This window comes from Patella vulgata, chromosome 7 (assembly GCF_932274485.2).
Source record: "Patella vulgata chromosome 7, xgPatVulg1.2, whole genome shotgun sequence".
Classification (NCBI taxonomy): domain Eukaryota; kingdom Metazoa; phylum Mollusca; class Gastropoda; family Patellidae; genus Patella; species Patella vulgata.
Genome location: NC_065885.2, coordinates 68,692,905 through 68,837,083, shown reverse-complemented (window position 1 = coordinate 68,837,083; position 144,179 = coordinate 68,692,905). Strand labels below are relative to the sequence as shown.

Here is a 144,179-nt window from a genome sequence, read left to right as displayed (position 1 = left end):
CTATCATCCATAATGTTACCTCCGTTATAAACCAATTCATTCTCTTCTTGGCTAACACTCGGATTAATTCTTATACTCTTGGACATCTATACGCGGTAAGTTAATGGGGTTCTCTTTTTCTCTAAATTTATTTAAATTTCAAGATTTGAAATGGTAAAAGCGCTTTAGAGATCTTTACCAATTGATAGAAAAAAAAGCAACAAAAGTTCGATTTTACTTGATATTACGGATAGTTAAATTGGGTCTGGTGTTGCAGCGTCGGCAACCTTTCCCTCGTAGCATATGGAAGACCAAACAGCTTTTTATACAGAGTTCCTAATTCTTAGTTCTTAATGCATAGTCCTTAATTCTCTATTTTTAGTAATTATTATAGGTTATTTTTTGATTGGGACATATTTCTTTGCACAAACGAAAGAGGATTTTATCTTTTCTAAATTATGTAATTATGAATGTGACAGTATAATAGCTAATACTCACATATTCAGAGAGCGATAGACAAATACTTCCCGGTGATGCATTACAGTATAACTGGAATTTCGTATTAAGATTTGTATTTTGACTTTAATTACTCCCCAACCCCTCGCTAAATATAATTCAGGCGATCCAAATTATATCTGTTTTAACACGGTATGCAAATATGAATATGTCAGAAAATATTTTAAATTTTGAAAAGGTACATGGATCTTCTTTTTAATGGTATGCATCCCGATATCTTGTATTTCGTGTTTTGGCCCGTATTTTGATGCCCCCCCCCCTCATTTAATACAAATTGATGCCATTCAAATTTGTTCTTTTTTCAAGGTATGTAAAAATATAAATGTTCAAGAAAATAATTTACATTTTTGTAGCAGATATCACGAATTTCTTATTAAGATCCACATTTTGACTTTAAATCCCCGCCCCCTCCCCTCGCCTCTCTTAATTAAGTTTAGTACCGTGAAACTTTGATCGTTTTTCAAGGTTTGTAAATATAAATGGGCTAGAAAATAACTTGAAAAGTTGTACGGTTACTAAACTCTATTAAAGGGGGGTGGGGGGTCTTAAATGTCAAAATACGGACCATAATACGACAACCCAGATATCTCACTGATTACCACTGAAAAGAAGGTTCTTTACCGTTTCAAACATGTAAATTATTTTCTGGCACCGTCGGGTCTTGATATGAAATTCCTGATGCTTTTTCATTTACCACTGAAAAGTATTTTATTGCTCTTTTCAAAAATGAAAATTATTTTTGTGGACATTTACGTACTATTTAGTGGAGGGGGTAGATGTAAAATTTAAATACAGGTAATTGTTTACTGCATCACTAGAAATTATTTGTCTATCACTTTTTCGATATATTAGTTATTCCCTGGCACATTCATCATTACATAATCAAGTAAAAGCGATGGGACACTCCTTCGTTTCAGCAAAGAAATATGTCGCTATCAGACACAAACCTAATTACTGAAAATAGACTACTTTCAATGTATTTTCTTTATCGAAGGATAGTCCCGATTAGCCATACCACGCACGTGCTTTCTCTGTAGTCACGGTCATTGATCGATTTTGTTAATTGTATATAAAAGTTAATCGGGATTTCCCGATGTGGTTTCCCCTAGTCAGTGATGCAGGACGGAGGGCCTGACAAGGAAAACCCGAGGTTCCGTGTATATATTGGCATGCACGTAAAAGTTCCCTTGGCAGTTGGGATTCGATATAAGAGTAGGCTATAGTGCCGCTGCCCGGGTAAAATTTCCCTCATAGGCCCGTATGCCCGTCTTCATTAGCCCAGTCGGAGCAGAACAGTAGGACGTGAAACCCCATTTCATTTTATTTTCATTTCATTATTGTATATATGCTTGCTAGATTCCCTATGATTGTATGGTGACTTTTATTGTATGCTAGGTTGGTTTCAGCTCATGTCGTCATAATCTTCCGGTTCGATGAATTTCGAGAAATGTTTTGGAGAAATGTTTTGCAAGATCCGTATTTGGAGATTTGTATTTGGAAATTTGTTTTTCGAGATTGTGTTTTTCGTTGTATGTCTATGAAGAAATGTAAACGTTGGCTAATTTTTATTTTATTTTCTAAAACAAATTTTATTTTTATATTAAACTATAATTAGATTAATACTATTTACAAATCTAATATGACAAATGTCTGATTTATAAACCAAATATTGATTTTAAGATACAAATGTCAATTTTAGTTTATAAATATCGAAACACAACAACAAATGAAGAAATAAGAATTAAGGACTATGAATTAAGAATTAAGAAAACTGAATAAAGAGCTGTTTGGTCCTCCATAGTAGCACATTCCATGGAGTATGCCGTCTCAATTAGCGCTGTCGGTACATAAAACTTAAAACCAATTTCATTTCAAATTCGACCATGTGCACAATTTGAGACAAATCAACGACACAATTGCTGAGATATAAATCAGCTAGGTAATTTGGAAAGATGTAGTCGTTAAAACATCCGTAAAAAAATATTTCTTCGTTTTCATGGAGTTTAACGGTTAAAATCTCTTACTCTAATTGATTTGGTGTTTTGAGTCTGGCTAATCAGGTAGGTCTGGCTAATCAGGTTAATCAGGTAGGTCTGGCTAATCAGGTAGGTCTGGCTAATCAGGTAGGTCTGATGTTGGTTTGAATATGATATGATGTACATACAGTTACATTTACTATCTTGCTGAGGGGAGCCGCGAGCATGGAAAGGCGCGGGGGACTCAATGGCTCAATGAGCAAGACGCTGGCTCGCTCCCCGTGTGCGCCGTGAAAATTCCTTGGTATTTACCGGCCCGGTTTTCCCTAGTCAGTGGTGCAGGGTGGAAAGGGTCTAGTCGTTCGGCTGGGAAGATAAACCGAGGCCTCGTGTTCACATTAATTGCGTGCACATAAAATAACCCTTGAAAGTTGGAAAAAATCCCCCCATAAAACACTGTATGGCGTAAGTAACCATACATCTAATGGAAAGGACACGATTGGATGTAATGTTCTTATTTATTATGAAAGGGTCATTGGTAACCACAGTGTATAGGGTTAGGATTAACTTTAATCGGCTATAATTTAGAGTATGTCATGAAGTTGTTACGTGGTAATCCTGATTCATAAAGTACATTATTTACAAGGTGATCTTTATTCACATTCGACAGTTAGGCTGTTTGTCACAATTAGCTCAGCTTGAGAACTGACATGATGGTACTGGATGGGGTAGACAATCATGTCGTTAATCTGAATACATATTACCGTGATTTAAGCCGTGAGAATTTGATATTAACGATCAATATACACATTATTGCATATTAATTAAGAAAACATAATCAAAATACCAACGGTAGATAATTTCAACATATAGAGTCAATCAAATTTAAATCCGGACCATTAATTAGAATTTGCGAAAAAACAATGATGGCCGTGAAATTTCGGGTCATTATGTCATTCTGCACACATAGACATCTACCTACTTCGAGAATGGATCTCGGCCCTGAATGGCCGCCATATCAAAAAATTAGTAATTATCTGTCATACAATTTTCAATTATTTTATTAATAAGTGGAATAAATACATCTCAAAATTCTAGAAGTATACTTAAGTCGATTTAGGACTTAAAATGTCGGTCATCCAGCTAAGAGTTAATTGTAGACAAATAGCATTAGTTTAGAATGTCTGTGAAAACCATAAGAGATTCAACATATACAATATTTTAGTTTGCTAGATATTTCTATATCTCTCAAATCACTGACATTCATGTTGCAATGGAAACTAAAACGACTAACGGAACGACGGTGGCTCAGCGAGTAAATGAAATGAAATGGGGTTTAACGTCCTACTACGTTCGACTGGGCTAGTGAAGACGGGCATACGCCATGACAGTGTGCTATGAGGGAAATTGTAACCAGACATCGGTGCTACGGCCTACTAATTAAATCAAATTCAAACTGCCAAGGGATCTTTTATGTGCACGTCGATGTGTACACGGGACCTCGGTTTCTCGCCCCATCCAGAACAACCACGCCGGAAAACTGAGCGAGTAATACACAGACCCCCAACCTTCAGGTCTCGGGTTCGGACCGGTGTTGGCCTACAAAGTTCATCGGGATGTTCCGGTGTGCCCCCCCCCCCTTGTCAGTGGTGAGGGACAGAGTACATGGCAAGGGAAAGCGTAGAGTCGTTTCCATGCAACGCAAAACCAAGGTTCCGCCTACACATTGGCGTGTGCGTAAAAGACTACACGTATGCCGTCTTCATTAGCCCATTCGAAGCAAAACAGTAGGACGCTAAACTGAAAATTTAATCGAAAACAAGTTACCCCATAACGCCTCGCAGCAAAGAAGTAAAGAAGCGAAAAAAAGCGGAACACTAAAAATCTGTTTTCAGATATTTAATTTAGACATTCGACTTATATTAATGACACTCCTCATGGAGCTATTAACCTGTTCGCTTGCTGTAATTTATCAATTGGTACAAGCCATTAACTTCGTGTGGCATCGCCAGTCTAATTAAGACGATAAACCAACTTCCTCTCAAATTGCTAATGTATTTTAAAGATCCCCAGTCAGTAGAAAACTGTGGATTGATATCGCTACCCCTATTTTATATAAACTGCATTGGTTACCAATTACTAGCTGAATGGAATTTAAAATACTCTAACATACTCTATCATTAATATAGAAGACTCATCTGGCAACCTCAAACAGCTCATCACTTTATGTATTCCTGCAAGCACACTAAGGTCACAAAATAAAAACTTACAATGTCCTATCATACAAAATCCTCGTTTGGTGAAAGATCTTGCTGCTTTTAAACTAGGTTAAAGATCCCCCTTCCTTGTCTGTTTTCAACAAAAAAGTTAAATACCCATCATTTTAAAAGCTATTTTAATTGCTAAATGCTTAAACGTTTTCAGAGTTTGCGTTTTATAATTGCATACCATATTTTATTCTAATTGCGGAATGTTGATAGATGTTTCTTTGGTTTCTTTAAAATCCTCGTCTTGATATGCTTATTCCCATTAGTTGTTATGGTTTCTATATAGTTTTATTTATATTTTATTTTGTATATTTCCATAGAGCAACAACATATTGGATTATAGGCATTTTATAAATATATTATTATTCTATTATTAAAATAATGAATCGACAATGGACTCTAATCGGGCACTTCAGGGAACCCTCAAAACAAATGTGAATCGCATAAAATGCCGTGAATGTTGGCTTGATTTGAAGAGTTCCAAACGATCCGAGTGGAACCGATGAAGCGACATCTACCGGACTCTCGGACTAAATCAATGTACGACGACCGTGAAACATACCCAACTATATGATATTATATTGTATGTGAAATAGCTTTATTTAACGTCCGCTTCCACCGAAGTGATATCGTCGATATTATATTCTGAACCTTGGCCGTATATACCAAAATAGTTTGTTATGGTGTGGGTGGCAGGGTCTGCCAGTCAGTGTCCCCTCCCCCACCGCCTACTCAATCGCCCTCCGAAATGATTTACGGCAACATTAGCTGATTATTTCCCTTGAGCTAAGAATTTGATTAATCATATTTCACGTTGGTGTATTTAATTGAAAAACAGAAAACAACACCATGATTTTATTGGTGTTTTTAGTCCATTAACATGTGCATTATTCATAGACCTGGAAATAATCCATATTCTGTTGTTGAAACCCAACAGATATAGTTTAACTGCATCTAGAGCATTGAACCACACCAGAAGGGGACCAGTTGGTTTGATATGTCCCCAAATTACGTAATATCAAATGAAAACTCCTCTAACAAATTATTTCTAAATTACTTTTTGCCCGGGGAGGTAAGCTTGTAATAATATATACCAACCGACAGTATATTAGAGATATCGTTATATATACTATTCAAAAAAAGTAGGGGATATTTGATTTTTAAGTGTTATTAAAGTCACCTAATGAAACTGACGAAGAAACAAATGACAAAATGAAATGAAGTTCACATTCATCGATTTATTCCAAATGATCGTTAGACTAAGTAAGGCACAGACTGACCATTATAAGGGTAAAATGATACCCGGGGTCAAACAGCAAAGTTACCACAGCATCACAACCAAGTTAGTAACGGGTAAATCCTCCTCTGTTTGCCAAACAAGCATTGATCCGACGTGGCATACTCCTAATGAGACGTCTAAGGTCATTTTGGTCCAGATTGTCCCATTCCTGTTGCAACGCAGCAGCAAGTTCTTGGACATTGGCAGGACGTTGTTGACGTTGACGTAACCTCTGTCCAAGCATGTCCCAGACATGCTCGATGGGGGAGAGGTCGGGACTCAGTGCTGGCCAAGGTAATGTGGTGATGTTCTGTTGTTGGAGGTAACCTGTAACGATCCTGGCCCTGTGACATCTTGCGTTGTCATCCTGGAAGATGAAACGGCGGCCATGACGTCGTGCGAACGGCACAACATGGACTGCCAAGATGTTGTCCCGGTAGTACTGGCCTGTAACACGCCCTGCAACAACATGTAAAGCCGTTCTTCCAGCAACAGTGATGCCTCCCCACACCATAACAGAACCACCCCCAAATCGATCATGTCTGATGACGTTAACGTCTTGGAAGCGCTCGTTTCGACGACGCCACACCCTCCTACGTCTGTCCAAAAAATCAACAGTGAACCTTGACTCATCTGAAAACATCACATTGCTCCAGCGTCGATTATCCCAGTGTTGACGATCCCTACACCAACGACGTCTTGCCTGAATGTGATGATCTCTCAAACAAGGGATCACGCGAGGATGTCGGGCGCGAAGGTGACCCCTATGCAGTCGATTCCGAATCGTCTGGCCACTCACTCTCACACCAGTGTCTGTTTGAAGACGAGCGCTGATCTGATTTGCTGTGATGACACGATTTCTCAAGGCCAAGGTACGGATAAATCGATCCTGTGCTTGTGTTGTCGTCCTTGGTCGACCTGATCGTGGTCTGTCCTGTACAGATTGTGTATCACGGTATCTGGACCATAGCCTGCTTATGACAGACTGAGAAACATTCATCGTCCGCGCCACAACCGCCTGTGTTGTGCCGATCTGTAGCATGCCAAGGGCACGTAACCTTTCATTTTGGGTAAGCCGACGCATATCAAAATTTGTTTTCTGGTCACTAAAACAATTAAACTGATGTTTCCACCCTGGAATTCAATGCCACAATGACTGTAACATTCAAAGTCAGAGTCGTGCAAATCTTGGGTTGGACCCCCATGATGATCCCAAGCATCACCTGCATTCCATGCGGTAGCTATTGGTGCGTTTGGGCGTCACATGTAACTGGAAATGTTTCTTCTGTTAGGTTCTATAGTGACTTTTTTCGTAGTCATTTGCATATTTTAGTATTATGCCCCCAAAATCAAATATCCCCTACTTTTTTTGAATAGTATATATATATACTCACTACATCATTTTAATTTTAAACATTTTCCGAAATTCTATCCGAATTATCGCCCTTATAATTGTTATTTTTGGACGTTCTATATCACGGATTGTCGCAATCAATAAACGCAATTGGGGAGATGATCACCAGCAAGACCGGTCGTATTACTGCGAAATACTTTTAAATCATTCTTTTGTTATACGCTCATATTTCCATGTGGACGTATATTGTCGTCGTACCTGTCCATCCATGTTTGGTTTGTGGACACTCTACAGGTCACAATTGTTATCCGATTTTGACGAAACTTGAAATAAGTTTATATCCCAAAGATCTCAGTTCCTGTCGATATAGGCATGCAATGGACCGCCACGTCTTGGAGTATGGCCCCTGATTGTACGAGAATTCCCTTTTTTGAGCTTGTTTTCTCTCCATCTCTTGCAAAATGTGGACGTATGTCGCATGGCAACATTGTGTTTCAGCTTGACACATTTGATAATTGATGTTTATTGCCTGCAATGTCTGTGTCGTTTATCTTGTCTTTCAGGGTTTTGTCTGTGTATAGTGCGGCGCCCCTGCACTTATTTTTAGAAGCAAGCCTTTAAGCTTGAAATAACCTCTTACAACCAGATATTTTAACTGTTTGGTATAATTTCTCAGATATGATCTCTTATACATGATCATTTATGTCAATCTTGAGATTTATTCCTCGGCGCCATTTTAATTCGTTTTCTTACTTTGCACATATTGTTATCTTGGATGGTTTAGTCTACTCTAACTATTGTCCAATCATTTACATTACAGTACTGACAGCGCTCCACCCTTTATAATGTATTCCCTCTAATGAAGAGGGTGGTTGCGCGGGTGTGGGGGTGGCAGAATGGTTAGCACGTGCGCGTTGTATCATAAGGTCTGTCATTAAGTCAACTGGCGGGGTTTTGATTCGTCTGTTGTACGTGACAAGGAGTAGGGTCGCTTGTCCAACCTCATCTGTTTTCTCCGGATCCTCTGGTTTCCTCCCACTGCTAAAGACACCTACGCGCAAGCGAATTATTGAAATTAAATTGAACCATATGTTAGTCAAGAAATAACCTAGTTTGTGTCGAATGATACCATCCCCCCCTCTCTCTCTCTCTCTGTCTCTCTCTCTCTCTCGACATGTAACAGGTAAATACAGGTAATTAACTCATTAACCTTAGCAGGAAAATTAATTTCAAATGGTCACGATGTTTAGTCATAAAGAACACTGAACAACTTACTAACTGGGCTATAGAGAATGATTATACGACGTTCTCCAAATGACGTAGTTTGTGTCGAGTTGACGTTAAGTGTTGTGTCAGCGGTGCAGGACGTCGGACTATCTCGTGTAAATGCTGGCGTGCTCTTAAAGGTACCCATGAGAGTTACTGCTGTTTGACATACGTCCGTCGTCACTAGCCCAGTCGATACTGAAAAGTATTATGTTAGATCTCATTCCATCTCATTTTATTTTCACAACTATGAAAAACTGGCCGGGAACCAGTGTAGTTGCTCCTAAATTGCGAAATGAGTTACCTCTGAAAATCCAAAACTTTGAAACTTTGACTACTTTCAAGGGAGAGAGAGAGAAATGGGGTTTAACGTCCACTCGACACAAACTAGGTCATTTCGGGACTTACACATGATTCAATTTTATTTTTATAATTTGCTTGCGCGTAGGGGTCTTTAGCAATGGGAGGAAGCCGGAGGACCCGGAGGAAACCCACGAGGTTGGACAGGCGACCTACTCCTTGTCACGTACAACCGGGGATTCGAAACCACGCCAGTTAACTCAATGACAGACCTTATGATACAAGCACGTACGTGCTAACCATTCGACCATCCAACCCCCAACTAGTTTCAAATCACAGCTGAAGGCTAACTTGTTTCGGGAATTCTATGAGAATTAGACTTTCTATTCACTGTGTAACTATTTTCTCATTACGCTTTAAGCTTGCTTTTGGGTGGATTTAGCGCTCTACAAAATGTACATTATTATTTTAATATTATTATGGCAGGTGTCAGCCATTTGGAAAATGAGCTAGCAATGTCAATATGTCTGTGAGTGAGAGTAAACGTGAACTATTATATGGAAGATATCCTATCACTAATCACTTATTCATTATTTGACATTAGACCAAGTTAAAACACACGGACCACTAACAACCTTTTACATGGTTTATACAGATCATTCTGTTGGGTACTGGCTGAATACATCCTATTGTTCCATTGACAGTCCCATTAAAAACCAATCAGAATCAACCCATATTTAGACAGGTAATGATTAAATGTTCTACGTGGTTAATGTTGAATTACTGGTTTTATTTCCGTATACCGTGATAGTTTTTACCGTGATGTTTTTGACGGCGATGGGGGTATTTTTGACGGAGGTGTGGGTGTTTTTAAGGCTAATTTGTTTTTTTGATGGTGATGTGGGTATTTTTGACGCTGATGTGGTGATGTAGGTATTTTTGATGCTGATGTGGGTAATTTTGAGCGTGATGTGGGTATTTTTGACGAACGGTTATGTGGGTATTTGTGAGGATGATGTGGGTATTTTTGATGGTGATGTGGAGTTTTATCTTAAGGTGATTTAGTTACTTTTTGACGGTGATGTGGGTATTTTTGACGGTGATGTGGGTATTTTTGACGGTGATGTGGGTATTTTTGACGTACGGTGATGTGGGTATTTTGAAGATGATTTGGGTATTTTTGATGGTGATGTGGAGTTTTATCTTAAGGTGATTTGGTTACTTTTTGAGAATGATGTGGGTATTTTTGATGGTGATGTGGAGTTTTATCTTAAGGTGATTTGGTTACTTTTTGACGGTGATGTGGGTATTTTTGACGCTGATGTGGGTATTTTTGAGGGTGATGTGGGTATTTTTGACGTACGGTGCTGTGGGTATTTTTGAGGATGATGTGGGTATTTTTGACGTACGGTGATGTGGGTATTTTTGACGCTGATGTGGGTATTTTTGAGGGTGATGTGGGTATTTTTGACGTACGGTGATGTGGGTATTTTTGACGGTAATGTGGGTATTTTTGAGAGTGATGTGGATTTTTATCTTAGGGTGATTCGGTTACTTTTTAACGGTGATGTGAGTGTTTTTGAGGGTGTAGTAGATAATTTTTTTAGGGTGATTTAGTTACTTTTGACGAAAATATGGGTGTTTTTTGAGACGGTGAACTGATTACTTTTTGACGGTGATGTGGGTATTTTTGACGGTGATGTGGGTATTTTTGAGGGTGATGTGGGTATTTTTGACGTACGGTGATGTGGGTATTTTTGACGGTGATGTGGGTATTTTTGAGAGTGATGTGGATTTTTATCTTAGGGTGATTCGGTTACTTTTTAACGGTGATGTGAGTGTTTTTGAGGGTGTAGTAGATAATTTTTTAGGGTGATTTAGTTACTTTTGACGAAAATGTGGGTGTTGTTTTGAGACGGTGAACTGGTTACTTTTTGACGGTGATGTGGGTATTTTTGATGGTGATATGGTTACATTTTGACGGTGATGTGGAATTTTTTGATATATTTAGGACCGTGACAGTTGGTGATATTATGCTGCAATTTCCTGATAATAGTAATAACATGCGCCGCTTGTGGAATCATGTAACGTGGTCTGAATTCGAATGGAAACAAATGAAAGAGAGTTGTCACTTGATCACCCGACGGTTTCAGCGACCTACAGTGTCACTCGATATTCCCTGGTAGGTTCCGAGAATTCCACCATAACTTGAGCCTCATATATGCTCACGAGACAAACCTAAACGTATTTGATTGTTCAAAATTATAAATGGTTTCAGATGGAATAGTGCAGCAGATAAGTGTATAATATCAGGGAAATCTATCAAATAATAATACACGTATCAACCCATAGCCATTCAAACATCCAGGATGGCGGCCATTTTCAATATACATTTGTCGTCCACTTTCGGGCAACGAAATACATTGTTTGCTACAAAATCACACCAATCTCCCCTTCTTTACAAACCCTTAGCATATATATAACATTTCATCTAAATCTGTCAAAAATTGAGATTTCTCGAGGGGGCATAACCTTTGTACAATTCATATTTTGTGGGAAAGGCAAGCACCTTACATGTAAACCACGGAGAGAGATTGTTATTCAGGTAGGCCTGAGACAGATAGGCATTCAGGTAGACTGGAGCTAAACGGTCATTCAGGTAGACTTGGGGCAGATTGGTAGACCTGATATAGACTGTCATACAGGTAGACTTGATATAAACTGTCATACAGGTAGACTTCGGATATAGTATCATAGAGTTAGACTTGGGACAGACTGTCATTCAGGTAGACCTGATATAGACTGTCATATAGGTAGACTTGAGTTAAACTGTCATACAGGTAGACGTCAGACATAGTGTCATAGAGTTAGACTTAAGACAGACTGCCATACAAGTAGACTTGGGATAAACTGTCATGCAGGTAGACTTCAGACATATTATCATAGAGTTAGACTTGAGACAGACTGCCATACAAGTAGACTTGGGATAAACTGTCATACAGGTAGACGTCAGACATATTATCACAGAGACAGAAGACCTGAATAATATATTGACAAGACTTTCAAACCAGGCCCGTTACTAAACTTGGTTATATACTTGTATATCAATGATAGATTGTAATAACACGTGGGTGTGTGTAACCAACCTCAGCAATGTAATAATGGCTTTATTCTCGTCTGAGTGAGGTGTTTGGACTCGATGATCTATTTGGAATCTTTAACCATGGCGGGTTGAAGAAGAATAAATTAGTTTTTGTGGGTTTTTTTTTGGTTTTTTTTATCGCATTTCACTTTCCAGACATTGTTGGTGAATTAGTTATTGACGAATTCAACCGAGTAACACTTCAACCTGCGACAATATCGAATATATGTTTTTATGATATTTGTAATTTACACAGGTCGAATTCTACTGAAATAAACCGACAAAAAATGGCTGTTGATGATGTCGAGGGGGTTATAAACAGTTACATCTAATTATACAGTATTGATTTAATTCTAAGTCTTTGTTTCATACCGATAATTATTTATGGATAATCTCACGTCAGATATAACAACACAAATATAACAACACAACATAAATCTAACAGAGTTCACGGCAGATACAATGGCTCAATGACCAAGACAATAGCTCACTAGTCAAGAGGTTCGGGGTTCGATATTTGTGATGGCTGAGACATTCCTCTGGAGTTTCTGGCGTGGTTTCTCCTTGGCAGCTGCTCATAGGCTTACTGAAGGGTATAGCGAGGGGTAGAGCGGGCCAAGTTGTTTGGACGGGTCGTAAAACAGCACCCCATGCACGTAAAGCACCCCTGGCAGGCGGAATTCGATGAAGAGTAGGCGGAAACGCACACTGTATGGAGTATACCTGACTTCACTAGCCCGGTTGATGCAGTTCATACCACACTGTATGGAGTATGTCTGACTTCACTAGCCTGGTTGATACAGTTAATACCACACTGTATGGTGTATGTCTGACTTCACTAGCCTGGTTGATACAGTTAATACCACACTGTATGGAGTATGTCTGACTTCACTAGCCTGGTTGATACAGTTCCTACCACACTGTATGGAGTATGTCTGACTTCACTAGCCCGGTTGGTGCAGTTAATACTACACTAAATCCCATTTCTTTTCCGGTAGTTTATGGTGACCGGAGAACCTGTAGAACACCCACGAGGTTGGGCAGACGAAGCTATTACAGGACAATCACGTGATTTGACTCAATGACAGGTCTGATGACCTAAACCAGACTTTCTATTTATTCCATCATCATGTCAACAATACTAGTTTTCTATTTCTAGGCTGATTTTACCATGTTTTATTTGACAAGGGAGACTTTTAATAGTTTAAACATACGAAACTTACATAGGCTGTCAACAATTACATGTAGCTCCGTTTGAGAACAGACAAGACGCCAGTTGACCGACATTTTAATTCCCACATCGAATAAACTAAGTATACTTGGAGGAATTTGAGAGAAGTATTTATTCCGGTTTCATTTTCATATTGAATGAAATTGGAAAAATGATTATTTAGTCTTTTAAAAAACTAAAACGTATTAGATCAAACTATAACACTATAGCCTTATTATAGCGAGCAGCATAGATCCAAGAAATTTTAATTCCACCTATAAAAGATTCATCGTTCACAAAGGATTCCTATGTCATTTTTCTGTCATCTTTAGCCTCTGACCCATATAAAACCTTGTAACGTTCGTGATTTGTTCTCGTTTTTCTCTAGTATCAAAGACAAACATTCGTTGATAATAGATATTATTTAGTTATCCCTCGTCGTTTAGATTGATCAATCAATGGACTAACACTAGATTCGTTACACTGATCAATCAATGAACTACCCGAGATCTGTTTGTGGTGAAATGATAATGGTGCTTATTGTTCCTTTGTTTTCAATTCAAATCAGATGGGGTTCGGGAGCCGCGATGCCTCAATGTGTACGGCGCCTGCATAATCTGATTAAAACACAGATCCTGTTTCGTTTCGTTTTTTTTCTAGTTCAAAATTTCTTTTTACTTGTCTTTACTACACTAGGATCTGGCAGAGTTGTTATCATTGACGTGTTCTGGATGTTCGAGGCATTAGCCAATGAAACGGTTTGTTACGGCAAGCTTTTGGCGTGAGGTGCACGGAACAGTGGGTTATCCAATAGAAACCTCAATGCTGATTGGTTAATCAAATGTCTGACATCATAGGGTCAAAAGCCGCTTGTATGACCCATGACGCCTCATCCCAAAACAACTGGTCAGATATTCATATAGTGTAAGCCATCGGAAGTAAAAAAAAAACGAAACGAAATATATAGATCGCTATTTTAATCAGATTTGCGTTCGCAGGAGATACAAGCGTTCGATCCCGTTGTTAGCTGAGAAATTTCCCTGGCATTTTCAATCGTGGTGTCCTACTTGGCAGTGATGTAGGACGGAGGGCCAAACAAGAAACATTGACTAGTTGTTCGGATGGGCGACACACCGAGGTCCCGTGTACGGATTAGCGTGCACGTAAAAGAACTCTTGGCAGTTTGAACTCGAAATAAGAATAGGCCACAGTGCCGCTCTCCGGAAAAACATCCCCTCCTACCACTTTGAATGGTGTATGCCCGTCGTCTCCATTAACCTAGTCGGTGCAGAAAGGTGGGATATTAAAACCCATTTCATTTCACTTGAAATTCAAACAAGGCGCCTTTCGTTTGATGTACTTTTGATGTTGTATTCCATGACGTCGTAGCGTAAAACATCACAAGAAACTATATACCAAAATGAAGAAATGAAGAAGTAATTTAATAGTTTAATTAGATTAAGTTTCCGATTTTTTGATATCTATTCTAGTACATCCGTCTTTTAAACCTAATCTGAACTTAGAACAAACCTAATTAATCTTTGATTCTCAAAGATGCATTACGTCATTTTGAGTTTATTTTATATTTTAAACCGTATAATTATGCTTGACATGTGCTTCAAGATGCATTACGTCTTTTTGAGTTTATTTTATATTTTAAACCGTATAATTATGCTTGACATGTGCTTCAAGATGCATTACGTCTTTTTGAGTTTATTTTATATTTTAAACCGTATAATTATGCTTGACATGTGCTTCAAGATGCATTATGTCTTTTAGTTACTTCCCTTACCTTAACGCCCTAAATTGCGTTCATTTTGAAGGGTGGGGGTGGATGGCCGAATGGTTAGCACGTACGCGCTGTATCATAAGGTCTGTCATTGAGTCAACTTGCATGGCTTCGATTCTCCGGTTGTACGTGACAAGGAGTAGGGACGCCTGTCCAACCTCGTGGGTTTTCTCCGGGTCCTCCGGTTTCCTCCCACTGCTAAAGACCCCTACGCGCATGCGAATTATTGAAATAAAATTGAACCAAGTGTTAGTCCAGAAATGACCCAGTTTGTGTTGAGTTGACGTTAAACCCCATTTCTCTCTCTCTTGCGTTCATTTTGTATTTTAAGTCATATAATTCGGTAATTTAATGACGTGAATTTCAATCACATCAATTTAATGATGCAGTACGCAGGAGCTAAATCTGCCTGTTGCAGGTTTTTAATGTTGGCTTCAAATGTTATATAAATTATAAATTAAACATACCTATAATCAACGCGGTAGATCATCGGATGGCTGAGATTTAAATGTATTAAAACAACGGAGAGATTTAAAAATTGAACGATAAAATGAAGAATCTAATCGAGACTTAGCCTCGATTGTCAATTACCGTTGCTACTATAACAAACAATCTACGCTACACCTTCCAACAGTCATAACTTTCCACCAGAATAAAGTTATTTGAATGAAAGCTTCATTCATATTTTCTTATGTATTTTTAGCTATTACAGGAAAAAAGATCAGTTCTTTATCTAAATCTAACAGAATGCATCTTTAAGTGTCTTGATATACAACAAATCTAACAGAATGCATCTTTAAGTGTCTTGATATACAACAATCCAATTGAGTTTATTTCTCTTTTACTACACCAAATGATTTTTGTTTTATTTTATTACATTTATTTTGTTTTTCTTTTATATGTAACCTGCTCTTAATGGGCGTATTGATTCAATCAAATTTTATGTTATCTTATGGAACATGGTTCGTAAATCATAATATATTTAAATTATGATAAACTAAGGAGCTAAAACCCATTTATACACAGTCCTACCTTGTTAAAGAATATTCTATTAATCATGTAATTCACTAGTGCTAGTTGAGAAATTGGCAACTTTTCAAGTTGAAACGCATAGAAAAGAAATGAGGTAATTTTGTTATTACTTCGATGTTATTGTAATTGCTAGAATGGAAAAAAATGAAAATAAATGAAATAGGGTTTAACGTCCTACTGTTCTGCTCCGTCTGGGCTAATGAAAACGGGCATACGCAATACAGTGTGCTATGGGGGAAATTGTGCACGGACCCCATTTTCAAAATTAGTGAGCAGCCCTCGTTATAAATAAGAAGACTGGAATGACCGTGCCTAGATGTGATGGGTTGGCATAAGATTTATCTCGGACTATATAAGACGACGAAACGAAATAAGGTTTAATGTCATACTTTTCTGTAGTCCCGAAATGACCTAGTTTGTGTCGAGTGGACGTTAAACCCCATTTCTCTCTCTCTCTCTAATACTTTTCTGCTCCGACTGGTCCGGACATACATCGTGTTATTAGGCAAATTTTGTCCGAACAGCGGCACTATGGCATACTCTTATATCGAATTCCAACAGCCTAGGGTTCTTTTACGTGCATGCCAATGTGTACACGAGACCTCGCATTTTCGTCTCAAGGAGGTCAACGCAGGGAATGAACACGGGGCTTCCAGGATATAGAAACAACGTCTTACTCACGCCCGAAAAATCCAGATGGACTTTCTCGGCCAACGCAGTGATAGAACACGGGACCTCCTTGTTAGCGAGCCAACGTCTTACTCACTGAGCCACCGTGGATCCGTGATTGAATGGTTCTTGTATGAATCGACTTTTGCTTCAACAAAATCGAGTTCACAAAATAGAAGAAACACTCTGGATTCGAAATAACGTATTTTCGAAGTGATTTGAAGACAAAAAGTGCGAGAAAATAGTCGAAAACCGTATTGGTTTTGCACTGACGACTATCTCGTGTGGTGCGCGTATCAAATGGCTAACGAGATGAATACGTGTGTAATCAGCACCCTTTCGTTCTCGTGTTCGTCGCTTGCGCAGCCTCCCTATTAAGTAGATTTATATATGTTTTGCGGTTGATGCCGTTAGCGTAGAAATGGATAATCCAGACTTTGTTTATTACCGTAACAACGGTTACAATGGCTTCCCTTTGGCTGAAATTTTCAACATATTCTCTTTTCATTATCTATTTTGTAAGTATTAAAGCTCTTTATCTAATCTTAACTAATGGCGCTTTAAGCAATAGATGTAGAAATAATTATGTTTTAATTTACTTAGAAAATATGCAACCATCGCTATAAAGAATTGGCTTCAATCCAATTACTGGGTCTTGGTTCTATGATGGTCATGTAGTAATTAAATTCGTTAAAGATAATTAGAGAATAAATACGGACGTAGGTCAATATCAACGTCATGATAATGCTACCGATTCTATATTAAACACGGACGTTGGTCAATATCAACGTCATGATGACGCTACCCATTCTATATTAAACACGGACGTTGGTCAATATCAACGTCATGATGACGCTACCCATTCTATATTAAACACGGACGTTGGTCAATATCAACGTCATGATGACGCTACCCATTCTATATTAAACACGGACGTTGGTCAATATCAACGTCATGATGACGCTACCCATTCTATATTAAACACGGACGTTGGTCAATATCAACGTCATGATGACGCTACCCATTCTATATTAAACACGGACGTTGGTCAATATCAACGTCATGATGACGCTACCCATTCTATATTAAACACGGACGTTGGTCAATATCAACGTCATGATGACGCTACCCATTCTATATTAAACACGGACGTTGGTCAATATCAACGTCATGATGACGCTACCCATTCTATATTAAACACGGACGTTGGTCAATATCAACGTCATGATGACGCTACCCATTCTATATTAAACACGGACGTTGGTCAATATCAACGTCATGATGACGCTACCCATTCTATATTAAACACGGACGTTGGTCAATATCAACGTCATGATGACGCTACCCATTCTATATTAAACACGGACGTTGGTCAATATCAACGTCATGATGTCGCTACCCATTCTATATTAAATTTTTAAGAAGTCGGAGAAATGAAACGAAATGGGGTTTAATATCTTACTCCCAACTGGGCTAATGAAGACGCGCATGCGCCATACAGTGTGCTATGAGGTAAATTTTGCCCAGACAGCGGCACTACGGCCTACTCTTATTTCGAATTCCAACTGCCAAGGGATCTTTTACGTGCACGCCAATGTGTACACGGGACCTCTGTTTTTTGTCTCATCCGGGGGATCACGTGGCTAAGTGGGTAAGACGCTAGCTCGCTAGCCTGGAGGTCGGATGTTCGATCCCTGCATTGGCCGAGAAAGTTCATCCAGATTTTCCGGCGTGGTTCTCCCTTGTCAGTGATGCAGGACGGAGGGGCTGACAAGGAAAGCTGTCTAGTCGTTCGGATAGAACGGAAAACCGAGGTCCCGTGTACACATTGGCGTGCACGTAAAAGATCCCTTGGCAGTTGGAATTCGATATAAGAGTAGGTCGTAGTGCCGCTGCCCGGGCAAAATTTCCCTCATAGCACACCGTATGGCGTATGCCCGTCTTCATTAGCCCAGGTTAGGAGCAGAACAGTAGGACGTTAAACTCCATTTCATTTCATTTCATTTTTTGTCTCATCCGAACGACTAGACAGCTGTCCTTGTCAGGCCCCCCGTCCTGCAGCACTGACAAGGGGGAACCACGCCGGGAAATCTGGATGAACTTTCTCGAACACCTGACCTCCAGGCGAAAGTCGGAGAATGTGAAAGAGTAGCATGATGTTAGAGTTATTAGATTATTTTGAACCGGTATTATATAGAGGTCGGTATTATTTCTTAGATAAGGGGTCATCGTCTTAAGGAGCCGTGGTGGCTCGCTAACTTGATGAATCCCGCTATTGGCTGATAAAGTTTATCGTCATTTTACGGCAAGGGACAACGTATAGTCATTCGGGTGGGACGAACAACTGAGGTCCCGTGTACACATTGGCGTGCACTTAAAAGTTCCCTTGACAGTTGGAATTTGAAATAAGAGTCGGCCGTAGTGCCGCTGTCCGGACAAAATTTGTCTAATAACACGATGTATGTCCGGAGAAGTCGGAGCAGAAAAGTATGACATTAAACCTCATTTCGTTTCGTCGTCTTATATAGTCCGAGACTGCATCTTATGCACACCCAACACAATTAGGCACGGTCTTTCCAGTCTTCTTATTTATAACGAGGGCTGCTCACTTATTTTGAAAATGGGGTCCGTGAGTGGCCTGGGTTGTTTTGACAGATTCACTAAATACTGGGTCAGGGTTAGGATTTCTTTTACATGCACGCCAAAGTGTCTATTGGACATCTGTTTTTTGTCCCATTCGCACTACTAGACACTTTTCCTTGCCCCACCATTCTTCAATACTAACAAGGGGAAACCAAGCCGGGAATCAAGTGGTATATTCTCTGCCAATTAGTGAGTCAGTGTCATACCCACAGAACCACTGTGACCATGGAATAAAAACAAAACAGATGTATCATGGGAAGTGCGTAGAAATATCTTAATTAAGACGTCTTGTCGCTCTAATTAGTTGAGGGATTAAGTGGCCGAATGGTTAACGTGTGCGCGTTTGATCATAAAGTCTGTCATTGAGTCAAGTGCCGTGGTTTCGATTCAACGCTTGTACGTGACATGGAGTAGGGTCGCCTGTCCAGTTTTGTCGAGTGCCCTGTCCAGTTCTGTCGAGTGGACGTTAAACTCTCTCTCTGTCTCTCTCTCTCTCTCTCACTCATTAATTAAATGGCGATATTTTTTATGTTTTTAGATTAGACTTGATCATGGAGAACAGTACCAATAATCCGGACAACTGTACGGGCACCTGTAATAATACCTCTATTGAAACCGGTCTATTACAGAGATTAAACGATGCTAAAGCTGTCCATTTTATACCAGTGATGTTATGGGTGACTCTGTTAATGGTGATTGGAGTGTTAGGCAACTCACTCGTGGTATACGTGTATAGACGACGATTTAAAAAAACCTCGTCTAATTATTTTATATTAACCATGGCCATATTTGATCTGGTTGCCTGTGTGGTTGGCATGCCAACAGAAATTTATGATTTGCGATATCCTTACACGTTTTATAGTTCCGTTGGATGTAAGGTATTCAGGTTTACGGAAACGTTTACTATCTACGGTTCGGCCATTGTGCTTGTTGAGATCGCATTTGATCGATATTTTAAAATCTGTAAACCCCTCATGGTAATCAGTTTGTTTAAAATTAAGATGTTGTGTTTTATGGCAACGGTGCTTGCGCTTCTGTTCTCTACACCGACCGCCCTTCTATTCGGCATCACCAACCCACAGACCCCGATACAAGGAATCCGGGGTTATGATTGTTCTATCGAGGAGAAGTACCGAAAGTCGACGTTTCAGAAGTTGTATTATGGGGCTTTGTCCGTAGTTTTCGTGACGACACTACTCGTTCTGACTATTCTCTACGTCAGAATCTGGGTGGAGATTAAACAGCGTCGCAGCATGGTTATTGGAGATCAGATAACTCGACCACCAGGAACGGCGCAAGAAAAGAAAAAGATTCGGATAAAATATCTCGCGGCCAGTGGTAGCAATGAAGATGGTGAGGATGATTCCTCCGGAACCGGAACCGGAACAGGAAATGTCGAGTGTGAGGAGCAGAAAAGGACGCGATTTGGAAGTCTGGCGAACTACGCTTCAAGAATTCGTATCACAAGAACAACGGTTGTGTTGTTCGCTGTAACTGTTGTGTTCGTCATCAGTTATCTCCCTGCTATAGCCATTATGATGACTAGATCGTTAATGAAAGACCTAGAGCATACAAGGAGTATAGAAGTTGAGGTCACCAGTAAATTTTTCTCCAATTTTTTCTTTATTAATAACGCCATTAACCCAATTATATACAGTTTCTTGAATCTGAACTTCAGGCGGCAGGCCCAAAAGGCCGTGAAAACGGTGTTCTGCTGTGAGAAAAGCCCAGCCCCTAAAAAATGTGATTCAGATAGAAGTACAAAACGTGAAATATTGTTGATAGCCACGACCGGTCGCGATGTGTAATTGTATCACTGGTCACGATGTGTAATGGTATCACCGGTCGCCATGTGTAGTCCAATGAAAATCCTTCTTATAGCCACGACCGGTCGCGATGTGTAGTCAAATGGAAATCCTTCTTATAGCCACGACCGGTCGCGATGTGTAAAGGTATGACGAAGCGATAGTTTGGTTTGTCACCGTTATTGTGATGTCCCTATATGCCGGGCCTTGCTGTACAATAAATATGTAGTCCAATGGACATCATTCTTATAGCGTACGCATTGAAATGTTTTTCAAAACGAAACGTATAACCTATCGCACGGGTGTTACCGTGGCTCACGTGGATGAGTCATTATGTATAATATCATGGGTTACTCTATCATGACATAATGAGCTCTTTGTAATCTCGGGAACCTATTATTTAATCGAGAAAATATTTTTTAAAATTTAAGAATTTATCCAGGCAATGTTAAAACTGTATATGATGTTTAATTTGTGTATTAAACTAATCCGAAGAATACTGCAGATATAATTGGTCACATGTTATTATTGCCCCGTGGTGTTGTTCCTTAACGAAAGCCCATGGACATTCTGATGAAATGTAAAAGGTCACGTGCCTCCCCATGGCGAATTCTGTTGTTTGCATCTGCCATTTCATTGATAATATTCACATTCTTGGAATGTAGGTCAGCTATCGTATACACGGAATTTAGGTCAACTATCGTATACACAGAATGTAGTTACGATATACGGCACATGGAACCGTTATATTATACCACTGTCACGTGCTCCAACTCTAGCGGGGACCACGCTGTCTCAGTGAGTACAACGTTGGCCCGCTCACCTCGATGTCCCGTTTTCGATCCCTTTGTTGACCGAGATTTCCCAGCGTGCCTTTGGTGCAGGGCGGGGGAAGAGGGTGGGTCTGGCAATGTAAAACGCATAGTCGTTCGGATGAAACGAAAAGCCGAGGACCCGTGTACAGGTGGTGTGCACGTAAAAGAACCCTTCACAGTTGGAATTCGGTATAAGAGTAGGCCGTAGCGCAGCAGTACGGGCAACTTTTCCTTTTAGCACACTGTATGGCGTATGCTCGTCTTCATTAGCCCAGCCAGGGCATAAGAGTAGGGCGTTAAACCCAGTTCATTTCATTTCATGCTCCAACCCTAGCGGTGGTCATTTAAATATCAACGGAGCCATCTTACGACATCCATGCTATTGATCCATAATTTGATTGCATGTACCGATCAGAAGTTTGAATCATAGGTCGGGACTGTAATATAACAGACCATAAGCCTGGGCTGTAATATAACAGACCATAAGCCCGGTCTGTAATATAACAGACAATTAGCCCGGGCTGTAATATAACATAAAATACAACAATCTATGAAAGAAATGCCATTACTTCATGAAAACCATTAATTTATGGAGACGAAAGACCATTACTTCATGAAAAACTATTAATCCACGAAATACCATTAATCCATGAATTTATGTAATAACATTATCCTGGAACGTGACAATAAAAGACTAGATATCAACTGAACGTTTTAAAACCGCCTTGTATATATGTATTGTATATTTAAAACACCGGATTGATTTATTACCAAATATATATTGTCATTATATCTGGTATTTTGAATCGGCAGACCCAGATATTTTAAGGATATTTGTTTGTGAAAGCTGGTTTTTAATTAAGGAAATCTAAAGTGAATAAAAAACGTGTTTAGTGAGTGGGATAAATGTAACTTCGACGGTGCCGGATACCAACTCGTGCAGGCGGTGGTCGGAGAATCCCCAAATAAAGTCAGCGATATGAATACTTGTTACGTGTAAAACTTGGAAAAGAGTCAGTAAATTTGATAGATGACATACCCTACTCAGACATCCATCTCGCAGGATTTGTTGAAATAAAATGGAATGGTGTTTAACATATTATCACCGACTACGGGCATACGCCATGCAGTGGGCTATGAGGAACATTTCGCCCGTGCGGCGGCGCTACGGCCTACTCTTATATCTACTTCCAACTGTCAAGGGTTCTTTTACGTGCACGCTGATGTGTAGAATATTAAGCCGGGGGCAATTTAATGCCAGGTAAATAAATATCCATTCGCAATAAATGGGTAAGACGCTGGCTCGCTAGTCTGGAGGTCGCGTGTTCGATCCCTGCATTGGCCAAGAAAGTTCGTCGGCATTTTCCGGCGTGGTTTCCCCTTGTTAGTGGTGCAGGATGGAGAGCCTGACAAGGAAAGCTGTCTAGTCGTTCGGATGGGACGAAAAACCGAGGTCCCGTGTATATATTAGCGTGCACTTAAAAGATCCCTTGGAAGTTGGAATTCGATGTAAGAGTAGACCATAGTGCGGCTGTCCTGGCAAAATTTTCCGCATAGCACACTGTATGGCGTATGCCCGTCTTTATTAGCCGAGTCGGAGCTCAACAGTAGGACGTTAAACCCCATTTCATTTCATTTCTGATTCGCCGCGTGAAATTTAGTTCTATTGGCGATATCGGTGCAAGGGACACAAATCCATTATAACTGTTCCCGGGTGTTGGCTAGGTCTGACGTCATTTTAGTTGGCGATCGTGCTAATACATGTTTGTTTACTGGCCGGGGGTGGGGTGGTGGTGGCGAATAGTATAATGCGTGTACGTTAGATCATAAGGTCTGTCATTGAGTTAATTGGCGTGGTTTCAATTGCCCGCTTGTGCGTGACAAGGAGTAGGGTCGCCTGTCCAACCTCCCGGGTTTTCTTTGGATCCTCTGGTTCCCCCCTTCCCACTTACAGTCAAAGCTAAGCTCACTATGCCCAAGTGAATTATTGAAATAAATTTGAACCATATATTAGTCCCGAAATGACCTAGTTTGTATGGGGTGGACGTTTTCTGTCTGTATTTGGTGAATTCGCGATAGTTTCTGAATGAGAAAGCACACCGATATTTATTAGAGAAATGGTCTAATAAACTTCAGAATAACTTACAGATTCCTTGTACATTTTTCCACCAACTTACACACAATTAATGGAGGATAGAAATAATAAGAAATAGGGTTTAAAGTTCTTCTGCTCTGTACTAAAAGGGATATTGATGACGCACAAGTTCATGGTGTTTTCTATAAGGGACTTTTGTCACGTCAGCGGCGTTTCCCCTACTCGAATTCCAAATGGTAACCTGGGACTTCCAGTGTCGACGGAGGTCAACACAAAATAGGTTATTTCGGGACTAACATAGGGTACAATTTTATTCCAATAGCCACGGTGGCTAAGTGAGTGAGACGCTGGCTCGCTAGTCTGGATGTCGCGAGTTCGCTCCCGGTGTTTGCCAAGAAAGTACATCTAGATTTTCCGGCGTGGTCTCCCCTTGTCAGTGGTGTAGGACGGAGGGCCTCACAAGGACAGCTGTCTAGTCGTTTGGATGGGACGAAACACCGAGGTCCCGTGTACACATGGGCGAACACGTAAAAGATGCTTTGGCAGTTGGAATTCGATATAAGAGTAGAACGTAACGCCCTACTTCTTTGTCTCGTTCAAATGTGTTTTGAAACCACACTACTTGTCTCAATGACCGGTCTTATGATCCAATACTCACGCGTTACCCCTTTCAAACCAACAGGGGAAGCAACACTGATGCTATAAATACCATTTATTGCGTATAATAATAATATATAAAAAAATATATAAAATTGTATAAATTAAATATATAAATATGTCATAGATAAATAATAAACTTGTAAATAAATAATAACATATTATCACAATTGGTTGATGGTTCACGTGCACGTAGTCGTCTTTAGCTGTTGAGGGAAACTGGGGGACCCATCTTTAGCTGTTGAAGAAAACTGGGGGACCAAGAGAAAACCCACGAGGTTAGGCAGGCCACCCTACTCCTTATCACATACATGGTTGGAATCGAAGCCACTCGACCCCACCCCCCATTCGGATTATAAATGGCTGGCATAAACAAGTCTATGAATAACAAGCTACGTCACACACATATTCAGATAATTATTTGTTCGTGACCTGAATCACCAAACAGGAATTCTATTTCATATGTTTGTATTAAACTCGATCTATCGATCTATAAATATTTCATTAATCAAATATGAATTGCACGGACGGCACTGTTGAATAATGTCTTTATTCGTCATCCATAAAATCGTCTGGAAATCCTTCGTCATTTCCGCTGAACTCATCAGAATGGCAACTTAACGTATCGAAAGACCCAGATAAACATTGCACAACTTCTTCATGATCCACTTGGAACTCGTCTGATCCCATCACATCATCACAGTAAAAACCACTAGATGGTGTATCTGTTATTACCCATGAACTGATGACGTTTTCATCTTCTGAAATATCTTCACTAGATAACATGACGTCAGTGTAATAATTCCCTCCATTGTTTGTTATTTCTATATTAGGAGATATGACGCAGTTATTCGTGTTATTTAAATAAACGAGAATATTTTGTTCATCTAAATTATCCTTAGCTTCAAAACTATCATCTTTCACGTTATTTAGCACAACAAAATCTTTTCCGGTTTCTGAATCAACAATTATTTGACTAAATTGTTGTGACGTGTCAGCACTATTTGATGACGTCGTTTTCTCTGTTTGGTTTTCAATAGAGTTCATGTATTGTAGGTAAGACTGGAATTGATTTAATGACGTCACATATTCAAAATCTAGACACGATTTCAAGCATGTAACCCAGTCTTTTACTGGTGACTGTTGCTCTTTGGTTGTATCTTCTTCTTTGATTGGACAATCATTTTCTGGGTCAGACTTTTCAAAAAGCTGTCGCCGACATTTTGGTGGATTGTCTCTATTTCTGTGAACTCGGACTTTTCGTTGTCCTCGACAAAACAAAACCTAAAAAGAAATTGTTGATAAATACGTTAATTGCAGTATTATTCAAATCCCGACGTGAGCAGAGAATATGGGTTCAGGAGAAGCCCATGTGAGAATGACAAGGAATATGTCTATAGTCGTGGGTGTGGGGACAATCCAAGATCCATTCTCTACATGTAGGTGCACATAAAAGAATCCTTTGTAGGAAAAAAAACAACAATCGCCGATATATTGTGTGGTGACATCAACAAGTCTACGATACAAGAAGCAGGCCACCTGTCTATCCTCGTGGGTATTCTCCGTGTCCTCCTCTTTGACCCCACTGCTTAAGCCCACGTGCCAACCCCGCCTCCCCCGCCCTCTTTGTTCTCTTATATACCAACAGTTTTTGACAGTACGAACTGTGGACACATCATCACGGCTGGAAAACAGACTGTTAGAGTCAAGAGCAATAACCAAATAGATATGTTATCAATCGAGAAATAAGAATACTTGGATGAAACTTACTATATCGCTGTCTTCATTTTCTAAGTAATCCATTTTGTTAATAATTGAGTAAGACAGATCGGTGTGGTGTACGACTTGAAATGTTATGAATGACAAAATACATAACAGATTCGTATCTTTATATCACAAAATCAATAATGGCTAACGGGATAATCCTTTCCCGTAACAATCTTGATCATAATCCACTTATATAGATCGGATAAATTAAATTAATCAATGTCTGCTTAATCCTAATTAATCCATTCACTAATCTCGATAAACAAAATAACCATCTGTTTTATTTGTGTACATCGGGTGAATTGTTATGACAACAAATTCGTCCGCCAATCATCGTTAACTTGATGACCAACTCACTAACTATGACGTCATGTGTGTTTGTCGTCACCGTCCTTCTGTTCAGTAATTACGTTTCTGATTAATCAATAAATAGGCAGACTCTACATGTAGATTGATGTTCATAATAATCAAATAGGCCTAGCGACGACCCCCCCCCCCCAACCGTTTCTGTCTTGTTTGATTTTATTTATAATGAAAGAGGCCTAACGACGACCCCCTCCACCTCGATTATTTATAATTACCCTCGGCTGTACATGGATTATAAAATAAAGCAAGTTAGATAGAAATTATTTTAATCTGTACGATTTGAACAGAAGTCTGATTATAGTGAACTACTTATTCTCCGTGATGTAACAATACACCCAAGCGACTTACACAAATAAGCCATTCAAGTCTGCGGCCATCTTCGGGGGTGAGTGGGTGATGTGGGGAGAAAATTGTCTAACTTGTGCACAGTATATCATAAGGTATGTCAACGAGTCAAGTGTCGTGGTTTCGATTGCAAACCGTGACAAGGGTACGGTCGCCTGCCCGTTATCCTATCACTGCTAAAGACCTCTACGCTCAAGCAAATTATTGAAATAAAATAAATAATGTTAGTCCCGAAATGACCTAGTTTCGAGTGGACGTTAAACATCGTATAACACCCCCCCTCTCTCTCTCTCTCTCTCTCTCTCTCTCACTCTCTCTTTCTCTCTCGTCCATGTTGGTTTTAACGATATCAATTTGATATTAGCTTTATTAGAAATATCCGAGAACATTCATCAATATGTTTTTCATTTCATTATATTCAAGTTTTTAATTAACGTTTAGTGTGGTAATCCACGTCAAAAATTGCAGATGTTTTTGACACAGGAAAAACGTTGGGGGGGGGGGGGGTAGGGTTAATAACTCGACAAATACACATTTACATCATCACTCGACGAACACATATTTACAACAACAATAGCAAGATAATTAAACTGTGAAATTAAGATAATTGAACTTTGAAATTAAGATAACTAAACTTTGAAATTAGAATATTTGAACTTTGAAATAAGGATATTCTGAATTCCGGTCCTGTTTTCTCTTGTTGTTTCATTCTGTAAGTATCTAAGAGTAAGTTCATTAGAGGCGCCCAGCATATACAAACAAAACAGAAACTACATCACATGCAAAACACACGGACACTATAATAGTGGGGACATGAGACCCCTTCAAAACAAACCCGTGGACCGATATTATACGTAGACAAACCGCACACAAAACACAGACAATAAAATTAAATAACCGACGGACCACACCACACACAAGTAAAACCCCCAAGACAAACAGTGGACCAGACACACACCGGAATTGCAGACAATGAAATTTAATAAAATTATCAAATTAAGTAAATGGCTAATGTGACCAGTTCAGATTAAACATGGACAACAATAATTCGACAAAATATTATCACAGAACTGCAATTCGATAACAAAGGGAACTCGATTTGGGGTCAGACTAGTATTCTCCCTCCATTGACTTCAATATTAAACCCATGACAAGGGAGGTAATAAACAGTCCTGTATGGAATACGACTAGTAATTCTCTCTCCATTGACTCCGACGTTAAATCCTTCGCCTATAATATTTTTTTGGAAGACCTCGATGATCTTAATCTTTGTATTCACAACCATCTGATAAAGATATTGGAAGGTGTTGATTATTTCTATCTTTTGCTAGGTTTGGTCAAAGGAAAATACTGCATTCAGTGAAAAACACCCCCAGCACTGGGCAAAAATGTCAGGGTTATCACTAACTGGCAGGAGATGAGAGAGAGAGAGAGAAATGGGGTTTAACGTCCACTCGACACAAACTAGGTCATTCCGGGACTAACATATGGTTCAACATTAGTTTGAACATGATTTTAATCCAAATATATAATAAAATCACCCAGTTTGTACACGAGAATGTATCTTTAAATAAAACTATTTAACATTCACACAGAATTACTAACAATAAGTAAAGGATATCAATACACCACCCACCCCACCCAACCTCCACACTCACCCAACACCCCCACCCCACCCCACCCACTCCCAACACACCAATATCAAACAGTTAGTTTGCTGAAATATAAAACTAACCGATGTTAGTCTCCTGCGAAATGAAACAAGTTTAACCGGGTACGAGTCCAATGGCGACTCTGTCTGCATTAGCCCGGTTAACCCCATTTAATTTCATTCATTCCTATCGTAACACTGACCGTTAGCGTCCTCAACGATTTACAGCCCCTGATATACAGCGACACAAACGTTACCAGCTATTTACAGCCCTTGGTGTACAGCGACACAAACGTTACCAGCGAGTAAAAAAAAACCATTCCCAATGTATATATAACGTAACATATATATTAAGACATTAATCCTCAATACGTAATGCAGACAGGATTATACACCTATAAATATATACAGGTATTACAGACAGGATTATACACCTATACACAGATATTAAAGATGCGTTACATACGATTTAGATAAAGAGCTGGGACGTTCTTGCCATAATACTTCAAAATATATAATGAAAAGGGAATATATTGAAAATGTCAATCAAGTGGCGGCCGTGTTTCAATCCGTTAAAAATCATGACCATCCGAAGATCTAAAGAGTTGATAACGGACTCGTCAAGTGAATAAATGTCCAATTTAATAATTTATATAACATTTGAGGCCAAAATAAACAAAATAAATAGAACGATTTAGCTCTTAAATAATGCATCTTTTTAAATCCTTTAATAGCATAATACTATGAATCTTGACGAGATCAAAAACTATTTTGGTTTAAAGGTCCAAGAGCCACATCATCACGACCCCTTTACATAGCACACTCGACCCCACCCCTAACGACTCTTCCACGACGCACACTCGACCCCACCCGCACGACTCTTCCACGACGCACACTCGACCCCACCCCACTACTCTCCCACGACGAACACTCGACCCTACCCACGACGAACACTCTACCCCACCCCTCACCACTCATCCACATTACTGAAACAAATACAGCCGCCATTTAATTTTCAAGAAACTGATTCGTACGATAGGAAGAGTAGGACGTTAAACCCCATTTCATTTAATTTCGTACGATAGTGAACGTCACATTTTTTCAACAAGTTTTTACCAGATGTTGCCTTGCGTAGATAACGCCTCTCTCCAAATACGATTTAAAATGCCAGTTATTTTCCCTGTGATGAAAAGGACGTTGCGGGTGGAGAATTAGTGGCCTGAAACCATCAAATAAACGAGTTATTTCCCTTTAACTGTGTTACATTCCAATTTTGACGGAGAATGAAATAGTTTAATTTGTTTGTTCTACGCCAGGGCATTGGCATGTATACGTTTGTTAATGCCCGGGACTAATTGTTTGACTGTATATCCCAGATTCAATTATAGGGTATAGTACTCAGTAATCAGTTATCTGTCCTGGGTATGGGGGTGTGGTAGGATGCGGAGGGTGGCAGAAAACTTGGAGATCTAGAAGGTCTCCCTTTGATATTTTTACAGGATAACATACACCCAACACAAACTAGGTCATTTCGGGACTAACATATGGTTCAAATTTATTTCAATGATTCGCTTACGAGAAGGGGGTCTTTAGCAATGGGAGCAAATTAGCTTACATGAGGAAGAGAAATCTAAGGCTGATTCATGGCGTTAATAACTATTGTAACATAAATCTCAAATTTCCTTGTTTCTGATCAGAGTGGTGTCATTGTGTAATAGGCATGTCCTGAGACTTAAGTATAGACTGAATAAGGTGTTGGCTCTAGAGGTGTTTAGGAAGGTAGGCCCAGCTAGGCCCGGCCTATGTAGTTATTTTTCTCCAACAACAGAGTAGGCCCGATTAGGCTGGATATGTTCATGTCATTTATAATTTGTAATAGTAATAATGACTTTGCCTACTAGAAATGGGGTCACTTTATGTTTTGATTTGATAACAATATATTACATGTTGTGTTATTTATACCACATATGAAGAGTTTTGTCTTGTCCAACCAGTCAGATTTGTCCTCTTTCATTTTATATGGTTGTTTTTCAAGTGATGACAAAGAATAGGTCGACTTTCTAATAGTTCATTATCCAGTGACTTTTTTCAAGACAGCAAACATCATTTTTTTTTACCGAAGATATATGTCAGAATCCAATAAATGGCACCGATTTCTCAAAACTTTCTGGACTCTCTCTATTTATTCAGTACGCAGGCCCTACCTTCTTTTTTAGTTTAGGAAACACTCCCTGGCTGGCCCAGTAACCTAAAGACCCCGGTGGTCACCGAGAAAGCTCCTTATGTGAAGAGTAGAGGTTTTATAAGTTACAGCGCCTCGAGTGTGATGGCTGCACGTATATATTATGTCTACAGTTATTCAAGTATACTAGTGTTTTTATGAGGTACTGAATACTGTATTTATGTCTGAAGATATGTGAACATATATAGTTAACGTATTTATAACAATGATTTCACTGAAGTATGTTTTTGTGGTAATTATTCATCAATATTATTTCTTCTACGCTATGCTATGCGTTTCACGAAGATCGATTGTAACTTAAAATTCAATTTTAATTGATTTTAGTTAAAATTGCTTGCGGTCGCGCAGTGCACAATTCCGGTGAGGGCACTTAGGCGTACGTAACTAACGTCCGAAAATTAATTGGTGGCTAGCTTGTTTTTCGCACGTATACAGTGAATGGCCACTTTGTTCAGTAATCCCAGCCAGAATTTGGCTATTTTCTAAATTTGCGTTAAAGTTTAAAATATTTGTTTTAGAACTGAAATAAATTAACTATTAGTCAATCCCAACGCTTAAAACATCAACAGAATTGATTGTGTATATCTGAAATAGACACGACCGACGCACAAAATAGTGCCAAGATGGCAGCCTCTATTCGTAGACGCTGTCATTGAAGACAACGCCAATTCTATGAGTTGTAGATGTTATTTTTGCGAAAAATCATTGGAAGAAGAGAGAACATGCTGGGACTGTACGAATTATATAGTCTTTATGGGTGAAAAGGAAACAATGCTGAAGATAAACCTATTGTTTACAATTTAACGTTCTGTTGACCTCATGACCCATTGACGTCAATGTCATAACCTGTGATGTGTAGATCACGTGATATGGATATCATGGCTATTGACTGTCTGAGATACTTCTCCGCAGGTAGCGTGTCTCAGATGTTCAGAATGGGCACTTAGGGTGTAAGCATACACGCTTCGGAACTGAAAACTGTTGCCAGGTTGAACTAGCCGTTACAATACCAATGAGGAGGGTTTCATACGTTGTAACAATGTCTGCACATGGTCAGACAGTCGTAGAGAGACGAAATAAACAAGTTTATTGCGTGTTATTAGTTTTGAAATGTATCAGTTGTTTTTTTTGAAAAACAAAAAAAAGAAATTGTTATTTCGTCCCGCTAATCTACGTCCCAATCTACATTTATAATAATTATAACTGGCATTGTTCTCGTCATGGATAACACGAGTGGTGATGAGTCATGGTCAACTTTTCTTTCGTGATAGCATCTAGGAGGGTTTTTGGGTTATTTAAAATGAAAAAAAAAGACATCAAAGTTTCAAAATTTTCTTTGGGCCCTTAACCGGGCCCCAAACCCCACGCCGGAAGCTTCTGGCGCCTGCGGCGCCTCCAGCAATGAGCTCTCACGTGGCTACGCGACGCTTCGTTTTCGGGACTTCGTCCCTCAATTGTCAGACCCTCCATCTCGGAAATTAATCCGCGGCCTCTGCTAAAGACTTTTACGCGCAAGCGAATTATTCGAATAAAATAGAAACGTTTGTTAGTCCCGGGGTTCGTGGGTTTTTAATTTGGGACGTCATCTAATTGCTTATATTGCCTTACAATAAAATAAACGGGTGGGCCACAGCTATATTTCCCATGGAATGAAAAGAAATTGAATGGAAATTATTTTTGTGAATGATAGTATGTTTAAATTATCTAACCAGGGCCATTGGCAATATTATCATTATTCCAAATATATCTGTTTGTCGCAATAGATCTCACAACGTAGCTCTAATCAATGTTTGTTAATGTCGTGATTTTAAGTTAAAATTGATCTTAGTTAAAATTGTCCCTAAAACAGTTTTGTGAAACGCCACTATTTTAAACATGCATTATGCAAGAGCAAAATCTGCTTATTACAAGTCTTTCTTTAGGCCTGAAATGTTATGTAAATTATCAATTATACATTAATTAACCTATCCAGACCATAATCAACTCTAGATGGCATCGCTAGCCTTCGATCTTGAGTGGATTGTGAGCCGATTTACTGCATAACTTTCTTTCTCCATTAAACGATTAAATGGATAATCGAGACTATGCTGTTTATCGTACTGACTTTAGTAATGATGACCTAGGCTAGGCAGAAATTTGATTCGCTTAGTTCTCGGTTCATAGTGGATCAATTTGAATGAAATTTTCAGCAAATTGCCTTTTCGTTATCTAGTTTTTAATTATTATAGTGAGAACTGCCAACTCGTTATCGAATCTCCCATAATGTATCTTTAAGTTAAGATAAAATTTTAACTTACAATATTATTTTAGTGAATTTTATCTAAAATGCTTAAAATCGTTTAGTGAAACACACCTATCTTAAGTTAGGATGGAATTTTAGTTTAAGACGATTTTAAGGAGATTTAAGTTTTTTGTGAAACAGGGCCCAGGTTTTCAGTGTTGCCGGTCCACGGCTATGGAATGTTTTACCCGACAGTTTAAAAACTCTAACTCTCAGGATAGTTTTAAGAAATCACTTAAAACGTATCTTTTCCAAAGGACCTTCAAGAATTAATTAATTATTAATATACTATATTTTATATTCTCGTACATACTAAATTATTTACATATTTTAATTGTACAGTGCCATTGAATGATTGTATTTCATTAATGAGTGCTATATTAAATGTAATAAACTTAAACTTAAACGTTACCCCCTCCCCCATCTCTCTCTCTCTCTCCCTCTCTCTCTCTCTCAGACAGACAGATAAACACTTCTGAAAATCATATTACGCCTACCATCTTGATTTTACAGCAGACAAAAACAAAAATCTAAAATGATAACAGTGCTCGTAAAACTGGAGTCATTAATGTTTTGATTCCGCTGTGGTCCCAGTGGCATGTATTAGATATACAGTGAGTGAGATGTGTATTGTATTGTGATATTAAAGAGAAAGGAATGAGACCCCAGTGATATTCTGACATTTATAATACTCTCCTTACCTGATCATTATTACAAGTTAACATGAAAAAACATCACTTGCTGAATTTTCAAGAAAATATAAATGACGGTTTTTATGGGAGTAAAAACGATTATTTAAAATAAAGTCGAACGAATCTAGAAACAATTTGGTGTTGTTTTTGTTCTTTCTCAATATTAAGATGGCGGAATGGATAAAATGGGGTTTCACGTCCTGTTGTTCTTCACCGAATTAAGAAAATGGAGACGGACATGAGCAATACAGTGTGCAATCATGCCAGGTGTGCAATCATGCCAGGACAGAAGAAAATAACAATCACTAGTTATATTTAAATAGTACGACGTTTCGACAAGTATCCTCTTATCGTTATTAAACACAATACCTTTTAGTAAACTCTAGGTCAGTATATATGATATTCATAGTGAAGCCAAAATTAAGACAACCAACACACATGTGTTTCGGCATTATTTCAGACTAACATAAAATACGTGTCTCGATATTTGCTACGTTCACGTATGCAGACCGTAGAGGAGAACATTGCTCGGACAGTGATGAGTTGTGCTCTAAGATTAAAATTGTTTTGCTGTGAAGAAAGCTAAGACCTTGTTTTAGACAATGAGTATTTGTTTTTTTTTATCACCTACACATTTTGTTCCCAGATTCCCTATATTATTCTACAATATATATCAAATACAGAATAATTTGAGACCCTGCCTGGCAATAAGGGGCTAACCGTCAATTGACCACATATTGGTTGAAATTAGTTATGAAATACAAAGTACTGTCTTCAAATTAAACAAATTAAAATGTATTTTTGTTTTTTTGAAAGGATTAATAAATTATTTATGGTATGTTATTTTTATTAGATCGGAGCAGCCGTGGTTCAGTGGAGGTCTCGTATTCAATCTCGGTGTTGGGCGAGAAAGTTTATCCGGATTTTCCAGCGTGATTCCCCCTTGTGAGTGTTGTAGAATGGAGGGCCTGGCAAGGGACAACGTATAGTTGTTCGGATGGGACGAAAAACCGAGGTCCCGTGAACGTAAAAGAAACTGTGAAAGTGTGAATTCCAAAGAAAAGTAGGCCATTGTGCCGCTGTCTGGGCAAAATTGTCCCACATAACACATTGCAAAGCATATGCCCGTCTTCATTAACCCAGTCGGTTCAGAACTGTAGGACGTTAAATATACCGCTATGGCATCCTTCTTATAAGTCAATTAAATGAAAACCCCAGTTTACTTGACAGATGGACAACGATGATATGAAATTTATAAGAAAAATAATCATTTTGTTTCAATCCCGAATATCGAAACACGATCTATCTCATTATTTGTTATTCGCCAACGAATGACGAAACACGTTTTAATTTTACACTGCCGGCACATAAACCATAAAGTATGAAATGAACTGAAATGGTTAACGTCCCTTAAATGTTATATAAACTATTAATTAGACATTAATTAACTTACCAAGACCATAATCAACTCTCGATGCCATCTAATGGGTCCGATTTTAAACAGATTTGAATGCGATCTGCGCTTCAGCGGCTGTTCATGATTAACCGTAAAACTGGATAATCGAGACATTATTTATTATCATAACAACGGAAACAATGGGATTTCCTCGGCTTAGGGTGAAGTAATTTGACTGAAATCTTCAGCGTATTCCCGTGACATTATCTATTTTAACTATTATCTATTTTAACTGTCAGCTTTTTATCTAATCTTACATAATGCTCCTTTAACATTAACTTGTTTTCTTCTGTAAATTACATTCTAAATCAATTATCTGAATTATTAAATAAAGGTGTGCGTAGTATATCTGAATAAAACATATGTTCTATTTAGTTACATCGCTGGCGTAAAATGAGTAAAAGGCACCAATACTGCCCGGATGGGATACCACGACAGCTAGGTCATGTAACATAAACATGACTTCTTTTAATATATGTTTTATAACTTCGGGTATTCGAAGCAAATTGTTGATAGATTAATTAGTTTGAATATGCATTTAGTCCAAATATATCATCAAATCACCCAGTTTTTACACGGGAAGGCATCTTTAACACCAAGTTTGTACACAGGAAAGTATCTTTAGCACCCAGTTTGTACACGGGAAGGTATCTTTAACAACCAGTTTGTACACAGGAAGGTATCTTTAACGTCCCACTGTTCTGCATCAACTGAGATAATGAACACGGAATATCGATTAAACCATTGCACTGTACAGCCTGATAATTATTGATATTATTTGTTTCATTTATTAACATATACCTTGATATAACATTGAAATGAAATGAGGTTTTAACAAACCACCTTTCTTCTTCACCGACCGGGCTGATGAAGACGGACATTCGTCATACAGTGTTTTATGGGGGGAATTTAGCCCAGAAAGCGGCACTGCGGCCTACTTTTACGCACAAGGGATCTTTTACGTGCGTGTAAATGTGTACACGAGACCCCGATTTCTCGTCCCATCCGAACGACTAGACCCTGCTACGTATCAGACCCTTCGTCCTGCACTATTGACAGGCGAACTTTCTTGGCAGCAGAGACCTTGGATAGCGAGCCAACATCTTTCTAACCGAGCCACTGCGACTTCCCGATATAAAATATTGTAATAATGAATGAATAGTGAATATCATAGTGAAATAGACTTTTAAAAAACTGAGCTATTGTAGTCTGATATGAGGAGAATCTTGCCCGGACAGCGGTGGGTGGTCTTGTTTTGATTTAATGATAATTTGTATGATGTAACAATCACGATTATGCTTAGAAAGTGGAATTACAGGGAGATTACTTCACCATGGTTTGTATAGACTAAGACTAGTAATTATTTCCCCTAATAATTATTTCATGATGGACGAATGTAAGTGCGAGTTATAAATAGACAATTTTGGGTTGACTTTTTGGTCTAGAATTGGAGAAAAGGGATCAAATTTGCAATTTCATAGCAGTTTTGGGTAATAAGGGGGTGTAAAGTGTCCTTCTGTAGAGCAATCATTGTGTCGGAAGCAAAAAATCTAAATGGTCAACCCCCTTCAAAATTATGATGAGGAGATTGCCAAATGTTGTCCCCATTGTACCTATAAAGATTGGAACCAACGGAATGTTGAGCAAAAAGCTACAGCCTGTGATGTTACAGCCATTTAACATTGAAGTCAATGGGCAAATAATTGCTAGTCTGAGTCCGTATTGTTCCATAAATTTAATTATTAGCTGTTTCACTGTTTAATGAGACGAGATGTTAACTTCCTGAAACAGGCTATCTTGATTGTCCGCCGCATCGTCAATTCTACACGAGGAGCTTTCTCGGTGAACACGTGTTATTTAGCTGTGAGAAGAAACTGAAGGATAAGGAGAAATGTCAACAAGGTTCAACATGCGACTCTACTCCTTGTGACGTATAAGGATAGAGTCGATGCCACGTCACTTGACTTAATGACAGACCTTATTGTTTATTTACGGTTATGTCCAGCTTGTGTAACTTATAGTAATGTTGCATTTCTATATTTTTGTGTTATAATATTACTGGTTTCTGTTGGTGTAAAACTCTTATCATCCATTTCTTAGAACATATATTAATCGTTGTCAGAACAGGCCAGGGCAACTGTAGCCATCAATGAATAATGGTGTAATAATAGACGTCGATGACGTTAAACCTACCCACAATGGCAGATAACTCTGGAACAAGGGAGATAGCTTTGGTATGCAAAGTGTGAATTGGGACGTTAGTGCCCCACCTTTCGATTCTCCATGCCCTATTTTCAGCGCCGGATTAACCATGGTGGCGGTCCCCAGCCGTACACAAGTGACCAGAACTTAGACAGTATTATTCCACATAAACCAGTTTGATGGTGGTCAGTAATAAATTCGGAGAGGCATATCCGCCATGGCCGTAATATTCATCCTCGGTATCCCCAGTATACTCATTCCGTTCTACTCCGCCATTTCAAATTATCTGCCCTGGCCTTGATTGTAGCTAAAGACCACGAACCAATCAAAAAACAGTTTACAAACCAGTCATTTCGCTCTTGTTTTTATAAGGGTAGATAATCATATTCATGTCCATTTACTGAATGATTTATGTAAATAATGTATATATTTCTCATTTATTTATATTTAATTGTATTATCAAAATCTGTAGGATGTTTCGCTGATTTTAAATATGCATAACATTTATATGTTTGACTTTTGTTATTATTACTATTTGTTCTATGTTTATTATACTTGGCACAGTAACTTGTTAACTTGTTAACCAAATCACATGAACGTAAAACTATTGAACTTATACTTGGCAATTTGATTCACGGTAAAACTTGTTAACTTGGTAACCAAATCACATGGACGTAAAACTATTGAACTTATACTTGGCAATTTGATTCACAGTAAAACTTGTTAACTTGTTAAACAAATCACATGGACGTAAAACTATTGAACTTATACTTGGCAATTTGATTCACGGTAACTTGTTAACGAAATCACATGGACGTAAAACTATTTGGGGGGTTGGGATGGCCTAGTGGTCTAGAGTGCCGCGCATCGACCTCAAGCTGGCCGGTCACCTCTGGCATGTGGCTGCGGTTTCGATCCCCGGTATGAGCGTATGTAGCTTGGACATAGGGCCGCCTTCTCAACCTCGTGGGTTTACTCCGGGTACTCCGGTTTCCTACCACAGGAAAGACCCCTGTGCGTGCGCTAAGAAAATAAAAAAAAATGAAAAATAAGACTTGTCTCCGATATCACTTTCGGTGGAAGCGGACGTTAAACACTAAGAACAACAACAACAACGTAAAACTCGGGGAATGAAAGAACGATTCTCAATAAAACTTTTGAACCCACATATATATAGGTCCGGTCTTCATTAATATAATATTATATAATTTGTTGTTTAGAATAATTTGGACTTTTCTCATTTAGGCTAATTTCTAACTTTGTTGGTGGGTTGGATGGCCGAATGATTAGCACGTGCTAACCCCCACCCCCAACGACAAAAGAAACGTATATCTAAACAAAAATTTCAGAAGGGTAAATTTAAAATGGTGGTGGAAGGGGTAAGGGTTGGGATAGATGGACACTTCTGTTTTTGAGAACCGTAATTAAGAAGGAAGTAGTTTACAAATGTATTAATATTATATGCATCTCTACAATCAAAACGAGGCTAAAAGTAGGGTGTATGTCCTATATTAGCAGTGTATAACAGTTACACACCGACGATACATGGACACAATAAGTAGGTATATAAAAACTATGGGTATTCGGACCATGGTTCCTCAAACTGCTTCTGTAAGTTGTACAGCTGTCTGTGGTCTGAAAATCATTTGGTCAGTCCTCTTTTTTAGCTCGTCCCAAAAGTGTATCAGGTTTTAAATATCTGGACTTATTGATGGCCATGGTAACATGTTAATGTCGTTCAATGCAAAAAGTCTTGTGTCGCCTTGGCAGCATGCGGTTGTTCAATGCCAGAAAGTCTTGTGTCCTCCTGGCAGGATGGGGTCTTGCATAATCCTTCGGCAGTATCCATTGTTGTTGCCTTCTAAAAATGGTACCAAATGGGGTTGAATGACTTATTTGGTGTAAACCTGCGCTGTGGCACCATTTCCGCGACCAGACTGAATATTTTGGAAGACAACCGGTCCTACTGTCTCGCCCAAACCAATAACCGACCTCTAGGCTAGTGAGCCAGCGTCTCATCCAAACCAATACCGTCCATACCATGATGGTTGGTCCTTCCCATTGATCATGTTCCAAAACATTTCTATCAGCATACCGCTATCGACGTCTATACCATATCTTTGCCCTACCAAACCCGACATTCTCGGTAACCAGATATGCACGTGCTTTAAGCGTTCACAAAGACTCGTACGGATGTACGTAACATGGATTATCAACAGGGTGTTAATTGTAATCCATCATACCGGAAGTTATGTCCCCACCCCCACACCCCCACCCAATAAAAAATTGGACCTGTACTTCACATATTACATTTACCAGTCCATGTGGGTACAAAATTATCATAATGAAATCAAGACTACACCCGTACCATTCGTTATACAACATTCAGTATACTTGAAGGAAATTAGCCGATCAGGATTAGATTGATGAAAACAAATAACAGGTAATTTAAGATATTTTAATAATATTCTATGCTTATAATCACAAAATGGAATTTACATATAAATAATACCAGTAAACATAGAAGGCATATCTATGGAAAACCAGACAGACCATTAATCGAATGATACTGAAATGAAATGGCGTTTAATGTCCTACTGTTCTGCTTCAACTGGGATAATGAAGACGGGCATACGCATACAGTGTGCTATGAGTGCCAATTTGCCCGGAAACCGATACTACGGCCTACTCTCATATCGAATTCCAACTACCAAGGGATCTCCCATGTGCACGCCCATGTGTAGATGAGATCATCGCACCCGAACAACTGTACGTTGGCCCTTGTCAGGCCCTCCGTCCTACACCACTGACAAGGAGGAACCACTTTGGAAAATACCGATCAACTTTCTCGGCCAACACCAGAAGAGAGCCATCATCTACAGATCAAGATTCTGTAAGACACAGGGCTAGAGGTACTGCGGGATCCAAGTCTAGGAAATTGTTGCGGACCGGCAACCATTAGTTTATAGTAGGCCAACGGTGTTTCGGTTTAGTATAGTAGCTTTTCTACAAATATATACATCTTTTACCCCCCCCCCCAACTATTTGGATATACAACTTCAGGATTTATTAACATGCTATGTTTCGATACACATACAGGTATCGGTTTCAAGCAAATAAAGATGTTTAACAAATTTAGCATGTTAATAAATTCAGAAGTAGTATATCCATATAGTTGTTTTCTATATATCTTATAAGGAGTATCGTTTACATAGACAATTTAGATTCACAATTTACAAATGAAAGTACATGGCTTTAAATCCCAGGGTACCCTGCAACTGACGGGGATCTCTTAATTGCTGCACCTCAAGGTCATGCTTTGATGTCATGCTTTGATCCCACCCAGACTTCGTATTGTAAAAACGAAACTATTTGATCTATTCAAAAATGAAGTTAATAATTGTTACTAGATATCGATGTTAAATTGTTAGAAATGTCGATTAATGACCTTATTGGTGTTCCATACATCTGTCGACTGACCTATGACCTATGTTATAAATTTATAGCGATGTCTACTGTACCCACAACAGTTTCAATCCGACACTATATATTTCACACCATCCATACATCAAATCATAAAGTCTGATCATTCTCGGTCAATATGGAAGACAAAATGCAAGGCAATTTGAAAGCTAAGCAACATTTTTTGTATAAACAAAATGTTCATAATTTTGGTCCATTTCCACACATTTACCGCCTGGTTCTCCTTTCGCATAAAATCTTTTAGCGGTGCTGCCAGGTGAAATCTGTGTACACTATCTGATTCATGGTTGTATTCGCAAAGCATGAGAAGCGTTATCGGGTTTTCTATAAAAATACAACATATCCTGCCCCGTACACGACTACGAGAGATTCAATCAGATCACAGAATGAACCAATCGGTTCACCCGCCGTACAGTGTGATTTGTTCGAATTCCAACTTTCAAGGATGCTTCTGAGATGATGTACTTTTGCTTTTTCGCTGCCACGTCCCTATATGTCTATTTATGAAGTCTACTTACTCCTATAGTGTTGTGGGAGGGGGATGTTTAACGCGTGCGCTTTAGATAATAATATGGCCTGTCATTGAGCCAAGTGGCGTGGTTTAGATTTCCACCTTATACATCTTGGGTTCTATTCGGAACCCTCGGTTTCCTCCCGACGTGAGAGCGAATAATTGAAATAAAATTAAACCATATGTTAATCCCGACAAAACCTTGATTGCGTCTCTCTCTCTCTCTCTCTCTCTCTCTCTCTCTCTCTCTCTCTCTGACCCACTGCAATAGACGCACTTTACAGAAGCGTTACAGATACTGTTAATAATTTGGTTGAATCTATCCATAATCATATAAAATACTGGGTTTTCACACAACACAATTAAACACGATTGTAATGTTTCCAAATTTGTAATGTTGGTGCTTCCAGTCAAGGGCAGCAACATAGAGTTCGCTTCAATCACGAATGTTATCTTAACTAAATCAAAAAAAAAAATAGTTTAGACAATACATTGTCTAAATCGGTCCAGGGTGGGATGTAACATGGAGAAATTATCACCCCGAAAAGTTATTTCCTTTCTTGGTTTTCTATGCGGGTCCCCCGGCTTCATATGAAGACGTCGTGGAATTATGACGTTTTTGGTGCAGATGTCAACCTTCCTGACCGATAATTCTCAATCGGGAAGTTGCCGCCAACGCTGGCTTTAACATCGAGCAAAAAATAAAAATAACCGAATTCTTAAAAAAAAAAGAAGAAAAAGGAAACAAATTTTGTTATTTTTGCAGATGTCAAGCTTGATGACCGTGGAGCCTTAACCGGGAAGGTGCCGACATCGATGTCGCTGTCCCTTCCGTTTGACACTGGCTTTAATATCGAACAAACAAAAAAAAATCACGGAACTTTTAAAATGAAAACAAAACAAATTTGGTTAATTCTTTCAAATCTTAATGTGAAATACATCCCCATTAATAAATCACAGAGGTATATCTAATTAAAAAAATTATATCTATGTCATCTTTAATTAACACACCTGTATTAAATACCTATTTAATTAACACACCTGCATTAAATACCTATTGCTTTGTGATAATTATCATGATATTACCACATAGAAGATAATCGTAAACCTTAGCATAAAGAGGTTTTCTCACTCTCATCAACACAATAATTTTAAATAATATCATATGCACAAAATAATCATAGACACGTCTAAGACTAAGCATTATATGGCGTCTTGTATGTCCTCAAAACTACTAAAACCTTTGTACAACTCCCTCAGAGAAAGTAAACAGGTATAAATTTTAACGATGGCTCGATACACGTGTTTCTTATTTTGCGAACTATATAATTTGAATATTTCCGATGGACCTGTATATAACCAAATATGTAAAATTCTGAATTGATCATTTTACGTTTTGGAAATTTGATGCAACTCAGACAATCATTCAGCAGCAGTTTATACCTGGATGATATTAACAATGTTGGTATTGTAAACAGCAACACGGAACTGTTCCGGGTCGATATTTAATCGGCCCCCTCGCGCAACAATCAATATTATATACAGACTATATAGACATAAAGACACCTGGAAACACCTGACAAATTATAAACAGTTTAAGGAGTATATTATATTATTATACAACAGTTGTTTTGCAAAAAAGAAAATTTTTCTCCGAATATGTACAGTTGAACCTCGATATTCCGAACTCTTTGTGAACTAAAATTTGCCCGTTTTATTAAACTAAACTGTAGGGTTTGTTACAAATACACCGACTGTATGATCCGCGTTTTAACGAAACGCAATTAAAACAAAATTAAATATCTATATAACAAACTATGATACAAGATGTCAATCCTTCTCGTCTGTAATAATAATATATTCACCATTTCTTAACGCACGACGCATTTCCGTCCTCTTTGGAACATTGCTTTTAATTCCTTGCGAAAGGTTTGATTCATGAACGAATATATAACAGGATTAGCCACGTTATAAAGAAAGTACATATAAAAAATGATTATGTTAAAGCTTATCAGTCGATGCGCCATCAGCCACGACGGTAAAAACGCTATTATAAATACTATGGTAACCACAAACAACATGGCCGCCGTTCGAATATTGGCCAAAAAGTCATAGTCTCTCTTCCCTTTGGTTGATTTACGATTTTCACTGTTCAAACGTACGCATTCTTCGTGTTTCACTGATGAGACGCCATTGTTTTCAGGTAATTCCATGACCTCCACTTCCGTCACACAACTAGCCACAGATTTACCGGAAGGGCGAGCGGAACGTTGTCGCTGGCGCCATCTACGTCGTTTGATGACGGATCTGTAGATGATCATATATAGCACTAATACAATGAGGAAAGATAGCAGGTACAATGAAGCGTATATTTTCTGATAGACACTTATAACTGACTGTGATATCAGCAGATAATTACCGTTACACTCTGTTCTGTAAACTATTCGAGTCTCTGTAACGTTGGTGACTTGAATACTGGAATTACCAGCACCACTATCACTCATTGTAGTATTCAGGGTTTGATTTGTGTGGGTAACCGTTTCCCGGTAGTACACGCCGTAAGCTAACGTAGTCACAGTCCCTAAAATAAAAGCAAAGAAACTCAAAACAACGACTACGATCTTTGCTCTCCGCAGATTCATGGCGTGTAGAAAGGGTTTACAGATGCAGAAATAGCGATCGACGGCGATGGCCACCATGATGAAGGCTGACAATGGAACGTTACAAGTTATAAGGAAATGGTAGAGCTTACAGAAGAAATCGTATTTCAGTTCGTTTTCTAGGATGATAGCGACGGCTGTGAACGGCATTATCACTAGACATGTTATCAAATCCGTTCCCGCCAATGCCAAGATAAACACCGTCGATGTAACATTATCCATTTTTCTAGAGAATACGTATAATACCAATCCATTGCCAATGCTTCCGAAAACACTTAATATGGCTAAGATACACACGATGGCTAAACTTGTATCCTCCATTCCTGTGGAACTTGTTTCCTTGGCTGTCAATCCGGCACTATCTGTCGTCGTTAAATTCACAACCTCCATTTTAATTTTAAGCAGACGACAACCTGTAAAGATAAAGGATTCATGATTAGAAGATTTCATTTCAACAGGTAACCAAAACACAAGGCAACCAAGGTAGTTCAACAGGTAACCAAAACACAATGGCAACCAAGGTAGTTCAACAGGTAACCAAAACACAATGGCAACCAAGGTAGTTCAACAGGTAACCAAAACACAAGGCAACCAAGGTAGTTCAACAGGTAACCAAAACACAAGGCAACCAAGGTAGTTTTTATTCACCTTGCAGGTTGTAGGAGTCGAGTAATCTAACGTGTGCGTCTTAGACCATGCAGTTGGTCATTGATTCAATTAGGGTGGTTTCTATCTCAACCCTTTACATGACTCGCCCTGTTCAACCTCATGGGTTTTCTCTGGGTCCACCAGCTTCCTCCAACTGCTAAAAACCCTTACGTGTGAGCGAATTATTGTACCATATTTTAGTATCACAATAGTCTGGTCTGTGTTGTGTTAAACTCTCTTTTCCCCCTCCCTCTCTCCTCCCGTCCCTTCTATCCACCCCCTCTCTCTCTCTCACACTCCTCTATCAACCTCTCCCTTGCTCTCTTGGAAGAAAATAATAAGAACGTGACGTGAAACAATGGTTGAATGATCTGCAGTAAAATCAAACATAACCGGACCTTAAATCAACACATCTGTTGAACTTAAATTAAATTTATAGATTTCTTTCTTTTCTCACAGGACACGTGATTGTATAATCTATATAATGCTGTCACGTGACATTACATTTAAATAAACTACTACAGGGCTTGTATTTGGACTTTTACAAGATACATGAAACAGATTTAAAAATAGATTCATTCAAATTACTTTATTCTGATCGAAGTTATCACTGCAGTTTTGACAAGATATGTACATTTGCTGTTTATTGCTGGTTATTCGAGACTTAACTTAGCTTTTCCATTTTTAAATTAAATCATTGAATTGCCCAACCGTCCTAATCTGCTTGAAATCGGCACCATCCTATGAGCAAGAGAGTTGATTAAGGTCTTCTCGTGTTCATAAATGTCTACTAATTGATAATTTAAATAATATTTTAGGCTTGAACAAATGTATCCTAAATATTTAATGACAAAGTTCTGAGATGCCGGTTTATGTATTTTGGGGGGTTAAATATTAGATACCGACATTTGACATCAAAGGTCTCGAGTGTTTTAGAACTTGTCACCACATACAAACATGACTTCACGGTGACATGAAAGAATTTTTTATAAATGTCATAGACCAAGAAATGTCAAAGATTATCGTTGAAGTCTGTGGGGAGAGAATTAGTAGTCTGGGTCCAAAAGACATAAGAGGCGTGTACAACACTAGAAAATTTTGTATGGAAAGGAAAAATGAAATAAAATGGCGTTTACAGGAGGTTAAACGAAAATTAAACTACAAAAAAGAACCAAACAAAACTGCATTATGTATGTGCTAAATCCACCTATTACGGGACGCTTTCCGGCTTCAAATGGTATTGAAATTATTAATTAGACACATGAACGAAACATATACCAACAGCCTGGGCCATGAACAGCACACAATCCATCTCCATGGGCCACTGGGTGACTGGGGTATTACGTGGTATTTAATCTGTTATGGGTATAATGTAAAATCTTGTTCATTTATTATCGTAGTAATGACAATCGAGACTACACTATTCTCGTCAAAACTCCAAACATTCATAACTTCCCTCAGAATAAAATAATCTGAATGAAATTTGCAATATATTCACTTTTCATTATCAATTTATGAAGCAGGTGTGCTCTCTGGAGATTGTTATAATAGCTTCTAAATATAATATTATTTAAGTGACGTGTAACAGTCATGATGCCATGGATACACTCAACAGGAAGTCAGATATGAATTTAGATTTCACGTCATTATCAAGTAAGGCAGCTGTCGCGTGGGAAGTGGGATATTTGTATTTACCATTTTTGGAACACATGGTATCACTTCCTCTTGTACAGTTTTCTCATTCGACGAGTTCACTTTATTCCGCATCGCTTCTTTAGACACGGACAAATAGACTTGTTATTCTAGAACTCAGTGGTGGCTTCTGGATTCCAAGTCCATGTCCAAACTATTAAACACAATGAAATAGGTTTCTGTGCCATCCGGACTAAAGAAAAGGGTTCCAAATTATGATAAAAATTCGCTATTAAGACATCGTGCCCGGGTCAGGGTATGCTTACTCTATCAAGTCAATTATTTTATAATCGAACTTAGACGGTCAACGATTCATATGAAGTGAAAAGTGGTTTAACGTCCTACTGTTCTGATCCGACTGGGCTAATGAAGGGGGACACATGCCATACAGTTAACTATAAGAGAAGTTTTACCCGAACAGCGGCACTATAGCCAACTCTTTCCAAATATCAAGGATTATTCTACGTGCACGGCAATGTATACATGGGGTCTCGACTTTTCGTCCTATCCGAACGAATACACACTGTTCCTTGTCAGCCCCCCAGTTCTGCACCACTGACAGGGGGAAACCACGTCGGAAAAACCCGAGGAAATTTCTCAGCCCACCGGAGACCTGCTGGTGAGCGAGTCAGGGTCTTACTCACCGAGCCACCGCCGCTTCATCAATATTGTACAAGTTAAACGTCCAGCTAAAATCGAAAATAGTCAAACCCCTATATCATTTATATTGTAACATTGGTTAAAACGATTAAGATCATCGGAATTAAGATACACTCACATTTTACAAGAGATGGCTAGGGAACAAGCTAATAAAAAGGACATTTTTCGTACAATCAGTGGCCATAATCCAGGGAGTTATGGTCTGAAATCCACAATTATCGACATGGGGTGAGATATTTGACATATAAAGATATTTTAAGTTTCATCACAATCGAATAAAAATTGTGACCTTGGTATTACATACTTTTACACTATTTTCGTACAAGAAGCGGCCATTTTGTCAGGGAGATTCAGTCCGATTTTCATGAAATTCAATACTCAAAGTTCATTAGGGTGTAATGGTGGAACATTTAAAGTTTTTGTAAAATCGAATAAAAATTGTGACCTCTAAAATTGAGGAAGATACTGTCCGATATGCGCAAATATCTAAAGAAACCGGTATTTTTTGGAGTATAATCTTACATTTCAAGTTTCACCAAAATAGGATAAAAATTGTGACTTCTAGAGGGTCCACAACCTTGTTATTACATTCTTTTACATTATTTGCGTACAAGGAGCGGCCATTTTTTCTGGCAGTAGTTTGGGTCAGATTTTACGAAATTAGAACTCAACCTTCATTAATGTGTAAGGGTGATATATTTAAATGTTTTTTTTAAATTGAATACAAATTGTGACTTTTAGCGGCTCAACAAGCTAAAAATGCGATTTTATGAAAAATCAGGGGCCATAATCTAGGACGTTACGTTCGGATATACGCGATTATCAAAGGGAACCAAGATCTTTGTGATATAAACATAAAATTAAAGGTTCATGAAACCCAGATTCAAATTGTGGCCTCTAGAGGGTTTACAACCGTGTAATACCATATATTTACACTATTTGCGTACGAGGTGTGCCCATTCGAACTCAAACGACATTAGATTAGGGTGTAACGGTGATATATTCAAACATCGGATAAAAATTGTGACCTCTGGAGGAACCAAACGCTAAAAACGGGATTTTTAAAATTAAAATCAAAGGCCATAATTCAGGGAGTTACGATCCGATATGCGCGAATATCGAAAGGAACCAAGATCTTTAGGTTATAAACATGTATTTCAAGTCTCATGAAAATCGAATCAATGTGGGCGTATAAAAATGTTAACAGCTAAAGAAACACTAGCTTGAGAGCAACTGAATAATTGTAAGTTGTCCATTTCTAGATCTAACAGACATCGTAAACAATGTAACCATTTGTTTTCTCGATTATCCTGCCTTGAAGAATAACTACGAACATTGGATATAATGGATATCACTCTCTAATCTTGTACAGTGCCTTCTAGATTTATTTCACGTTTTTAAACATCGAGTTATAATGGACGACGTGATTTATCTCCTTCAGAAGGTTTTAGAAAACCTTAAATCATTTTTACTCGGGAGTCCAAGTTTCAATATGTTTGTCATGTTAAAAGCAAATGTCGAATTTATTTGTCTGTGAAAATCTGATTTTAATTTAACCCTGTGAATTTTGTTGTTCAGATTAAATGTCTGTGATGAAAATCTAATTATGATTCTGTTCGGTGTCTGGAACGACCATTGTAAATGTCTTAGTAGAAGGCCATCAACAAAATACGAATGTCTGCCAGCCGAATATTTATGTCGCTAAAAAAAATTTTATACAAAAAAGCACTCGAGGAAATACGTTAGATGAGACTCAACGAAACTGCTTACGTGGATTCTATTTGTTATGGTTTTTTATAGTTCAGTTTTCGTTTTAATGAAAATTAAATGAGGTTTATCGACCTACTGGGCTGTCCCGACTGGGTTATTGAAAACGGCAGAAGCCACGGTGGCTCAGTGGGTAAGACGTTGGCTCACTAAACAGGTGGTTTCTGCGTTGGCCGAGAAAGTTCATCTGGATGTCTCGGTTCCGCGGTTTCTCCTCCCACTGCTAATAACGCTTACGTACAAGCGAATTATTGAAATACAATTAAACCATGTGTTAGTCCCGAAATGACCTAGTTTTTGTCGAGTGGACGTTAAACCCCATTTCTCTTTCCCATACGCTTTCTTTATTGTTTTTCCCCATTTTTATTACTTCACTGTGTAGGTGGTATATATATACAGACGGTGACAGTTTATGTTTGATATATATACGTATTTTATCTTTAAAGGGTATTTGGTGAAAGCAACATATATAATAACAGACAACTTTATAGACGACTGTTCTTTAACGATATTATATGTCATTAATTAACCAGATTAATCAACTTGTTAAAACAGAAGAAAAGTAAACAAGGGTCCGCAACAATCTAACTTTATGTTATTACGCTCTAGGAAATGAAGACGGGCATACGGTGCTAAGATCTACTCTTATATCGAATTCCAACAGCCAAGGGATCTTTTTCGTGCACGTCAATGTATACACGGGACCTCGTTTTTTTCGTCCCATCCTACACCAATGACAAGGGGAAACCACGCCAGAAAACCCGGTGAAGTTTATCGGCCAACACTAGGATCGAAACCGCGACGTCCATGCTAGCGAACCAGTGTCTAATCACTTAGCCAATGCTGTGGGGACAATGACCTCATACCTAAAGGATTAATTAATAGTTTCTTAGGTCTGACTAATGGTTAACACCATATTACATTACCTTTGAATGACTTCCGTCTTTTTATTAGTTTATTGTTACCTGTTTGTATATCATTGTTTGATTGTATCATTGTTTGATATCAGTGAGAGTGACCTCATTGAAACGTTACAGTTAATAAACCAAATGAATGTCATCTATAAAGCTGTCTGTTATTATATACGTATTACTTATATCGATGCCGACATTTTATATTCATTTGGCATTCACATATTACATCAAGAGGGTGATTTTATGATACTTGCGGATAGCAGGGTTAGCCGCACTGAAATGGATACAATTTAAACGTCTTGGTTGAGATGAAATGAACGGTGTCGTTACTAATTTTTGATAACTTTTGAATTCATCTGTTTATCTAAGTATCTATTTACAAAAATAACCTGATGCTACATTAGTCATGTTTAATTAAACGCTGGTGAAAAGAGTCGGCACTTGACCTAGCCCACACTCAGTTTAATCATTTTTAATTTCATAACTCAGTACCATATGTTTATTGTAATTACCTATTTACAAAAATTAGTTCATCATAAATTAAGTTTAATTAAACTGAAATTAAGAAACGTCTTGGCTTGGTTCGCGCTTGGTTTAAATTCATAAAGCTAGGCTTTCTATAATATTTTATTTTTCTTATGATCCTTAATTATTTTCCATTACCATAAAATAGAAGGTCTTAATAAAACTTTAATGTTATTTAAATAGAGTGGGTTGGGGTTATTTAAATATCGACACCAACAATAAACGCCTTGAATGGGCCGCCCTTAATTAACAATAAAAACAGAAATGAAATGGGGTTTAACGTCCTACTGTTCAGCGTCAACTGGGATGGAGAAAGCAGGCACAGGCCATACAGAGTGCTATGTGGGAAAATTTGCTCGGACAGCGGCGCTACGAGCTACTTCTATGTCAAAGGATCTTATTCGGGACCTCGCTTTGTCGTCCCTTCCGAACAACTACACACTGTTCATTTCCAGCCCCCCCATCCTTCAGGTGAAACCACGCCCCCTCCCATCCTTCAGGTGAAACCAAGCCCCCCCCCCACCCCCATTCTTCATGTGAAACCACGCCGGAAAATCTCAAGGAACTTTCTCAGTAAAAACCGGGATCGAATGTTTATCGAGACAGCGTCCTACTCACTGAGCCACTATCAGTATTCATGACACCCAACATTAACCAAATGAAATAAAATGGGGTTTAAATGTCTTACTTTTATGTTCCGCCTAACAGTAACATCTATATCAAAAATAAATCTAATTCATTAAAATAAATCTAATTCATTAAAATAAATCTAGTTCATTAAAAGGTGTTTAATTGATTTATATATGTAATATATATATATGAATAATTTAAGGTTTATAATTCTATATATGTATGAATAATGACCTGGGTTAATACAATTCATTACTGTCATTCTGTTATCGACATCATCTTAATGACTGCCTCATTAGCACTAACTAGTCAGCCAGCGTTTCACGGAGGTGTGTATTTCTTTACTAATTCCGCAGAGATACGCTTGGAGAGAGCGAGAGAGAGAGAGAGAGAGAGAGAGAGAGGATAACGTCCATTAGACACACAAACTAGGTTATTCCGGGACTAACATACGGTACAATTAATTTCAATAATTCGCTTACTCGTCGGGTTCTTTAGCAGCGGGAGGAAACCGGAATACCCGGATAAAACCAGCGACCCTAATCCTTGTCACGTACAAGTGGGGAATCAAAACCAGGCCACTTAACTCAATGCCAGACTGTATGATCTAAAGCCCATGCGTTAGACCATTTGCCCGCATCCCCCCCCCCCCCGTGTTAGACATACAACTCAGTGGAAGTTCAACCTCTACAGCGGTGTAAATCATACAACGTCTTAAAAAAGATTATGCCTGTAAAGTAAGATAAAATCTATAATTAAAAATCAATATGTTTATTCAGTTTTATTTCTCACATTGATTGTCACATTGATTCTCATATTGATTGTCAGTAATCAAACATATCATTTACTCACTGCTTCCTTCATTGTTGTACTTGAGATTGTACATCCACTCACCACTGCTATTTAATTAAATCAACATAACCTCAATATAAGGCAGTTACTTGTGAAAATATCGACCTATAACATGTGATATGATTATTTGAAAGGGTAGGTAGATTGATTACTGATATATGAATAAATCAATCCTTAAAACAAACAAGATAATAATTGTTGTTATATTATTACACGCCAGCGGGTGTTCCTAAATTAAATGTTATCATATGAACATCTACAAACGATATGACTAGTTCAGCGAACTTAAACTTTTGTTCGTTATAAAAACGCTAATTTATTTTATGTGTCCCCGGATTCTTGTCAATATTGATATTTTAAGAGAGATATGTGAAATGAAATGAAATGAAATGAGGTTTAACGTCCTATTGTTCTGCACCGACTGGTCTAATGAAAACGAGCATACGCCATACAGTGTGCTATGGGAAAAATTTTGTCCAGGTCACTGACGAGCGCAAATCTCTGGGAAGTTAGCGAGCCATTGCCTTACCCACCGAGCCACCACGGCTCTCAAAATTAGAAAGAATCACGAGTGTAATAACGCTGATTTTACAAGAAACAAATTTCAATATGGCTTCCACTTAACTTATTTCAAGAGACGTGTTGTTTTCAATTCCCAAACTGTGTGCTTCTTAATACGGAATAATAGTATTAGTGGAAAAATTAACAAACATTTGTGGAAATTAAGTAACACTTTAGAGCTTGCTTTTGATCTCGATAAAATGTCAGCCTCCAGGGGATAACGTATAACATCATATTGGAGCCCATGGTAAAATCTTCCATTAGCCGACATTAAAGAAACACTGGCGCAACACGAGAATTGACACAATCGTGTTCTTTTGTGAATTAAAAAAGGAGAATTTGGTTGAGGTCAAAGGAGTAGTACCGTACTTGTAATCAACTTTAACAAGTCAACAGTGAGGCTGATGTCCCCCGCCACAATCTATACTGTCTTAGTCTAAGTAGAAGAAAATGTTCACGATCGAACACAATCAAGGTTTTGAAGTACCTGGTAGTGAAACTATACACTACGTTTCATCACACCCCTTCAGTTAGAATCAAAGTTATCTTGTCCAAAAGCATTGACCAATCAAGCTGCTTAGCTCTGCTTAGCTTTTGCGGAAATGTTAATCATGGAACTCAGTCACGACATTCCGATAATGGAACTTAGTCACGACATTCAGATAATGGAACTCAGTCACGACATTCAGATAATGGAACTCAGTCACGACATTCAGATAATGGAACTCAGTCACGACATTCAGATAATGGACATCTACACCAAATTTAAGCAGTCTACCTCACTTAAAATCAGAGAGGCTTGATAATCAAATTGCTTATCGCTATTTGGCCTATGCAGAACATTCGCATCACCGAACTTAGTCTCGATTTAATTAGTCTAAGCAGAAAATGCTCATCACCGAACTTAGTCAAGTTATTGATGTAATGAAACTATATACGAAGTTTCACCACTCTCACTTAATTAGAATCAAAGTTATCGAGCTTCAAAATCTCGGATAATCAAATTGCTTATCGTTCTGCTTACCCTGCGCAGACAATGCTCATTATCGAGCTTACCCACGGTATGACTGTAATAAAACTATACACCAAGTTTCATCACTCTCACTTAATTAGAACCAAAGTTATCGTGTCCCAAAGCATCAACCAATCAAATTGCTTAACACCACTTAGGCTACACAGAAAATGCTCATCTTCGAACTCCATCAAGACATTGACCTAATAAACACCTAGTTTGAACATTCTACCTCAATTAGGAGAGTTATTGTGTCCCAAAAGTGTGACAGACAGAAAGACAATTACAAAAATACGCTTTGAAGTCTAAATGTAAACCATTAATGGGATTTACTGTGAATTTCAATTTAAAAAAATGTTATATAAATTATTATTTAGACATTTATTCACACGACAAGCCCATACTGAACTCATTTATTCACAAGCCCATACTGAACTCATTTATTCACAAGCCCATACTGAACTCATTTATTCACAAGCCCATACTGAACTCATTTATTCACAAGCCCATACTGAACTCATTTATGAATTTAACATGAAAATGGATAAGCGCGAGACTTTGTTTATTATCGTAGCAATGATACTTGACAATTGCGACTTTTTACACTGTATCATGTCAAAACTTCAAACACCCAACACTTTGCCCAAGTAATGTAACTGGAATTGTCAATAAATCCGTTTGTCATTATCTATTTTTGAGCTATTATAGCAAGAACGACCAGCTTGTTTATCTAAATCTTATATGATGTATCTTTAAGGTTGGCCATCTATGTAATAAAGCTACAACCCACATGAAATGCGGTTTAACGGCCTAATTCGGGGGGGGGGGGCGGGGGCTGGGGCGAATTGTAATCCCAAAATGATCGGGTGGAGTTTAATCTCGTGGAAACATTACAGAACTAACACAGTTATATGGGACACCAATCACAAGTTTATTATATTCAGGAACGACGTTTCGTTAAGTATTCTCTTATCGTTATCAAGCACAGTGGTATTTAGTAATATTTGTATAATTAACCATTGATTATTATCCCATAGAACTGGTTTGTCAGGACAGCGAGATTTACCCATATACTGTATCACCAAGCCAACGAGTAGACGAGTAAATCTAGGTTTACCGTTCCACTGTATTATCAAGCACCCCAATACTGTATCATCAAGCCAACGAGTACACGAGTAAATCTAGGTTTACCGTTCCACTGTATTATCAAGCACCCTAATACTGTATCATCAAGCCAACGAGTAGACGAGTAAATCTAGGTTTACCGTTCCACTCAAAATCAGGGTGGAATATTCCGAGGATATTTCTCAGCCAATATCGGGATGGAACCCGGGATCGAACCCTAGTTAGTGAACTAGTGTCGTAATCACTAAGCCACCCTGACCCTCGACGTACTATGAAACAACATTAGCCAGATTGAAATAAAGCCTGGATGATTTGATATGATGATACTTGACTTCAGTGGTTAATTTCAATCGAGACACATAATCAATATGCTTAAAGTAAAAGTGGTAACAATATCCACAAGGACCGTTACTCTAGATCATAAATAAAACACAAAATAGATTTAAAAGATCTTTTGGAAGCCATTAGAATATTTATTCAATAAACTTGTAGTGAGTTATGTATGATAGGAATATATATATATAAAAAGGAATGGAATAACGCATCAATAACACATCAATAACGAAAACCAGAGGAAGAGTAAGTTTTGAATTCATCTGTTTATCTAAGTATCTATTTACAAAAATAACCTGATGCTACATTAGTCATGTTTAATTAAACGCTGGTGAAAAGAGTCGGCACTTGACCTAGCCCACACTCAGTTTAATCATTTTTAATTTCATAACTCAGTACCATATGTTTATTGTAATTACCTATTTACAAAAATTAGTTCATCATAAATTAAGTTTAATTAAACTGAAATTAAGAAACGTCTTGGCTTGGTTCGCGCTTGGTTTAAATTCATAAAGCTAGGCTTTCTATAATATTTTATTTTTCTTATGATCCTTAATTATTTTCCATTACCATAAAATAGAAGGTCTTAATAAAACTTTAATGTTATTTAAATAGAGTGGGTTGGGGTTATTTAAATATCGACACCAACAATAAACGCCTTGAATGGGCCGCCCTTAATTAACAATAAAAACAGAGATGAAATGGGGTTTAACGTCCTACTGTTCAGCGTCAACTGGGATGGAGAAAGCAGGCACAGGCCATACAGAGTGCTATGTGGGAAAATTTGCTCGGACAGCGGCGCTACGAGCTACTTCTATGTCAAAGGATCTTATTCGGGACCTCGCTTTGTCGTCCCTTCCGAACAACTACACACTGTTCATTTCCAGCCCCCCCATCCTTCAGGTGAAACCACGCCCCCTCCCATCCTTCAGGTGAAACCAAGCCCCCCCCCCACCCCCATTCTTCATGTGAAACCACGCCGGAAAATCTCAAGGAACTTTCTCAGTAAAAACCGGGATCGAATGTTTATCGAGACAGCGTCCTACTCACTGAGCCACTATCAGTATTCATGACACCCAACATTAACCAAATGAAATAAAATGGGGTTTAAATGTCTTACTTTTATGTTCCGCCTAACAGTAACATCTATATCAAAAATAAATCTAATTCATTAAAATAAATCTAATTCATTAAAATAAATCTAGTTCATTAAAAGGTGTTTAATTGATTTATATATGTAATATATATATATGAATAATTTAAGGTTTATAATTCTATATATGTATGAATAATGACCTGGGTTAATACAATTCATTACTGTCATTCTGTTATCGACATCATCTTAATGACTGCCTCATTAGCACTAACTAGTCAGCCAGCGTTTCACGGAGGTGTGTATTTCTTTACTAATTCCGCAGAGATACGCTTGGAGAGAGCGAGAGAGAGAGAGAGAGAGAGAGAGAGAGAGGATAACGTCCATTAGACACACAAACTAGGTTATTCCGGGACTAACATACGGTACAATTAATTTCAATAATTCGCTTACTCGTCGGGTTCTTTAGCAGCGGGAGGAAACCGGAATACCCGGATAAAACCAGCGACCCTAATCCTTGTCACGTACAAGTGGGGAATCAAAACCAGGCCACTTAACTCAATGCCAGACTGTATGATCTAAAGCCCATGCGTTAGACCATTTGCCCGCATCCCCCCCCCCCCGTGTTAGACATACAACTCAGTGGAAGTTCAACCTCTACAGCGGTGTAAATCATACAACGTCTTAAAAAAGATTATGCCTGTAAAGTAAGATAAAATCTATAATTAAAAATCAATATGTTTATTCAGTTTTATTTCTCACATTGATTGTCACATTGATTCTCATATTGATTGTCAGTAATCAAACATATCATTTACTCACTGCTTCCTTCATTGTTGTACTTGAGATTGTACATCCACTCACCACTGCTATTTAATTAAATCAACATAACCTCAATATAAGGCAGTTACTTGTGAAAATATCGACCTATAACATGTGATATGATTATTTGAAAGGGTAGGTAGATTGATTACTGATATATGAATAAAGCAATCCTTAAAACAAACAAGATAATAATTGGTGTTATATTATTACACGCCAGCGGGTGTTCCTAAATTAAATGTTATCATATGAACATCTACAAACGATATGACTAGTTCAGCGAACTTACACTTTTGTTCGTTATAAAAACGCTAATTTATTTTATGTGTCCCCGGATTCTTGTCAATATTGATATTTTGAGAGAGATATGTGAAATGAAATGAAATGAGGTTTAACGTCCTATTGTTCTGCACCGACTGGTCTAATGAAAACGAGCATACGCCATACAGTGTGCTATGGGAAAAATTTTGTCCAGGTCACTGACGAGCGCAAATCTCTGGGAAGTTAGCGAGCCATTGCCTTACCCACCGAGCCACCACGGCTCTCAAAATTAGAAAGAATCACGAGTGTAATAACGCTGATTTTACAAGAAACAAATTTCAATATGGCTTCCACTTAACTTATTTCAAGAGACGTGTTGTTTTCAATTCCCAAACTGTGTGCTTCTTAATACGGAATAATAGTATTAGTGGAAAAATTAACAAACATTTGTGGAAATTAAGTAACACTTTAGAGCTTGCTTTTGATCTCGATAAAATGTCAGCCTCCAGGGGATAACGTATAACATCATATTGGAGCCCATGGTAAAATCTTCCATTAGCCGACATTAAAGAAACACTGGCGCAACACGAGAATTGACACAATCGTGTTCTTTTGTGAATTAAAAAAGGAGAATTTGGTTGAGGTCAAAGGAGTAGTACCGTACTTGTAATCAACTTTAACAAGTCAACAGTGAGGCTGATGTCCCCCGCCACAATCTATACTGTCTTAGTCTAAGTAGAAGAAAATGTTCACGATCGAACACAATCAAGGTTTTGAAGTACCTGGTAGTGAAACTATACACTACGTTTCATCACACCCCTTCAGTTAGAATCAAAGTTATCTTGTCCAAAAGCATTGACCAATCAAGCTGCTTAGCTCTGCTTAGCTTTTGCGGAAATGTTAATCATGGAACTCAGTCACGACATTCCGATAATGGAACTTAGTCACGACATTCAGATAATGGAACTCAGTCACGACATTCAGATAATGGAACTCAGTCACGACATTCAGATAATGGAACTCAGTCACGACATTCAGATAATGGACATCTACACCAAATTTAAGCAGTCTACCTCACTTAAAATCAGAGAGGCTTGATAATCAAATTGCTTATCGCTATTTGGCCTATGCAGAACATTCGCATCACCGAACTTAGTCTCGATTTAATTAGTCTAAGCAGAAAATGCTCATCACCGAACTTAGTCAAGTTATTGATGTAATGAAACTATATACGAAGTTTCACCACTCTCACTTAATTAGAATCAAAGTTATCGAGCTTCAAAATCTCGGATAATCAAATTGCTTATCGTTCTGCTTACCCTGCGCAGACAATGCTCATTATCGAGCTTACCCACGGTATGACTGTAATAAAACTATACACCAAGTTTCATCACTCTCACTTAATTAGAACCAAAGTTATCGTGTCCCAAAGCTATAACATAATGACTTATGTCATAGAGGCGTCCTGCCATATTAAAATACGTATTAGTGATTGTAACATAAACCTGTCGCTATCAATACCCGGCTGGAGATCTTGGTAGTATTCCTTATGTCATTGCGTAACTATAACTTGTTGTTGGCATGTCTTATCTAACTTTCTTTGTCTGATAAACTATATTGAATGTTAAACCTTCATATGATGCTTGATACATTAGACAGGTGTCTAATGAGCTCCTTTGTCTCGAATACGTTTATAAACTAAGAACAGAAACGAATCTTCAGGCGGGTCCAGGAGGCCATGCTAGGCGGGTGCCTAGATCAAGGTACCTAATGGATACGAGAGAGGTCCAGGCAGGGCTAGGAGTTAGGTCCGGCCAGGACTGAGCTAAGGCCATGGGCGCCTTGGCACGAGACGGTACGAGACGACAGCTTCTGGAGTTAGCACACTCATGCTAAGCCAAGCTAATTAAGTCATGACTCCTTCCATATAGTTAGTTCTACGGTCGTTTACATCACGATGTTTGTACCTAATATTGTAAGAAGCAGAATAAAACTATTATTAGATGTATATACTAGTGTTGTCATCCAAGAACCTGATTAAAGTACCAATACTGTCACAAAGCATCAACCAATCAAATTGCTTAACTCCACTTAGGCTACACAGAAAATGCTCATCTTCGAACTCCATCAAGACATTGACCTAATAAACACCTAGTTTGAACATTCTACCTCAATTAGGAGAGTTATTGTGTCCCAAAAGTGTGACAGACAGAAAGACAATTACAAAAATACGCTTTGAAGTCTAAATGTAAACCATTAATGGGATTTACTGTGAATTTCAATTTAAAAAAATGTTATATAAATTATTATTTAGACATTTATTCACACGACAAGCCCATACTGAACTCATTTATTCACAAGCCCATACTGAACTCATTTATTCACAAGCCCATACTGAACTCATTTATTCACAAGCCCATACTGAACTCATTTATTCACAAGCCCATACTGAACTCATTTATTCACAAGCCCATACTGAACTCATTTATTCACAAGCCCATACTGAACTCATTTATTCACAAGCCCATACTGAACTCATTTATTCACAAGCCCATACTGAACTCATTTATTCACACGACAAGCCCATACTGAACTCATTTATTCACACGACAAGCCCATACTGAACTCATTTATTCACAAGCCCATACTGAACTCATTTATTCACAAGCCCATACTGAACTCATTTATGAATTTAACATGAAAATGGATAAGCGCGAGACTTTGTTTATTATCGTAGCAATGATACTTGACAATCGCAACTTTTTACACTGTATCATGTCAAAACTTCAAACACCCAACACTTTGCCCAAGTAATGTAACTGGAATTGTCAATAAATCCGTTTGTCATTATCTATTTTTGAGCTATTATAGCAAGAACGACCAGCTTGTTTATCTAAATCTTATATGATGTATCTTTAAGGTTGGCCATCTATGTAATAAAGCTACAACCCACATGAAATGCGGTTTAACGGCCTAATTCGGGGGGCGGGGGCTGGGGCGAATTGTAATCCCAAAATGATCGGGTGGAGTTTAATCTCGTGGAAACATTACAGAACTAACACAGTTATATGGGACACCAATCACAAGTTTATTATATTCAGGAACGACGTTTCGTTAAGTATTCTCTTATCGTTATCAAGCACAGTGGTATTTAGTAATATTTGTATAATTAACCATTGATTATTATCCCATAGAACTGGTTTGTCAGGACAGCGAGATTTACCAATATACTGTATCACCAAGCCAACGAGTAGACGAGTAAATCTAGGTTTACCGTTCCACTGTATTATCAAGCACCCCAATACTGTATCATCAAGCCAACGAGTACACGAGTAAATCTAGGTTTACCGTTCCACTCAAAATCAGGGTGGAATATTCCGAGGATATTTCTCAGCCAATATCGGGATTTAAAAGATCTTTTGGAAGCCATTAGAATATTTATTCAATAAACTTGTAGTGAGTTATGTATGATAGGAATATATATATATAAAAAGGAATGGAATAACGCATCAGTAACACATCAATAACGAAAACCAGAGGAAGAGTAAGTTTCTACAATAACTCATCAATAACGAAAGCAAGAGGGAATTGCTACAATAACACATCAATAACGAAAGCAAGAGGGAATTTCTAGAATAGCACATCAATAACGAAAGCAAGAGGGAATTTCTACAATAACACACGAATAACGAAAGGAAGAGGAAGTTTCTAGAATAGCACATCAATAACGAAAGGAAGAGGAGGTTTCTAGAATAGCACACCAATAAAGAAAGGAAGAGGAAGTTTCTACAATAACACATTAATAAGGAAAGGAAGAGGAAGTTTCTACAATAACTCATCAATAACGAAAGCAAGAGGGAATTTCTAGAATAGCACATCAATAACGAAAGCAAGAGGGAATTTCTACAATAACACACGAATAACGAAAGGAAGAGGAAGTTTCTAGAATAGCACATCAATAACGAAAGCAAGAGGGAATTTCTACAATAACACACGAATAACGAAAGGAAGAGGAAGTTTCTAGAATAGCACATCAATAACGAAAGGAAGAGGAGGTTTCTAGAATAGCACATCGATAACGAAAGGAAGAGGAGGTTTCTAGAATATGGCGGTATATTAGATTCAAAATTCTAAAATGCTTTCGTCTAACTTCTAACTTCTGTTCATGTATTTTTTTAACTTCTATTCTTGTAATTTCTAACTTCTATTCATGTAAATTTTAAATTAAGACAGTGTATAATCCAACTTCTTTATTTGTTCAGTGTAAATTTTAATTCTATTTCATCTTATTTCTATTATTTAGACGAAAAACGTCTTCTTCTTTGATGCTTTACACGTTTAGCATCCACATCAACGAATTTAGAATTTTTACATTCTACCTAGCAACCATCATTATGAAGTCGTTTGGTGTCGCTACTGCGTGCTCATTTGATTTAAAATACAGATGTGACGTCACCCTTTGATGTTGGCGTACCATTATTTCAAATAATCGTACGGGCAATGTGCCCGAATGTTTTTACAATATATTACGCAATGTCTTATGCTCGAGACCATTAAACAACTTAAAATACAGACACTTGCACGTGCTTTGCAATGAAATACGTCACTCAAGTTCAATATTTTACCAAGTTACGCTTGGCACATTGCCCGTACGATTATTTAAAATAATGGTACTCCAACATCAAAGGATGACGTCACATCTGTATTTTAAATATAAATATTAATTGGCTCAATTGTAAAAAAAAAATCAAATAAAATTCTCCAAATCCTGCACTTGTTTTAAATAAAAATTAGCAAATGCTGTTTAGCTTATATTTGAAATAGTATTTGTAAACCATATCACTTTCAATGTTGTTTGGGGGGGGGGGTTGGATGGCTGAATGGTTAGCACGTGCGCGCTGTATTATAAGGTCTGTTATCGAGTCAACTGGTGTGGTTTCGATTTCCCGGTTGTACTACGTGCCAAGGAGTATTTTCGCCTGTCCAACCTCATGGGTTTTCTCCGAGTCCTCCAGGTCCCCCCCCCCCACTGCTAAAGACCCTACGCGCAAGCGAATTATTGAAATATAATTGAGTCAAATGTTAGTCCCGAAATGACTTAGCTTGTGTCGCGTGGACGTTAAACCCCATTTCTCTCTCTCTCTTTCGATGTATGGGGATCACGTGGCTAAGTGGGTAAGACGCTGGCTCGCTAGCCTGGTGGTCGGGTGTTCGATCCTTGCATTGGCAGGACAGCTGTCTAGTCCTTCGGATGAGGCGAAAAAACCGAGGTCCCATGTATACATTGGAATGCACGTAAAAGATCTCTTGGCAGTTGGAATTCGATATAAGAGTAGGCGATAGTGCCGCTGCCCGGGCAAAATTTCCCTCATAGCACACTATATGGCGTATGCCCGTCTTCATTAGCCCAGCATAGGAGCAGAACAGTAGGACGTTAAACCCCATTTCATTTCTCTCGATGTATTCAATTTTGACACTCGTGCTGTATCATAAGGCCTGTCATTGAGTCAACTGGCGTGGTTTCGAATCCCCGGTCGTACGTGACAAGGAGTAGGGTCGCCTGTCCAACCTCGTGGGTTTTCTCCGGGTCCTCCGGTTTCCTCCCACTGCTAAAGACCTCTACGCGCAAGCGAATTATTGAAATAAAAAAATTAAACCGTATGTTAGTCCCGAAATGACCTAGTTTGTGTCGAGTGGACGTTAAACCCCATTTCTCTCTCTCTCTCTCTCTCTCTCTCTCCGCCAAACCATTCAACCTGACGAAGAGCGAGTCGTTTGTATCAACAGAATGGTCCCGATCAGGTGCTCAATCGCCAAATTGAGCACACGGTGGCGACACCAAACGACGTCATAATGACGGTTGCTAGGTAGAAGTATCAAAATTCTAACATGTAAAGCGACAATGAAGTAGACATTTTTCGTCTTAATAATAGAAATAAGATGAAACAGAATTAAAATTTACATTAAACAAATAAAGAAGTTGGATTATACATTGTCTTAATTTAGAAATTACATGAATGGAAGTTAGCAATTACATGAATGGAAGTTAGAAATTACATGAATGGAAGTAAGAAATTAGATGATAGCATGTTAGAATTTTGAATCTAATATACCGCCATACTAGAATAGCACATCAATAACGAAAGCAAGAGGGAATTTCTAGAATAGCACATCGATAACGAAAGGAAGAGGGGATTTCTACAATAACACACGAATAACGAAAGGAAGAGGAAGTTTCTAGAATAGCACATCAATAAGGAAAGGAAGAGGAAGTTTCTAGAATAGCACACCAATAAAGAAAGGAAGAGGAAGTTTCTACAATAACACATTAATAAGGAAAGGAAGAGGAAGTTTCTACAATAACACATCAATAGACGCCAAGTAAAGTCATGCTAAAGACAAGCAACAGAAAATTAATTTAAACTGTGTTTCAGAATTGATATCTATTCATCAAATATGACCCAACAAATAGAATACATGTACAAGGCTGAACATGTTCTGAGTGGTACTATGAACTATTTCCTTTATTTAAGGTAGATTTTTGTGAAGCTAAAGAAAATAAAAGATTCGGAATGTTATGTCAGAAACCAGATGGAATGAAGAAAAGCGAAATGAGGAACAGTCATGTGTAAAAGACACTAACTCATTAAATAAATCAAGTAGTCACGCCTCCCTGCAACTCCCATTACCCTTACATAGTTCTACCCCAATAAGCAAACATTGTTGTGTTAAATCAGTTTTGGCAATTAAGGGTGGAAGAGGGGATTAATTCTCTACAGGGTACCAGTACACATGGCAAATCTACGTGTGACACTAGATAGATCTATCCACACTCAAACTGATGGACCTAGCTTGACCAAGCCTACTGGGTTACATGTACATTATACCACCAGCTCATCAAGATCTAGATAAGACAAACTCATTCCCTTGTCCACAAAGAGCTAATTAACCCGAAGGAACTGAAAATAGCAGAGGAAATACGCATAAAACCACAAATCAAGCTAACCACCAAACACAGCATGCTACTCATCTACTAAAAAATCAAGTCAAAGTGACTTTAATAATTGGAAGCTCCATCTTTCAAAGAATTACCCCAAGGGGATTAAAAGAAAATGTAACAGCGAAGTGTATACAGGGTGTAATTATGCCCACTATATACAGACAACTGAACTACTATCATCTACCTAACTTTAGAGACATTATTATATTGGTAGGCGGTAATGACAGGAGTGAGCCAAGGAAGAAATATTTACAGCATCGAACAAGATATAATCAAGGTTATTGACTATATCAAAGGTGCCTCTCCGTCTACCAATATAGTCCTGTCGCGAGTTCTACCCAGGTGTGATGTGGACGTTGCTCACATAAATGCGATATATAAAAAGATGTGTATATCCTTTACTAAATATCGTCCAATATTGTCTTATGATTTGAACATGTACTGGAAAGATGGAAAACATTCGAGTGATTTAGGAACAGCTGAGTTAGTTAAAACATTTAAAAATTATGTGGACATCCTGAAACCAACCAAGCGTGTAAAAACTCCCATTTGCTTCAATTGGTTCCAAATCCTGCAAGCTTCCACCAGATGTGTATTGCTATTCGTGTGAAGTAAGTGCCCACAAAGCGAAGAACTATTATCACAATTCTAGTTACTGGTCTATGTATGGTCAATAGAACATAGGTAATGCTGTTAATGCCGAACGAGTATTACTGAAATATCTTCCAGCACAGAAGCGTTATGTATATATTAAAATTCAATATGGAATTTTTCTTTTAGATTTATTTGATAACATTAATGTCCCTCCTCTTGTTACTATAATGACTTTAATAGCAGTGTAGAAGTCGAGGAAAAAAATTAACGTAACCTATACTTGTTCAAATGATTCATTTAATAACAACCATATTAATATTGCTAAATCGTCTAAAATAGATCCTTATATTTGTCAAAATCCAACAAACAATGTTGATCATCCACAATCTAGTGTTAATATAAATGATTCCTTTTTTTTATTTGTTCTCTGATAACACCCTTCAGTATACCACAATGTCATCGGCGATTATCACTTAACATCATGGATTCAAACTTTGTCATCTAAATATCAACAGATTTTACAGTAATTTTACAGTGAATGATTTTATTTTTGGCGAATCTAATAAGATTGATATTTTAGGTCTAACTGAAACATATATTTACACTCAAAGATCCACAATCTAGTGTTAATATAAATGATTCCTTTTTTTTATTTGTTCTCTGATAACACCCTTCAGTATACCACAATGTCATCGGCGATTATCACTTAACATCATGGATTCAAACTTTGTCATCTAAATATCAACAGATTTTACAGTAATTTTACAGTGAATGATTTTATTCTTGGCGAATCTAATAAGATTGATATTTTAGGTCTAACTGAAACATATATTTACACTCAAAGATTAATGACGCATATATAAATATTTCTAATTTTGAAATAATTCGAAAAGATAGATGCAATAAAATTGGTGGAGGATTAATTATGTATGTAAAGTCTAACGTCATATTTAAGAGACGGTTAGATCTAGAGATTGGGGAAATTAAAACAATATGGATCGAAATTACACCCAAATATAGAAAAAATCATTTTTATTATGTTTGGTTTACCGACCTCCTGCCTCCAATTTAAACTGGTATAATATTTTTGATAGCCAGTTAAATATTGTTAATAGTTCAAATATACCATTATATATTATGGGTGATATTAATATACAATGTAGATTTTAAACTGAACATTCCTAAACAATGGTCTGAAATCTTAACGATAAACAATTCTCCAGCGAGTTCAAAATTGTACTCAGAATAGTCAAACAATAAAAGATCATCTATATAGGGTTATAGAATTAAATATTCCAGTTTAAGGTCTTAGTGATCATCAGGTGTGATGTAATTTACCAGGTGTGATGTAATTTACCATGTGATGTGAAACTTAGCATGATTAATGTTCATCAAACGACGTTAAGTTGTGACGGGTTACAACAGATTCAAGTTATCATGTGCATGATATAATTGGTGTTCTGTGTAAAGATGACAAGATTATCAACTCAATGAAGTAGGGAAACCAAATGAAAATGAAATGAAATCCCTTTTAATGGCCTAATTTTCTGTACCAGTCGGTCTAATGAAGACCATATTCCTGAAGCAACAACCGCGAGTTTTACAACAGATTAGTCTGATGTCCCGAACTTATAGGTACGTTATCTCCCTGTACCGCAAGCATGTGAACAATAGCGTTGTCCTATCAGAGGTCGTGAAACAAACACATTCAAATCAAACATGGCGACCTTGACAGTGAGGGAACCTTGAACTTTGCAACTCGAATATCACAGGTATACTTGGTATTCGCGATGATATTTTCTTTCGATGAATCTGAGAGGTTCCCAGCTAGGTCAGTAGCCAATCGAAATCAGTGACGAAATATGCAGGGTATTACTTGAAGGGCTTGATAAGATGTATTGAGATTTAAAACGAGATCAAGCCACTCTATTGAAATGAAATGAAATGGGGTTTAACGTCCTACTGTTTTGCTCCGAACTGGGCTAATGAAGACGGGCATACGCCATACAGTGTGCTATGAGGGCAATTTTGACTGGACAGCGGCACTATCGAATTCCAACTGTCAAGGGATCTTTTACGTGCACGCCAATGAGTACACGAGACCTCTGTTTTTCGTCCCATCCGAACGACTAGACAGCTGTCCTTGTCACCTTCCATTGAAGATGAATGAAGATGGGCGTACGTCATGTATTGTGTTATGGATAAAATGTCGCCCGGATAACGGCGATTCCAACTGCCGAGGCGCCAACGTGTACGCAGGACTTCAGTTTTTCATTCCGACTAGACGCTGATCCTTGTCCTGTGCCCGGCAACACTCATAGAGTAAAACATGCTGAAGTATCCCATTGAACTTTCTCGTCCAACACAGGGAGCAAACCAAAGCTTTGAATCTGATAGTGGGTGGGACAGTAACGATTATGTAAACGTTAACTTGCTGGCATGTTTTATTTAAACTTTCTTTGTCTGATTAGCATGTATCGAATGTTAAACTTGATATGATACATTAGCCAGATGCCTAATAAGATCCTTTGTTTGGAAGGGTTTATAAACCCAGATTAAGAAACAAATCGACAGACGGGTCCGGCCAGGACAGGCCACGCAGGTCTGGAGTTAATACCGGACAACGGCCATGTAATGTTGGGAGTTGGCACGTGCCTAGCCGAGCTAGGACATGGCTCTCTCAACACAAGCTAGTTATGGAGTCTTAAGTTTTGTATATAATATGTTAGAAGAAGCAGAGAATAAAAGTATTTTAAGATGTTAAACTAGTCTTGTCATCTGAACCTGATATAAAGACCCAATACTGTCACAATATCTCAACACGACTTAATCTACAGAGACAAATTATAACTCTACTAAACCCAGCAGACAACACTATAAATACATGGTTAGACAGGCGACCTTACTCCTGGCCACGTACAAGTGTGAGATCGAAACTACACTACTTGTCTTAATGACAGACCGTAAAGCGTACGTGTTAGAACTCTCGGCCACCCAAAACCCCTCTTCTAGTAATAAACAGCTAGACTCACCTAATCATTGGAACATTTTAATCCAAGAACAGACGAACTGCTTAGTAAAGCATGTAATCCATGAAAAAACTAAATTTATAACTCGTCATCCTAGAAATTACTAACTTTTAGCTGGATATTTTAATCCTAGAAATTACTAACATTTAGCTGAACATTTCAATCCTAGAAATTACTAACTTTTAGCTGGATATTTTAATCCTAGAAATTACTAACTTCTTAGCTAGACACTATAATCCTAGAAATTACTAACTTCTTAGCTAGACACTTTAATTCTAGAAATTACTAAATTTTTGTTGGATATTTTTATCGTAACTTCTTAGCTGGATATTTTAATCCTAAAAATTACTAACTTTTAGGTGGACATTTTAATCGTAGAAATGACTAACGTCTTAGCTGGACATTTTAATCTTAGAAATTACTAAATTTTAGCTGGACATTTGAATCCCGATCTTACTGTGCAGTAAAATGACACGGCGAAGCGAAAATTATCTTTATAGCAACCAACCAAGATGTTCTAAGCATTATTGCTTGTTTGAAACAAACGAGAATAAAAGATCTGATAGAACGACATTGATTATAATTAATGTACAATGTGTCGTGTCAACACTGATGTACTCGTTTTCCGCCTTGCAGAATTCGCGTCGACGTATCAGAAAAATAAAAACTTTCTCACGTATCACGAGATTCATCAGTTCTAGAAATAAAGAAATCGAATACGTATAATATGTTTTATTCTTGAACATCTACAATCATAAATCAATTGCATTGTGTGCGTCATAGAAATCTCTCTGTGCCATCTTCTTAACGTTTGTCTTATACAAATCAAAAAGCTGAAGGTACAAATACTAAAATACTTACTTACTTTAGCGTTGTCGGTAATCTGAAGTGTTGTTTGATAGAAACTTGTTTCTTGATGGGACCGCTACAATTTAATGGAACCGCTCCAATTTGTTAACAGTTTTAAAGGAAAGGAAAAAACAACAAGATGTCTATCGCCCGATTTGAACAATTGTTTTAAACACAATCCACAATAACCTGTTATGTTATTCTTAAAATTGTGTGTTTCAAAAGCGATAATCACTTCATCTGTCAGTAATATTACGTGTCGTCTTCTTGCCCACTTACTTTCTTAAAACATTAAACATATTTCTCAGATGATTGCTGTTTTCTGAATAGACTTATTAAAAGGCTTAATGCATTTCAAATGTAACCACAGGGGAAATAAAGTTTCTAATTCATGAAACACTCAAACGTATTATGTTCAACATCAAATTGCTTGCCAAGACCCAGTTGAAATCATTTCACATGAAAATGTCAACAAATGTCTATTTTGCAATTCATGGCGACGATTACCACATTTCCAAATATTCAGAAAGATTTCACAAATGTCATATTCTCCTTAGCGGGATGTCAGTTCAGTAGGAATTTTTATCGAATAATAACTAGTTAAGTGAGAGAGAGATATTGAGCGCCCACCTTTCTATATTGTATCAATAAAGCTGAATCGTTATTAAACAGTTTAGGTCACTAGATTCTGCTTGATAAGATTGAGTAAAATGTTTTAATGTCGACACTGTCCCATTGCCATATTAATCAATCAATCAATCGGCGCAAACTCCTTTTTTCCACTGAAAAAGGTGCGTTTCTTGTCAATGCCCCCTTGTCAATTAGTGACTGCCAGCATATAATTGTCTTTTATTAGCTGCGACGCGTCCTATTTACTGTCGAGCGTTGATATCGCCTGGGTTTTTAAACCAGGTGATGTTAGATCTTAATACTATAGAGTCAAGCACTTTTCTGATTGCAGCCATCCGTTTGTCCTGTCGACTTCCTCAGTCTTTGGTTAACGGAACGTAAATAAATAATCACACACCTTTTAACGTCCATCAATCCAAATTTTCTTAAACGTCTTGCTATTAGTCTCCTTTTTTTTTTTTACAAAACTGCTGTTCTGTTTAAAACACACACTGATTACTTAAATACGTTTTGTTTTTTTCACTCACAGTTCCTACTGAAAACCTATCAGTTGTTTTATGAAACAACTTGGTTGTCAGCAGAAATAAGCCTCTTTATTTGTCAAGACTGGTGTGTTTTATCATTTGACAAGATGCAGCAAGCTAAGATACGTTGATATTTTAGCTACTTGTCACGAAATGTATTTTGATACTTTAACTGAAGATATTAAATCTAGCTCCTTTAATCATTCTCTGTAACAGCCTGGAGCATTCAACTCTTATTACGTGAACATGTTTTCATGTATACGAATATCTTGAAACCCAGTACGATAAAAGATAAAACAAAATTTTTTACTATTAACGCATTTCACAAAATAATATGTTATATATTTTCTCAAATCCACACAAAACGTTTTTCCTCCGTTTATACAAAAAGCTAAAACCGGGATAACAGCTTATTATCTTCCCGGATTCTGTGTCTGTGCGTCAATATCAATATAGAATAATGATTCTGGACAAATTACAGTGTCTAGTTAAAATGATTCTCCGATTTATATCGAAGACCTTACTTACGTCGATGTTGTCTCAACAGACATATCACACATTACAGCCACAAAATAGTCAATGAACTGCTACCTTCAATAAACCAAACCGCGAAAGTATCCACGGCTCCTCTTCGTTTTGGACACTGTTGTCTCCACCTGAACGAAGAATCCAAAACTAGTTGGTCCTATAAAATAATTCTACACTCGAGGTCGTCTCATTCCATTTTAAGAAACTCTTCTCTAAGTGTAATTATAACCGACAAAAGGGGACGAACAATAAACGTGTCGGATTGTCCGGATGCAGATTTTTTTCACAGCCAATTTTAATGTTCAAATAATAGTTTCCTGGCTCTGCTTCAAACACAATGATTTTACAATATGAAGAATCGATCGAGGTCTAACGGGAATCTAGCAATATTCACAAGCAACCAAGAAATGGCACGTATTAAAAGGATTATAACGTACTCGTTAACCTGTATTAAACGATGTAACAAAGGCTCAGACCTGTATTTCCCACCGAGAATGGCTGCTAATGGTAAGAGATTTGTCTATTAATCCTACAGATCCGGTCCCCGATCGACTTCAGTTCTAATTTCCAGCTTCACTAATGACCTGATTCGATCCAATGAAACACTGATCAATTAGATGATATGAGATAGACCAAAGATTAAACATAATCATTTGATCAAAGGTTATTGATAGATCTAATAAACTTGGGGTATTATTATAGCTTTGGTCATGGTGATATCAATCAGTATGATTCAAACCCTATAAATCAATATTTGATACCTATAGATAGTGTGTGATATCTTTATAATCACCGCTTGACAATAATCAGTTGGACAATCTAAATGTTGTCATTCAAATCGAATATGGAAACATTGTTATTATTGTTAGTAATAAGTCATGCTTGAGAGGTAAACTGTGCGACGGGGACTAGAACTATTGGGTATCGTAGGCTCTACCAGTTTAACATCTAGTATGTATTATATAGAATAGTTCAATATGGTCTGCGATATCACCACAGGTTCAAGCGGACGTTAATATTTCTAGAACACTAAATACGACTTGATGTAGGAGGAGTTTAACATCCCTTATATAAAAGTTTGTCCCTTTAGATAAACAGCGTTCTTAGTTTATAATAATACACTATTGTTACCACATGCTCAACATGAAAACATATTCGATTAATTATCTTGTAATTAGTTTGAACAATTCACAAACAGATAACAATCGATGTTGTTGAAAATAATACACTTTTACAAAGCTTTCTTCAAACCAATTTCATTTCCTGGTAAATTGTCGTCAAGCTGTTTTTAACGATGTTTTTGTTAAATGTCACAGTATTGTAGTCTTCTGTGCTCTTGAATCGAGTTCATAGTAATTACTAATACATCACCAAGCACCTGCAAAACAAAAAAAAAACAGATATAAGCTATAATTTAATCAAATATATAATAATATAATAATGGTGGATACCGCCCATGGCCACAGACACTTTACTTTGGTCTTTTAATCTAATCTTATGAATAATAAGCCATCATGTTTCACGGTAACAGACAATGTGTTTTCCTTAAGGAAGTAAAATAATACAAGTTATAATCTTCTGAAGACTGGGCAGAACAATAATCTACGTCTTCATTAGCCAAATCGGAACAGAACAGTTAAACACCATTTCAGAACAATAATAATTTATAAAAATAGCTATCATGATTCGCAAAGTTCTAGAGTTATTATACGTTGTAGTTTCCTTAAGGAAATAAAATATAATTGATATTTTAGAGGCATTTAGTACCCGTATAGAACAACTTGTAATAAATTTACTTAGGTGACGTTTCTAAGTTTTGTGCGACGTTTCTAAATTTTCAACGTTTATTACTTGCTTGAAAACGTAGAGAAAGTACTCGTGAAAACGTCGCCCAAAACAATTAGTAATTGTGCCGCTATAAGTATGTATGACAGCTTATCTAAGATGAGTAATTGTGCCGCTATAAGTATGTATGACAACTTATCTAAGATGAGTAATTGTGCCGCTATAAGTATGTATGACAACTTATCTAAGCTGAGTAATTGGGTTTAAATGATTTAAACTGGTTAAATCAGAGTTTGATCTGATGTAAAATAAAATACTCAATTGTACTTATTCTCGTCACACAACACATCGATCATTTTGGAACTAACATACGGAAATTGTGGGACTAACACATGGTAATTTTGGGACTAACACACAGCAATTTTGGGACATTTTGATATCTAAAGTTGAGTTCTAAAGCGATATCCTGTGATTTTGCACGGACATCTACAATCTAGGTCACGTGTACACGTTAGTGTGTACGTAAAAGAACCCTTGATGGTTTCAATTCGAAATAAAATATGGCAGTAGCATCGCTTTCCGGGTCTGACATAGACAGCTGTCTGTTCATTCAGATGGGACGAAAAACTGAGGCCCCTGTGCACATTGGCGGAACGTAAAAGGTGCCCTGGCAGTTGGTATTCGATATAAGAGTAGGCCGTAGTGCCGCTGTCTATCATAGCATATTGTATGTCGTATGCCCGTCTTGTTTATCCCAGTTGGAACAGAAAAGTAGGCCGTTCAACCCCATTTCATTTCACCGCTTTCCGGGCAATATTTACGACGTACTTATACCCCCTTCTTCATTAGCATTTATAGCGTAGAATAGTAGCACACTGTATGACGCACACCCGGCCTAATTAGCCCAGTCGATGAATTTCTTTTCATGAAAGTAGGTCGTTAAGCCCCACCTGTTTTCATTGTATAGAACGCTCACATTTAACAATATCGTAGATTCGACGTCTCTTGATATAGAGTTGACTCGTATACAACTGGCGTCATTTTTGAAAACGTTATGATTTCTTAAGATTTAACGTTGCTGTTTTGTATGGTATATGTAGATGTAAACATCGCTTTCTGTAGAAAGACGGTTACATGAGTAAAAAGAGTATATTGTTAAAGGTTTATCGATTTTTGTCACATTTGAGATATAATAATTAAACGTGTCATACATCTTTCATGATGTAATATAAAACATGTCTGTCATACCCCGTAGCGTATCCGATACATTAGTATATTACATATACAATTGAATTCAAATTTAACTAGGAATTTGCTCTATGGAGCTCCTGTCGGGGGCGGAGGGGGGGGGGGGAGAGGGAGAGAGATTACAATATGGTACAATTTTATATCAATAAAGCGTTTAGGTTATACGAGGAAGAGAAATCAAAGACTGATTCATTATAACACGAATCGCAAAATTTCCTTGTTTCTGAACGGCTAAAGGTCATCATCTAATTAAGGAGATAAACACATCCTACAATTTAGAGTGATGGTGTAATAGATATGTTCCGTCCTCCTTAGAACATGCAACCCTTATCTGCTAAATACGGGGGTGGGGGGGGGCTGAATGGTTAGCACGTGCGCGCGCTGTATCACACGGTCTGTCATTGAGTCAACTGGCGGAGTTTCGATTCCCCGTTTGTACGTGACAAGGAGTAGGGTCGCCTGTCCAACTCGTGGGTTTTCTCCGGGTCCTCCGGTTTCCTCCCACTACTAAAGACCCCTACGCGCAAGCGAATTATTGAAATAAAAAATTGAACCATGTGTTAGTCCCGAAATTACCTAGTCTGTGTCGAGTGGACGTTAAACCCCATTTCTCTCTCTCTCCCTCTGCTTAATACATTTGAGTGTAGAATGAAGACAGTTTGCTGTGAAAAGAGTTTTTTTGTTGTTTTTTTTATTGTCGTTACTTATCAGGTGACATCAGCTTTATTTTAAAATTTTATAAGTTTCTTGTTGAAAGCGACAATAGATTTTTAACAAAGGAAAGACCCAACTATTTGTTTGTAAATGATTACATGAAGTCTGTCTGGGTCAATTGATTTTGTTTTCATACAAGATGTTTGTTTCATTTAAATTTATTTTCGTATGATTTACATACAATATTAAATATTATCAATCTAATTTATTTTCGTATAAAATGTTTGTTATATAGACCTTTTGATCAATATATAATTTATTTCTGTATACAATATTTGTACTCATAGAATTATATATATATTTTAAAATATAATTAATTTTCGTATAAAGTTTTTGGAAGCATAGTATTATAGTTCCATTTTCAATCAAATTTATTTTCGTACGAAATACAGGCAGTAGTAGGATTATAGTCCTATTTTCAATATAATTTATTTTCCTATGTAATATTTGCACTCATCGTTTTATTGTCAATATAATTTATTTTCGTATAAAATATTGGCACTCGTAGAATTGTAGCTCTATTTTTAAATATAATTTATTTTCCTATAAAAAAATTATAGAATTATTTTAATGGTGCTATTTTGTATTTGTTGCAGTATATTAACATATTGATGATTATTGATTTAGAATGGATATTAGATATATCACCTGTACAACACCTTGTAACTAGCCTACAGGTATAGATATATCACCTGTACAACACCTATACAACTAACCTATTGGTGTGATTTATTTATTTCCAAGATATTGTTTTTGTATCCATTGATGTAATAGATATATATTCTATATAATTTATTTTCGTAAAAATGTATTTATTTAGTTTCGTAGCATGAGCTAGGAGCAGTAATTTCAATATCTGTAGATCATATTATATACGCTGGCTCAGTGAGTAGGGTGCTGGCTAACCTGGAGATTTGCAGTTTCCCCTTGTCAGTGGTTCAAGACGGAGGGTCTGGCAAGGAACAGGGTGTAGTCGTTCGGATGAGACGAAAAACTGAGTTACTGCGTACACCTTGTCATGTACGTAAATGACCCTCTACCCTGCAACCAATGACAGCGTGGGGTGAGGGGAACGCCTAGGAAAATCCCGATTAACTTTTCCAACACCAGGACCGGACATACTCACTGAGTCACCGCGGCTTTCGATTTATCTCATTACAGAGATTATGGGCCACCTGCAAAATACCTGAGTAATTTGCCATTACGTGACACCTGTCCAACCCAATCAGTTTTCACAAAGAGTGTTGACAATCACTGTTGCATATAACTACAAGCCGATATTGAATAAAAAACTAGCCGAGGGTAATAACATAATATTATGGATAGCTTGTCATAAAATGACATGTTATTCAATACAGTAAAGTGAAGGTAATAAGACATTATCGAAAGGTTGTCATAAAATCATTTGTTTTTACAACAAACACGTCAACCAATTATATGTTAGTGTGATAGATAGGATGCCGTGTGTTCGATCCCGACATTGGCAGCGAATGTTTATCTGGGGTTTTCCCTTTTTCGGGGGTGCCACAGATTCGATCCCGACATTGGCGCGAATGTTTGTCTGGGATTTTCCCTTTTTCGGGGGTGCCACGGGTTCGACTATGACATTGGCAGCGAATGTTTTTCTATGTTGGAGAATGGAAGGCCTGGCATGGAATGGCGCCTAGTCGTTTGGTTCGGAAGTAAAACCGAGCTCCTATGTACAATTTGGCGTGCATGTAAACGAACCCGGAATAGTTGGAATTGGAAAAATGAGTCGGCCAAAGCTACAGCTGTCCGGCCAAATTTCCCGCTTAGGACACTGCATGACGTACTCCCGTCTTCATAGGCTGCTTTAAACAATATTTTATTTAAATAAGATAGATATTGTATACATACACTATCAAAAGGTAAGGATTCAAAAACAAGCCAAAGGCTTATATTAATTCGTCTCCATGTCTTCATAGGCTCAGGTGGCGCAGCAAAATAACACGTCAAACCCAATTTCATGTCAGGTGGGTGCAGGCGTTTCACTATTATTAGGAAACGGTGGTCGTCTATTGATAAGTCATTGACTGGAGTTCCTCGTCTGCTTTCTTAATTCGAAACACAAATCACCGTTTAGCAATATTGACTAAAGGTTTTACAGTTCAACAAACCATACGTGACAAAGTTCAAACTTTGACAAGTATTTCATTAGGTTCGATGAAGAGAATATTATAAATTATTTGATGAGCTACCTAGACGTCTGGTGTTGACATTGACATTCCCCATTTAGCAAATTAAAAATCTGTCTGTAACATGTTTCCAAGAAGTGGTTGATATAGTCTGTTTATTGACCCAGGTGAAGTTATTGGCCAAATAAGTAACTTATGTTAAAATGTCTGACAGAGGTTTGAGAGAGGTGAGGTTTTGTGAATATGGGTTTCTCAATAAAAAACATCAAATGGTTGAACTTGAACAAAAAAACGGTTGAAGTTTTAGCCATTAACATTTATCAAAACAAACAAAATGACATGGCCATTAACATTTATAGGCCTTGTCTACAAAAACAAATTTATTTCCGTGGACACATAATCATTCCAAGATGAAACATAAAATAAACTAAAGTTCTATTAATGTATCTGACAAAATTTTATCTCGTGAAATGGTTTCTATGATATACTACCCAGACAAATCTGAAGACGATGGACGGAGCGGACTTTATCATGTCTTCTTGTACACCTTCGTTCCGTGCAGAATAAAAATGTCGAGTGGACTTTCCAAATAGGACATAACACTTGAATAGGGTAAGGCTAGACAGGGGTAGCGCGACCTCTCGATACAAACTAGTTTTTTTCGGGACTAACATTGTTCAATTACTCACTAAACCATCGTGGCTCACTATTAAATAGGAGGGTTGGATGGCCGAATGGTTAGCACGTGCACGCTATATCTTAAGGCCTGTCATTGAGTCAACTGGCGTGGTTTCGAATCCCCGGTTGTACGTGACAAGGAGTAGGGTCGCCTGTCCAACCTCGTGGGTTTTCTCCGGGTTCTCCGGGTCCTCCGGTTTCCTCCCACTGCTAAAAACCCCTACGCGCAAGCGAATTATTGAAACAAAATTAGCAATATGTTAGTCCCGAAATGACCTAGTTTGTGTTGAATGGACATTAAATCCCCTCTCTCCCTCTCTCTCTATTAACGTATGAAAAGTCTCTTGATTTGATAGAATTATAAAGATTAAAGAATCGGAACGTCGCTCAGTAATAAACACTTATTGATGAGTCGAGGGAAGGAGTATTACTGAAACTCTAGCCAGGATGTTATATCCATCTTTAAGATTTCAATCACTTGCAAGTCGAGATAGTTTGAGGAAGCCCCAGCATAACGAATTAAACCGGTATTATGCGAGAGCTAAATTAACCTTTTGCAGGTCATTTGTCTGGCTTCAAATGTTATATACATAAACAGTTAGACATTTATTCACATGCCACGCCGATACATGAATCACCCATTCCCAAAAAAGGGCGTGTCGCTGTTGCATTGTGGGAGATCGGTGAGCAAACTCACTCGTAGGCCGCCATTACTTTGCATTGAATTTCTCTGACCAAATTTCGAAAAACGCCGATTTTACGTTAATTTTAGTGATGGGGATATTTCATATGATGTGATGGAAACACAGATGGTTGATGCACGTAAAGAATACATCAGAAAGCACATTCTGAAGTATACAGATAGCAAAAAAGTAAAATGAAAACTCCAATACAAACAGCTGTCAAATCAATCAGCTGATCGCTGTCATTTTTAGCAGGTCAATACTTAAACTGTGAGTGTACAATGTTGCATACAAATAAATAGCACAGGGTACAAAACGAATGCTTAATAAAAAAACATGTTTATTACGTTCAGTATTATTCATTTATATATTTTAAAATTAATTACTATTATTAGTCTTGATGTATGGTTAAGTTTTGACAGCGGTTTGTTTTGAAGTTTTAATTTTACCTTTGACCACTCGACATGTTGCCAGTGTTATGGGCATCTCTCATGAGAGTGTTGAGCACATTATCGCCAACGAGTTAGGAATGACAAAATTTTATGCAAGATGGGTGCCAAAGACCTTGACTGTCAGATTCCTGACGTCCCGTGACAATCTGCGCCGTTTTGAAGTAGACCCTGACAATTTGTTTCCAGATTTTAACCATGGATTACCTGTTTCCAAAAATGGAAAAGGAATTAGCCGGTCGTCATTTTCCAAGTAATGATGACGTCGTGTCAGCTGTGAACGACTCTTTTAGGGTGACGGAAGAAAATGTTTTCCTGGCCGGCATTCAGGCCTTGCAACATCGTTGGCAAACGTGTGTACACCTTCAAGGCGACAATGTTTAAATTTAAATGAAGACCATCGACTTTGTATAGGCCTTTCACAGATAGGCTTAGAACTTTTCAGCCAGTCCTCGTAACAGAGTCGTAATCTATGGGTGTCAAGGAATAAATGAATGGACTTGTCAGGAAGAGAATATTGAAAAAAATATAATTGTATTTTTCAGTTTTATTTCACTTCACTGCATTTCATGTCATATTTCTTCATCTTCTTTCGACATTCGATCGATGGTGCTTGTTCGCGTTCCTTTCTGTTACCGACTGATTTCTGAAGAGGTTTTTTCTCGAATGGCACAAGAAGGAACTCTTCCTTAATTTGAATAAGAAGACGCCATCTTGAGATCCAACAGCAACACAATCAATACGCGTGTAATAAATTACCTTATTTTCGTCTTAAATAGTTCTCAATAAAAAACACAACACAATTTATACGGAAAACAATCACTGGTTTATACACATATAGCACGACGTTTCAACAAGTATTCTCTTATCGAAACGTTGTGCTATATGTGTATAAACCAGTGATTGTATTCCATATAAATTGTGTTGTGTTTTTTAATTTCCTCAATCCCTAAATGCCACTTGTGTTTCGATATTAGTAGAGTCATATGTCCAATCTCGTGGGGTTTCTCCCACTGCTAAAGACCCCTTATTGAAATAAATGAAACCAATGTACCGAGTGCGTGTTTCGATATTTGGATGGTGAGCCACAGTGACTCAGTGAATAAAACAAAACCTTGAGAGATACCCAGCAATTTTTCAGTGTGTTTTCCCTTGGCGTGAACTAAAAACTAAATTGACAGGGGGAATTCGAAAAAAAGAGTAGGCCGTAGCGTCGCTGCCCGGGAAGCCCAGGAAATGTGTCCCTCATATGCCAGTCTTCAATAGGCCAGTCCGCAGTTTCGTTTCATTGTCCATACATCAAAAACGATCACCTTTGTGAAGGCTTCTCTATGCTTGGTTTGCTGTTTAAATATTTGGGTTGACGTATATCTGTCAGTCGTTTGGATGGGACGACAAACTGGGGTCCTGTGTACATATTGGCGTGCACGTTAAAGAACCCTGGGCAGTTGGAATTTGCTATAAGAGTAGGCCGTAGCGTCACTGTCCTTGCAAAATTTCCCTCACGGCACATTGTATAGCGTGTGAATGTCTGAGCAGAATTATAGGACGTTAAACCCCATTTCATATCATTTTCTTATGTAAATCACAATGTCGGCTAAACGTATACATATTTCCAGAACGTACCAATTAACTGTGTAACAGATCGTTTGTCCGTGCTAATTTAACAGATGTTGGTCGTAGATATAGCGCAACACTTGAATAAAGACGAAAAACCGTTTCACGATCGTCCCATTCTCGTTCGTAGCTGGAACGCATTAGTAATGCTTGTAGGTTATATGTTTAGAATGCCTCGTTAGACTTGCTCATTGAATCTTTCATGTTTTTTAGTCTTCACTAGAAGATGTAAGCCGTGCTAAACTTAATGACCCTAAATTGTTGTAAATCCTGCCACAAGTTGATCTAATATAACAACAATACTCTCGCATACTTCAAAACGATGTTGTAACCTTGACAAATCAAACAGTCGGTATTGGTGAATTATAAACCAGGTCCCCTGTACACTGATCTAACATTACATCAACATAGTCCCACATAAATACGGGGGGTTGGATGGCTGAATGGTTAGCGTGGTTTCGAATCCCCGGTTGTACGTGGCAAGGAGTAGGGTCGCCTGTCCAGCCTCGTCCTCCGGTTTCCTCCCACTGCTAAAGACCCCTACGCGCAAGCGAATTATGTAAATAAAATTAAAACCATATGTTAGTCCCGAAATGACCTAGTTTGTGTCGAGTGGACGTTAAACCCCATTTCTCTCTCTCTCTCCCACATGAATACAAAAGTCACAAAATTTCGTTATATTACAATACCCATTTGTGTTACATGCTAATTCACCTGTTGTCGTTACCTAACTCACTATACAAGGTATAATATTGACACGGTTGTTTTGTTTATTGATTTGTTTTTAATTACCTGTCGTATGTTGTTTTTTTTATATATTTTCACCTCTATGTCAATTTGACTGTTATATTGAAATGTATAAATTACTTGATAGAGTTGATTTAATGTCACCTTCATCTCGATTTTAAATCAATACCATTATCGTTCTTAAAATAAAATACTGTGTAATCAGTTGTGTGCCGATTGTGCACACACAACTATCTACTTGAAGAATAAATCTCTGCCCAGGAAGGCGGCCATATTTAAACATTAGTGTATTATTTTGTTATAAGGTTTAACCCCTTTTACACCTTTCATATATACACAGACTAAATAAACATTGTCAATTTCATTAAACATGGAAACTTAACGTTTTCGACTAAAAGCGTCGATATAGGAATTAAAATGTCGTCCAACTAGCTTTCGTGTCTTTTCACAAGCGGGGCTAATTGTAGACGGACAGGACAAGTTTCGTATGATGTATGTCTTTAGCAAAAGTAGGACGGCATTTGTGTATATAAACCAGATACTATTTATATGAATTTTAAACTTGAAACATACCTATATATGTATGACGCCAGATCAAAGTAAGAACAGGTACAACATGTCACTTCATGTCAGGTAAAACAATACCTGTTGTCAATAATGTAGATACCGTTATCTGTAGATAACGTTATCTACCATATCTATTACTGGTCATATTGTTATCTATTACTAATTCCCAGACCATGTTAGATAACATTATCAATATTATCATAGTATTCATTTTATTATATTAGTCATTCTGTGTTCATTTTAAACCGAGAGAGAGTGGTTTAACCTTCACATGAAACAAACCTGGTTTATTATGATGGGTGGGGTGTTTATTATGATTGGTGGGGTGTTTGAGAGAGAGAGATGGGGAGAGAGAGAGATACTAGGTGATATAATTAGAACTATAGCCGATATTCAAATCTTACTAATAATCTCAATAGAGCCATGGAGAAACATGGACTCAGTTTGTACTAACGATCATGTTCTCAAAATAAGTGTTTTGTTGCCATTAGTTGGGTGTCTATTCTTGCCCGTGTAGCATAGTTAGGTTTTTGTTAGCTTGCTTGCTAGGATGATATGTCGAACTCTAAACAAGTCATATAAGGACATACTGGATTATATTAAAGACATATAAGGACATATTGAACTCTATTGAAGTCATATAAGGACATGTTGAACACTACCGAAGTTATATAAGGACCGGTTGAATTATATATTTATGTTCTACAGGGACAGATGAACTCTGTGAAACTCCTCTCAGCACAGATTGTTCTCTATGGAAATCCTGTATGAACAGTGTGAAATATATAGAACTCCTATCAGGACAAGTATAATAAGACAAATCTACTTACAGGTTGTTTATTAATTCAACATATGCTACGACCATATGCCTAATATTCACTGTGGCTTGGCTATCCAAAATTGTTAGCTATTTACGATCAAGTACATCATATCCCACCCCTGCCTTCCATACACAAATATTCCGCCAAAAACACTTTAACGCCATTTTGAAGAATCCAATAGGCATTTTTGACTGATTACCCTAGCCCTCACACACACTTTTGAAATTCTCCGCCAGAACAACTGGAAACTTTAAAGTCATTTTGAAGAATCCGGTAGACATTTATTTGGACATAGACGATAGACCGAAATAATCTGGTTCATGCATTTTATGATGTTTTAATTAACAAAGTGGATATTTTTTCGTAACCGTAATGCATTAGTGGTAGGCTATTCCTGTCGGTCATGTAACCGTAATACATTAGTGGTAGGCTATTCCTGTCGGTCATGTAACCGTAATGCATTAGTGGTAGGCTATTCCTGTCGGTCATGCGTGGTAGGCTATTCCTGTCGGTCATAGCTTCCAGTTGTTTAATAGATTTAATGGTCTTTCGGTATAGAAAAAGGGCCAAAACAATCGGAAGCTAACCCTTAAGCCTAACCCTAAAAATAGCCAATAGATTTTAGTCTTTACGTGAGTAAGACCAATATTTTCCCGATGCCCAGGTGCAACGGGATGTGTCGTAAAATAGACTACATGATTTTCATTACGGATCCGTAAAAATAACCGCATTGTTTAATTAAAGCCAGTGGGAACTATACCCCACGAAAGAACGTGATTAAAAGGCGTGGAGATGGGAACTTGATGGATCATCACTTACGAAAAATCGTTCGCAAATAAAACCGTACAGATCACCACATGAAACTATAGAAGACTCATGAATCCTGGGAGAATATTGGGTCGTATCCCTACTTGATCAGCTCGTTCCTAACTCTTACCCAAGATTTTCTGAGAATAACTGGTTGTCACATGTCAAGTCAATCTCATGGTAAATAACTGGTTGTCACATGTCAAGTCAATCTAATGGTAAATAACTGGTTGTCACATGTCAAGTCAATCTAATGGTAAATAACTGGTTGTCACATGTCAAGTCAATCCCATGGTAAATTACTGGTTGTCACATGTCAAGTCAATATCATGGTAAATAACTGGTTGTCACATGTCAAGTCAATATCATGGTAAATAAGGAGGCTCTATTAAAGACATATGGGGGAACCATAAAGGAAAATCCCGATACATTTTCTAGGCCAACACCTGGATGGAACAGGGGACCTTTAGGTTAGCAAGCTAACATCTAACTCACTAAGCTATCCAAAAACAGGCATCAAGTCGTACAACCGGAGTCACGTCAATAGTATACGCTCGTACAATAGACGACCGGGATCAGGTGAATAGTGCTTATGTGGAGACTTAACCTCTCCCCCAAATTCTTAAACCTAACCTACAATCTCGATAACCTTGTTTACATTTCAGTGATGTTGACAAAAATTGAGCTGGCCTTAACAAATAGATTTAGCCGTCCTACAATAGGTCACCAGGGTCACGTGAATAGTATACCGTCAACAATATGGACACCTGTTCACATAACTCGAGTGATTTAGTTATGAGGAACAGTAATATCGGTCTCTTTCGGTCTCTATCCGGCGATATACCGGTTGAACTATATTGTTTTTCTGTGTCACAACTAAAACTAATATTACATTTTAAAGAAATGAAAAGCACGTCTATTATTAATGTTTAATTTAATTGATGAGGGTAATGTATCTTTAATGTTTAATTTAATTGAGAAGAGCAGACAGATAGACCAGAACATGAACATCTAGGAGTTTATTGAAGCATGATAATTATACCGTTAAGTACTGTTTCAGAAGTATAAAATATCGTTCAAGTATATTGGCTCTATAAATAATATATATAAAGCATTTATATTACCTATATAATATTACCGTGACGTAATCAGGATTTAGTTTATAAAGGCGAAAGAACTTGAAATCTTAAATCGTGGTGCCCTTAAAACACTGGTTCTCAAGAAGTCATCATCTGATCTTAACCATCGAAGAACAAAGTCTCCTTTTACTATCAAACATCATCATTATTTACAGATCAAACCGTTGTATAATGATAAACTGGGGAAACAAATGGTTGGCGTGAGAGAGGAAAGATGATTGCCAATGTGGTATGAGGTGTATAGATCTGAGATTTATATGCTTTTCATGAAACCATAGCATTTTATCAAACATTTCATAGAAGTCTGCCACGAGAGAGAGAGAGAGAGAAATGGGTTTTAACGTCCACTACACACAATCTAGGTCATTTCGTTCATGGTTCAATTTTATTTCAATAATTCGCTTGCGCGTAGGGATCTTTAGCAGTGGGAGGAAACCGGAGGACCCGGAGAAAAACAACGACGTTGGACAGGCGACCCTACTCCTTGTCACGTACAGCCTGAAATTCGAAACCACGCCAGTTGATTCAATGACAGACCTTATGATACAGCGCGCACTTGCTAACCATTCGGCCATCCACCCACCCTCCCCAGTCCGCCACTAACCCAGGCCTTAAAGCAATGACTGGTGATTGTATAAAGAATATGATTCTGTTCTACTGATTGGAAAGTAAAACAACTTGTCTATCCACGGATATAGACCCATTCCAAAAGCGGAATTCTAAACTGGATAGGATAGAAATATTCCTGATAATACTACAATTTATAAAAACTCGTTCTATACATAAAGGATAGGGGTCGAACCGCTTGTTAACATCGATAACAAAACTTCTACCTTCGCCATAATAAAGCCAAGTTCTCACTTTATATTTTGTTCTGGTCTGGAGAAGATCGTCAAAACGCTAGAACATCATTTAGGATCAATTACAAAACTTAATTTCTTTTTTCTTTCTCATTTACACATTTCGTTACTGACAACGGGTCATCATCTTTAACAGCAATTATAAAATTTAATTGAACACAAGGGGTCGTTTTACCCATGTTCAAATATTGACGACTGTTTGTAACAGAAGTATTGACGACTGTTTGTAACAGAAGTTGTAATAATCACAAGTTTAAATTGATACGCCCTGACAGCTGGCCGTTGTCTGAATGGGTATGAAAGATACTGACCTTATGACTGACCGTTACCTCAATAGGTATAAAGGCTTTTGACCGTATGCTCAATTATAATTGTGGATTTAGCTATTAAAAGGAATCAATGCCTTTGACCGTATGCTCAGTTATAATTGTGGATTTAGCTATTAAAAGGAATCGATGCCTTTCGGTAACAGAAGTTCAAATACTATAAAGATCTAATTATATTTATTGACATATTCATGAATTATTATTGAACCATTTATTACCCCACTCTAATGGTTATTTTTAGTTATTTATTTGAGAGCTGCGGCTGTTTTATTCTGTTGTTGGAAGAGAAAGTTCTCGAAGATTGGCTACTTTCGTTCTCCCTTGTTGTCAGTGAGACGAAAACCCGCGGTCCCGTTGTATACGTTGGTGTACACGTAATAGAAACCCTAGCAGTTGGAATTCGTAGGCAGAAACGCTGCAGTCAGGGTAAACGGTACTCCAATGTACACTGAATGCCCGTCTTCATTATTCCACTTGATGCATAACAGTTGTCCGTTAAAGGAGCTAAATGTCTATTTTTGCAGCTAGAATTGCATATAATAATGCATTATGAATGTATATTACATTCAGTCGTTTCTGTTTTTACTGTAATTTCTAAACGGTTATGTTCGGCGAAATACGCGAACCGTCTTTGGTGTCTGGTTATTCCAGTCTACACCGATAGTATTCTCCTGTGGGGTATGCTTAACCTCGTTCATCGAGTTGCTTCATTACAAATGGCGCTCAGAAGTATTCTGGAATGCGATTCGTGTGCCAAATAAAACATTTTCATTTTGTCTTAAATATTGGATATCAGAAGCCCATCTTTTCATTTTAAGATAACAACATCAATGTAGATTTAAATTGTCCATTAAGTCGTGTTTGCCTACTTTAAACACCATTATTTCATTTCGTTTCACTTCCTGTTTACTAGTTGTAAATGTTGCAAAATACATTAAAATTCATATGTTGGAATTTACATCACATAGTTCATTTTATGAAATTACTTTTAGGCGTGTCATATTTCACGCATAACTAAACATCAACGTTAAATCTATCGTTAATTTATATATACCTGATATCAATAACCGAGGGATAATATTCACCTGTACCTGACGATATCAACAACCGAGGGATAATATTCACCTGTTGTACCTGATGATATCAACAACTGAGGGATAACATTCACCTGTAAAATCTTATATTTCGTTCGATTCCCCCAGGTACCTAGTTCACTGGTTGTTTTATTTCATAAGTTTGCAAATTTATTGAACACAACAGTAAATCGTGTAACGGAGAGAAAGGGCAATGGTGTTTAACGTCCACTCGAAACGAAACTAGTTATTGTCGTTTCGCGAGTAACCTAGGATTTTATTTTATTTCAGAGCGTCTTCGTCAGTGTGTGTGTGGGTGGGGAATCGGAGGACCCATAAAAAAAACACAAGAGATTGAGAGGGCGACAATACACCTTGTCATGTACAGACGTGGGATAACAGAACTTATGACCTAAAGCGCAATCGTTTTTCAGAGAAGAATCTTCTCTAGCGATGGTTATAATGCTGATTTAATCGATGTAATATTAGTTAAATTCGAATAATAAATATGGTACAGGAAACAGTTAGACGGGTTGGAGCAGAACAGTAGGACGTTAAACCCCATTTATTCGTTCATTACATGAAACAGACAGAGTTATGACAAGGAACTGTGTACATTCTTTACTAATGGCTTTATAAACATTGAAATACGCCTGTGTCTGTTAACAATACCATCCACAGGTTTTATAGCCAACCTGGCTTCTCTACAGTGATGAAACACGTATTAGCTCTATGGGCCATTTGTTGCTTGCTCAACAATAAAACATGAATTATTGTCTTGTCCATAACATCAAACACGTATCAGTTCGATTGTATGAAATATTCGAGACGCAAGCATCGACCCATGGACCAGTCATTAGCTATTTGGGGCACTTTAATGCTTACTTAACAATAAAACCTTTCTTGACATGAATTGTCGTAACCATAACTTAAACCTTGTATCAGTTCGATTGTGTGAAATATTAGAGACACATATATCGATCCATTTCTACAATAAACGCATTTTAACAGTCTATTTATCATGTTGTAGTAGTTTATCAAGGTGTTTAATTAATATAACATAAACTTGTTAAGACCTGACAATGCTTATCATTATAAACGATACAATTTGTTATTGTTATTATTATAGTTACGTATAAATATATCACACATGACACCATGGTTATAAACAAGAGATAACATATAAATATTACCATATTGTTTTAATCATCTATGTATTATTCAAACTGTTAAACCGATAATACATTTTACAATCTGTTGAAAGATGGTGGTGTAATAACCATAGTAATTGTTATTTGATTATGTTCAAATTACTAAATGTCATCCAGAATATTTTGTCGTCAGCCTTTAAAGCTACATTATATAAGATTGAGATAAAGAATTGACCGTTCTTGCTATAATATTTCAAAAAAGATAATGGAAAATATTGAAAATTTCATACAAATTACTTCATTCTGAGCCAATTTATTACTGTTTGTAGTTTTGTCAAAATGTGTGCATTGATTGTTTATTATCGTAACCATGGTACTGGTATATTCGAGACTTAGCCTCGCTTCTTCATCTTTAAATTAAATCATTAAATGGCCGAATTGTTCTAATCGACTTAAAAAAAATCGAGCATGATTTTAAAAATTATTCTTGCATGATGGCCATTGTTTAAAGGGGCATTAGCTAAGATTAGATAAAGAGATGGCAGTTCTCGCCATAAGAGTTAAAAATAGATAAAGAAAACTTAATATGCTGAAAATGTCATTCACATTGCTTCACTCTAAACCGACAAATTAGCGATTCAATTTTATGATAGCCTCGATCATCATTACTAACGTTGGTAATAAACAGAGTCTCGATTATCCATTTTTACATTATATCGTCCATCACAATATGTATTCCAATTCAGTAAATATCGGAGGCTAGTGATGCCATCGAGAGTTGATTATGGTCTGGATAAGTTAATACATGTCTTAATTAATAATTTAGATAACATTTAAGGCCAAAAGGAAGACTCGCAATAGGCAGATTTACCCCTTGCATAATGCATGTTAAAATCAACATTACATCACTTATTATAAAACAGAAGTTAATATTTGGTAATCAACGAATTCAGAGGTTTTTGTTCTTTTAAGATTTCCTAAGCTTATAGATGAAAATAGCATGGTATATTTTACCTTCAAGGAAAAGCTGGACGTGATAATTTTTTAAAAATAAAAAAAAATAATAGCAATATTTCAACTCTAAAAAAATAATGGCAATATTTCAACTCTAAAAAAATAATAGCAATATTTCAACTCGAAGAAAATATGCCATTTTAAAGCGATATTACTTATCACCGGCAGGAGGTGTTTTTTTATACTGACAATGAACGATTGATCTCATGAAAATCTGACAAAATTATTCCTAAAAAATATTTCGACTTGTAATAAAGCAACTATACACGGACAAGGAAGAACTATACTCTTTATAACACCCACGTACAAGAATAAATATGGAGAATTCAAATATTAATAAAACGACGTAATAACGAAACGGCTGTAGCGTACACTGAGTCAACTATAGATAAATATGCTCGTTACTTTACATATTCTAATATTAGCGCATATTACTGTCATACATTCAGTGGTGCTTCACAAACTTTTACACAAACGTTGAAGAAATGCTTTACGGAAAAATTATGTATTGAGTTTGGTTTTTAAATCCTGACATTGTTTTGCACTTTCTGCAAGGGTGTTCCAGAGCTGATCTGTATGGAAATGTTTTATATCTAGTCCAATTGTATTAAGGCAGAGCTGAATTTGCACGGCTTTCTTTAGGCCGGAAATGTTATCTAAATTATTAATTAGACACTAATTAACTTATCCAGACCATAATCAACTCTCGATGTCATCGGTGGCCTGCGATGTTTATTGGATTAGGTTCCGATATATTGCTCAACTTTCATTCTTGATTTAATGATGAATTGGATAATCGAGACTGTGTTTTATATCCTACCGACTTTAGTAATGATAATCGAGGCTAGAAGTCATTCGCTAAAATCTCGGTTCAGAGTGAATCAATTTGACTGGAATTTTCAGCAAATTCCCTTTACATTATCTAGTTTTTAACTATTATAGTGAGAACTGCCAGCTCTTTATCTAATCTCCCATAATGTATCTTTAAGACAGACAGTCCAGTTGTAAAGCTCCTAGATTCATCCTTTTCAACAATAACAAACACCACAACGTCTGGCACTATTACGCGTATGCAGTAATATTGAATTAACCGTTGTGTATACCGAAATCACGGTACTGGTATATTAGAGACTTAGCCTCGCTACTCCATTTCTAAGTTAAATCATTAAATGACCGAATTGGTCTCATCTAGTTATATGTATCGTTCATATGCAAATATATCACACATCGCATCGTCGGATTATTAATAAACTAATAAACAAATAACGATTTAATCGAAAGAATAAACAACCACGTATAAACGTCGGTGTTTAAACGAAGGACTGAATGGTCGAATGGTTAGCACGTGCGCTGTATCATAAGGTCTGTCATTAAGTCAACTGGCGTAGTTTCGAATCCCCGGTTGTACGTGACAAGGAGTAGGTTCGCCTAGCCAACCCCGTAGGTTTTCTCCGAGTCCTCCGATTTCCTCCCACCGCTAAAGACTCCTACGCGCAAGCGAATTATTGAAATAACATTGAACCATGTTAGTCCCGAAATGACCTAGTCTGTATCGAGTGGACGGTAAACCCCCCCCCCTCTCTCTCTCTCTCTCTTTCTCTCTCTCTCTGTAGTTAAAAAATTCTCGAATTGTCTATAATCAAATAAATGAAATAAAATGAACGTTTAACGTTCTTCTTGTATGAATGAAGTGTTATTTTAAAATGTAATTCAAATTAGTTATATCTATTGTTTTTATGTTTGCGAAATTGGTAGTGCCTGTTAATCTATTGCCATCCTGCATGCACCTGTGTATAAAACATACACTAGTAATATAATTGCCATCACCAGTAATATAATCGCCATCATCAGAAAGTAACCAATGAATTGTAACAAATTGTCTGAGGTTTTATTGACATTCAATAATAAATAAAGAAATTATTTCATCCGGTTCATTTGGCTACCATGTTCGGGATTCGAACCCCTTCGCCTTTAGTAACTTAACTTACAATATTTACAGAGTTATATGAATGTCATGCTGTTTTTATACTGGGCAATAAACTGAAATTCATCATAATATTTATACCACCATAACAAGCATGTTCAAACCGTGCTCCATATTTATTAACTCAAATGGTAGAGCGATTGAAGACCGTTACCCCATTTCATTTCATTTCGTTTCTGACTGTGACTTTTAGAAAGTTAAATTACATTATTAAAATCGTTAAATGCACGTCATGCTGTTTTGAATTTGTCGCCACACAAACAGCGAACAATAATTTTATTGTTATGAAGTCATTCCGATGTGTTTTATTATTGGGCAATTGTGAACATATTGTTGTATGAAACTAGAATGTTAGCAATAAAGAATAGAACACATTTATTAATGTTTCGATCATAAAACTGATTAACAGTGAATATTCACTAGGACGCTACAGTTACTGAGAGGGATGACATCGGCGCGGACTACCTAGCTCACAAGATTAACAAGATTTTTGAAGTATATCTCAATAAAAAACTATTTTCTGTTTAGTAAATGGGTATATAAAATAAGTTAAAGGTACCATTCTGTCCGGACGTGTTAACGTCAATACATTTTATATAAACAATGCATGGCTCTCGAGCCAATGTGACGTCACATGTAGACGGCATTTGAGAGAGAAAGGGGGTTAACACCCACTCCACAGAAACTATGTCATTTCGGGACTAACATATGGTTCAACTTTATTTCAATAATTCGCTTGAGCGTAGGACCCGGAGAAAAACACGAGGTTAGACAAACCACCCCACTCCTTGTCACGTGCAAGTGTGTGGGGCGAAACAATGATACTTGACACAATGACAGACCTTATGAGACAACGAATATGCATTTACCGTTCGACGGCCCAATCCCCACTATCAATTGTAGATAATGCGCTAGAATTGAATGAGGTGCATAAAAAAGATTTCAGCAAACTCTGACTTGGGTTTTTATAACCCATATTGTCGACCGGATGTTTGGCCTAGTTGCTGGCGAGAAATGTTTGTAAACAGGAAACATTAGAACAATGTAAAATTAATCTGTAGCAACAATATGACACAAGTGGGATTTGAGCTTAATGACAGCCATCTAACGCAGATGCTCCCTGAGCCAGATGAAAAATGTCAAATTTATATCGCTTTGTTGTTTTTACTTTTTAGATTAATAAATTATTCTGTATTCGTTTGAAATTTAATAAAAATATTGCGACATTAATAACAGATCAGAAGTCAAATATTTTATTTAATGATATGCTGTAAAAGCTTATTCTTAGTTATTAAACGGTCCAGGCCCGGAGACAAGAATATCCACGGGTTCTTGAACTTTATTCGGGATTTCATTTGTCTAGAGTAGCACCATTACTGCCTAGTCCTTCGGATTGAACGCAAAAAATCCAAATTATACTATACCCATCTGCTCAAAATATGTACGCATATGTAAATTCATATGTAGTATATTTGTCATATTATTTATAAATAACGGAAGGGGGGCAATGGGTTAACGCGTGCGCATTGGATCACAAGGTCTGTCCCTGGTTGTTTCGCTTCGCAGCTTGTCCGTGAAAAGGAGTAGGGTCGTCTGTCCAAAATTGTGAGTTTTCTTCGGGTCCTCCGTTTTCCTCCGACAGCTAAAGACTCCCACGAGCAAGCCAATTATCGAAGTAAAAAAACACCAAGCCATGTTAGTCCCAAAATGAACCAGTTTATGTTGAGTCGAAATTACTCTCTCTCTCTCTCTCTCTCTCTCTCTCTCTCTCTCTCTCTCTCTATCTCTCCCTTTCTCTCTGTAATTATATTAATTACTTAGAGTGTTATTCATCAAGATAAATCAGTTCAATCGTCTATACTCGGTCCATCACTTGTGTCGTATTTCACATGTTTGTCTGGTTTTATTAAATCTTATTACCATGGAAATTGACATGTTATCATTCTTCATCCCTTTTATTATAAAGTCAAAGTTTCAAAACGATATGATTTTATAGAACATGGAGTCTTATTAGAAATAAACGATTTTATATAGTCTATGTCCTCTCTATGGGATGTAATCTATGAAATTGGGATCAGACAGACAGACTGGTTATAGATTTCCCCACTAATAATACACTATCAGATCAAGTCGTATGCTGTTATAGTAATTTCCGACACAAGCTGATTTCTTTACCTTCCGTATAATGCTGATATATGACACTTATCCAAGTAGGATTTTTTCTGTCTCCGAATTGGTGCAGATGCGACGTGGTATATACCAGATATAATTGGTGGAGATGCGACGTGGAGATGAGACATGGTTTATATCAGATATATAATTACTGGGTAAACAGAGATAGACAATCAGTGTTTTAACTCTGATGTCTTGTAGATTGGATTTGTGTCTTGTACAATGTGACAACCTATCGTACTCGATCAGCCGGGGGCCTGGTTACACGATACATAGTCCGTAATTAAAACAGAAACTTGTTAGTACTTAAAATAATATATCAGATGTCTCTTTACTGTTGAGAGAGAGAGAGAGAGAGAGAGAGAGAGAGAGAGAGAGAGATCTAATTATTTTCTGCATGAGCGCGTGGTGTACGACAGTGGGCGTGGTATAGGCGAAAATGGAGGTCCCGTGTACACATTGGCGTGCACGTAAACGGTCCATTGACAGGTTGAAGTCGAAATAAATGGAAGTCCGGGCAAAATCTTCCGTAGCACAATCTATATGGCGTATGCCCATCTTCATTAGCCCAGTTCTGTTTGAACGCAACAGTATAAGGGTGACAAACGCATGATCCGTGGAACTACAATTTAAACTAATCGAACCACTTCTCCAAAAATCTAACGGAATTACCTCAAAAATATATACACAGGTAAGTTTCAAATACAAGCTACTAATAATACGTACATGTGATGGAAATACACAATCAGGTTGCTAAGTTTGAATTCCAGTTGTCAACGGGTTCATTTAAGTGCACACCAACGCGTACGCGGGCCTTTATATTTCGTAGCATCCGAAAGTCTAAACCCATTTCAATTCATTTCCTATACGACTTAAATAGGCAAATAGTCACCATTATCCAGTATCAATAAATTGTATTTTATGTATTATAGTCGGATAGTGTGTGTATATGGTATGTACTGATGGCTTGTATGGTATGTTAACGATAGTACTTGTTTTTCTATCCTAGTTATCCAGTCTGGTGGCTTGTACTTGTTTTCCTATCCTAGTGCTCCCGTGTAGATAATTTAATCATTAGCTTTATGCTGCTGATATATTAATCACGTGGAGGAATAATTCCCCCATAGTGGGTTCAATCCTGTAATATGATTGCCGTAGCTAGATTTATATTACCAACGATACGGCTATTAATTTTCTAAGATACATAACTCACTTGAAATTAAAGAGCTTTATTGCTACAAATCTATTGAACAAGCACATGCGATGGTCGGGAAGATGATATTAATAACATGGCAACAGTATTAATAACCTGGTCGTCGTTTATCGATAAGAATGCAGAAAGCTGAACAAACACTAGATGAGATAGGATATTGTATTTTAAAGGTGGTATGTTCGGGTTTAAAGTAACGATGTGGGCATTTTTCGTTAAAATATCAAATTTCTCATGGTTTGATCCATGTTAATTTAGCATTTAAGTTAAACAAACAAAATCCAAATACCAACTCTTGATTCAATCGTATTTAAAATAAACCCATCAATAATTATAATAAAATGGCGGCGGACTTATAACATGGTGACCAGTAAAAATCGGTGAAATTTCAATTCCACATATCTTTGTAAATACTCAAAGGAATTGGGCTTTTTCTGGGCCGAGGATATATCGTTCACAATATTGTAGTTTACAAGGGATTCTATGACGCATAGAGACTTTAAAGGGACATGGTTATATCGAATAGTTCACAATACGTATGACTTACAAACGTTAATTTGCATCTACATTCCTCAAATCGTGTAGTCCTGAGTAAGGACTGGAGTTGCTGGGGTTTTAATAATTAACTGGGGTTTTCCAGTACGGTTACTCTTCTCTGTGTGGGGGACTTTGCCGTGCACGATAAAGAACCCCTTGACAGTCTGAACCCAGTTTATGTCTTTAAACATAAATTCAGTTCATCATATTAATATAAATGGATGGTCTATGTCGAAATTATATTGATTTAAAAATGGCCAACACTCAGGTTAATATTCGCTTCATCTCCAGGCGGCCGACATTTACTACGTAATGACTACAAATATCGTGGAAAGAAATATGGACAGCTTGAATCAAGAATTAACCATTTAAAAACACAGTTATTACATGCGACTTTAAGCGTTAATCATTATGGAACAAATATATCCTATTTAGTTGTGTAAATCAAACGCATTTTATCGTATATATTATATCTAATGCATTTTTTGTGTGTAAATTTTTTAATGTTATTTAATAAAGCTATATTTGTTACAATCAATGCAGTTTTATTATTTAAGTGAGAAATGGGCCATAATTTATATAACATCATTGTTCGTGGATTAACTCGGGATTATCGATAAACTATGATATCAAAGTCTGTCGGTATTCCAGAAACTGCCGACTAGGCTTTACCAGGGAAGTTGTGCCTGATAGAGGAGTATCCACCGGCGGGGTTTTCGTCCCATCCAAACTACTAGACGATGTTTTTGGATATAGAATTACCTGGTAATCTAGTTTTATACTGCACACATTAAATCACACTGCGTCATGTGGATGTTAGAACACCATCATGCTCATTAGTCTACTGACGTCTGTTTTTGTCGATGCCTCTGGCTGTGGATGACAACAATCTAAGACTACTGTCACGAATTGGAAGATATCGGAAACGAATGTAGACGTTTCTATGGATGCCTGAAATTGCTGCGATATAATGTGGTGATTTACACCTGACGATCAGCATCTAGCAAACGTTTCTGTAGTTGTAACACGGATGATAACTGTCTACAGGAGGCACCAAAATTAGTTTTAGTCGGCTTTTTATCGGCAAGTAGCCCTTTTTTATGAAGTGTTGGGCATATTTACTGAAGGCCCATTTGTTTAAACAGTATTTAATCTTTAATACTTTCGGTGCCACGGACCAATTTTCAATATCTAAAAGAAGAAAAACATTCCTGTGCATTTAAAACCTTGTCTAGTGACTCTCTGTAGACACGAGCTCGAAGAACGCCGCTCATCAAGGAGGCGTGCAATTGTTTCAACAACATAGGCGAAGATATTCAAAATCGCCATGTGCCACGGAAAGGGTTGAAGGGTTGCAGTAATACATGTAACAGAAAAAGACACAGACATGTTAATATGGTTTCATGCGATTTAGATAAAATGTTAGTGCAACAAACTGGTTGGACTACTACTGAGAAGAGTCCGATTTGTAAAAGAATAATAAAATACACCTAAACATCAATAACTCCGGATAGTTAACATAACCCTACACTCCCTCAATTATTACACAACTTGGACTAAACATCAATAAGTTAGGATAATTAACCCAACCTTACCCCTTCTCCTAACGTTCCAAACAACTGAACTTGGGACTAAGCATCATTAACTCATTCCTACCTCCCTCAATTATTATTAAGTGCGATAGTTGGTTGTTGAGATTGATTACAGCTGACAGTAAGTGATCTCTCCTGGTAATGTCTCTCACCTTAAACAGTTAAATTATATACTAGAACTAGTCGGAGATTACCAATAGATTTACCATACTTAAATTACCAGTAATAAGGTTTCATCTGGTCAATGCTACAGATATATTGGTTCTCGTCATTCACTCACAAGTGAAGTCATCCATATGTTGTTGAATCTGTCATATCTCGTGAATAGTCGATTCAATCATAGAAACCAACTAATGGCTTCTAACACAACGACGGCAGCCATCCTTATAACATAATCCCAGGTCTTGAACTCGACAATTGCAAGATCGAATATAATTACCAGTCATGGCATTCTGGATTTGGATCACATCGGAGTCGATTTCAGAAAACAAAACCACGTTAAGAGATTAAAAATTGTGTTTAACGTCCCATCCGAGCTAATGAAGATGGGCGATGCAGTGTAATATGGCGACCATTTTTCCGGGACAGCGGAGTTATGGGTTTTATTGTATAATTTAGAATAACCCCTGACAATTGAAATGTGAAATGGATAAGGCCATAACGCTGCTGTCCGGGAAAAATGGTCGCCATATTACACTAGCTTGCTTGTAGGGGTCTTTAGCGGTGGGAGGAAACCGGAGAACAAACACGAGGTTGGACAGGCGATCAGACTCCTTGTCACATACACGCGGAGAATCGAAACCACGCCATCTGACTCAATGATATGGAACACTCCATTACGGTTAAGAAGGACAGGGGAATATATGTTAGTCTCAAAATGACCAGGTTAGTGTCGAATAAAATCAAATAACATTCTGTACTTCAGTCCATTTATCAATTTATATCAGAGTATTTCAATTTTTTAGTTGCTTTTTGCGTAAACGCAGAATGCGATTTTCATTTCTACAAATCAAATTGAGTCACAGCTCGTAAAATCTGTTGGTGTGCATAAAAAAAACTGAAATAAAATCGTGAATGTAGAAGTTGATCCAATAACTCGGTGTTACCACCAACCATCGTATTTCACGATACACAATTACATCTTGAGCTATGCCAGAGGGGGGTTAAAACACACTTAATGAAGTTTTTGGGTAATTGACTGCCTGGATGTTTACAAGATGAATCGTGGAGTTTTAGGCATTGCTAATAAAATGGCTTGCTATTGAACATATTTAAATCTGGTATTTATTTGTTAGGAATCTCCTGGGTTTTTGATGAGGATTTAACATAGAAACGTTGATGCTTTTACATTTGATACAAAATTACACGCGATTACAGAATATACCCTGCTTGAAGCAAAAAAAAATAAATATCGCAAGTGAATCAGATTACGTTTCACTGGTTCCTTCATAAAGCTAGATTAACTTTCTAACATCATTTCTTTCACAGAAACATCAGAAATCGAAAATCGGATTAAAATTAATCCCTTTTAAATTTGTGAGCAAGTTATAACGGCTATATTGAATTCATTTCAGTGTTTCTTCAACAACAAGATCGCCCCGTGGAATCTACAACAAGTAAATTATATTATTGTACAACTGGTGTGTAATAAATGAAATGGGGTTTAACATCCTACTTTTCTGCACCTACGGGGCTAATGAAAACGGGTATAAGCCATACTGAGGGGAATTTTGCACGGACAGCGGCACTACGGCCTACTCTTATTTCGAATTACAACTGTTAATGACTATTTTACGTGCACGCCTATGTGTACGCACGACCTCGTTTTTTCGTCCTATCCATACGACTATACGCATTCCTGTAATAAATGAATTGGAATCACTAATGTTTAAATGCACAGACGACGGTATATTACGTGGGATTGACAAAAACGGTGTATCTTTAAAGGAGCAAGTCAATAACTCAATATCAGCCAGTCTTCAACATTGAAAACATGACTTATTAGTCAATTTAAATCAACATTGATGGCTTCTGATAGCCAATATTTAAGACAAAATGAACATTTTCAAATTGGCACGCAATTTGTAATGAAGCGACTCGATGAACTAGGCTAAACTTATCCCACAGGAGAATACTTTATGTGTAGACTGGAATAACTAATCGCCAAAGACTGTCATTCAATTTGCACTCCTCGCGTATTTCGTCGAACTTAACTGATTAGAAATTAGAGTAAAAACAGAAACGATGGAATGTAAATCAGTTTATATACATTCATATTACATTATTTCTAGGTGTCAGAGAATAGGGATTTAGCTCCTTCATACATACATTATACAAGAGCTAAATCGGGCTATTGCAGGTCTTTCTTTGGGCCTGAAATATTATCTAAATATTAATTAGACATTAATTAACTTATCCAGACCATAATCAACTCTCGATGGTATCGCCAGCCTGCGATATTTACTGGATTAGAACCCCGTCTGCTGCTTTTGATTAAATAAAAAAATAGAGACTATATTTTTTCATCGTACCGACTTTAGTAATGATGATCGGGGCTAGGCCCAAAATTCAATCGCTAAATTTTTCAGTAAATTCCCTTTACATTATGTAGTTTTTAACTATTATAGTGAGAACTACCAGCTCTTTATCTAATCTCCCATAATGTATCTTTAAATATAATCTCCCATAATGTATCTTTTAATATAATCTCCCATAATGTATCTTTTAATATAATCTCCCATAATGTATCTTTAAATATAATCTCCCATAATGTATCTTTTAATATAATCGAATCATTAATTAGGTTTTTCGTGAAATATAAAATACTGTGTTTTATAGACTTATATAATGTAATTTAAAATACTGTGTTTTATAGACTTATATAATGTAATTGAAAATACTGTGTTTTATACACTTATATAATGTAATTTAAAATACATTACTGTGTTTTATAGACTTATATAATGTAATTGAAAATACTGTGTTTTATACACTTATATAATGTAATTGAAAATACTGTGTTTTATACACTTATATAATGTAATTGAAAATACTGTGTTTTATACACTTATATAATGTAATTTAAAATACTGTGTTTTATAGACTTATATAATGTAATTTAAAATACTGTGTTTTATACACTTATATAATGTAATTTAAAATACTGTGTTTTATAGACTTATATAATGTAATTGAAAATCCATCTTGTTGTTTTGTTCAGGGTTTAACTGGGTTTTTTTTGATCTGCACTTTAAGAAGATGTTCTTTACCTGGTCTGGTCACTCTACACGGATACATGGATGTACTCCAACACGTGATATAGTGAGGTAATTATCATACAAATTCTTGTCAGTTAATCCCCATTACACCACGTGGTTTAGTTTTATTAAGGAAGCAATCTATATGTTGGCCGTGGACATCACGCGATGTGCCCATCACTGAAGAGGTTAAACCTGTCGTATCTGGTCAACCGAGGCTCCATTAATCTTCACATAATTAGCGTCATTTAAACGTTATGACTTATGTATATATGTATTTATCACCCAATAATACATTCTACAGTAGATATCGCTTGTGTGATATATTTCATAATCTACTGCGATATCTCCTTAGGAGATATCGCTTTACATGAATTTTCAAAGAATAGTTCATTTCTTATTAAAAGTAACTTTTTTTTTTATTAAAAACGAACTATTGTTATTCAATAGACCTTGATGGAAACACTGGGTAAATATAAAGGACTTTGCAATGGTTGAATTGCTGTCAAAAAATGATGTATCACTACGCCATAATGTTCAGTAAAAGTGAGATCTACAGCAAAGAATTATATTTGTCTATTTGTGCATGTAAGTAGGGATTGGGTGATAAATAAAATCTCCTCCTCGTTTTTTGTTACTTTATCAACCTGTGTTGATATTTTTTGATATCAAAAAAGACTGGTAGGAGATTCTCTATATATCTATACTAGTATTGTGACTGTCGTTTGTTTGTCTGTTCAGGGTTGGAAACATCTCTTACCTAAAACAATGTTATATCATTAACTATCCTGCAATAAGGGACAACTGAGTTTATATAAACAACACATTAGGTAATGAGGGTGATACTATTCAATACACTATTCAATACATTATTCATTTATTCATTATTCTATAACATGTGATTAATGGGGGTGATACTAGCTATTCAATACAATGAAGGTGATACTCGCTATTCAATATATTATTCTATAACCGATGGACAATGGGGGTGATACTAACTATTCAATACATTATTCTATAACATGTAGCTAATGGGGGTGATACTAACTATTCAATACAATGAAGGTGATACTCGCTATTCAATATATTATTCTATAACTTGTACATAATGGGGGTGATACTAACTAGTCAATACATTATTCTATAACATGTAGCTAATGGGGGTGATACTAACTATTCAATACAATGAGGGTGATACTCGCTATTCAATATATTATTCTATAACATGTGATTAATGGGGGTGATACTAACTATTCAATACAATGAAGGTGATACTCGCTATTCAATATATTATTCTATAACCGATGGACAATGGGGGTGATACTAACTATTCAATACATTATTTTAAAACCCCCAAAAAGATTGATCTTATTTTATTACAACTGTATTAACATTACCAGGAATTCTGTTTTTTTTTCTAAATAATATTTTATTCAGAAATTGAAAGGGATTGAGGAATAGGCCTAGCTTTTACGTTCTCTTCTCTTCTAAATAGCAAGATGGGGTCTAGAGACCGTAGAGTATTCAAATTGTCCATATACCGTGTGATCTCAGTCAATATCTGGTGAATGCCGTCTTTATATCATAAAGCTCTTAATTCGAAGAAATCTTAGAGGAAATTGACGGAGAACGTTACGGACGATATACCAGACTTAGCGAGCAATCAGTTGGTTTACCACTGAGACATTTCGCTGTTATCCAACCATGTTAAAATTTACCCAACGCAAAAGGCTTGATTAATATTTAATTGCTTCTTGTCCCCTGGGGTTTGGCTTTTGTTGAACATAATGCCTTGTAAGATTTATTTGTATTGTGTATCCAGGCTTACATGTAAAGCCATTCAATAGAATATATATTAGTTCATTTCACGCAACAGGATTTTTGTTTTTGTTCTGAATTAAATGCCGTCGTGGCTATATCATATTTATTTCTACAATTATTTATTGTCGACTAAAGGCCTGCCGTCCATTCGACCTCGGAATATAATTAACCACCAAGCACACAACACAACACGTGGTGGGGAAGGGGCCCACGGGATACAAACTTACTCCCCCCCCCCCCAGTCTCTCTTTGCCTGACTCATTCTCTGCCTTCCCTTTCCCGTCTCTCTCTCAAACACACACTCCCAGCACCATCCCACCTCCTGTGTCGCCTCGGGGATGACTTCTTACCACCACGCATATTTCTAATAGGGGGGTTGGATGGCTGAATGGTTAGCCTGCGCGCGCTGTATCATAAAGCCTGTTATTGAGTCGACTGGCGTGGTTTCGAATCCCCGGTTGTACGTGGCAAGGAGTAGGGTCACCTGTCCAACCTCGTGGGTTTTCTCCGGGTCCTCCGGTTTCCTCCCACTGGTAAAGACCCCCTACGCGCAAGCGAATTATGTAAATAAAATTAAACCATATGTTAGTCCCGAAATGACCTAGTTTGTGTCGAGTGGTCGTTAAACCCCATTTCTCTCTCTCTCATATCTCTAATAACACCCCCTCCCCGCCGCATCTCTCTCACACACACAGCCCCACCCCGGTCCCCAGTCCCCCGTTCCCTCTTTCTCTCTGACTCCCTCTCTGCATCTCTCTCTTCACACCCTCTCTCTCTCTCTCTCTCTCTCTCTCTCTCTCTCCCACACCTCTCCCTCTCTCTATCACACACACTTCCAGCAACCACTCGTTGCCACCCCACGGTTCTCTTATAACATCGCACCATGTCACAGAAGACGTATCTGTGTTTTAAAAGCATGGTGAAATATATTTATATAATCTTTAGATACAACAACCCATCAGGACGCATGTTATCTTTAAATATTATATGACATGTGGCTTAAAACTCAGTGTTTTTGTAAATGAAGAGAAAATGGTTCCTGCTACACCCAGGGCGTCAGACAATATTTATCGTGGTGAAAATGAAGCGGATTGTGGATATAATAACATGGAATATATACCTCAAGCTAAACAGATATGTCTGGTCAAGATTTACACCTAATCATGTTTGAAATAATTCGTGGGGCTAATTCAGGAATGTAATAGGTGTCTGGTGTTAGTTTGGTTTAAGGGTTAGGTAGGGTAAAATACTTTGTTGTCATTAATCCAATTTGAATCACACTAATTGTTCAATCAATTTAGAAATTCTAAAAGTTTAAAGATGAATTTATGTAAGACCTAAACTTGCCTATTGCAGGTTTGGTTTATTTTTTTGTCAGGCTTCAGATTTTATATTAATTATTATTAATTATTTATTCACAGTCCAAGCCTATAAATAAAACACCCGCGAGATTTAAAATTAAAATCGGCCATCTCTTTATCTATATCTTACACAATAATAAAACTATCTACGCTACATCTTCCAACACTCATATCTTCGTCCAGAATAAAACTATTTACGCTACATCTTCCAACATTCATATCTTCGTCCAGAATAAAACTATCTACGCTACATCTTCCAACACTCATATCTTCGTCCAGAATAAAACTATCTACGTTACATCTTCCAACACTCATATCTTCGTCCAGAATAAAGTAATTTAAATGACATTTTCATCATATTATTATGTTTGAACTATTATATCAAAATCGGTCATCTGTTAATCTAAATCTTAAAAAATGTTTCTTTAAGGTACTGGTGATATTATCTATCTCATAACGTTCATTGTTTATCTGTCCATACTATAAACAAATTAAATAATATTAAATAATATCGCTGCTTTAATAAACAAACATAGTCTTATAAACAAATTAAATAATATTAAATAATATCGTTGCTTTAATAAACAAACATAGTCTTATAAATTAATTAATAATATTAAATAATATCGGTACTTTAATAAACAAACATAGTCTTATAAATTAATTAATAATATTAAATAATATCGTTACTTTAATAAACATTTAACGTGGTTGTTTTTTTTTATATAAAATAATAACAAAATTACTACTTTATCAAAGAGAGGACATAGTTGTTTTTCTTTTATATATATATACCAATAGTGCTACTTTTATATATATACCAACAGTGCTACTTTAACAAAGATTAGACGTGATTGTTATTTTATAATATTATATAGCTATTTGACACATTCCAACAATCCAACATTTCCTCGTGGATTTTCAACGCCAGTCTACATATTAATAATACATTGCTCTTAGTTAACACATGGTTCGAATCTATAATTCATATTTTCATTTGGCTTTGATTTTGCAACTGGTGTGGAATAATGTCGTGTTGGGTATTAAATATATTCTGGCTTTTATATCATCAAATTGACAGCGCCAGTGTGGTAGTGTGGAGAACTTCATGTTGTAGCGAGCGAATGGTTTAAATATTCTATAATATCCCAGACAAGTGTAAAAGACCGTGATTTTTTTTATCTGGTCATTTTGAGATAAATATACTGCTATTTTCTTGAATTTAGGAGGAAAACTGGGGACCCGGGGAAAACCCACGAGGTTGGACAGGCGATCCTACTCCTTGTCACGTACACGCTTGGAGTCGGAACCATTGATTCAATAATACTAAAGCCTAACACCTCGGGTTACAGATAAGATGTGATGGTAATTATATTTATGTTAATATAACAGGTGTCTGTCTGTAGGAAATTATAGCGAATTTCAATAGTTTAATACATAATGTAACAACATATAACAATTTCCATCGTAATGTTACTAGGTCTAGATTCATACATCGAATTCCAACTGTCAAGGGTTCTTTTACGTGTAGTCCAATGTTTTTATTACATATGAACGACTAGACAGCAACCACTGACAAGAAAACCACGCCCGAAAATCACATATAAACTTTCTCGGCCAATACTCAGTAAGCCACTGCCTCGCACTGTGACTAGGTGGTACAACTTACGCCCAGTGACTAGGTGGTACAATACTGGGAGTGAACCGGGGCCATCCAGGTTACCAAACCAGCGTCTTACTAACTAAGCCACAGCCTCGCACCGTGACCCACGCCCACTATCAACTGACTATAAATCAGACTAAATAATAATCATACTATGTGTATATCTTTCAACTATTTCTTCTTGTCAGTTTCTTCTAGTTTTTGTGTTTTTTTAAAACAATTTATCGTGATATACTGAAACCTAGAGATCTTCGTGTGCGTCAATAATCATCCATGGAACTTGTTTACAAATTATATTATCGATGACATAATTATGTGATCTTTCTTTTGATTGTAAAATCTGACCCGCCATTTTATCTCCCCAGAACGATACACTAGTTTATCTTCGTATAAACAGACGTCATATTTGTCTTTAAAGGCATATCAACATACCATGGCATGTACTCGTATGGTATTACCAGATTTATACAAGCCATTGAACATTGTTTATATTCATTACTGGGTCCCGACTTCGTACTCTATCTCTGATTTACACATAGTAAATGTCGTTTACGACCTCTGTAAACATCTTCATGAATAATATAATGATAGTCTAAGCCATTTAACCATTTACTCCACCCATCCTTTCAATATAGATTATACATTTATCTTGTCAAAAACGTTTTTTAGTTAGATAATTTGTATTTCCGCACTGATACTAATGTGCTATCGAAACAAGGTGTGTGTGTGTGTGTTTGTGGATGAACCTTATCGAGGACACACTTTACGATTCACAACTTGATAAATATTATATTGATGGTTTGGCCCTGCGTTCACAAAGCATTCTCAGACTTAAGTAAAGTAATAACGGTTTATGAAAAATATCTTTGATCCAGAAATACAAAACCTTGCACATAGTTTCTTATTGATGTATTCGATACATTAAAACAACAAAGTTTTTATATTTTAGTTGAAATAAGGTGAACAATTGTGAGAACATTCTTAACTTAAGTCTGAGAATGGTTCGTGAACTCGGGGCCTGGGTTAATAATATATTCGTTGTTTCGTGTGACTTTGCGTCTGCTTTCACCTAGTGTGATATCGCAGATTAAATAATATATTGATGGTCTTTCTATATTAATTCCACCAATACTATAAAATAGATTATACACCACACACACGACTTATTACGTATCTGACCACAACCTCACGCCTTATTAAAGGAAGACAAATACAAAAATGAATACATTAATCGAGTTTACTCCCTCTCTCTCTATCTCTCTCTTTTTTTTCTCTCTCTCTCTCTCTCTCTCTCTCTATCTCTCTCTCTCTCTCTCTCTCTCTCTATCTATCTATCTATCTATCTATCTATCAAGTACCCTAACTATCTCCCTTACGTACTCGTGATAAGTCGCTGACTTATGTTAGAAATTTGCATGACCAATAACTAAGCTCGACAAAACCCAGGTCTTCAAGAAAGCCATGTTCGTGATAGCGAAGTTTTACTGTAATTCCTTTTTATATGTAAACAAATACTGATATATCGAATGGCTTGTTCTCATTTAATTTTAATGTTGATTGTATGTGGTTTATTTGATCTGAGTGATCATGGTATCAGTCTATGAATTATTAAAATCCAACAACATATTATTTTACGTCCATAAAAAGACCGTCTATAACATAAAGTAGTAGTGACCCAGAGCGAGCTGGTGGTTATGTAATGGTATTGTAATTTTAACAGCGTCATCTATTATGAAAAGTCAAGCATGATGGCACCCTAATTTTAGTTATCACAAAATCTCAATTATTTCCACTACATTCTGCACGATTCGTTTAATTTACGAAAAACAGGTTAAGTTTTTACAATTTTAGCACCATTTTATTTTGTAACAGTTGAAGTCGTTTTTATTCAACCGCAAGCTAAACGTATTTATTTATCTGTTTGAACGGTTCAGTTGAATATTTAGAGTGCGCGGGGAATAAAATACATTAATACTTGGTATACTGAAGGAATCTTATTTTAAAGAAACAAATCATGTCCGCTTCGGGCAGATATAATTTTAAACAAGTTAAGCACATTACTTAAAGATACATTATTCAAGAGCTAATTCTGCCAATTGCAAGTCTGTCTGTCTTTGGGCCTTAAATACTATGTAAATTATTAATTAGACATTTATTAACATGACAAGACCATAATCAACTTTCTAGGCCATATGTAGATTATAACCGTTTAATGATTGAATTTAAAAATGGAGAAGCGATGCTAAGTCTCGAATATACCAGTAACATGTTTACGATAATAAACAATGCACATATCTTGTCAAAACTACAAACAGTGATAACCTGGCTCAGAATAAAGTAATTTGAATTAAATTTTACATTTTGTATTTGTGAACTATTATAGCGAGAACGACCAGCGGTTCATCTAAATCTTACATAATGCATCTTTAAAAGATCTTCAATTATTATGAGTTGAATCAAAGGTATAAATTACTCTTCCAGTAACCTTATAGTCAGTTTTTATTTCTTTGGAATCCCGATAGAACGATTACAATAAATGGTCAATGATCCCCTGATAGAACGATTACTATAAATAGTCAATGATCCCCTGATAAAACGATTAATATAAATAGTCAATGATCCCCTACCTAAAATAAGGAATCATCAGTAACATTTGCTTGTCACGAGGTTGGACAGGTGACCCTATCCCTTGTCACGTACAAGCTAGGGTTCCAAACCACGTACCGTGACTAAGTGCAAAAACCTTATGATCTAAATCGTATTAGACGACATGACCACCCAATCTGTCAATAATCATACCCTGTTAAAAATCATGTTCGTAATAATTCTCTAATACCCCATTGATGTGTTCTGTGTATAAACTAGTTTTGTAATACCCCATTGATGTGTTCTGTGAAGTTAGTTTTTTAATACCCCATTGATGTGTTCTGTGAAATTAGTTTTGTAATACCCCATTGATGTGTTCTGTGAAATTAGTTTCGTAATACCCCATTGATGTGTTCTGTGAAGCTAGTTTTGTAAAACCCCATTGATGTGTTCTATGTAGAAACTGGTTTTGTAATATCCCATAGATGTGTTCTGTGTAGAAACTAGTTTTGTAATACCCCATTGATGTGTTCTGTGAAGCTAGTTTTGTAATATCCCATAGATGTGTTCTGTGTAGAAACTAGTTTTGTAATACCCCATTGATGTGTTCTGTGAAACTAGTTTTGTAATACCCCATTGATGTGTTCTGTGTAGAAACTAGTTTTGTAATACCCCATCGATGTGTTCTGAGTAGAAACTAGTTTTGTAATACTCCATGTTAAATTGTACTGTAGAAACGAGTTTTGTTGTTCATGTTAAAGTTTGTATAATAAACTGGGTGTAAAAGGAGGAGAGAGATGTTACTGGATTGTTTTTACTTTCCAGCCACGTCGTCACTTAATTTCTCGTCAAACGCCAGTATAAACCAACACCGCTATCTTACTCACTGACACACCGCGACTCACTGGATCGAGGAGTTTTTTTTATCTCCAGTACGGTACATACCATACAACAGCACTCAACAGTTAAACAAAAAGTGAAATGCTCCGACTGGGTCAATGACGCCAGCGAAGAAAAGATCTTGTGCGATTCTAACTTGATATCACCGAACTAAATTATTCCTATCCTAGTCACGTCAAAAATACACATTGTAAATATCAAGGCTGTAATCGAGATGAATTACACCCGGATACCACCTTGCGCACGTGTGGCCGTCTTAATATCAGCGATTCCATACCAATACAGCAGTATAAATATGATCAACATGGCCATCTTTACCCTAACATTTGTCTTTAGATACATTTCAAGAATAGTAAAAATTCTCCCCTTTCAATCGATATTGAAAATGGTGGCCTATAGTATTACTGCTCTCTCTCTCTCTCTCTCTCTCTCTCTCTCTCCCTCTCTCATATGTAGGGACATAATTAAATCACATTTACTACAGTCTAAAAACACACCCGAACATGAGACGAAATCTCACTTCCCCACAATTTGGTTCAGAAAATTAAAAGGCTATTGTTTCTAAATGTGGGGATGAAAGATGTTTAACTTTTAAAATAATAGTCGATGGAAGCTCCATTAACATAAACTGAATCGAATGATTTTCATGTAAAACAAAGACATGACATGTAATTTATCTTACTGTGTGTTATGGTTGTACATTGGTAAAACAGAAGGTCAACTAAACCTTCATAGGTTGCAAATAAAGAAATGAAATGAAATGGGGTTTAACGTTCTACTGTTCTGCTCCTGAACTGGGCTAATGAACACGGGCATACGCCATACAGTGTGCTATGAGGGAAATTTTGCCCGGACAAGGGTTGTTGTTGTTCTTAATGTTTAACGTCCGCCTCCACCGAAGGTAATATCACAGACAAGTCTTATTTTTCATTATCTCATGAACCAACGGGGTTTCCAAGCCACATACGCTTACACCAGGGATCGAAACCACAGCCGCAAGCAAGAGGTGACCCGGCCAGCTTGAGTTCGAAGCGTGGCACTCTAGACCACTAGCCCCCCCCCCCCCCCGACAAGGGAACAATGGCCTACTTTTATATCGAATTCCAACTCCTAAGGGATCTTTTACGTGCACGCCAATATATACACGGGTCCTTGTTTGGCCTTCCGTCCTGTACCGGGGATCACGTGGCTAAGTGGGTAAGACGCTGGCTCGCTAGCCTGGAGGTCGGGTGTTCGATCCATGGCCGAGAAAGTTCATCCAGATTTTCCGGCGTGGTTTCCTCTTGTCAGTGATGCAGAACGGAGGGCCCGACAAGGACAGCTGTCTAGTCGTTCGGATGGGACGAAAAACTGAGGTCCCGTGTACATATTGGCGTGCACGTAAAAGATCCCATGGCAGTTTGCCCGGGCAAAATTTATTTCCCTCATAGCACACTGTATGGCGTATGCCCGTCTTCATTAGCCCAGTTTAGGAGCAGAACAGTAGAACGTTAAACCCTATTTCATTTCATTTCATTTCATTTCCGTCCTGTACCACTGAGAGGGGAAACCACCACAGAAAATCCAGATGAACTTTCTCGGCCAACACAGGGATCGAACACGCGACCGCCAAGCTAGCGAGCCAGCGCCCTTTTCTTTCTTTTTTTTTATTTGATCAATAAATACATCATACATAATATACATTTAAAAAAATTAAATCATTAAAATATCACAGATAAAGCTATAAATTTAGTGTAAATCCCCAGAACCATTTAAAATACATCAATTACATTTCCATCACTAAGTTTAATAAATGTGCACAGAATGACAAATTTGAAAATAAAATCATCCAAAGGATAGTGATTTTGTGATTCTAGTATACTTTGTTTAAAAATAGCTTTATATAAACCAACAATATCTAAGCCTACATGAATGGTAAAGAAAATTATTTCATCAAAACGTATAAACCAAAATTATAGTAACAGATGAAATAATTCCCTTTTATTTATTATTTACTAAATGTGTACATTACATCTGTTGTATTTAATATGGTGACGTCATGACGTAACGACTATTGTTCAACCCAATCTTTCATAAATAAAAATTGCCTAAAGATGTTCAGTACGAACAGAAAGCGCTAGCCGTTAAACAGTAGCTTGGTATATTTTATTTTATCTATCAGGGGATTCACTGTTTTATGAGTTCTACTATTAACCATTCTGACAATTTGACAGCCCTGTAAGGCGGGATTACAGAAACTTTTTTCAGATACATTACTTCATCTGTAGCCCGTATATTCACTACACGTGTAATACAGGTGGTCTGATAGGAAGAGATAGCAGGTGTTTAACGTCCACTCGACACAAACTAGGTCATTTCGAGACTAACATATGGTTCATCATTCGGCCCCCACTTCGCACCAATTCCCATTCTGGAAAGACTTACACTCAATATTTCACTCATGTCTCGTCGACTCAATATTTCACTCGTCTCGTCAACTCAGTATTTCACTCATGTCTCGCCAACTCAATATTTCACTCATGTCTCATCAACTCAATACTTGCCATAGACCTCGGACACTGCTTCAATAGTTGGTATTATTATTTTTATTGTTAATAATAAATTTTAATGGCCTACTATATAGGAAGGCAATCTACTATAATTCTGATCCTGGCTTCCGTTTTATTACCCTTTAGGACTGATCCCATTCATGATATTTAGTGCTTATTCATCAATTTACTTGACCTAGAATACTAAAGAGATTTCGTAACGGTCCTACACAGTAATAATGCTGTATCCTACCGAGGATATGAATTAAGAAAATTAGAAATGGCCGATCGCTAATAAAGAAGCGTGTTTCTAGTACGGAAATTGATAATTTACCTAGTAGATCGTTCTTGACCAGTAGTTCTGGATGTAGACAAAGAGAGGCCCCGAGTCTCTCCCTGCCCAATTCCTCACCTTCACGACTATTTTACTAATGAATCTCTCCCCACCCCCACAACTACAGGAAGATAAGCTATTTTACTAGTGAGCCCCCCCCCCCCCACTACTACAGGAAGGTAAAAGTGTGTTTTAAACACAACTGAGCACAACACAGGATGTATAAGACTACAGAGTGTGTAAGAAAAACATATGGTATGACGTGTCAACTCTCTCTCTCTCTCTCTCTCTCTCTCAATTTATCTCAGATAGCGCACTGTATGGAGTAGCCTAGGTTTATAGGTTACTAACACTGTCGACTTATAAGTAATTGGTTTGCGACTTTGATAGGCATTACCCAGATTAAAGTATGGACAAGGTTGTGTGTGTCCGAAGTCTTCAGACAGTACTTTATTCTAAAATCGATTAAATGTGGTAATGAGTAACGATAGGTCAGTGTTATGGTGAGGAAGTGTTATGAGAGATAGAGAGATAGAGAGAGATAGAGAGAGAGACAGAGAGACAGAGACAGAACCCATGGCGTTCACATTAATTCCTGAACTAGATCATGTAAAGACTAACATTAATATGGTACACTTTTATTTTTTTACGTACAAGCTGGAAATCGAAACCACGCCACTTGAAACCACGCCTCTTAACTCAGTGACAGCCTCCTTGTGACCTAAAGCACATACACCCAAACCCCTTGGTTTTAATTAAAGCTTATCTGATTCTTAGTTTCCGTTTGTGCAAGCGAAATCTGAAATGGAAGGATGGAAGGGAGAGAGGGAAGGCGAGACAGATGCACAGAGAGAGAGACAGACAGAGACAGACAGAGAGAGACAGACAGACGGGCAGACAGGTGGTGTACTAACATATGGTTCAACTTGATATCAATGTATCAATGATTCGCTTGTGAATGGGTCTTTAGCAGTGGGAGATGGAAGAGGGGAGAGGGGACGGGGGGGGGGGGGGGCGGAGAAGTCCCACGAGGCCAGATATGCAACCATGCTGGAAACTACGCCACTAGATTCAATGACATATCTATACTATACACTACCCACGCGCCTTCCCCTACCCTCCCCTCCCCCCGACACACACACACACACACACACACACACACCATGACACCTACACATAAACTCATGACAAGCATATCTAGAAAGTTGATTATCTAGGCTTGTCATGTGAATAAATGTTTAAATAATAGTATTTACAACATTTGAAGCCAGAATAAATACCTGAAATAGGTAGATTTAGATCTTACATAATGCATTTTAAACATAACTACTTATTTAGCCAATACAGTTTGAGGACAACCTCAAGTCGTGCGGCAGTAATTTAATATCCTAGTAATATATCACCAATTTAATTAGTATACTACATGTTTTTAGAGGATTGTTCATACCACGTGAGGCTGGAATATCTGTTATTTAATAAGGTAAATAAGATTAGTGTCAGCTGAACGCAAACTTAATTATGCTTTGTTTAAATGCAAAGCAACTTTCAGTAACAAAAACATAATAATGGCAAATTTATTGCAATACTCTGATCTCCCGGCGGATATGTAAGAAACAAGAGCCACGGTGGGTCTGTGAATATCACGCTGGCTCGCTAGTCCGAACGTCGCGGGTTCGATCGAGAAAGTTCATCGGGATTTTCCGGCGTGGATTCCCATTTTTCTGTGGTGCAGAAGGGTTAGGGTGGTGCCGGACGGAGGGCCTGATGGAACGAAAACCCTCTTGGCAGTTGGAATTCGATATAAGAGTGCCGCTGTCCGTGCAAAATCACTCTCATAGCACACTGTATGGTGTATGACCGTCTTTATTAGCCCAGTTGGAGCAGAACAGTAGGACGTTAAACCTCATTTCATTTCATTTCTTTTTAATCCGATTGATTTCAAGCCGGAAGAAAATCTACCATTAGCATGGGAAATAGTTATCTGCAATTTACCCAATTAAGGCTATCTCTTGATAATGAGAATGGCGTGTTTGAAATTAGGATATAATTGGACTGGGATTAGAGTTACATTGCACGTCGAGTGAGATTTCAGGAAAACAAATAATTATAATATGAAGCACAAGACATTATATAGGCTCATGTACCTGAATAAACATATGTTGGTGCTTTGTCCTGTTGGGTTGCTGTGTGGTGGGACAATTATATAGGACAATGTTTCTGTAGGGGCGTGGCGAGTTGGGCGTTACCAAGCGCCACGTGGGAAGTTATACTGGGAAATGTAAAATGCCAGTGACGAAATGTAAACAAACAAACAATTGGTATTCTTTTCTTCTTATAATTATATAATTTATCTTAACAACAACAGCAAAAGTTGTTGAATACTTTCACGAAATGCATTCATTATACCTTATTAAATATGGCAAGAGACCACAACACCCGACAAGGAGTAGGGTTGCCTGTCCAACCTCGTGAGTTTTCTCCGGGTCCTCTGGTTTCCTCCGACTGCTAAAGACCCCTACGCGCAAGCGAATTATTAAAATAAAATTAAACCATATGTTAGTCCCGAAATGACCTAGTTTGTGTCGAGTGGACGTTAAACCCCATTTCTCTCTCTCACACATCACAACACCTACAAAACCAAATTAATAGAGGATATTTGTCGTTTTAGAGTGAATAACCCTCATTTCCGGAATGTGTGTTTCCAAATTTGCATTCAAGCATAGAGTACAGTTGGTCCAGATGTCAGATAACCGACCTTGACATTTGGCAATCAAAATACGGAAGTTGAAAATGATGCCCTTGTTATATCTGATGAAACTAGTTAACATGAAGAAACTTAAAAAGAAATCATCATAAAAAGAAAGTATTCAAAGAGAAAATAGCTATAATCTTCTTTTAAAAAGATTAAAATGGAAGCAGTCACTTCAAATACTTTTTGGTCGTTAAAAGTATTTTTTGTGTAATGTTAATTCTTGGTGAAAGGAGTGTTTAAATGATTGATATTGATTCACGTCGTGTTGGTGACGCGTAATGAACAGATAAAACTCTACCGGAAATACTAAGCCGATTTTAATAGCCACAAACCTCGACCCAGTTCACTAAACATACATCGCGGTCTTTTAAGTTGCAGCGATAAAAAATATGAATGGATTTTGAGACTTAACACTGATCCGTGTTTTTTGACGAGACGTACGTTGTAAGATTATGGTAGATAGATTTTATGAGGAAGTGTAACCATGTACATAGAAGGCATCAAGTAATGACAATAAAACCAATAAGATTCGAATGAGTAAAGCTTCTTGAAGGTGCCTGAAAAAACATGGCTGTAAAGAAAAACGGAGTTTAACGACGTCTTACCTGTATGTACTGACAGGGCCAATGAAACGGACACAGGTCATACAGTGGCTCTACGGCATACTCTTATATAACAGGTTCTTTTACGTGCACGCCGATATGTACACGGAAACTCGGTTTCGCGTCCACTCCGTACGACTAGACACTGTCCCTGTCAGGGCACCACTCACAAGGGGAGGTCAACCATGATCTTATGATTTAAAGTTTTATCTGAATCGGACAAAGAAAAGGGTATACAAACTAATTCACATTTTGCGTAAAGAGCAATTGGCATTACTCCGATGCACACCAAAGTCGCACCCATCTACAATCGTTTGATCTTTAGCAGACAGAGGCTCCGTAACATGGTATTGCTTTTATACTATTTGCGTAAAGAGGGAGGGCAACTTTGACGGACAGTTTCGATCCGATTTTCCCAAACCCAATCGTACCTATGGCGTAACGGGGATACAAATGAACGGTTTTTTTTTTAAAAAAAACAAATAAGAATTCTGAACTCTAGAGGGTTTACAAGCTATTTGGGTTTTTTTTCAGGGACCATAATGCAGGAATTACGGTCCGACATGAGCCATTAGTGAAGGGAACCGTGATTTCTGGAATATTAACATATATTTTAAGTTTGATTAAAATCGGATAAAAATTTTAACCTCGAATTATTGTCTTATAGAAATTGTGAGCTCGAGATATTGGCGTATAAAACTTGTGACCTCGAGATGTGGGCGTATAAAAAAATAAACCTCTCGAAAAAATCATACTTTGTGGACTACGGAAAACAGAAACTATGCGAACTCTCGAGAAAAAACAGTTTACGTGGGCCCCAGAAGGAGAAAAAACACACAGAATCCAGATACAGAAAAACACACTGACTCCAGAGACAGAAAAAACTGCGTGGACTCAACAGAGCGAAAACATCTACATGGACGCCATATAAATGTGAAGAGCGAATCTGTATGTCCTTGACACAATCAGCAGTACAAGCAAACCAATAATGGTCAGTAATGATTAAACAGTTGTTGAGGATCTAGCACGTCATATCTGTCAAATTCAAGCATAAGAATCTATGACTGAGATACGCCTTTACTGTGTAAATTTGTTAATTACTAACGTCCCCACCTTATTTATAGTCCAATCTGTAGAGATAGCCACATCTAGATGGCGCCAACAAAGCGATAGAAAGCAGGGTCGTCTTGCCTACATCTTTTGTTCTTGCACACTTCAAGTGTATGAGTGTTAGATAGAAATATATGTAAGTATAAGATAACCCATGGTATACAGCAGGTCTGTCTCAATAGGGGAAAGTAGTGTCTTAGATCAACACCTACACAATCACTCACAGGAATAAACATGTCAATTAAAAACATATATTTATTGAATTGGTACTTCTAAAACAATCAATATTTAAACATTAAAAAATCATGTTATAAAGTAAAGATTGGGTTCCTGTGGGGCCATCATGGCAAATGTACCAATACGTTCAGACGGCGCCGTATTACACACACATCGACTAGACTTTTTGGTACGATATCGCAAACATTACCGACTCACAGTTTTCCATTTGGCTCTGGGAAAAAGAAAACCTCCAGACCTGCTTTATGTCTGCACCATACAGACCCTATGTTCACAGACTCTAGGTAGAGTGACCCTGTGTTTCCAGACAGGTTGTTTATCAAGAGAATATAATTAACGACTATACATCATACTGATTGAGATGGTTATATTACAGTTCACTCGTCCACATCATTTCATTTCTCTGTGTAATAATATTTCCAGTTAATGATCTTCCCTTGTCTCTCGCCTTGTTCCATCCCATACACGAAGAACGAATTACTGAAAGTTATAGCCATGAAGAACTCTGACAGTTCTGTTTTATCACTCAGAAAGTTTATGAGGCCCATCAGCCAATTAAAACGCAGATGATATTGAATGATCATTATATCTGTCGATTTTACTCGTGTTTCTCGTAAACCTTATTGGAAAAATCGCAACTGGTCCCAAAATTATTTAAAGATGCATTATGTATAGCTAACTCGGTCTAGTGCAGGTCTTTATTTTGGCTTTATATGTTCTATATTTTATTATTTAAACATTTATTCACATGACAAGCCTATATCAACTCTCTAGATCACTAGATGGCCGAGATTTAAATGGATAATCGAGACAAGTACTGTTGCTGTGATAATAAACAATCCACGCTGCATTTTGTCAAAACTCCAAACACTCATAACCTCTCCTAGAATAACCTCTCCTAGAATAAAGTCATTTGAATGAAATTGTCAATATATTATTTATTTTTTAACTTGTGTATCAAAAAACAGTCAGCTCTTTATCTAACTCTTACATAATGAATCTTTAAGTTTTTGAAATCCCGATTTCCAATTCTTTCCAATCTTACAATTTATTAAAAAAAACAACAAAAAACAAAAAAAAACCCCAACACTTCTAGTCTTTGCATGGAATTAAATTATGCTATACTAGCGGTTGACCCGGCAAAACACGGGTATAGCAATGACTCTGAAATAGCATAACTCCGACACCGGACCAGTAGAAGTCCAATCGGACCAATAGAAGTCCAATCGGACCAAGATAGAAGACCACTCGGACTACGATAGTAGTGTTTATTTTAATAGACAGAAGACCACTCGAACCAAATTAAAATACAATACTACTGCGTATATTTATTGCTAAGACTAGTTGCCACTTTCCAAAATGGTCCGATAAATAATTGATATCGACAGGTTAATTTACCATGCATCACATAATCTGATCTGTAAGATTTCAATGGCAATAATTCGATTATTGTTTGACATCCAAGAGATATTCGTCAGCCTTAAAAAAAATAATAAAAATCTCAAAATCTTTACAAAAATGTTGAACACTGCGCACAGGAAAATATACACGGATCGAAATGTGGGCGTATAAAAATATATGAATAAAGTTAATTCCGTTGTCATTGTTGATGCGGCCATAGAGATTTAAAATCCTGTCAATTTAGTTCTACCACGTGAGATGTGGAATAAAGATGCCAGCTGGTTCCGTTAATTGAATTTAACGGTCTCTCTCTTCTCGTCAAAATAACAAGTACACGTATTGGATAATAAAAACAAGTAGTAAGAGTAGCATGCATCGTTTATTTCCGTCCTCATACTAAGTAATGTAATTATGATCATACTGTGAAATTCTCATGGACAACATTCATGGCGGTATATGTATAACATAGTTTATAACCCAAGTTATTGCGCTTTTACAGGAGTATATGGAAATCATTTTAGATATAATCAGCAATTTGTTAATGGCAGGATAGTCATTAATATAACCTAGTAGTAAGATTACTGATAAATATTCCAGAGAGAGAGAGAGACTTAACATCAACTCGATGTTCCATTTTATATTTCAATAATTCGCTTGTGCGTAGGGGTCTTTTATCAGTGGGACTAGAGGGAAAAGGCCTGGGCAAACGACCTTACCCCTTACCATGTAGCCCATAAGCTTGGCATCGAAACTAAGCCAATTGACACAATGGCAGACCTTATGAAATAAAGCACACACTCACTTCCCGGTTGACTTCAGTGTTAACTAAATGCTATCGTCTTGACAATAATTTTTTAAAGATTCCGTGGCATTTTAAAATTTAATTTTACAAGAAGCCAGCATAAGCGTAATCAGTTCCTGTTTCTGGACTTCCTGATCTCCCACCCCCTTGTTCAGCAAATCCTGACATAAAATACCAATTTTATCATCAATTATCAGATCAAATATTAGAGGGTTTGTATAGTAAAAACGAGAGACCAGGGGAAAACATTAGCCCAGTCGGTACAGAAAAGTAGGACGCTAAACCCCATCTGTCAGGATGACATCGTGTTGGGTATTGTTGAAACATTACCAGAAACATTGTTACCACGCGAACAAATTCCATTAATAACATATTTTATCTATGTTTTATCAATATTTATATATAAATAAAGTTTTATTTATCTTTGTGTCAACCTGTCTGTTTAACGACGATTCTTTCGATTTGTAGAGTTTCCGTTCCAATAGCTACTGTTCAAAGATGGAACAAATGTATTTATCCTGGGCCAATTCGTACAAAGTTGTAATAATACTGTATTTATCCCGGGGTCAATTCGTACAATACAATAAAAGACACGATGGATTATAATTTAATGAATAACAAAAGACTGAATATTTGATTAATCAAAATATATAACTACTTTCCTTAACATAATATTGTACGGGATGAAGAAATTCTACTCTAACGGTCAAAATAATATAATACTATTTCCTTTATAATATTTAGCAGTCTGAAGAAAGTCTACGCAAACGATCAAAATAATATAAAACTATTTCCTTTATAATATTAAGCAGTCTGAAGAAAGTCTACGCAAACGGTCAAAATAATATAAAACTATTTCCTTTATAATATTTAACGGGATGAAGAAAGACGAAATGACTCGTGTCGTCAAAAACTTCTTATAACTTCTTAAAAGTTCATTCCGTCCGCTATGTTTTAATCAAAACAAAGTATGATATTATTGAGATCGGTTGTGCGCGTAGAGAACTCTCTCGAATTGACTGACGGGTTTGTAATCTAGAGGTATGCACACCAGCGAATCATTAACAAAAGATAGTCCCTTAAGTGCTGTGCACATATGAAATAAAATGAAATGAAATTGGTTTTAAAGTCAAACCGTTCTGCCCCGACTGGAATAAGGAATACGGGTCTACGTCATACATTGAGGAACGGCAGCACTGCCTACTCTTATACTGAATTCCAACTGCCAATGGCTCGTGTATTTAAAGCCCCCCCCCCATGGATTTTGGGTCCCTCTACAAATGTAAATGAATGTCTAAACAGAATATCAGTTCAACAATGGATCGATTTAGGTCGGTTTTAATAACATGGAACAGTTCCGTTCAGTATTGAAGATGTTCTGATGAATTGGATGAACGTGATGTTTGTGTTTAATATGAATATCAGTCCAAGTTCAGTACTGACAAAGATGATATGATCAATCTATATTTGATGGGCTTGTTTTAAATCCGACTGGATCCAGGCTAGGAGAGAAGATATTTTCATTTTGTTTTCTCAATTAAATGTTAAATAATCTCTGTGAGTGGATTAAGTCGTAAGAAATTTGATATCTTAGCGAAAAATGCAAATCACGCATTGTTACTTAATGCTATGATCCCACTGTCGTGTTATACGATACTATTGTCCTTATTGAGACCACGATCTAGTACGTGCAAATACGTTACGATACTATCAACTGTCAACACGAATGCTACGACTGACCTAAATACGGGACAAGACCTGATAGGATCACCACGATTACTCCAGGATTAAAACCACGACTTCAATCGTAGCGTGAATCGTGATAGCGTGAATCGTGATAGCGGGAACCTTACCTTACCAGATTTAACAGACTGAAGCCTATATATAGGATTACCTCGATTAAAACCATGATTTCAATCGTAGCTCGAATCATGATAGTGGGAATCTAGTATTAATATTTATTCGACATCCTCTGCTGACTATAAAAAAATGAGACTGAACCAATCACGTATAATCTTCTCTAAATAATTTCATGAGCCTCTTTAAATCCGATTAAATGGATCGTTAATCTTTACCTGTTTACGTCACCTTTACCGTGGATTAAGCCGTTGTCCGAAAAATGCAAATGACGAACAATGGTAGGATGCCCCACCATAAATAAATATCTCCAAATAGCTCGACAATTACACCACAATATTTATATGTATACCAATCCTTAAATATGTTTCGCACATTTATAGTCACTAAATAAACGGCCTTGTACTTAATAAGCTATGACCATTTAACCATCCATGAATAATAGACTGAAAAATGGTTCCGAGTGTCGTCCATAACATCCATTCATTTTTTAGCAAAAAATAGGTTACGTGCCCTTGTTTTGAAATTAGTGTTTAACCAGTTTACCGACCATTCTCCGTCATATTGACTAGCGCCGGGATAATCAGGACTACCTTTTTACGAAACATGACAGAAAGCTGGAGTAAGAAACTGAATTTAGAAACACGCACGGTAGGCAACTCGGCAAATGTTTTAAGAACCTTATAAAAGTTAAATGAAACTACTGCTAGTATCATGTTCTTGCCTAAACCGAGTGTTTCGTAGATATTCGACTAAACCAAAAGATGCCGCTCCTAACGGTAAAGTTAATGATTAAGCAATTTAAAAAATAAATCGATCGTAATTTCTGAAGCTGTTGTAATAACCAAAAAGCTAAATATTACTGCTATCCAGAATCGCCAACAACATATTTTTTACGTCTGTAATAATTGATAGATGTGTAGAGAATTTCACGTGCGATGGCTATTTATAGACTAGCGTGACTAGCACGTACTAGCGAGTGCGTGACTAGCCAGACATCATTTCGAGACAAGCCACTGAATCGTACCATCTTTTAGTAGAAAAATCTTTCGGCACATGGGGCACCCTAACAACGGCCTTAATTTGGTCGTTATCTGACAGACTGTCAACCAATCATATTCCGAACAAATACAATCGATCAACTGTCACGTTATATACCGTTTATTATCACTGTCCGCCAGAAAATGATTTGGATCCCATTTCTCGCGCGTTTTTTTTTTCTTCGGAAAAATAAAGCATTTTGAGAAAAGTATCATTTCTGAACAATTGTTTAGTTTTTAAAAAATCTGTATAAAAATGAGAAGAGTAGTGTTACTCAAGTCTGTATGTAGCGATGATTTCTGAACGTTCTGTGATTTATCTTGACGCAAACATAAACCCATTTATGTAAACATATATCACACGTGTCATCTGAAAGATTTCCTAAAAATAGTCGAATTATGGACACTGACCATTGAAAATAATCATATCATAAGGATATCTGCATTAAAAAATAATATCATAAAAACATCTGCTTCAAATTGAAGCCAATAGATTTACTCAAGCAATTTTAGCGATGCTATTTGAACAATCCAGAAATCTGAGTTAACACATTCAGAAAATGTGCCTTATCTTAACGTTGTGCAAATTAATATTAACCCGTTTATATTAACATCCGGGCTGTGTGTAGTCTGAAAGGGGTCCTCCAAGTCCAATTATTCGCTATAACATTGACAATACGGGTAGTACAGGACAATGAAAATAATCATGGATTGCCACAAGTAAAAACTTATTTAAAAAATAAATAATTTGTGGCCATTAATCAGTTTTTCAGCATACGAACTGTTTGAAGGAGTTAATGCAGCATCATGGGTCTTCTGTCAGACGTGGAGAGAGGGTGACCCTAACCGGTCGCCACACCCTACGTATGACCCATGCATCTTTTTTTACTACATCTCTTTGTAGCTTTGTGATCGTCTAGAATTTGTCTCTAGCTGTCTTTGCTTCTGCTTCACTTTGTGTATTTACTTCTTAATGTTTTCTTAAGACGTTTGTCTTACCAGGAATTCACCTTTTTTTAATTGTCTATCTGTCTGTGTTTTCCTGAGTATGATGTCTTGTCCGTGTATTTGTTTTTGTGTAAATTTTGTGTGGTGCAGTCCCCCTGCACTTACTATTATATATCATAGCTGCTTAAAATTACATATGGATACAATGTTTAGTAGAATAAAATCATTCTCTCAAACCTCATTCAGCTAGAACCGTTGGGCGAATCTGCTGATAGAAACTATTAAACTATTACATCTTTCCCCTTCTGGAATCAAGCTGTTGTTTTGACGTTCAGTTATCTAATTGGTCAAATATGATGTAAATAATTACAGAGATTGGACAAACTAAACCAAATGATACAATAGGTAAATTTTCAGTCACATGTTTTTTTACACAATCTATCCTTGAACTAAGACCCTCTTTCTTGTTATTCTCACACTATTCTCACAATACATATATTGTTTAAACCATCTTATATCTCTATTCCTTGTCTATAAATTTAAAAACAATGTCGCAACGACGATATTACAATAGTAAATCTCTTACTTAATATCTTCCATAATATTCGAAATTAAAAACACAAATTGGCCAATTTCAATCAATATAAATGCTGTTATATTACCGTGAAAATATAGGCTCCAAATATCCAATATTTAAGACATAATTAACATTTTTATAATCAGTACGCGAGTCGCTTATTCTTTGGGTTCGGAGCCATTTTGTAATGAACAAATAAAACATATCCTACAACAAAATGTGGAAGTAATAATTAAGGGCTGATCCACAGACGATAAAACAATATTTAAAGAAAACCACCTGTAGATGAACTAATCAGGCGTAATCGGCTCCAGTTCAATTTGAACTGTTCACGTATTTTACCCAACATAATGGATGAGAAATTGCACTACTTTTGTTTACAAATTGAATACAAATCACTTTACATAGATTCATATTACATTAATATCTGCTTTTACAACCATTTTCGTCTATTTCAAGTTTTAAAAAAAAGAAAAAAATAGAGCCATATGCCCTTTAAATTTGAAATTTTAACAGTTTAAGCCCCGTTGTTGAATAATGACCACTGTTTTTCTTTCTATAAGGGCAATACGATTTATCCAAATCCACCCAAAACCAACCCAATTCTACCCAATACCACCCCAATATCACCACATACTACCCAATACTACAACATAAGGATTCAAAATGTGCATATTACCTAAATCTTAATTTTTTCATAACAAATTTTAATTAAAAATTAGAGCTATTTTATATTTTAGAAATGTTTGTTCGATTCAATAAGTCTTCAGATTATCATATTATTAAGTTTTTATAAATTAAAAACAATACTGTTACGTTAAAAACTGTACAAGAATACTACAGGGTGTAGGTTAAAAACAGTACAAGAATAGTACAGGGTGTAGGTTAAAAACAGTACAAGAATACTACAAGGGGATAATGTTATCAGTAACCACACGAGGAGATTGTTAAATTTATTCTAACCTTATTGTAGGTGCGAATCGAATCAGTGGGGTGATCTTGTCCATTATTGTGTTCTTGCTTTAACACATTTAAATGCTTGGTTTAGTGAAACTAATTTAATTGTTCGAATGCATTGATAATCAATATTGACAAGTAATTCCTTGGAGTCGACATGTTTCTATAGGCGCGCGAATCAAATCTATTTATTTAGAATAAAAGTCCTTTCTTATGTAATGTCCATATTTCTTGTACAAAATACAACAAAGATGCAATGCGATTTGAAGTAGTAGTTCCATGTGGTCTGGAAAACACGACACCTGTTCCTGACACATCTTCGTTAGCCCGGTCGGTGTAGTAATAGATGACGTGTCTAGAGGTTTAACGCGTGTACGTGGAATCACAGGGTCTGTCATTGAGTCTAGTGGTGCGGGTTTGATTCCCCGCTTGTATGTGACATGGAACGGGTACGCCTGATCAACCTCGTGTGTTTTTCTCCGGTTTCCTTCCACAGCTGAAGACCTGTATTATATGTTAGTTTCTATCGAGTGGATATCAATTTGGAATTCATCAGAGATTCCTGAATCGATGTACACGCCAGGATTTTCAAACGTTGGTTTGATTTCAGACTCGGCCGATTATTATATTAGAATATTAAATGCTAGCATTAATTTTATACCTATAATTTGTAGACATCCAGAATATGGGTGCATTTTGATTTACTTTGAAAAGATTGATGACAGTCACATGGGCACTGTGAGACAGAGAAACAGAATTAACGTCACTCATCACGATGGTCATCTCGGAATTAACATACGATGGTACATTTTTGTATTCAAAATAATTTCCTTGTCAGTGGTACCAGAAGGAGGGACCGGAACGGGGCTGCGTATAGTCGTTCGGGTGGGACGAAAAACGAGATCCCGTGTACACTTTAAACATCACTTTAAATTTCCCTCGTAGCACACTGTATGGCGTATGCCTATATCCATTAGCCCAGTCGGAGCAGAACAAGGGCGTTAAACATCATTTCATAACATATCATTTCACATTGAATAACCGCAGCGAGAAGATATCGGACCATACCCCTTGGTCAAGTATAAGCTCGGGGTCGAAACCACACCACCTGACTCAATAACAGGCCTTATGGTTTAAAGCGCACGGATAAAACGCACAGCTTAGGCTCTCATCTGCCTAAAGTCTAGCTCACAACTCGTCGTAAGGACTATCACTGGTAATCTACACCCTTCCTTCTCATCTGCCTAAAGTCTAGCTCACAACTCGTCGTAAGGACTATCACTGGTAATCTACACCCTTCCTTCTCATCTGCCTAAAGTCTAGCTCACAACTCGTCGTAAGGACTATCACTGGTAATCTACACCCTTCCTTCTCATCTGCGTAAAGTCTAGCTCACAACTCGTCGTAAGGACTATCACTGGTAATCTACGGGGGAAATTTGAATAAGCCCGTGCGCGAGACCATTCTGATTAAAATACAAATCTATATTTCGTTTCGTTTTTTTTTAACTTTCGATTGCCGACACTACATGGAGATCTGACCGGTTATAGTGGATGGTCGCACCAGGGATCGTACGAGCGACTTTTGACTCTATGACGTGAGACATTGATTAATCAATCAGCGTTGACGTTTCTAGTAGTTCACCCACAGTTCCGTAACAGATGGTTTCATTGGCTAATCCCTCACATCATCCAGAACGCCTGTTAAATAACAACTCTTCCAGATCTTAGTGTAGTGCAGACCAAAAAAAAAGAAAGAAATTTTGAACTTTAAATAAGGAATGGAAATAAGATGTGTGTTTTAATCAGATTGGTTTGTTGCGGCTGGTCTGCGAGCTACCAAACCCTACGACCCGTGCGTGTCAAACCCTACGACCCGTGCGTGTCAAACCCTACGACCCGTGCGTGTCAAACCCTACGACCCGTGCGTGTCAAACCACACGTACGTCGGGTTGTAAATGAAATGAAATGGGGTTTAACGTCCTACTGTTCTGCTCCTATACTGGGCTAATGAAGACGGGCATACGCCATACAGTGTGCTATGACGGAAATTTTGCCCGGGCAGCGGCACTATCGCCTACTCTTATATCGAATTCCAACTGCCAAGAGATCTTTTACGTGAATTCCAATGTTTACACGGGACCTCGGTTTTTCGTCTCACCCGAAGGACTAAACAGCTGTCCTTGTCAGGCCCTCCGTCCTGCATCTCTGACAAGGATAAATTACGTCGGAAAATCGGGATGAACTTTCTCGGCTAATTCAGGGATCGAACACCCGACCTCCAGGCTAGCGAGCCAGAGCCTTACCCACCTAGCCACCGTGACTCCACGTCGGGTTGTAAGCTAAGCTTAAGAAAAATATTCCGTGTTTGTTGGCACTATTTAATACACCCGCAGAAAGTAAACAAAACAGGTCCAAGTGACATTTTCACAATCTTTCTTAATAGATACACGACGGGCTCGTTTCTTGTACATAAATCTACTTTGAGTGGCCATTTCATTAGACAAGAACGATGTATTTTATCGCTAGCTGATTACGGTTAGTACGTTTTATACCTCTTTGTTTTGGTTAAAAGACAATCAGTTGTCAATTTAATTAAGTTTGGTGTATTGATTGAGATCTCCGTAGTCTGTATCTGTCTAGGTCCGTTGATCCAGGCAATGTTGAGTTGTAATTGATCCAGGCAATGTTGAGTTGTAATTGATCCAGGCAATGTTGAGTTGTAATTGATCCAGGCAGTATTGAGTTGTAATTGATCCAGACAATGTTGAGTTGTAATTGATCCAGCGATGAAAATATAAATATCAAGGATAGGTTGCATGTGTGTAACGCCTAACCTACAACCCACCGTAACATTATCAGGGATATGATGTCTAACACTTAGCCTACCACCCACCGTACGTGCTGCTACAAGGTTTTATCCTACTTTTAATCTGGTATTACTTCAACATGTCCGTGCTCCTTAAAATTATTGATATATATATAAATTAATAGGATGCTGTTGTGACGTGTAATTTATTTACTCTGTGATTTAAACACCTGTACTATATAGACCAGAAAACCGAGGATGTCGTCATCGCAGCCATCTTGAAATTGGAACGTCATATAGTAAACACAGTCGGTTACTTGAGGAACACAGTGTTACCCACGGAAACCCAAAGTCACACTAAGGTTGCCCTTACCCGAAGTCTCCCCAAGTATAATCTTTAAGAGAAATAAAGCAGATAACCCGAAGTCACCCTTACCCGAAGTATCCCTTTCTGACGCCAGGTGTTTGGGTTAGGGTCGGAGAAGAGGAGGAGTGCTGAAATTCACTAACATGATCTTTAGAGAAATAAGGTAGATAACCCACATTTGGCTTTATTTTAAGAGCGTCGCCCCAAGAAGACGAAGAACAAGAAGATAAATAGTTACTCTTGTTTCTGGTTAAGATCATTTGAAACAAAATCTCTGATAACAAATTTACAGTAACTTTGTATTTTGTAAAAGAAAGGCTTTAATGGTATGCCACTACTGATCAACTCAATCCAATATTTCATTTCATTTCGTACGCCCGTCTTCATTAGCTCAGTTGGAACAGAACAATAGGACGTTAAAAACCATTTCATTTAATTTCATTTCCATCAACCGTTAGTTGTTAATATCAACTACAGACACTGCTACTTAGTTGTCACCCTCACCCCTACATCAATTGGGTAACACGATTGTAAAACGATCTCGGTCATCACTGGGGTACTAGGGTAAATCCCTGGAGAAATTGTTAGTGAGCCAACGCCATAATAGCTTCTACAGGTAAGACATATCTTCCAGCAACTAAAGTCACTGTTCCGTGTCACCTGCTGCATCCAGCACCGCTGACAAGGGGAAAATGATTAAAAGGGCTCTGTGAAGTTTCAAGACTATCGGCGATAAGCAACAATGGCTTTGATACCACGAGGTATGTTATCCATCACCGTGTAATTGTCGGTCTCTACAAACATTTGTTAATTAGAGGTGTTTTAATTCCACAAACAGGACGTTATTAATAAACATATCCGAGACTTCTTCATCACAATTAATTGACTGTAATATAAAACGTAAGTCAGCCGAGTATATGGAAGAATGTATTTTAACATGCCTGTCACTCACGCGACAGCGGAATCAACACACTGCAATAATTACCCATTCAATTCGAAATTGCTAAATATAAAATTATCGAGCGTAACTATTTTATGTGCATAATAAATTTGATTGAATAGTGGCAGCTGTTATATTATTCATAATTTAAAAATTATTATTTGTTTTTTTAGCTATATTATGTATTATGACTAAATGACAATCAATATGTTATAATACGCCGAGCCACAGTAGCTCGGTGAGTAAGATGTTGACTTGCTAACATGGAGGGTCTCGTGTTCGACCACTGTTGTTGACCAAGTGGTGCAGGACGGAGGGCCTACCGTGGTTCCCGCTTGTCAGTGGTGCAGGACGGGGGGTCAGACAAGATATAGTGACTAGAAAAGTTCAGATGGAAAGAACAACTTAGGTCACGTGTACATATTTGCGTGCATCTTAAAAAGCTCTTGGCGGTTGGAATTCGATATAAGAGTAGGTCGTAGTACAGCTGTTCGGACAAAGTTTCACTAATAGCACACTGCATGGCGTATTTTCGTCTTGATTACCCCCATTTTCATTAGGCCCGTCGGAGTAAAACAGTAGAACTTTAAGCCCATTTTATTTCATTCTGATACAAATAAACAGAACATGAATGGAGTATAACTTCCTACACCTTTGATCCGTTCCAGGCCCACCACCGGTCTTTAAAGAAAGAAAACCTTAAGGTGACAATGTACGTGATGGTCAATGTGCGTGATGGTCAATGTGCGTGATGGTCAATGTACGTGATGGTCAATGTGCGTGATGGTCAATGATCACTTTCTTTATTTTCCCAGGATAAAAAATCAGACTTTAAATATGTAAATACAGATATCAGTCTAGGCCATTTCAGAACTTTAATTTTATTTCAAGAGAGAGAGGGTTAACGGCCACTCGACGCAAACTAGGTCATTTTAGGAATAACATATGGTTTAATCTTATTTCAATAACTTGTTTGCATGTAGGGGTCTTTAGCAGTGGAAGGAACCTAGACTCGGTGACAGACGTAATGATCCAGCGTGCACGCATTAGATAACCAGGCCACCCCCGGACAACAGAGAAGTAATACAGAATATAGCTGGTCTTATGATGATCGATTTGAATAATCGTTATTCGACTTTTATTATGCCCGACTGTCTTTTGTTTACTTTTATTTGGTATGGCAGACTTTATTCGACTTGTATATGCCATTACAGTCTTTATTTGCTTTTCATATGGCATGACTGAGTTTTTTTAAAACCTTTATTTGGTATGGCAGACTATGGTTGCTTTTTATATTGTATGACAGTCTTTATATGTCTTGTATAAGGTATATGATAAATATTTTACTTTGAAACTGATTTTTGGTGATTTTAATTTTTTTACAACAGAAAGGGTCGGGCGTCATGGTAAATACGAGGTTATTTACCCATTGTAATGTATTTATATGTTACTAGCCATAAACTGAAATTAGTTTTACCTTTTTTTCATTATTATCCATTATTTGCACGTTGTATAACACATTGAGAGAGAGAGAGAGAGAGAGAGAGTGAGAGAGAGAGAGAGACGGGGGCGGAGGGGCGGTAGGGTACGCACGATATTAAATTTCGGGACTAACATATGGTTCAATGTTATTAATTCGCTTGCGCGTAGGGGTATTTAACAGTGGGAGGAAACCAGAGGACACGGAGAAAACCCACGAGGTTTACTCAATGCCAGACTTTATGATACAACGCGCCTTCGCTAACCATTCGTCCATCACCCCCCCCCCCCCCCCAAACCAATAACAAAATGATTATCAAATCCAGATGAGAACCTCAGGTTGTAGTACATTGACCCAAACATCAAGTCAAAGCTAATTATGAAATTGGACATAGCGAATTATACGATCGGTATATTTGTCATTTGGGGACTAAAATTTATGCTATATCGTTATGTGAATAATCAGTTTGTGTGAAAGTGAACTCGAAAACTCACAACAAAGTAGTAAGACTCTGAACCAAACCGTCGATTCGACATCGATGATAATCTCAGATTATTCGCATTTTTGACTAAAAATATAAAAAGTTAGCAGTAGTCTTCATGCCCATAAGTCCATCATTCTGGTGTTGACATGCTTATTAAATACAAGCCTAATGTTAGTCTGTCCGACATATATGAGTAGATCTTTGAAACATGGGACTCTGACCAGGATGTTCTGTTGTTCTGTCCTGGTATGGGCAGGTGGAATGTCCCGGATTTTAATCCTGGTGTAGGTTGTGAATAATATCCCGGTGTTCTATCCCGGTATTGTCAAGGGCAACCCTTCAGATCTTCAAGCCCGGTCCATGATTAATTAATTCGTCATTACTCTGATAATTATGGGATTAATAGGGAAGCGAAGGCATGACTATCATTATAGATTATAGGCCTTATCTCACCCCTTCCTGATTATGTATCTCGCTTTTTATTTTATTTCATATTCTGTAATTGTACAGTATAATTGTACTGTCGCTGCTGGGGTCATATATCACAAGTTATATCTGTCGCTGCTGGGGTCATATATCACAAGTTATATCTGTCGCTGCTGGGGTCATATATCACAAGTTATATCTGTATTTTAACTCTAAGTTATTCTGCAATATATCAACCAGCAATATTTGTCAGTTTAAAGGTTTATATTTCTTTAAAAACATACATCAATAACATATGCAGTATATACGCTGATGCCGCATAATGTTCGTCTTATTCTCCTAACAAAATCAATCCATCAATCTTAAAAAACAAACTGTAGCATATAAAACATTGGTTCTGGATAGAAAATAAAATCACATATCAGCAACAGAATCTGCAGTACATAAAAGTTTAAAATGATGCTATCTATTAAGTATTAACGGCACAGTTCTTCTTAACCTCTGATAAAAAATAAAACAAATCATCCATCTTTGTAAAGTCTAAGAGATTTTTGTCGGGTTTTAAACTATTAGCCTTGTTACGGTGTTCATTACGATGAAAAAGAATTAAGAGATTTTATTCTATTATACTGGTTAAAGAAAATCCAACAGCTTCCATCAGATTCTAACCTGTTTTATACCGATCATTTTTGCATTGTTTAACCTGAATAAAAATCGAAGCGATTCCAACATATTGTAAAATATCATAACTCATTTCAACATATGGTAACATATATTTTAAACGGAGCCTTTTTGCTCCGTTAAACCTGACCAGTAATCGAACATATTTTAAAAGTTTATAACAGTTTTTAAATGGATCCGTTTTACGATGTTTAACTGGATGCAGTGTTGTCTTAACTTGGCACCTGGACACATTCGTTCATGGGGTTTAACGTCTGCTTCCACCCTGGGTGATATCTCATACAAGCACCTTGACAAGAATCAAGAAAATTTGTATACTGTAGAAATGAATCATTGAAGACGCATTGTATACGATTTAGATAAAGAGCTGGCAGTTTTTACTATAATAGTTTAAAAATAGATAATGTAAAATGAAAATATTGAAAATTTCATTCAAATGACTTTATTTATGGCGAAGTTATGATGGTTTGAAGATGCAGCGTAGATTGATTATTATCGTAGCTACGGTGCGTGTAACCAAGACTTATGCTCGATTATCAATTTTATCGTTTTTTTTCTTTATTTATTTATTAATTTTTTTTTAATCTCGCTGGTGTTTAAATCCATTTAAATCTCGGTTATCCGATGATCTAGCGAGTTAATTATAGGATTGTCATGTGAATAAATGTCTAAATAATAATTTATACAACATTTGAAGCCAGAATAAATACCTGAAATATGTAGATTTAGATCTTACATAATATATCTTTAAAATCAAATCAACAGAGAGCAAAAGTCGCAGGTGTTATCTTTCAGATCGAAGTTCTTCTCCCACTTACATTAAGCCTCCACAATAAAATAATTGTCGATTAAAATAATTGTTGATGTTATCCAATTCTTTAAAAGCCAACATTATTATTGTTGTTGTAAAAATAATACAGTGACAAAACTAATCAGATATATCCATTTTACTTGTAATATGTAAGGTTGTGACATTTCTGTAGAAGCCGACCTGTATGCAAGCAAGCACTAAAATATTCCTAGCATTTAATCATAGAAAGGATTATTTCACTTAGCTACACGGAAGTTTACCGGCACTAAATTTCAAAAGATGTAATGCCGTATGTTGTGATACCGTTATTGGCGTGGGCTTGTTTTATTTAACTACATCTGAGAACTCAAACAGTATTTATCACGGATGTTAATGAATAGTCTATAAACTTCCTTTTTCATTTATTTTATTTTTTTTTTTCAAGCATATGGGAGTCACAGTGGCTCGGCGATTAAAGCGCTAGCTCGCTGAGTCCGGAGATTCCGGGATTATTGGGGTAAAAACGGAGAGGTATGGCGGAGGGTCGATATATCGTGTAGACATAGGCGTGCATGTAAAACAGCCCTTAGCAGTTGCAATTCGAAAAGCACTAGACGGAAACCCCGCTCTCCAGGGGAAGTTTAATTCCCTAATAGTATACTGCGTGGAGTATACACGTCTTCATTAACTTTATTTAAATTCTATTTCACTTCAACCCTTAGTTGATCAACTACATCTAAATTAAATTTCGTTTAAATCGAAATAAATTTATATCCCTACCGCGAGTTGGTAATTTGTGTAGACCGCCTTCATTAACAGCAAGACGTTAAATCAGATTTCTGTTCAAAGATGATCAACTAAATCTAAGATCATTATAACAAATTCACAAAAAACTAAATTCGTTTAAATCCAAATAAAATTATATCCCTACCGCGAGTTGGTAATTTGTGTTGACCGCCTTCATTAAATAAAGATGTTAAATCATATTTCTGTTCAAAGATGACCATCTACATCGTTTAAATAAAAATACAATTTTATCCTAACAACCAATTATTAATTAAAACGTCAAATCAAATTAAAATTTGATTCTAGCAACAAAGTGTTAATTAAAGCACGATATTGATACAGTTAATTATAACAGAAAAACATAAAAACACCTGAAAAAAATAAAATATACAAACGTATCAAACCTGTTGTTTTAAAACAAATAAAAATAAGAATTTAAATGAACCTACCTGTCCGTATGATTTACTATCCTTCAAACAAGAATTGTACCTGAAGCTAGTCAGTCGCTGCTGAGAGTACGAACAACATGCGCGTTGTGTCGAGACTAGCTTGTATAGGGGAGAGTGGAGAGAGCGAGAAACACGACTCTTCAATAAAATCGATACATATATATATCCTGCCTCGCACCACAAACACATCACAAAATTCTCTCTTCCTACAAAAATTCTTATTTTTCTTCAATGACGACTTTGACTATCAGCAGACAAAATAGACCAAACATTTAAATTGCGTCCTGTTTGTCGATATCAAACTTGAATCAAGGTTTTAATTAGCACGTAATTAATGTCTTGTACAACTTGAAAACGCTAGCATTTCCCACGGTAAAGATAACAGAAGCAGTCAGATTTGTTATGTATCATGTAGGTAGAATTTAAAAAAGAAGAATGAAATTCAATAAGAAAAGTCTCCCATTTGTCAAATTATAGTTATGATAGAAGACACACACGCGCTTTATTAGTTTTTATTGTTTTTATAAAGATTATTTTTCTCTCGTTTTAGGAAAGGGAACATATTCTACACAATTAAACTCTATACTATCTGAAAGGTTTTTTGTTCAAAAGCTTAATGATTATCTGAAACTTTAAAAATATTATCAGGGAGTGACGTCATAGACCAAATTAGAACAATATAAGACATCAAAGGATATTTTTTTTTATTTTCTCAATAAATTTAAAAGCGGTTTTTGCCAGTTGGTAGGTATTCTTAATTCTCAACTTTTATTGAGCCACGGTGGCTAAGTGAGTAAGATGCGGGTTCCCTCCCGGTGTTGGCCGAGTAAGTTCATGGAAAACAGAGGTCCCTTGTACACATTGGCGTGCACGTAAAAGATCCTTTGGCAGTTGGAATTCGATAAAAGAGTAGGCCGTAGCGCCGATGTCCGGTCAAACTTTCCCCTATAGCGCACTGTATGGCGTATGCCCGTCTTCATTAGCCCAGTCGTAGGAGAACGCCGAATGGTTAGCACGCGCGCGCTGTATCATACGGCCTGTCATTGAGTCAACTGGCGTGGTTTCGAATCCCCGGTTGAACGTGACAAGGAGTAGGGTCGCCTGTCCAACCTCGTGGGTTTTATCTGGGTCCTCCGGTTTCCTCCGACTGCTAAAGACCCCTACGCGCAAGCGAATTATTGAAAGAAAATTAAACCATATGTTAGTCCCGAAATGACCTAGTTTGTGTCGAGTGGACGTTAAACCCCATCGCTCTCTCTCTCTCTCTCTCTCTCTCTCTCTCTCTCGTAGGAGAACATTAGGACGTTAAACCCTATTTCATTTTATTTAGATTCCGAGTATCATAGATTCATGAGACTTAAGAGAGTTTAATGTCAACTTATCTTATTTAGGTTATTTAGGTTATTTTATATACATATATATATATTTAGGTTATTTTATATATATATATATATATATATATATATATATATATATATATATATATAGGTTATTTTATATATATATATATTTGCGATTGGCATATTTGCGTGCGTACGTGCCATTTGTTTTATTTGAATAGTTATTTATATTTATTTAGTAGCAGGCCTCTTCTCTCCATTAATACTAATAAGTTTACTTATTGACTATATTTTAATGTGTTATAGGTTAATTTACTATATTGTAATGTTATTTTAATATGTTGTATTGTGTTATTTTATTATATCGTAATGTGTTCTATGTTATTTTACGTAATTGTAATGGGGGTTTGATGGCCGAATGGTTAGCACGTCAACTGGCGTGGTTTCGAATCCCTGGTTGTACGTGACAAGGAGTAGGGTTGCCTGTTCAACCTCGTGGGTTTTCTCCGGGTCCTCCGATTTTTTCCAAATACTAAAGACCCCTACGCGGAAGCGAATTGTTCCGAGTGGACGTTAAACCCCATTTCTCTCTCTCCTCTAATTGTAATGTATTATTTTACTATATTGTAATGTGTTATTTTACTATAGTGTAATGTGTTATTTTACAATATTTTAATGTGTTATTTTACTATAGTGTAATGTTTTATTTTACTATATTGTAATATGTTATTTTACTTTATAGTAATATTTTATTTTACACTATTGTAATGTCTTATTTTACTATATTGTAAAGTGTTGCTATGTCATCACGGGATATGTTTCAGGTTTAGCATTAGCCGCAAGAAACCGGTTGAAAATCGTATACAGGAACAATAGAGTCTACACTAGTGTGCGATCTGCCACGGTGGCGAACACACACAAGTAATGCATAAGTCTCTCGTACGGGTTCGTTAAAATCTCCCCAGAGTAGGGTCCCGAAATGACCTAGTTTGTGTCAAGTGGACGTTAACCCCGTCTCCCTCTACTGAGCCAATAACTGATAAAACATATATCACGTGGGAAATATATCACGTAAATAGCCTACTGAACAGTTTATTTTAAGCTGGTGTATAATATTTGAAATATCAACCCAAATAAATATTGACAGGAATACACCCGCGATTCGCTACAACAGCATATACCATGCAAGCCTGGCGAGGTATTTGTTACACGATTGAGAAGTTCCATGGCGAACATTAAGCTGAATGTCCAGTACAGTCACAATAATTCATCTTAAATTGGATTAATTCTCGGCAAGTTATACTGACATTAGCAAATATTTCATGAACATTAAAGGCGTCTTTGTTGAAAGATATGTTTCCTCCCTCCCACTCTCTCTCAGTTCAAGGACAACATAACTAATCATGAAACGTTCTGAAACGTTCTAGGCCAGGTTCCGAAAAGATGGGGAAAACAAAATATTGTGCACTCTCAAAAGTGTATGGAAACCGGAAACTATACTTAAACTAATATTATAAGGTATTATTGTTCAATGGTATCGGGCACGAAATTTTAAATTTATGTGAATTACTATGCAAGGGTATGGAAGACATGAATGTGTATAGTCGGTCGGATGGGACGAAATACGAGGTCCCGTGTACACATTAGCGTTCACATAGAAGAAGCCTTGACAATTGGAATTCGGTATATAAGAAGTGCGTAGTCATGGAGAAATTTCTCTAATAGCACAATGTATGGTGTATGTCCGTCTTCATTAGACCAGTCGGTAGGACGTTAAACCCTATTTCAGTTATATCATTGTTGCCAAGAAACAAGAATCTTTACAACTGTTCAATTCCTTCGATCAGCGTGACCCGAACCACGCAAAACAACTAATTTTATTGGAATTGTGATCAAAGATTGAAGCCGAATGTTTCATAAATTCAGTCTGTCTTCCAAACAAAAGGTAAACATTACGATATTTTATTCAGTATTATTTAATTAAATTCTTTTGTTTTAGATGTTTTTGTGTTAGGCTACATCTGGTTATAGATCACGTGGTCTGTCCTTGAATCAAGTGGTGTGGTTTCGATCCCAAGGACCAAAAATCGGTGGCGATTCCGACCTCCCCAACCCCTCCCCATCTAAAGCTTCTATATAATACTCCTAAAGTAACCTGGCTAGTGTCGCGTGGACGTTGTTTTCATTTGAACCCACGATTTGCACATGCGCCTGGTTTTCTTATTGAACGGTTTACCAAAAACAAGACTATGTTACCAGTAGTAAGCGATTGCTCAGTGGAGGGGGGGGGGGCGATTGCTCAAGGTAAAATAATTTTATACTAAAAGATTCGCCTTGTAGTCCCGTTTTCATTAACACAGTCGGTTTAGTACAGTAGGACGTGAATGCCCATTTCATTTCATTTGATTTCGCCTTGTAGCTAAAAGGAAGACATACAATGGAATGAATGATGTGTTATGTTAAACACAGATGTTCCATCACGAGTAAATAAATCGTATCCTCCTGGTTTACATGGAGTCGATACGAAGTCAATTACACGGTAAATATATCATTGTATACATATCGACAGAAATGGTCGTCGTTTTACATTAATATCACTAAACCGGAAGTGTTTGTGAAACGTGACTCAAATGGTGTTAATGGGACGTATACTAACAGATGTCTTCGTATTCATCTCTTGTTTACAGGTTTTTTTCTAGTCTGGTGGCCCAGTGAATCAAACATGGATCAGGAGGCCACGTGATCGCTCCCAGTGTTGTTTTCCGATTGCCAGTGGTATTGGACCGAGGGCCTGACACGGAACCAATGTCTAGTCGTTCGAAAAGGACGAAACATGAAGTTCCGTTTCCTTGTTGTGTCTTCTTGGTTTTATTTCTATAAAAAAAATCCGGTGACCGTGATTTATATTTTCCGGACATTGTCAAATCAACGATTTAAATAGTATCCAAACTAAATGTGTACCACACTGAATCAATTTTCCTGAATCACAACCTGATTAATTTAACTGAATGATATTTTGTTGTCTTTAATATATTTCTTATATATTTTCAACACCAGTCAACCAGGACCGGGATAATTTTAGACTCATCACTTGGTAAAGAGATGACAGATTCAAACAGAATAAACAGCGATGGTTATATGTTTAATCCATGAATTATCCTTTAGGTATTTTATATCCGACAGGAGAACCATCGCACCAGTGGAAACCATTACTATAAATGACATAAACGTATCAGCAATGGTTCCAGATCGCTAGCGATGACAAGTTATTCATCGCTTCTTTCTAGTTCTTGCTACCAGCTGCATTTTATCAATTGACTGTCAGTCATCAATGAAGAAAAGATCTGTGCCCACCGTCTTCTGTCAACCTCATCTTATTATTTACAACGGGGATATTTTGTCTTCAATTGGTGCAAATCACTTTGCTCCTCGTCTATATGCATACGAGAATGGCCATCTTGACATATATATTTCGTGTAGTTGTATCTAGCTGCATACGATAATATGATTATGTACATAACTCTACCTCTGTTGATGTCTCCAATAATTGCTTTGTCCATTATACATGTTTAAAACATGCTAGTCCATTGCAACATGCTAATATTCTGACTATTGAACTAATCGACCATATAATCCCATTAAAACTCCTAATTCCAATGGTATATGTCGATTGAATACGCCTCGTGCTATATCGTTTTACTCATCTGTCACTGTACTTAATATGCAAACAGCAGCGAATATAAGATTACGACGCTAGACAAAACGTTAAGCTACCTAAAATTGTTTTTACATTCATTTAAAGATTGTACTTTTAACATACATGATGCTATATTATTCAACTATATTATTCAATTGAACTTTTAGATTTGTATTCACCATTGCTCAATTGCTTCACAGCATGTTGTGGTTTTTTCTTCATCGATTTAATTCATACCTTCAGAAGAGGGGGGGGGGGTTGCACGTGCGCACTGCGCGCTGTATCATAAGGCCTGTCAGTGACAAGGAGTAGGGTCGTCTGTCCAACCTCGTGGGTTTTCTCTGGGTTTTCCGGTTTCCTCGCACTTCTAAAGACCCCTAGGCGCAAGCGAATTATTGAAATAAAATTAAACCATATGTTAGTCCCGAAATGACCTAGTTTGTGTCGAGTGGACGTTAAACCCCATCTCTCTCTCTCTGAATCATGGCAATGTGAGATTTGTGCCAAAATGAGCAATACATTATGATGGTTTCATGTACCATCATACATGATGGTAGGGTATGGTTAGTTTTCCTGTATTTGATTATTCCAAGGTTTATCAAAATAACCTCAGTACATAATAATATATACTGATATTTGTGATTGTTGTTTGTGTGTTTGTTTGTCAGTCTGTCCAAAGTTGGCGGCTTCACTGGGGCTGTCCCGGGGTTGAAATTTGGTGTATAGGGGAAGCTCAGACCGGGGATTAACATATGCCAGGTGGCGATGGACTACAACTTTCGGTTTCGGAGTTACGCTACTTCCGGTCTATGGGTATACCCTGGTTAACCACTAGTATAACTATATTTTACGTTGGAATGCGCTTGTTACCCAATCCCATTTACAGAGACCGAATAAAACAGTGCTTATATAAACAATATATAAATTAGTTTTATAACTGACCTAATTAACGTACGCGTGTTGCATCAGCGTTAGATAAATTCCTTAAAAACTATTTGAGATCTATTTAGATATAGAATGTAAGATATTCCAACAATGCTATTTTAATTTTAGAGGTACTGGTATCAATACACTCAAATTGAATTTAACAACTAATGACGCAAAACACTTAAAATTGCTCATGTAACATCAGACTAAAATAATTGTAATTTCCGTTCTGTTCATCTGCCACTATGTTTAATATTATAGTCTACAAAAAATATAAAATTCCCACAGATACAATTGGAACCAAACTCCATTGTTACCATCAAGTTTTGGTATTAACTTCAGAGAGAAAGATCAATGGAGACAAACTAGGTCATTTCTGGACTAACACATCGGTCAGTTTTATTTCAATAATACGCTTGTCTATATAGGGGTATTTAGGAGGGGGTGGGGTGGCGGAGAATTCGGAGAAAACCCACATTGTTGGACATGTGACCCCACTCCTTGCCCCATAGCCTTCAAACTTGGGGTCGAAACCAAGTCACGTGACTAATTGACAGATCTTGTGATCTAAAGTGCAAGTGTAAGACCACTCGACCACTTACAGTCCCACACCCCCATCAAAAGAAGCAGACATTAAGAACATCAGTTGTTTACATTCTCTTAATTGCTACATTTTAAGACATGTTCTACATGTTGTCTGTAATGAGTTTTAGGGGAAATAAAATTAAAATTAAACCCAGACAGTTTGTGATTGCATTATTAAAAAGAAGACAATTTGCTCTAATAAAGCCTTGATAATGTCTGTTTTTGTAATCATCTTGTTTTAAAAGTCGATCATTATCCAGCTCAAGTTTTCATCAAGAGCATTTAAAACCTATATTGAATACATAAATATTAAGAGTTCCCATCTAATGAACCAATTATAGCTATATTTACACCATCAGCAGACTTGTCAACACAGCGCCATCTATCTGTGATAAAGGTAGTCCTAATTTATATGGGGATCACGTGGCTAAGTGGGTAAAACGCTGGCTCGCTAGCCTGGAGGTCGGGTGTTCGATCCCTGCATTGGCCGAGAAAGTTCATCCCGTTTTTCCGGCGTGGTTTCCCCTTGTCAGTGATGCAGGACGGAGGGCCTGACAAGGACAGCTGTCTAGTCGTTCGGATGGGACGAAAAACCGAGGTCCTGTGTACATATTGGCGTGCACGTGAAAGACCCCTTGGCAGTTGGAATTCGATATAAGAGTAGGCCGTAGCGCCGCTGCCCGGGCAAAATTTCCCTCATAGCAATGGCGTATGCCCGTCTTCATTAGCCCAGGTTAGGAGCAGAACAGTAAGACGTTAAACCACATTTCATTTCATTTCCTAATTTATATACATTTGACCAATTTCATCACATACCCACTAAGTTAATTATAGATCTGCTCCTTCTTGTATTTATGTGGCTTAATCACAAACAACAAAATTTTTCTATAAGAAAATGACCTGACGGGACAGTTATTATTATTATTCATCATCTATAGCGCTTCATTATATCCGGGGATATTTCTAGGGGTTAGAAATGTCACAGTCAGTAGTAATATTTCAACAAATGTTGGGTTGGTAGGCTAGTCTAGCATAGGGTGGGAACAGATAGGCGAGGCAGAGAAAACGTCATCTCCATTTCCAATAGATGCTATTGTACCGTTAGAGATATAACCGGGTAATCTGGTTTCCTTTCACTGCTAAAAACACCCATGTGCATGCGAAACATTGCAATAAAAGTTGTACTATATTATTATGCTGTTCCCGAAATGGAATAGTGTGTGCAACATAATCATGTTTGCCTTTGAAATTGATTGCAATGAATAAAGATGTGTTTCAACATCCTCAATGGTAGTAACCGGTGACGATATAGATTCCCCAATGGCGACTTCTTTAACGATTATAATTATTATATCAAGTAGTAAGGTATTGTTTTGTCCGTGGAGACGATCATGTACTTGGGAAATCTGAAGATCTGCGATATTGTCGATTAACTAGGGTCATTAAAATATAGATATCGGTGTGATGTTAAATGCTAAACATCTGTCGTTTTTTGTACAGTATTTGACTTTCATATTACAGCCCCTACAGCGCCATCTTGATAAACAGAAAGCGATCCGTACTCAAACCCTTTTCACCACCTCGGTAAATACGTACCCATACCCACGAACCGCCAGCGATTTGGTGATCCGTACCCCTACGTCCAACAAGTCCTTGAACTTTGACATACTGAAATAGTCATGTTCCATTTCAGATCACCATTAAGCCCCGACACACCGAGGTCACCATTAAGCTCTAACACACTGAGATCACCATTAAGCTCCAACAAACTGAGATCATCATTAAGCCCCAACACACTGAGATCACCATTAAGCCCTAACAAACTGAGATCACCATTAAGTCCCGACACACCATCCAATCCAACCCAAACCCGGCATTAATCATTTTCACTCTAAAAGTGGAAATACATTGTTTACACTCCAAGCCAAGGCCGGCATATAGCATTTTTACTCTGAAAGTAGCAATACTTTGTACATAGACCAATCCAAGACCGATATTTAGGACTTTTACCCTGCAAGTGGTAATACATTGTGCATAGACCAACCCAAGACTGGCATTAAGCATTTGCACTCTGAGAGTGGTAATACATTGTGCATAGTGCAAGCCAAGACTGGCATTAAACATTTGCACTCTGAAAGTGGTAATACATTGTGCATAGTGCAAGCCAAGACTGGCATTAAGCATTTGCACTCTGAAAGTGGTAATACATAGGACCGTCGTTCGACGCTGACGTTAAGCGCCATTAACCAACTAACTTTAATTGATCTCAGCATACTGAGAGGCTATTACATAATCAAACCTAATATTGTCCTTTAATATAAACAGACACAACGTTGCATTATGTAAGAGTCAAATCTGCTAATTGGTTTTTTTTTTTGGGGGGGGGGGTCGAGATCAACTTATGAAATGGAATGGGGTTTAACGCCCTACAGTACAGTTATGTTCCGATTTGGCTACTGAAGACGGGCGTACGACTACATTCCAAATAACAAATTTCAAGAGTTCATTTACGTTCACGATGATGTGTACACGGGACTTTGTTTTTCGTCCCATCGAACGAGTTCTCTTTTGCCAGGCCCTCCGCCCTGCACCAGTGACAAGTGGAAACCACGCCGGAAAATCCCGACGAACGTCCTACGCAATAACAAGACAGGGATCGAACACCTGTTCGCCAAGAGAGCGAGACAATCTCTTACACACACCGTGGCTCCTTGCAAGACAGTCGACACTAAAGTTGTAGTCACCAAAGGGAAATCTTAATGAAACCAGCTAGCGAGAGCCTTACAATAGCCTCATTATTTATCAGTCATTCATTCTTACAAAACATGTCATCAAAATAACTCTAATGTATTCTTTTTCATTGTTGAAATGTTAATGTTTTCATAGGCACGTGTTTCGGCCTCGTGCTCATCTGCGAATGGCTAAATCTGAAACCGTACAGACAGTAATTCAGTTTGGAGAGTGGTCGGGTTAAATCTATATATAAATATACATACGACAAACAAATTCTGAACGTGGGCTGCCTGTTAAAACTATCATACACACAAACAAACTGTTTACAGCTAACTCCCCGTGAGAACATGGAGGAGGACAGAGATTTCTACTGGAGGAAGTAAAGATAGAAACACTACTCATATCACACACACGCCGTTAAAAAACTACTTGTGATAAAACAGAGAGAGAGAGAGAGAGAGAGACCTCAAATTTTGTATGAAATTCTAATTTGAACATCCACTGTGTTGCCTCAGCACAGTATCTGTGTAATGTTTAACGCCCACTTGACATAAACTAGATCATTTCGGGACTAATATATGGTTCAATGGTATCCCAATAATTCGCTTGCGCGTAGGGTCTAGCAGTGGGAGGAAACCCAAGGACGACGAGCAAACCAATGAGAATGGACAGACGGCCCTACTCCTTGTCACGTACAAGCGGGGAATCGAACCACACCACTTGACTCAATGACAGACCTTACGATACAACGCGTGGGCGTTAACTATTCTTTAACCCTACCCCGCCCCTTAAAACCTTATGAACATGGCTTTCTGGTCTGGCAGTTGGATTTAACACGTGGACCAACAGACATGATATATAAACCGGAAGAGCTAATAAGACCATCTATTGCTGGCCTGTCATTTATAAAAATGAAATTCCGTTCAGATGTATTGTATAACCCGGAAGATCTAATGATTAATCATAATTAGGATGTCGGGGTTTCATTTTATTCTCTATGATCACCAATTCAAAATACTACAACATGTCGTTTTCTCAACAAACTTATGGAGCAACAATTACTAATGTATTTTGGCAACGTTTCAAAGAGTAGTCTCTCAACGCTACGTACGGCATAGGTCTGTCTTAAACGGAACTATGGTATTTCTTTTCATTAATCAAAAACAAATAAAGTTAAGAATATTGTTTTCTTGACACACTAATGGAAGAAAAACTAATTTATTTTGGTGGGGGCGGGGTCTAACGCTGGTCCGCTAACCTCTCGATCTCGGGTTCACTCGTGGTGTTAGCCGAGAAAATCCTCGGGATTGTCCGACGCAGTTTCCCCTTTGTCAATGGAGCAGGAAAGGTTGGGGCTGACAGTGTTTAGTCGTTGGAATGGGAAGAACCACCGAGGTCCCACGCACACAATGGCGTGCACATTAATTACCCTTAGCATTCGGATTTTAAAATAAAGTGTAGACAAGGCAAAACATCCTTCATAGCACATTGTATAGCGCATGTCTATCTTTATTAGCCAGATCTAACATTAAACAGTGTAATTAGTTAAGATATATAATCTATGAATGAATGCTTCTATTACCAGTGTTGTGTGACAACATCTAACAGCAGTTCAAACACAGATCGTGTTGATACATTGATATATCTATAGCTGTAGATGAAATAAACCAGTATCAGACTAATATAAATTAGATTTCCTCGTAAAATATTGTAATTAAACGGATCATTGTTGGTAATTAGGTCTTTAGTTATGTAACAACAACATCATTAGTTACTGTTCCGGGATCACGTTATAGAAGAGCCTATACTCATGACGTCACTTCCAGTTTAGGGCCCATTGACGATGTTTTTGAGGTTCTCAGCCTACAATGCGACGCGTTTTTGACTCTATAAATCTAATGTGAAAAGAACACCGTCTGTCTACCTTGTATCATTGATTGACCGGAAACGAATTTTCATAGAATAAATAAATTCAAAATAACAAAGCCAGCTAGCTTCCTGTTTTGGATTCATTCAGATTGGAAATGAGCCCATCAATTTAGTTCACGGTAGGATCATATAGGGAGTTGGCTAGATTAAAGGAGGTTTATATCATTGTAATTACTGAACAGAATTAGACTCATTATGGACTGATATTCCCATCAGAGATTCAACTTGAACAAAGATTTCATGCTGCTAAAATCACATTGGGAGTCTTTATAAACTGAACACTCGACTATAAACATCGTATTGTGTTGACGCATCTCTTTCTCCACCCGATGATAACAGAGGATAATTACCTTGTTATGAACAAATGGAATAACCATAACATAACTCATCATCCCATCTGGGACCTTTGTAATAACAAATAATATGAAAATATATATATTGCACTACACTGCATGTCACATAGGGGCATGCTCTAAGCGCCGACCACTCATCTAACACACTTCAAATGCCACACACAAAATAATATCTCTGAAACAGATCTAGACATGTTGTTTGGTTGGTTAATTAGTAAATTGGGTGATATTGGAATACCCAGAGTAAACCTACAAGGTTGAGAAGGTGAACTTATCCCTAGGCAACATACGTCCAGAAGTGGCCGGTCATCTGGCCCTCACATCGCGGCAATCTATAATACCAGGCCTTACCAAATACGACTGCTATGTTCATCAATACATGGGCGACAATCTACAACACACGCCAGGCCTTACCCAATACGACTGTTATGTTCAGCAATACATGGGCGACAATCTACAACACACACCAGGCCTTACCAAATACGACTGCTATGTTCAGCAATACATGGGCGATTGAACACGATATTATAAATCTGTCTCTGACTCTTGATGGGTGTAACGCGTGAGCTTTAGATCATAAGGTCTGCCATTGAATCGAGTGGTGAGGTTTCGACCTCCCGCTTGTACATGACAAGGTTTTTCCCGGATCATCTGGTTTCATAAGACCCCCCCCCCCACGCCGCACTAGCAAATTATGGAAATCATATGCTAGCCCCGTAATGACCTAGTTTGTGTCGAGTGGACGTTAAGCCTCATTTCTCGCGCTCTTTTTCCTTCTGAAAAAAAAAGCATTTTGAGAAAAGTATCATTTCCGAAAATTACTTTACCTTTAAGAAAATCTG

The 144,179-nt window shown here is 37.3% G+C and overlaps 2 protein-coding genes across 3 annotated transcripts in view; one reads left to right on the top strand and one right to left on the bottom strand.

The window, feature by feature from the left end:
• LOC126828163 (neuromedin-U receptor 1-like) overlaps positions 1 to 22,087 on the top strand; it is a 22,229-nt gene extending 142 nt beyond the window's left edge. The window contains exons 1-2 of the mRNA XM_050557760.2: positions 1 to 95; positions 19,961 to 22,087. The exon at positions 1 to 95 is cut by the window's left edge and continues 142 nt beyond it. Of these exons, the coding sequence (XP_050413717.1) occupies positions 19,974 to 21,230 (1,257 nt within the window). The 5' untranslated portion in view covers positions 1 to 95; positions 19,961 to 19,973 and the 3' untranslated portion in view covers positions 21,231 to 22,087. The remainder of the gene's footprint in view (positions 96 to 19,960) is intronic.
• Positions 22,088 to 40,240: 18,153 nt separating this feature from the next.
• On the bottom strand, positions 40,241 to 131,932 carry LOC126827696 (cholecystokinin receptor). 2 transcript variants are annotated; one of them, XM_050557154.2, is made up of 3 exons: positions 131,774 to 131,932; positions 68,830 to 71,877; positions 40,241 to 44,863 (listed from the first exon to the last, which is right to left on the bottom strand). In XM_050557154.2, the coding sequence occupies exon 3, from the start codon at positions 44,838 to 44,840 to the stop codon at positions 43,662 to 43,664; it is 1,179 nt and encodes a 392-aa protein (XP_050413111.1). In that variant the 5' UTR covers positions 44,841 to 44,863; positions 68,830 to 71,877; positions 131,774 to 131,932; the 3' UTR covers positions 40,241 to 43,661. The 2 variants fall into 2 exon arrangements, with proteins under 2 accessions (XP_050413111.1, XP_050413113.1); XM_050557156.2 differs by having other exon boundaries at positions 68,834 to 71,877.
• Between the last annotated feature and the right edge of the window lie 12,247 nt (positions 131,933 to 144,179).

What these genes read in the sequence shown, in the direction of transcription:
- LOC126827696 (XM_050557154.2), bottom strand. Translation starts at nt 44,840, where the DNA reads ATGGAGGTTGTGAATTTAACGACGACAGATAGTGCCGGATTGACAGCC.